This window comes from Diadema antillarum, unplaced genomic scaffold (assembly GCF_040938485.1).
Source record: "Diadema antillarum isolate AM-2024a unplaced genomic scaffold, OU_Dant_1.0 seq00000657_RagTag, whole genome shotgun sequence".
NCBI lineage: Eukaryota > Metazoa > Echinodermata > Echinoidea > Diadematoida > Diadematidae > Diadema > Diadema antillarum.
In genome coordinates, this window is record NW_027271569.1 from 264885 (window position 1) to 370270 (window position 105386).

A 105386-nucleotide genomic window follows, 5' to 3' on the forward strand; every position below is an offset into this window, starting at 1 on the left:
CACCAGTGCTTATGTATTAGTGGTGGTTACATTAAATGAGGAAATTTTGGATCGGATTTTATATTTATTACTTTACCATTGTTGTTGGTAGTTTGTTTTCTTTTTGTTTGTTTTTTCCACATAGAACAGAAGGCTTAGAATTACAACTGGCGTGGTAGAGTTGAAAAAAGAACGGCAACTTTTGACAAAAGTTCATCCTAAATAGTGTAACATGTCCACGCTGTACCATCTTTTTCTCTCTTTTTTTTTCTCGTAAAGATCACGGTCAGTTAATCCTACATGGGCGTTAGAAACGAGTGTTGCTAAAGACGTAATCATATTTGACAAAAACTGACAATGCCTAATCCCACATATTATGTCTGACTAAATGCATGCTATTATAAGGATGAAAATGGCAGCTTACCTCGGCTATTTGCTCCTCCAAATTCTGGTGGCTTTCTGCGCCACCTTCATCTTCTCCTTTTCAAAAGACAAAATGACATGAAAACAAAATTAAAAGGTATAGCTTAATTTGCATCATGATAACTAGCCACTCACGGCCTGCCCTCAAACAAAAGCCTAATTCTTTATCTTTTTTTTTTTCATATCATTCAACTGTCAAGAGTTGATTGACTTTGTCTTTGACTTTTTCTGGAGTATTCCTTGGTCATTTTTGGTCAAATATTCCTTGACCTGATATCTAGAAGTTGATGTGTTTTTTTATCATTATATCACTGGCGATTATGTTTTGAACAGCATGATTACTGGGAAGGTTATTCATCACTTACAAATTAGAACTAACATTTTTATAACGATGTCTGCTTGTCCAGACGATACTTACTGGTCGATGTCGGTGCTTATGTGCTTATATCACTTCTTTATCGATAGTATGATAACCAGAACATTCCATCCTCATCAAATACAACAGTGTCACCTAAAATGGCTCTTTAAATCTATTCACACATACATTCATACAAAAATTCTACAAGAACTCGTTTGGGGCAAGCTCGTGTTTATACTATGCACCATTTGGAATAACCTTGAAGAATAAGGCGCCCATATGATCTCTTCTTTGTCCTTTCGCACAATAGATGATGTCTGATTTGACTGATGGCATCTGATCAAACAAGGAAGAATATGACACCGACAACGCAAACACTTCAATCATTTACTATTAGACAGCTACGTATCGGAATGAAGTCCTTTCTTTGAATACTATATGGCGGGAGTGAAAAATTACTGAATTTATGTGTTTTTCTTCTTATTTTGCTCTTTTCTTTTCTGTCTCCTTTCTGCCCGAGGCTTTACCTTCCTGGGGGAGGTTCCCTGTCAATTCTTGTTGACTCGATGCCGCCATGTTGGAGAGTGGCCGTGTTGCCAATTTCACGTCATGCCTGCTATTGCTGCCTTCTGGTAGAGGACCGGCCTTATTGCACATCGGCGACAGCAGGGAGTCACATTCCGCATGTTGCAGAACGCATCAACTCATCAGTCACCTGCATGTGTTTGTGTGTGTGTGATGTGTGTGTGTGTGTGTGTGTGTGTGTGTGTGTATGTGTGTGTATGTGTGTAACACCGAAACGGAAAGCAGTGAAGTTTGATGAGAAATCTAGAAGAAAAAAATAAATATAAAATGCATGCATCATTAACTTTTGTCTGCTGTTATCCTGCACAGCAGAGAATTCGTAGCTTTGGTAGTTCGTCAATTGCTTTAACATAGTAGCTAGATTAAAAATCTGAGCAAACTTGAAAAAAAAATCAGAAGGCAGGATGAAATCGTCACGATCCAACCTCAGTCACAGCTCGGGATTTTTTTAAAGTCATTTCTCGGTTTTCAGGCGGTTGTTGTACACAAATATACGTCCATACTTTGCTTTCAACATAAAAAAAGGAAGCATAATTTCCCAACAAACAGAGGCTTGAAGTGTAGCAATGCTTCATAATGAATACCAACAAGAATTGTTAAGAGTGACAGTAATAACTCATTCCTTTCTTTCTGCCAATACACGTGTAAAGGATGATACATTTATTTATTTGATACACGTATAAAGGAGGAGACATATTCACTCATTTCATACCGAGAAACCGACGAGAGCAACAATATAATCTAATTCAAAGTTTTGCATGCAGACCCGATATCATATGAATTAACTATTAAGACAGAGACAGCGTAACCAACGATCAACGATCGTATTTAACAGTTTTGTAATGAAAATGCAATGTCAACTGGATGGATTATCATCGTCACGAAGAAAATGTCATGGCCTGCTCCGTTGTAGACGACCATGACGTGAATGCGACCCATGCGCGGCCAGCACCGACGTGCATTCCTCGTCATTTTCTAGTCATTTCCCCACAGACGGACAAACAGACAGACACAGACAGACGCACACACAAACACACACACTATATTCTCATTTCGGAGAGGGACGTACATAGATCGTTTTCTTTCCTGCCCCGATTCGAGCAGCTGCAAATGAGATCTTGTAGCTTTTCCTTCTTCTCCTCAGGAGGTTTCATTAAAATCGCCAAGCGTTATTAGACTGTTTGCACTAGCCATTTTTTCTTTCTCTTTGCGTGGGCATACATGCAGAGAAAGAAAGAAAAAAGCATCCTCCTTCAAAGCACGGCAGAATGGAAACAAATCAGAGCAATTTCCGTCGGGACATACAGGTCATCTATATCTATTGGCGTATCATCATTGACAGGTCATCTACATCTATTGGCGTTTATGAAATAGCCCGTAATCATAATTGACACAAAGTAGTAGAAATATGATTGACTACAGCGTGAGAAAGGAGGTATAAAGGGAGACAGAACATGGCAAAGGACAAACAAATTGATGCATTTGTATTCCCACCAGACGCGTTGCCTGAAATATTAGATGTTACTCATCCTATAACAAGTGTGTCTTCATAGCAACATAAAATATGTTGCTATGAAGACACAATTGTTATAAGGAGATTGTATAAATGAGTTATCAGGATATTAACATCTCCGATTATCAGATGGTTGACTGATATGACACCAAATGCCATTGCATGATATAAAAAGAAGTGAAAGATAACCTTAATCGGATGCTCTCAAGCCGAAGGCAAGGCAGGAAAAATGACACCACCACACACCTTTGCTTTCTCTCACTTGCTGACCCCAGGGAAGGCCCTCAACTTTCAGCTAAAATCCACTCCAGTCTGTATCCATACACTATTGAACTTGTCCTTATATTTCCTTGTGTGCGTCTATAATATCACAAGCTGGAAAGACCTCCAAGCAATCGTTAAGATGGCATTAGAACTCTTGCAAGCTCCTACTTTGGAGAGCTGCTCCTCATTAAATGGGAAGTTGTAATCGGCCGGTACGCAGTGCTAACTTCAAGAACTTGTCGTGCTCGACAAAAGTGCTCATCACGCGGCGAGTGGGTACGATTGCTTGCCGGGGATGTGGTCGTATGGAAAGCTCGGATGGTTCACTGGCGAAGCACGTCCAATTCAAGTCGATAGGGACTTCAACTTGTTTAGTCGGCAACAAAAGTGTATTGGCGTGGCGCCTTTTGTCCCAGTGAATCAATGATTATTATTGTCGCACGAACGATGTCCAATATCAGGACTGGTGCTCGCAGTTACCAACCTTGTCAAACTACCGGAGTGACAGATTTGAATGTGTGGATTCACAGCAAAAGGAGGCAACTTAATGCTTGGTTTGAATTTGCGCATCACTCTATCTAGCACATTCATTTTAAGTAATAAACACCCGACATTCAGTCAGCCGACAACCGTCCTCGTAGCAGGGTGCGGCAAAAGCAGTACTGGGCAAAAGACCTATTTTTCGTCAATAATGTCCAGAAATCTGGAGCTCATCATCCTCTCAAGGTGTGACCAAACAAATCCCTAATGCCTCATAGTGTCCTAGTAAACCATGCTTCCATTCAAACATTGCAAACATCTGTTTGACGCCTTCCGATAAGGCTACATGCGACCGTGACGAGACGATGTTGCCCTAGCTATACAACACACAATATCTAATAAACGAATATACAGCGTCAATGTAAACTACATGTGTATGGCATCCCTCTGTAAACTTATTGATGATATCAAGCACTGCTCAAAATGAATATTTGGGTGTGTAACAGCTCTGTTCTATCGAGCGTAACAAAGATAAGAGATCAAAGGGCAATATGCATTTATTAACAGAAAAGAATTCTAATTAAACGTGTCCTCTTAAGTCAAGTAAAATAGAATCGATTCCGACGCTAGTCACTTGTCAATCGGCCAACAATGCCAGACTACCCCTGACGAGTTATTTATAGAAAGTTTTAATCGTTTAAGTGGCAGATCGCTACATACCCGTGACTTCTATAACGCCCCAAATCCCTTCGCATCGACCCTCCCCATAGTAATAGAGGCTCACGTTTCAGAAACGTGCACTTGACTGAAAGTTTGACGAAAACGTTTTGCGTGTATACAGCAAACGGGTTAAATCGCAATTATTTGAAGCAGGCAGCAGTGTCCTCTTGCGTTGAGCGTGAGCTCCGTTTTAACTATTGAAATCAATATCAAACTCGATCCTCGCTGAAGTTGAATTCAGTATTGAAGTAAAGAGTAAATTTGTCCCATTAAGAGGTGTTTAGAGTATGCCTTGTCAAAGGACAACCATCATACACCTATACAGGAAGATTAATATTCGACAGTTATCTGTTTAGTGATGAACACTATTGTATTTTCAACAAAAAAGGAATTTGACTTTTGTAAACAAGCAAGCAAACAAATAAAAACAATACAGAAACGGAGAAATCGGGCTTTTGACCCCCTGGTAGAAATCTTCCATGGGCATGACCTTGCCAGGAAAGTAACGTGAAGAAAGTATTTCTTGTTCTTGAATGGCCATTATACTCCCGCAAATAAAGCAAATTTTCTGAAGATTTGTTTTTAAATGGAGAAGAAACTTGTTAGGGGCTATAACATCAGTAGTTGCATTGACCTCATTCATGTTTCTATTTTTGAGTGTGTGTTTTTTATTCCGTATGTGAAAAATTAATTGTTCTTTTGTATAGTTATAGATAAATTGTAATCGTAAGTCGTTCAGTTACAGTGTATATACTGTTCGCAATCACTGTCACTTCAAATCACAGGGGATTTCGGCAGTTAAAAGTTGCAGGTATGAGAGAGTTTTGCCTTTGAATATAAAAAGGAAATTACAGAAATAATTCTGTGTCATTTCCTGCATACCATGCCATTTTCATCGAAGTTGTAAGCAATGAGATATGAAAGCAAGTCAATACTTTTTCACCCTTATATTTGGATCTTACACTCATCGAATAAACATCACAGAGTGATTGTTGCTTGCATACCGTTTGTATCTGCGGCCTAATCTCCTTGTGCCGACAGACTGATAGATATTTGGTTTATATTCATTTAAGCTGGCATGTCCTTCATTTATAAATGCCTTGCTTATAATCTGAGATGTGAAATAGTGAATTCCAAACCAGCATAGACATATCAATCTTTCAATGTCGATCACATTTTATATGATTATTCAAATGCAAGATACATTCCCCACTACGATATCAAAAAAGTCACCGACATTGTACAAATATATTTGGTGACACACCAATGAACTGATTCATAGTAAAACTAAGTTATTAGTATCACTATGAAATTAAAGACCTGCAACTAATGAAAATAGGATGTGTGCGTGAATTATGGAAAGAGAGAAAGAGGGAACACAGATGAAGTCAAAGACTTTTCCTCGAAGATTTCTTTGAAACTATATCATGCTCAAGAGAACATTTTTCGGCATGTTGATCTTGTTAAAAGACCAAAGGGACTCTAAGAACAATCAATTCGACGTACCCTCCCCCCTTCCATCTTTCCTTACCCACCAACTCCTACACTAGTTTGGATATCAGGACTTTGAATCAAATATGGATTTATAGACGAAATAGAAATGTATATAAATCAACGCGTTACTAATAGCAAGGAACATCTCCATGGCAACCGACAAGCTTATGTTCAAGCTCATTTAACCTTCTTGGGACTGGCAAATGATGATACCATCGGTTTTCGTGTACGAAGCGGAAGATGACAGAAATAACGAAAGAAAAATGCGTATACACTTCTTATTTTACTTAAGGTGTTTTTGTAAATGCTGTAAAGTATGACACATTCGATGCCAAAGTTTGCAGAGCAAAAGCAAGTCATCATTATAGAAAGAGAGAGTGAAAGAGCAAAAAGAGAGGAAAGACGTAAGCCAGGCAGCAATGCAATGGACGGTGTACCCTCTACGCCTGATATTTTGTTCCACATATCAATTAAAAGCTACGTGCAGGGAGGCATATACCACGGAACATAGTAATTGCTCCAAGCCTTTTCTTACCAGATACCAGATGCCTGCGGTTTTGGAAAGAAGTGTCTCAGTTGAATTTTGTGGTTTGCTGCAATCTCCTAGATTTTCTCTGGCCGGCACACTTTTGACTTTTGAGCACACAATAGTAGTGCAAGTATATAGGGTAGAATAGAGTTGAGGAAGAGTAGAGCGGATCTAAAATTTGTATATCACACAAATTACGCGTGGTTTGAGAATGCTAAGCTTCATGGCGTCACTCGGTGGGAGCACTGGTCAATGCCTTCAAGATATTTGATCGCCCCGCCGAGGTAAACAAGCATGAATCTTAAATCAAATCCAGGATACATCGCTCTTGAATGCAGCCACAGCGTATCAATTAATCCAATTAATCCCCTCCACACACACACACACACACACACACACACGCACAAACATCAAAGAAATAACGGTTTTTGAAAACCAAGTGCAACAACGAGATATATTGAAAACCATTCATTCTTTTGTGTGGACACCAACTTCAAAAAAGATCTTCAAATGGTTTTGGTTTTTTTCCCCTTCATTAATTTTGAAGATGCGTTTTCTAATTGTTCGCGATTTTAGGGTTTAATTCAGGCTTCACACAAAGTTGAATTCATGATGTTAAATCATAAAGGAGATGAGTTTGACAAAATGTTGTTGTTGCCTTTAGAGTAGGAATACGGATAAAACTTGATTGTTGTGACTACAGTGTAAACTGTGTAACTTGTGATTGACGCCCTTCCCTATGTGTGCTATGGGGGAAGGGGTCTTTCAGAGAGCTGTGCTCTCGACATTTTCAATTATGGCGGTTCTTTTCATGTATGGACAGTGTTGTTTTTTTTTTCTCATGAAAAGCTCTTGTCACTTTTCGACTTTGATTTTTTCTTTTTTTCAACAATGACTGCTAATCATTTGTAAGTTTTGTGATTTTATGTGATTGTGAAACAATCAAACACATAATTTAGACAAAAAAACTTGAAGATGCGACAAATTGTCCAGCTCCATTTTTTTAAAAATCTCGATAATTTGCCCTGCACAATGTGTGTGAATTGCACTCCAAGAAACTTGTCCTCAGTGACAAGTTGTCATAGATGTGACAAGCTACTGAAATCCTCGCATCTGATTGGCTGAGAGCAAATTTGTTCATAGAAATGTGGCAGTTGTCACTGAGGACAAGTTTTATGAAAAGAGCCCCAGGTCCGCCCAAGTCACGCCCCGGCCGCGTGTTTTTTTTAGACGGCACAGATTGGGGAAACTAAAAATCTATCGGAGACCCTATTCCTAAACCTAACCCTAATCCTAATCCTAACCCTAACCATCAAACCCTAACCCTAACCCTAACCCTAACCCTAACCCTAACCCCAACCCCAACCCTAACCCTAACCCTAACCATAACCAAAAACCCTATCCCAACGTTTTTCCCATAGGTTTAACACGCGCCATGCCCCAATCTGTGCCGTCTTAAAAAAAAACGCGCCCCGGCCATTGTTTGGGCATGCGCAGTCAGGAGATGCAATTCATCAGCAGTTGAGTGTGTTTGTGTGAGTTGTGTGAACGGGGACAAATAGATTCGATTTTCTCATCGCGATGCGAAAAAAAAAAAGATATTTTTTTCCCTCTGTGTGAATATGCTCTTACTGTCCCCTTCTTCTTCCGTCTTCTTCCGTGTAGTACAGTCCACAAAATGTGTATCAGCGTACTAGTGTGTGGGCAGGTGTGGTGCAGGCATATACAGTGTCATTAAAATGTCTACAACGTCACTATGTGCAGCTAAAAACACCCCTGGTTGTTAACGCAGTTGTATGTCCTGCACCCTCTTTTTGAATAGATCTAGAGAGGTGCAGTCGACAGCATCCAGAGGAAGGCTGTTCCACAATCGGATGGCATCTGGGAAGAATGATGATTTGTAACATAACGTTCTTGTGTGAGGGACAACAAGTTTCAGGGTATGTCCACGATGCAAGTACGGAGATGGTGCAGGTACGGTATAAGTCTGTGGGAGGTCCACTAGGGAGTTCATGACCCTGTACATCATTACTGCCTTCAGCTGGGCTCTGCGTTCTTGAAGTGTTTGCCAATGCAGTTGGTGAATCATTGGCGTAACACTACTTGTCCATCGATAATCGCTAAGGACAAAACGTGCGAAACGTCGCTGGACTTTCTCTAATTTGGTGATGTTCTCCTGTGTAGAGGGGTCCCAGACAGTACAGTACAGTACAGGGATATTCTATCCCTTGACGTTGACTGCTATCAGCAGGGGTGAAGCGTAGGACTTCCATCTTGCCTTAAGCTTTGAGAGGATTCTGAATCATCAGTTTAAGCATCGATTGTCGTCTACGCCTTTATCCCATGCACTCAGGCTTAGTTGACGTTAAGAATGTCATTGTCAATACAAACTATTACCGATAGCCGTTTTTTCTTGATTTTTTTTTTCATGATTAACGAGGCAAAGCGCAAATCCAGTTTCGTTTCATTGGACTATTGAAAGCTCGCCCAACAACAACAACAACAACAACAACAACAACAACAACAACAACAAACAAGATCTTGAAAAAAAAGTATTGTGAAAAGTTTGGGCACAAGCAGTAAGAGTTCGGGATCATCGGACCGTGCCTCGATTCTGCTGTTCGATCCTACTGCCCACTTAGGGTTTGGTACGTAAGACGTCATTGTCAAGGCCAATTACCCTTGTTGTTGTGTTTAATCATGAGTAACAAGGCATTGCCAAATTCCACAGCTTATTTCATTGCAGTGTAGAAGGCTTGCCACTTGTTCCAAAAAAAAACAAAAAACAATCGAACAAGAACAAGAATATGAAATAACTTGTTGTGAAAAGTCACCGGGTGGAAATGTGGCATGACCTCTTACATTACAGTTGGTATAAGCATGCAGGTCTATTCGTGACACGACATACGATAAAAATACGCGTCTGTGTGCTAACTGTCAGTAGTCCCAAGGAAAGAGCAAAACGAAACCACAAAATAAAAAAAACAGAAGGAAACAAAACAAAGCAAAGCCAAACAAAGTAAAGCGAATAAAAAATATTAACTCTAATACATTTTTAGGAAATAGCCTTGTGGGATATCTGGAAAAGGCTATCTGAAATGTTCTAGAGGCATTTTTTCTAGTAAAATTTAGGAACCGGGCTCATAAACCTAATTTGAATAATTATGCTGAATTCGAAAATTCCGTTCCAACGCGAATTTCATTGACCTTGACCATCTTATTCGCATAAACAAAATGATTGCACACTCAGAGACACATTTTCTAGCAAATCTGAAATCAAGCTGATAAATCTATCCGGTCTTTATAAATGAAGCAGAACATTATACAGTTTGATAGATAGATAGATATATATTTTTGAGGTTTTCTACCGTTCGTATTTCTCATGTCAATAAAGAGCATCTGCACTCATGTTTGATTTTAAAGTTTTCTCCCCTGAAAATGCACATAGAACACAAGATGTTGTATTCTTTTTTTTTCCGATTCAGGATAAGAGACAAAAGTTACCCTTTTGAGTGAAAACATGATTATTCTAATACGTATTAAAATGATATGCAAGCTCTGTGATTAAAATGTGATATAGTTATTTTAGGCAATAGTGATTATGTGATTAAAACAAATTTGCTATAACTCTGAGGTGGGGGAAAACACCAAGAACAAAACAACATAATAGTACGGTCATCATGTGATCGGAAATACATCTTCCTTGTATATCATGTCCTCCACTTATTTTGCCATACCACTCTCATTAGATAACACACGGATGCACGCACTCACACACATTATTTTGCCAAGTGGTGGTAGGGTATGAGTGGGGTGGTACATAAGGAAGTCTTGCCATGTGATATACCGACTTTGGATTGTCTTATCTTGAATTGTTTACCACGGACCTTGTCCATTAGCAGTTAGAAGATGCCGTTAACATAGGGAGAGGGGAGTGCAATGATACTGCCTCAAATATTCTTTTTTTTCATTCAAATTATACTCAAATATGGACACATTTTTGATGTGCCAAATGCCTGATGTGCCAAATGCCATCCACATGCAAAATTCGGAAGAAGAAGTTATTGTCAATGAAGGCGTATAATCTAAAAGAACAGCGTATACTTTCTCGCACTCTCTCTATGTCTGTCTGTTACACGCACACATACACACATACACACACACACGCACAGACATACAGACAGACAGACAGAATTTTAACAAGGCAAGGAGAAACCGATAGAGAGCCGACGAAGTGAACTGAGCCTCAATACATGTAAACTCACGTCGAATTTCTCCATGTCATCCAGTGATCGTTTGCCGAGAAGGTCCGTTGGCGGCGAAACGGGTGGTCCTCCAGACCAGGAAAAGGCGAAAGAAGCTACCGACGAAATATTCCAATAGTTCAGTGATAGACTGTCCACAATCGGCTGAAACCTTAACAGGTTTTTTTTTAAAGATTTGTATATATGTATATCAGGCCACTTTTATCTGATGGTTTATTAAAAAAGATGGAGAACTTGAAGTATCACAGTATTTCATCCAGTTGATGACGAGTGTCCACCGTGGAGAATTGTCAAGTTTTCGGCACGAAAGTAGTAGATCGCAACCTCCTGCATCGGTCATTAATTCCTTTGAGAAAAAAAAAATGTTGTAAAGTTTGATCCTAGTTCGCAGCTATGTCAAACTTTCAAAAAGAAAAAAAACTTATCGTTCTCAGACAGAGTCCCTGATGTGTCCTGTAAGGTGGTGTGTAATGTGACTCTCGTTGGGTATAGCTGCCCACTCTTGACCGCTGGACAGGCGGCAGGAACTGATGACGAGTCAGCCGTTTCCTTGGGTAGCCACAACCAACACTGAGGCTTTAAAGCAACGCAACAGCCAGAAAGGCGAGGACCACGGAGTATTCAATTGATGGCCCGGATTTCGATCGGCGCGAAAGCACTTAACCATTCTCTGTTTACTTAATCCCAAAATGGGCAATACAATAGTCATGTTAAAGTGGACCGACCGCTTGACCAAACATTCTAGCAGTTAGTCGGTTGGAGCCAGTGGCGTCGAACGCAGACCCTCCTCCTCTTCCCTTTGGATGATTTGAATCCAGATGATGGGAGGACGGATGGAATGTAGCGGTCCAAGGGAGCGAGAACAAAACATCGACTCTAAGACAAAGCCTCTTCCTCCCTATAGCTGCATACGTTTTCTTCACTGTATTCACCGTTTCCGCTAATCGACTATCACCCTTCATTTTTGACGATATTCCTGCTTTCTAGGATAACTGAACCTAGCCGATAGAAATGGGGCCTTGTTCCCCCCCCCCCCCCAAATGATCACAAAATTCATGGTGTCGACGATAGGATCTTCAATCCTCCCGTTGATAAGAAAGGCGTAGCCCCGTACTTTGGTACGAGAGTAGGCAGGTGATGTCTGATTTCCAGAATCCTGTCCACTTTTGTTTCCAAACCCACTCTGTTTTGATTTGTTTGTACGCTAAACTTATAATATAGATAAGCTGTAGGTTAATGAATTCAATTTTGAAATGATTTAGAAAGACCTGAAATGAGTTAACCAGTTAACAACTTTGATGTCTATAGGCAGCAGACGCCTATGGATGGACTCTAAAAGGAGTTGTTGGATTACGAACTTTTGATATGACTAGATTGAACCCCTACACTTTTATGGAAATAAAGTGGCTTAACATTCTGATTGTGTCTTTACAAATAAATTTTCTCAGGCACAAGATCTTAAGACATCTATACACCCCTATGAACAAAAAAGCAAAAAAAAAATGAATATGAAATCATTTCCATGTGTCACTTGTGTGTTGTGACTATCTAGGTTGTCGTTATTTTTGTTGTTCTTATGTTTGTGGATTTTTTTTTTCTAAATAAGAACTGTGTTTTACAGCGCCGGTCATAATGGTTATAATGTATATATGAATGCAATGAATACTCGGGGGGCCAAGCCATTGCTCGAAGCACGACAACTCCTTTGCATAATCACCTGTGCTGATGTTCCAATCGCTTTAAATGGTCCCCAATCCCCATGCCGTCGATAAAAATGAGCTTAACTGCCGGATCGATATTCTTAAAAGAAACCCTTGATTGAACACTAAGAGTCCGCGCGGAATGATCATCATGAGTCTAACATTAGAACACAAGGCCCCTCTGAAGGGCAGGCGAACAGGAACAAAAAAAAACAAAAGAAAAAAGACGACACGGGGTGTAAATGCTGAGAGGTAGCTCGTCTAATGTAATAGCTGGGTCGATAAAAGTCCTCAGCCTGTTTTTCTTTTCTTTATCTCTCTCACATCTTCACTTTCTTTGTGCACTGTGCACTGTCAGTTTTCTGTCTTTCGAGCTCATAACGCCACCAAGGGTAATCATATATTAAAGTGAGACACTCTCTAACCACCTGGAATAATCTCATTAGGAATGTTCCTCATTAAAACGTTCTTTCTTCATATGAGTTTTTGCTCTTCTTAAATCAGTCTTTCGCGTGAATCGCTCGACGCACCGTAAGCTCTGAGATGTTTTGTTGAATACCATGTGGTGCAAAAAAGGGGGAAAATCCTTCGACTTTAGTGTAACATTGAACCATTGCCTCATAGCAGACTATCGTTGATACAACACTGTAAGGCTAGATCTATTCGAATTTCAATCACAACAAAGTGGCAAACGAATACAACACAGCAGATTGAATATCAGCGGGCGTGAAAGATGTTTAATGAGCAATATCACTCTATTTCCTTCTGAGAGTTTTAACTAATTCACAACTTTTCATATTATTCATTTCATTCATTTTATTTATTCCTAAATTGTCATTAAAAAAGAACAAAGCGATAATGATAACATTACATTTGGTAACAGTATACATCTATAAGAAAAAAATACAATGGAGAAAAAGATTTTTAAAAAATTGAAAAAAAGAAGGAAATTCTAAGAGAGAAGATGGAGGAGCCAGCAGAGGTCATTGGCCTTTCTACGGTTGGATTCCCACTCTAGATTTTATGTACATTATAAGATATGCTTCAACGAGGGAAAGATAGACAAATAAACAGGCAAACTATAAGTGAAAATTCTATTTAAAGAAATACACATTGCAGACATCATATGAACGTTTGATTGAATTTCTGCAAAGACTTCAATTACAATCATTCAACAAATTAATGGTACAAAATAAACTGAAGCACTCTCTCGTGCTCATCAAAAGGGGCCCCGCAGTCCCGATGATCAAGTTGGTTAAAAAGCGTGGATTAATTTCCATCCCATATATCACATGTCGACATCCGAACGATAATGTGAGTATTTGCTTTGTCCTACAAAATCTGGCTGATAATCACGATAATAGTGTACGTCAGATGAATCAATTCCTAGGGGAGAAAAGTAATGTTTTACAAATCATATTTCGCACGACAACTCCATTGCATAATCACGTGTTGATGTTCCAATCTCATTGTTCCCAATTCCTATGCACCCGATTAAAAAAAGAAATGAGCTGCATATTTTGGCTACAAAAATCATATTACGTAGATAATGCTATATAATCATGTCCTCATCCAACCATGATATAAATGGATTTGCACTTTGTGTATATATTTTGTGATCGACGCTGCTGATATGGTATCTTATTTCATGTATATGTATTCATGTTTCTTTGTTTTAAGCTGCTTTCGAAAACTTGTGAAAATAAGATTTAGGAATTGGACTGAAATGACATGAAATGGCCATGTATGTGTAAGACTTTATTACAGAGTGTCTGCATAAGACGATTCATCATCATCATCATCGTCATCATTATCGTCAACATCAATTACGCCACCATTAACATTCTTATGTTCTATCTACTGACGCCCCATTGTTTTATTCTTATTAATATGGTTGCATATAAGAATTAAATGTGGAGAGTCTGAATTACACGATTCATCATCGTAATAATCATCACTACACGTGTATCACTATCATCAGTGTTTCCATCTACACTGCTGTTGCAATATCCGATTCTTGTGAATGTGTTTGTGAAAGTGAATGTGAATGTGAATGAAAATGAATATCATTGTTAATTCAGAGTACTGAAAATCTATTTCATGATTATGATTTAAAACATGTGCCATTCAGCCTTTGGCTGCCAGGCAATATGATTTTGATAAAATCTGTTCAATCAATCAATCAATCAATCAATCGATCGATCAATCAATCAATCAATCAATCAATCAAAAAAGAAAATCAATCATCATCGTAATCTTCCAAACTTCCATCATCAGGATCTCCGCCCCCTACAGACTCTCCTATCGTTTATATTTGTTTTGCCCTCATTTATCCTTACAGTTCGCATTTCCCGTAATTTCTATTTTCGTCAACCTCCAATCTATTCTTATCTTAATTATCTCTTGTTTCCTGTTTTTATCTTCTTTTTCAAAGAAGGTATCGTGTGATTCAACTCCTTGACACTTCTTAGTCCTCTTTACTTCACATTTCTTCTTTTTCCTCATTTTATTTTTCCTTTCCTCTTTTATCCTTCACCTTGTTGTTCTTTTGTTTTCTCATTCACCAGCATCCCTTCTTTTTATTTTTCGGTTCTTTCACTTTTGTTGCTGTTACTTCTTGTTTCCAGAACGGTTTAGAGTTTCCTCATTGGTAGGTGATCTCTGAGTGTTTCAGAAGCCCTGGTTTCGTATCTCGATCTTTAGATACAGACTCTCCTGCACACGAGATGTACATGACCACACGTGCTGAACCATGACGTGGGCAAATACAATTGTTCCCTTTAGAGATCTTCACTGCTTCTTAATCCTTCGATCTTTTAATAGTTCGGGGGAACTCAGAAATCCCCTAATTACCCCACATTGTTCCAGAAGTCTTTGTTGTCAAATAATATGGTTAATGCGGCAGGGAACGAGAGGTTTTTGAACTTGACAATGCTCAAATGAAATCAATGTGTGAATCGGATTAACAGGTTTCTATAGCATACCTTAAGCATTGGCTGTTTGGCTATTTTGAGGATTGTTCCTGCAGAGACGTGTGAATTTGTGGAATTCGGTGGAAACGAGAGGCCCAGTTCATGAGATACATTGTAAAGGGAAATCAATGTGAGGGAATTCAGGCTTTCTTGGTTGCGGTTGCACGAAAAAAGAAACTTTGGGAAAAGCCTTGAACAAAAGAAAATAAAAGTTTCAAAAACTTCGACCACAAGATGCCCACCAAAGAAGATGAAGAAAAGAGATCGCTAATTTGAATCTGTGACGCGCTGGATACTCTCTCTAAAAAACCCCACATAAACTTGTAGAGACAAAAGAAGCAAACACACACACACACACACACACACACACACACAGACAACTGGGCAGAATGTCGTTGAGATGTGGCAGGAAGGTGAAGGATCTTCCGAAACTGATCGATATTATAAGTTGCTAAAAATAACCACAAAACATTCTGGCACCCTCGTACCCGACTACACGAGGACGTCGATCTACCTATATAGGCCTATTACGAGTGCAAACACGCACTCAAATGAAATACACATACATGGAGATCGACAGACGAGCACACAAGCACAGACAAAGTAGAAAGCAGATAGTGAAAACATATAGAAATAAGACTTCAAAAAAGTAAGGACAAATCACACAAGGATAGAAGTGGGGAAGACGTTGAGGAAAAGAAGAAATATTGAGCAAATAGTACTGACAATAGTGCTTTATTATATATTTCACCAGCGTCGTTGTCATATTCACCCAGAAGTTTCGTTTCTAACTGGCATAGTCGCGAACTTTCACACAAATTAACGTCGTTGCTACGCAAACGGGCAATCGATGAAGCTGACTTGATACGATTCAAAAGTGGGCATGGAGAAGAAATAGTACAAAATAGCTTCATAATTTTTTTTTCTCCAAAAGATAACTGCGTTACTGATTGTTCGCGGCAATTCGACATTTGAGTGATCAATATTGCAGCTCTTCAGGAAATTACAGTGTATTAAATGGGGCAAAATTTTACTTCGGTTATTTATGGTTGCAAACTAAAAGTTCGATCCTTTAGAAAGGCTAAATCGTCCGCAAACCAAGCGGACTTAATTTCCTGCGATCGATTTTCTTCCCTCTAGCTCATTACCGTGGAACTCTCACGATATATGATACGCTGATTGTCTCCTTTACAGCAACACTTCAAGCACACTGGTCTCACGTGGATCGCATTTACATGCAAAATAATTATGAATAATGACATGGTCGAGCAGAATGACTAATGGGGTGTTGCAAGAAAGTTGCAATCAATTGCAACTTGCAACTGATTGTCACTGGCCAATCAAAATCATTGTTGCATGCATGTCTTCTTCAAAGGGCAGACCCTGAGCCAATCAGAATGGTTGTTTCAAAATTTGCAATTATTTGCAATTGATTGCAACTTTCTTGCAACACCCCATAAGAATCGGGCAAACTGAGACTACACTTACACAATCGGGCAAAACATCTGAAGTAAGATTTTCAGACAACATACATGCATTTCATATTGTGTCAAAATTGACGACTGCATGTGGTATGTGGACAACTCAGCCCTGGCCGTGGATATTATATCCTCTTTGCATCACTTGATCCAGATGCATAAATGGTTACCTGGTAATGCTGAGAAAAGGGGAAAGGTCTGGGGCCCGTTGCATTAAAGGTATAATTATGGTAACTTTGCCATCCAATGGTAACTACCATGGTAACAATACTCAACAGCCAATCAAAATCAAGAATTCCATGGAAGTTACCACTGGATGGCGAAGTTACCATAATTGTAACTTTTATGCAACGGGCCTCTGGTTACCTTTCAGAGGAATGTTGCAAAAGAACATGTTCTCATCTTTATCATTTTTACAACCAGCTATTCATAATTACGTTACAGGCAATGGAAAGGTTCTTATATTAATCCATCGGATTACGCCATGCTTACCAGAGCTGTTGCTAGGTCGGGTAGACCTCCTGAACCTTTGTTAAGGACTAAAGGCAAACACGGGATTTTGAATTTATTAAGAAAACCGGTGTACATGGCCCTGTGCAATGAAACTCAAAGACAAGACGTTTTCAAGTCTTGCCGAAAAGTTTTCAGATATTCTGGACATTCCGGTGAAAAGCAGGCAAGCTAGCAAAAAAATAGATAAACAAATAGAAAATACATCACTATAGGCTCACTGGAACAATATAAGATGATGATGTAGAGTATTTATCTCTGTTCGCTGTCTTTAGTACGGTGTATGATGTAATTTTCCACAAGAATCTCGGAATGTATCAAGAAGGGACTGTACAGTAGTGGTTGAGGTGGGGATTCACGTTTTGAACATTCCTAAGTGAGATAATGAGAAACCTCTTATGAAATATGAAAGAGCATGTAATTTCAAGAAGGATTCAATGTTTATCTGATGAAAATTGGTTTTCAAATGGCTGAGATACCAAGAAAAAAAAATGATAATACTAAAAGGCGACAGGCCACGCCTTTTATTAGGATCTCTTTGTTTCACCTTGTTTTGGGATATCTCAGCCATTTCAAAACCAATTCTCATCAAACAAACTTTTGATACCCCTTAGAATTGTATGCTCTTTGACATCTCATAGAGTGGTTTCTGAATATCTCACAAAACGTTAAAAGCTAAATCCTCACCTCAACCAGAACTGTCACGCCCTAGTGCATGTCACTGCTCTTGAGTACCGCTCTTGAGTACCACTTACAGGCAACGTGAAATTCATCATACGTCTTACCCTGCGAAAACCAGGTTTATAATGATTCTAACACCAACACAGAATTGAAAAAGAGTAAGACCCTTGGTGGGGTGTTATCAACTGTGAAAAACACCAGAGGTGTCGATTTCTTTTTCCAATCCCAAATTGGTGGAAACACTTTAACACCGGTCAATTTTTATTCAAGCAGACAAGACAGAGGGGTAAAGTAACCTACACTTTGTTGTAGGAGCCTTTGTATTGAACGTGGTGTGAACTTGCTGCATCCAAGTGCGCATGCGTTAGGTAAATAACGAATGACACTAGCGGGCAGTCCGTTTCTCATGGCTTATGACTTTATACACAAAGAAGTTCCTTACGATTTTTATGTGTAAGACTACGAGCATAATTCTGTACAGTTAAAAAGAATTTAGAAATGCTATCAAGACAAAACCAAAGAGAGACTTCAGGTCGCTATTGTGGGTTTGGTCAATAAGATTACGTATTCGTGTCAATTAGAAGAAGTTATTGAGGATGAGGCAAAAATATTTACACATTCTTGGTGAGTATCGCAAAAAAACAAACAAAAAACAACAACAATAAACTATCATCTAGATTAAGACATGCTTGCGTACACATTTTTTCCAGATATGATTTATGATGTAATAAAACAATTTTTTTATGAATCTCGAATTTTTATGCAAGGCAGAGGTATGCGAGATTTCCAATTATTCATTGTCTTACCAAAATATTAAAAAGACCGAAATCTCCTATATTATACAGTAGGTATGCGACTTTAAACTCATTTGCATAATTCTAAACATATGCATGTCATCTTTCAACCTATATTTCAGAAAGTTAAGTGTTCACATTGTCAAAATAGTATTCATTGCAAACTAACGGTAAAATGGTCGTTTGCACAAATATAAAATATTTAAAAAAATCAGGCCAATGCATTTACCAGCTCGTCCATATCTTTTGCAGAATCATTAATACAAATTATTTTATAATTTCACAGTTTTCAGATACATTGTGCATGTTTTCTTTGATCTTGGAACAAGATAATATCGAGTCTGTCCTATTTAAATCAAGGTGGTTACTCCGGCTATTACCGTACATACGGACATGAACAGATTCTTTAGTTTAATCTATTATTCCTCTCTAATCGCTTTCAGACTCGTTCGCTCCTATTTTTCTATTCACTGTACCATATTGGTCTCTGCGGCAACTTCAAAGGTTCCAGTCTTCGCAATAGATCCTGTTGCGCCAGTATCATCATTAGTCCAGCCAGTGCATTCTGCATCGTACATGCTAATCAATTCGCATTTTGAGTCAGTTTTTTTCTTCTTTTTCAGTTTTGATGTGTTCTTCTGTTCATCCATCACATTTTACGACTTATCGATCGGACGAGTCACATTACTTATGTATGCGCCGAACAAGCTCGTGCATCGCTCTTGTCGTTTGTTTGAGTTTTCCTTTTGTCATGATTCGGATGTTGAAAAGTGTCACACCCACAAAAAAAGGGAAAACAGACGCCAAGCAGCTTGCCTCGGTGGAGTGAAAGTATTATCGTCAAAATGCTTATGGGATTAGGGCTAGCAGATCATTGGTGTGTGACGACAGAACATAGTAATCATGTTTTGTTCCCGCCTTTTTTTCTTCAAAACGCATGAAGAAGTTGATGCTGTCGGCATTAAACGGAAAAGCTTTGGCACATTATGTGACACGTGAGGGAAAGGATACATTAGTGGTACAAAAGTCTACTAATGTCTCCGATAAGCTTTCTGTAGCTTATTCAGTCTGAAAATTCGTGATGTTAGGTGTCCTGTTTGAAGTTAAAGTGTTACTACTGCCGACTGAATTTAAGGACCGCATTTAAGTTATCTCGACCTACATAATAATGATGGGTTTTTAAATTGATCGCTAACTTGCTTTTGCTACAAATAGAAACATGGAAACACTAACACAAACATTCATGTACATGATATATTTATATACATCCATACATGCATACATAATATTAGACAGAAAGATCCGTCTGTCCGGAGGACTCTTTTATATTTTGCCATTAACGCTGTCCTCCGTAGACAGACGGAAGGTTGCAGTACCCATTGCTGTGTGGATGTTCTTAACCACTGTCTCTATGGAAAATTGGGTGAGGTACCTCACCCTTCTCGATTGCGTCTAATTCACGACCCTAGGTCGGCAAATTTAAGCTTGTATGGTGAATTTATTTTTTTAAGAATACGTTACACTCACCAGATTCATGAATAATCCAACATTTTAGGAGAATTTTCAACGTAAAACACAGCCTGTCGCGTCGTCACATTCAAACTGCAGAAACATACACTATGAATCTATTAACCAATCACATGCGAGGTAGTTTCTACGTGTTTGTTTTACTAAAACACGTACCTCGCATGTGATTGGCTTAGCAATTGTTATAGATTCAAAATGGCGACTTACTGCTCGCGAACGGCGATGTTGCGATATCGATAAAATTTCTGCATTATAACTGAGGTTATGTGAGTATTTCGATTGCACAATGGAGAAATTTATCCTAAATATTGCTGCATAATGTGTCATGTCATGTCATACTTGTTTGAATGTAAAAAAGCTGTCTGAAATTTGGTTTATCGTAACGTTTGATCTGTGCGCGACTGCTCCACACAGGAGCCGCAATCATTGACTTCGGTCTGTATACGGAGGGGATCCGTGAAGCCAGACGCAGTCTCCGCGGAACATTCCCCGACGGACAGATACAGACCGATCTTTCGGTCAAACATAATATATACATGCAAACATCTTCTTTTTTTAGAATACTAAATATCAATACAGTGATATGACCACCTGTATGGCCACCACTAATGTCAAACTTTGAATATACATCTACGGCGTCTTTATGTTGTTTCCAATTTCAAGGGCGTGTTGCTCGCCATTTCTCTCATTGCTCGTTGGGTCTGTTAGTCACATCTAATTCTGTTATTACTACGCTGTCATCATAATTTGCATAACTGTGTTATACGTTTGCATTTCTGTGACTGGAAATGACTGTGTAAATAGGCCTATACATCTTACAGCCACTCATGCAAAAACATCGCGAAGGGGAGCTTATATTGATACATACATGCATAAAACTGCCGCGGCGGCGCGCCGGTGACCGTCTCCATCCAGTCCTCCGTGGGATATGCACTCTGCGATGAACCACAAAATGACTGACAATACGAATACTATGAATTCAATTCAGTTTACAATTCTAATTCCTTTTCGTATTGCTCAATGAAAAATACACGAAATGCATGAAATGTCGCAGATGCCGACTTAGAATGGTGACGCGCTGGCTAGGATCTAACAGAGCTCTGAACGCGACAAAAAATTTACTAAGGTGCTTTAAATCAGCGCTTCTTCATTTTTTTTTAAAAATAAACCAGAGGTCCTCTTTGGCCAGAGCAAAGTTGTTTGAGGCCCATTAATAAGTGTAGATCGAAAACATTTTTTTTAAAATCATTATTTCGGGAAGACGTGACGCTCCACCTGTGAAGGGTTTGCTGCCCACTGGTTGAGAAGCGCTGTCTTAAATGAAATCCATATACAGTAGTTTAGATCTTGTGATTATGTGCTATAAGTTCATAAGTAGACGTACTATACGTTGTCATCATGCTTCCATCATAAATATCATTGGGGATTATGTTGGCCTGATTGGCGGTACATAAGCAATGTATCACTAACGTTTACTCATTCGAAATTTGCATAATCCAGGGACTAGATTTAAACTATCTTTGTGAATTCCAGCCCCAGTAGTGTTTTAGTCAGCACTCCACGGTGTGATCTGTCGTAGACTTGGTAGTAAGAGGTTGTGATTCCTGATTCCTGATTATATCACTGCTTTACGTTGCTTTGGTATTTTGTGTGGCATGTTAAAGGACCCCGATGATACTCAGGAATTTGTTTCAACGTAAGCTGATTCTGTCTTTATAAAAAAAAAAAGAATAAATAAAATTGAATTTATTCCGTATTCTTGCAGTGGTAGCTTATAATGGCAGCGGATATCTCTATCGAAAGTAATACGTAATTATTTTTTTTTCTGTCTCCTCGCGGGTATGGCTATCTCGCCCCCATGGTTAGTCCCTCTGTCTAACAAGCCCATCATAATAATGAATCTACCCCTACAAGCAATGCTTCTATGTAGATTCCTCGTATTTCACATGTTTAATTGTCTTAAATGCTGTACTTGACAATTCATCCATGCTTTTGTATTGTTATGTCTTTGGTTTATATATTTGTTGAAATGTGGAATATGGAACAATAAAAAAAATGTTAACAGGATATCTTAAATACGACATGCATTTTCCTTGTTGGTTGACCTGCGAAGTGGTATGGTGACAGAAACCTAGTCTTCTTATCCCATGTCCAAAAGAAAAACAAAACCAACAAAGCTTTGTGTTGTATACCAGGTCATATTCCTATAGAGTGACTGAGTTGTGAAAAAAAGAAACCCACAATGGAATGACCTCTAAAGTGAACATTGTTACCCAACATTTCACCGAAATTCTAAAGCTTACAGGAGCCCCCAATGTGAAGTGTTATACCTCCAACATTGCAACAAAGTGACTACAGACAGATGGACAGACAGACAGACACACACACACATACATTTAAGCAAGCAAGAAATACAAATTATATTTCTGTAATGTTTAAGTGAAATACCTTGCAACAAGAAAGAAAAACAAAGATGCAAAGTGATAATAGAGCCTATAGACTTACCATGAACATCGACAGTTTTTTTTTTTACGGTTTTGTAATCTTGAAATCTCTTTTACCATCGGGTTAGTATTATGAACCAAGTTTCAAACGAAATAAAATCCAATTAAAAATAAAAAACAAAACAAAACAAAACAAAACTCAACGAAGGCTGGTCTATATATAAGGCATTATATTTTAAGGTGATAAGAATAGACAAATAAGTTTAAATCTCATCACATTTTCATCAAACTCACCCTTATAAAACCCGATGTCTATTAGTGTTTTCTCTCAGAAGGTAATTTGACTGTATGTTTTAGTTTGCTTCTTTTCATTTATTCTGTTTCTCAAGTCAAAATAAAGTGGAATTAGATTGTTGTGAAGACTTACACAAAACACAAGTAAATCATAAAGGAACAAAAGAAAAGTACAATCACATGAAAAACTATTGCACGATTATCATAAGATATTCATTGATTCAACAAGGAAGTATGGGACCGTCAGCATAAGCATGGTTTGACTGGGCTGACAGCCTCATTTGGAATTGAGCTCAGGTTTACCTCTAACAAAAGGTATATATACATATATTTTTTTTTTGCAATATTATTAGGCTTCTTAGTGGTAAAAAGATATAGGGTAGTGTTGTTCTACTAGAGTTTGAGTTTAGTCTGTTTCGACGCGGTCATTCTCTTCAGCCAAGTGCTGTCTGTCAGTGAATCCGAGAACCGATAGAGATAAAATAAGGCAAGAAAAAAAAAAACATTTTATACATTGAAGGCAAAACAAAAAGGAAAGCATAATCATACTAATGGTACAAATTATTGAAATACGATATATTAATTAGGAGGTATCAACCTGTGGTACGAAATGTATTTTCTTCAGTAGATTTTAGAAAATGCACAACTTTTTGTCAAATTGATAATGTGACCTGAAACTATTTGGTAAAACAGGAGGATTTATGATATATAGGCCTACATTTTTTTTTTGAAATAGAAAAGTTTGAAATTGGAGGAAACGTGAGCATGTCACCTCACATCTGGAAAATGTATTAAAAAAATGAGTGATTTTGGCCATAAATATTTGTAGCAAAATACACACTTGCCACTAACATGACTAATTGACACACATGCACACACACAAACCTATACATATGCACGCAACTTCAGATATACAAGAACACACAGAATTGAAAGTAGTTTTGATTATCATACGATACGTATTTTTTATAGTTTTATTTGCAACTATATCCCATGGCCTCGATAGATTTACATATTGTTCAAATTTCATGTTCGTGGCCATTTCACGAATCGTCCCGATATAGATTGTATTCAACACGGACAGGGGTAACAGCCAATCTGCTATGAGCATGTCGGTCGTTGATATGGCGACAGCCATGATTACATCATGAAACATTTACGGTCTCTGTATATGCAGCGGGGAAAAAGATGCACCACGATGCGCACAACAATGTACATTAAATGATTGCAAAAAAGGTCTATTATAATATCCACATCTACCTTCGATATGAAAAACATGCACCCGAGTTTTTGAGACCACAGCCGATCAGGTAGTCACCTAAACCGAGACACGCACAAACATGAACACAAACAAACACTACTATAGTATTACTGCTGCTATACTCCTACCGACCTGTACACTACAACAGCATGATAGACAATGCAATTCTAAATTTCTTCTTCCCCCTTATGTTTTTTTTTTAAGGCAAGCTATAAGAGTCTCAAGACTAACCCATGGCTTATGTCAGGTATGCTTATTAGCATGCAGGAGAGCAACGAATTGTCGCCAATGTAGTACTGTCCTCCAAGTCCAGCACACGGTCTTGAGCTCGAGTTTCCGCGGTCTGATGCCACTTGTTCTTTGGAATTCTCCTCTCTTCTCTTACATCTTCTCTATTTAGGGCTACGATAGCATTCGTTGAAAAGGAATCTCACATCATGTTCAATTTGGCTCTGATATAGGCCTACATGTATTAAAGGGGATGGCTAGTAACTGATCAGTGGGAATCTGTGGGAATGCTGAGGGATGATTGTTCCAATTCTTGTGGGATTCATTTAAGAGTACATTATATATCTCTTGTTGTGTGAAAATTATTTGCTTCAGAACGGTCTCACGTTCAAGTAATGTGAAGTTTAATGCCCTGTCACTGTACAGGCATGCTAACCTGGAAACATTAAACTGCACATAACTTGAATATGAGATCATTCTGGAGCAAATAATTTCCACACAACAATAGATACATAATGTACTATTAAATGAATCCCACAAGGATTGGAACAATCATCCCCCAGCATTCCCACTGATTCCCACTGATCAGTTACTAGCCATCCCCTTTAAGGTTGAGGATAATAAAACGTACAGAATGGTATACATGATAATCGAACTCAAACATAATTTGAGAGTAATGTTCAAGATTGTACACGTTTTAACCTAATTATGATACCAATATACCTTTTTCTAATACCCATTACAATAATTGGTTTTTCTATATCTTGGTACCATTACTGCCGCCTGACTGACATCCACCTGTCACTGCATTCGTCATAAATCCTGTTGATGCTCTGGGCGTGCTTCGATGCCGGAAAAAACAAGAAAGACAGTGTTCTCCAATAGACTATTTTCAGGGAAGACATACTGCTTTATATGTTTGTTTGTTCTGTTAAAATGTCCTCTCTGGATTATTTCAAGGACACGCCCATTAGCGACAGACGCGCATAGGTTTCTTGATTGATCTGGACACGCCTCTTATTGCAATCTCTCGGACATTTAAAGATATCGCCACACCCCCAAAAATGTCACTTGAATGGTCATGTAGAATTTCAATGCTCTAGCTGCTCGTCACAACCATAGAGCCAAACACAATTGCGTTAATAAGATGATGGAGCGTTCGAGGCAGTACCTGGTTGGGATGAATACAGGTTCCTGAATACTTCATAGCACTGATGTATTGTTCTGGTGGAGTGTATTAATATTTCATGAAACGCGCGCTCGGCAGCGTTAGAAAAAAAAAAGCTATTAAGGGGTTTCTGATCGATTACAGTAATGTACTTTAGGTAGCAATCATATCACTGTTTGTATTGACAAAATTAAGGGAAGACAATGTGTAATCATTTCACAATGTCTTCGTGTTACGTTGCTTATTTCTGGTGTGAATCGGAGTCACGTCTTGACTGAGAATTGGAGCAATCGATAAAAATGAAAAGAAATGGGTGTACATATATATATATATAGTAACTATAACTATACACACGTACATTCACACACACACACACACACACACACAGTATATATATATATATATATATATATATATATATATATGCATAATTACATTCCTTTTTTTAAATTTAGTTTTACCTGAATTACACAATTTCCTCGCCTTGCGTCACACTAGTTTTGATCCGTTTTCGTAAATGTCGTTATCTCTCGGGTCTCGAGATTGTATGTTTCCTGTTAAATTCATGCACGAACGCAAACAGACAGGCAGAGAGACAGACAGACAGACACACACACACACACAAACGCGCAAACACACATTCCCACTATATACTGTATTAATACTTTCAAAAGTCGACTCACTTCTTGATGCATTTTCATCATTATTGGTATATAAAGTAGTGCACGTACATGTTCAGAGTGATGTTGAGATGGTCATCGTGGTGTAAACTTGAACCCAACTTCACTGAACGGACATTGAATTTACATTAACCTTGACGGAATACATGATAAATAAAATTGATATTGAATGGATTTGTCTTTGAATAGTCGGTGGCGTGAGATGAGTTCTTAGTACTTTGGAAGCATCCCAACAATCTGAAGAAAATAATAGAAAAATTATCATAAAATATATGACACATAGATATTCTCTTTGTCAAAACTATGATAAGGGTGTCATTGAATTGACATATCACTTGCCACGAATTTTACTTTTCTTAAATTGTCATAAATTTATCTAAGCATTTTACACAAGTTTCCAGTTACTTTTTGTTTCGTTACTACGTATTTTTATCTATAAATCTATCAAAGTAATTATTTTACAACAATCTGTTTTTTTCTTTCACTGCATAGATATGTTTGAGGATTTTATTTTCAAACACTCCATTTTATATCTAAACATATTCTGATTTGGTCATTGTTATATCTAATTGCCTTTAAGATTTTTCTGTTATCGGTTGTTCTTTTTTCTCTCCCTCATTTTACTGTATGTGTTTCCACCCGCATGTCTGTATAATTCGTTTTGTACGTGTCCATAAATATTGTACTCATTGTATGTGGACCCCATGGAAGAATAGCGTTGCCATTTTGGCAACGCTGAATATGGGCAATCCACCCGTTTTTTATTTTTATACGGAAATAAATACCATACCATACCATACCATAAAGCAATACAAGTCAATATGTATTTGCATAACATAGTTCCTTTAAGGTGAATGAAATATTACGTGGTAATGTACGTTTGTCCGCCTTAGTATGAGTTACATTAGTGACCACGGAATAAGAAAAGTAGAAATGTTCGTGTTTTTTTTAAATCAAAATAAGAGTATAAACGAACGATTTCGTACACACATTTCCAAGCGTGACTATCGTTTGTTTCTTCCTATATATAGAAAAGAATTTTCCCCAGAAATATTCGATCATTTTCCAAAGCATTTCAGAGCATACATTTCAGTGGTCGTGTGTGTCTGAGTTAAATCCCATGAGAATATTCAGGGAAGTGAGACTCACCTCCCAGGAATATTTCACTACATTTTGTTTTATTTTGTTTCAGTTTTATCTTGAATTTTGTCAAGAATTCTAAATAAACATTATAATGACTCAAGTAGCATACTCAGAATAACTCCAAGGAAAAATACAACGAAAACACGGGGGTTTTAGGAAAAGTACAATCTAGTGATGTATTTCATGATACACAAGCGTATACAAGTCATTTTGTATGCTATTTACATTCGCAAAATGACGACATAATACAATGGATAGATTGGGTGAAGGAAGAAGACATAAAATAAACACTTTATCGGCTTCTTCCGAACTCAAACCTAGCGAACACCGGCTCAACAGTTTGCCGACTTCATCCAAATTTACCACAACTATTCACCGGAATAAAGTTAACAGGACATTCATGGAAGTAATTGCGCGTAACATCGACTTGCATTCACCCTGACATTGAGAAAATTAACAAAAACGCAAAACAAAAATCAGAGAATTCCGAGAGAACTTGAGTAACACACTCTAACACTTCTTGTACTATAAATCCTTCAGCTAATTTATGCCGTTGTCGTAGTTCTATCATGATAAACTGCGCAAAAAACATTTAATTTCCTCAAATATATTAATATCCATATTTAGTTCGTTCCTTTACCAGACGTGAAAGAGATAGAGCGAACTCCACTTTAAAAGGCTTTGAAGCTTTTGAAATATCTTTCACCTAACACAGAATTAACGGACACCATAAGCAGATGTGTCGGAAACCATTAAACTTCTAATTTTCTTTTTCGTCTGACGTTTCTGACATTATCATACGATCGATATCTAGTCTGTTGTTTAAATGCTTTGAATTCTTGAACTTCTTGAGTTATCATTACTATCAAACCATTACACACAAAAAAAGTGTATTTACTGGTGAAAGCTGTTATGGTTAAGGGACGTCAGAGAGAACGAATCGTTGCATTGCAGTGTGATTGTACAAATTACATGACATTACATGATATTAGGGTCTTACAGATAAATGGCTATCCCAAGTGCACCTTGTTTCTGTCCCCAATGCTCTATGAGAGTCAAGGCTGAGAAATACACCTTCCCTAGCCGGAATGACGCTTATAATGTCAACAGATTTTAAGAGAGGGAGAGAGAGAAAAACAACAACAACAACAACAACAACAACAAGAACGAGTTATTGTCGTCCTTACAAAGTAAATGTAGCCATTTCTGTAGGAAAGACTCTCCCTCTATGAAACACACTTTTTTTTTAACATGAAGAAATAAAACTGCTGATTGTAGAATTCACACTGCCTAAGATCTCCACAATCCGTGTCAATCGTATTCTGTAATGGAGTGGAACAGAACCGCCCATCGATTCACGATATACAAGGTATGGCATGATTCTCGTTCAATTCGTTATGTGATCTACAGAATCGTAGAGCTCACATGACATTGTTTAACGCAGAAAAATCGTGGTCGGCATGCATAATTGGAAAGAAAACTCAGTCTCTATACCTCCAGCTACAAATAGTGACGCGTGCGTGGACAGCAGCATAGATTACCACTTTTACAAGCACGCAATACAGCACCCAATAAAACAAAACGTTACCTAACATTACGGACCTCCTTCCATAGCCAGTCTTTACACAGTATCACGTGTACATACCAATAATATCTAAGTAGGTTGTCATTGCGTATAATTCTGATGGGGGAAAATCGCACGATTTCGACTTTCCCCTCTCAATTATTCATGATGCTTGTGATGTAGATACGTGACCATATTATAGAAATGTTCTTACACTCAATTTGTAGTCTTGAGGTTTTCATAGATCTTAACTTGAAATCAGGGCGATATCTTGAATACTCGTGCTTCGCTTCATTTATTGGAGTCGTGATTTCTTGATTCTACGCACGCACAACGAAAACACGGCGTAGTTTAAGTTGAGGTTTTGGTCATTTTATCTTGTTACATAAACTAGATTGTAAGGACCTAATGTTCAAAAGGTGTATAGAGCGTGTTATTCCGTTACACTGGCATACAATGTATCATCATAATTTTGGCTCTCTCTCTCTCCCTTCAATATCATCAAAGTGTGCAATGATTAGTAACGGATTGCATCTTATGTTCGGAATCATGAACTTTGTTGGAGCATTACAACATGGCGGAATTCTTGAAGTTTCAGACTTACAAACTGTTTTATTCTTATATTTTTCTTTTTATACTGATAAAATTCATCAAAAAAATGATAACAAGATAGCCTGTCTACGGTTTTCAAAATCAAATCAAGAAACGACAAAATGCAAATGGATATTCAGATATTGAACTCCCTACACGGTTTATACAATAGCACATGAGGTTTTTCATTTCGTGTTTTTTTTTTCATTTAATTTCATTCTCATTTACATTATTTATGTGAGCAATGAGCTAATCTTGTAAGCTGAAATGATCACGTAAAAGAAAACATTTCTTTCTTCTGGTATGTGTGTGTGTGTGTGTTTGTGTGTGTGTGTTTTCGCACAAGTTGTGGTTTGATTTCGAGTTGAATTGAAACTGATCGAGGAGTCATGAGGGCGCTGTTGCATGCACCCGCGCTCTATGCAGGCGTCACACTGTCCCGAAAGTAAGCTAAGATGGACAACACGATCAAGGAAATTATAAAAGGGAATGTCGGGTCATTCTTAAGGGCATCTTAAACCATCGTATTACCTCCGGTGGAGTTCCTCAGGCTCCTGCAACAACTTCATTCATGAGCGGCGGCAAAATCTTCATGTAACTATTCTGGTTCCTTCAGGTGACATTCGGGTAAACTTCTTGACCCATACATGAAGATTTACATCTTCGTGTGGCCTTAATGTGTGGTTCGGGTAAACCATCTCGTAACATTCTGTTGGCATCGTACTTACTTCGGTTCAACTTCGCGCGCAAATTGAAAATTCCATATTCGTATTGCCATCTTGTGTCAATTTCGGGACATTGTGACGCCACCCTATATAGGCATCTGCTATGATTTGATTGTTCGCATGAAACCGATTTGTATGCAGAAGACAAGGTATCAATCTCAGATCGTCTGTTGATGCAACCGTTGCTCCTGGGTAGTTCAACCTACTATATACCTATACGGTTCCTTCAAAGACAAAGTTTTCCTGCTAAAGATAGCTGCGGAAACTTGCATGTGATGACGTGCAACAGACAGTCGACAGACTGCTGTGTGAAGTGATCTAGGACTAAATCTTGATCTACTTAAGATCGATCATTACGATCGGTCAAGTCTAACATGCATGCACGCATCAAACTCACACTATGTACAGTGCATCGTTAACGACTATTAAACCTGTGCAGAGAGAGCGCACGCAGTGCACGCACACAATCTTCTTCGATTGGCAGCCAACATGGTTTACGTCGTCGGTCTTCGTAATAAAGATAACGGTCATCTTCAAGTTAGAGCCTGCTTCAAGTTACGCAACAGCGCCCTCTTAAATCCCAGGCTCACGTCTCTTTAAACCAGCTACAAGCGTTTGTGCTTACAACTTCACGCCTTGTTGTTTTTGAAAATCAAATGGTTTTGAATATTATGTGTCCTGCTGAGAGGGGAAATCATTATGAATTTTTGCATTACTCTTTACAGGCAGAAAGCTTTGTTGGTAAAACTTGTTGGAAATAGTTACATTTATACAACTGCAATTATCGTAAATAATAACAATAATAATAAGATACTCATAGTTACACCCTGATATTGCACTGATAGCCTTAATTCAGTTGCTTAAAATGAGCCACGCTTAAACTCACCAGTAATTTCGTTAGTAGACAAAAACATAACACAACAAAATTGCAAAAAGAACAAAGTGCAAAAAACAACAACAACAAGATACTTTAAAAAATCGAACATTTTCTACAGGTGCGTCGTTGCTAAAAGAAGGATTATAATCATAATAATTGACACAACTAGCAAAAACAACATTGTTTCAAGCTTTTAGTTTCTCGTTTTCGAGCTTTATCAGGCAAAAAGTCTTTACACCGAAAGCATCTTCGAAAATGAAAGAAATAATGCTTTGCCGACAAGCTCGCGGGTGTAATCCCTTTTAGAAAAAGCAACAGACATAAGACGAAATCATGTCCTGTCCTATATATTCTGTTTTGGAATGTACCGTACGCATTGCTCAACGTTAATGAGCGATTACATGCAGTTATGATCAGAACCGTCAAAATCGCTACATTTCAGAAACATCACTGACTTCATGTCATAAAATATCTGTACAAAAATATCTATTACAATGTACCTTCCTTCTACAAAGCTGCATTTTTATTCTATTTCTCAATAAACAAATATTATCGTAAAGATGACGTCTGGTATATATTGTTTTATTTAACAATTCAATTCAATTCAATTCAATTCAAGTCAATACTTTGCCAAGGTACACGTCATGCTAACAAACATTATGCATGTTTTGTGTTTGTGAAGTTTGCACTAGTCTATGAAAAATACAAGTTTCCAACAAACTGGCTCATTAATGGAATGTAGAAAACGACTTTTTTCTTTTTAAATTCATAATCACAATTCACGTACAAAATGACAATAAATCATCACTTCTCATTTACTATAAGTACGCTGTCGAGACTATTACCAGGCATAGGAATAGAGCATGAAATGTCAATTGCATTATAGACCAGGGCTATATTTTTCAGCGGTCATCAATCGTATCTCTCTATGCCATAATCAATCTATGATGATACGGATGAGAAAGTTTCATTTTGCAAAGTAGTTATTTTACAAACTGTTCATACGTAGTTTTGAGCAGGTTATGGTTGCATCTCACCAGATGGACTGTGATTTCAACCTTTAATCTTAAACCACACGCAATTTCTTCAGTTAACTGATATCACATAGATGGACTCCATATGTTTATCGTAAGGGGGAAAAAGAAGGCAATTCAAAATTAACGGGTAAACAACATCATACAGTGTTCAATTTTTCCAGGCAATAGCCCCAATAAAATCAAAGCATGTATAAAGTTATACGACGTCAGGCCCACTCTCACTGAATTAGGAAACATCAAATTGAGATGTTAAGATATTTTCATGGTAATTGTTTTTCTTTTATATGTCTATGAATAATATTCTTTCGACATTGATGTCACATGAGTAAAAACGTAACTGAATTAAAGAGAAAAAATAGAAAGCAACAACAAAAACTAACTTTCACAGTGTGACTTTCAACATAATTGATCCAGCAATCGTCACAATTTGTCCAAATCTGGTTAGTTGATAGGTTGAATACAATTTCGTCTTCTTTGATACGTTTTCATCTTGAAGAAGACTTCAGTAACAAACAAAAAAAGATTAGTGACGAAGAAAATAACTTTAGCATAGAAGCAAGACAGCACTACTCATTTAAACAAACGTTGTACACCATGTTCAACTTGACTATCATAAGTACCGAATAGTGGACGCTTACGTTTAACCTTTTCCGTACCATTGTGTCAAACCTAACGTGCACAAATAATATTTCACACACACACGTATATGGGCGGGGATTAATGTGTTTCGCAGAAGGTTAATAAGGTCACCGAAAAGGATGTTGGTTTGCGACTATAATGTTGTGTGCTAATAAGCAAAGGTGATAGTTTCATCGCCTCATGATTTTCCCAATAGTTTGCGCACAAACATTTCATAAATAACATAATATGAATCTTTAGATATCAATGAACAGTTTACTTCAGTCAATAATGTAGCAACCACACCCATTTCCCCCTTTAAATCTCGTCATTGCTAAGTAAATGTTATTGACACAGAGTACAAAAATTTGACGCAGGGGATTTTTCCTACCTGAAATAATTTCGAAAGGGGGAATTTAGTGAAGATTTGTGTGCAATATTACATGACCTCATCTTTATAAGTTGAATGTAATGCATGGTATAAGGTGAGTTTGTGTGCTGGTAATGGTACTGTTTCTTGACGACAAGTGACAATATGAATTCCATCACCTTGCATGGTATCTTTACGTTTGATGTGGTGAAACCCTAACCAGTCTATTTGTTAGATGTCAGTGTGGGGTTGTTTTTTGTTTTTGTTTTTCTTTTTCTTTTTAAGCCAAATTCTGAACATGGTGTGGAATCGTATTCTGTGGTTTGAAGTTCTTTAATCCAAAAGTTCGCTATAATCCAAATACGAAGCAAGATTCGTGGTTGTTTTTTTTAAACACACCATTCCCTATACGGTAAACATTCGTTAATCCGAAAATGGCGTATAAGGTTCCTCATTCCTCGGCCTCGTTTAGCCGAAAATGAAATAAGGTTCCTTATTCCTAAAGTTCATTTGGCCGAAATTGAAATAAATTCTGTTATTCCGAAGGTTCATCAATCAGCTGTTAATCCAAGAATGAAATAAGGTGTGTGAATCCGGAAATGATGAGAAGATGAGTACTAACGACCCTTAGGAACTGCAAACCCTATTACGATTTCGGAATAACGAACTTTCGGAATAACGAACCTTTTTCATTTTCGGATTCCTAATCTTTGGAATAACAAACTTCAATTCTACTCTGTAGGCCAGCTCAGCTTGGAATATCATTATGCGTTGTCGCATGTATAAATCTTAGCTTGCTTTTGTATGGCAGCAAAATTACAATCAGATTAATCTCGAGTTTGAAGAGAAGGATAAAAAAAAATCACAGTATAGCATTTTGTTAACTTATTATGAATTCTTTCATTTTCGGAGAATTGATTTTTTTTTTTGGTCCTATGTTTTTCAGAGAAATGATACCGGGGAAGGATTTTGTTTGTTTGTTTTTTAGGGGGTTTTGGGGGTTTGTTTACCTGGAACTTGCAGAGCAGCTTGGTATCTGAGATTAGACATAGATAATGCGATTCATGAGTTCTCTGCTATTAAATATATTAATGATTCTGCGCAACCCTTTTTACATTCTATTAATAATTCATCCTTGCTGAATTTTGTTATAGCGGTTTTTTTTTCTTTCAAGACACAATATTATACGCGTGGGGAAAAAAATGTTCAATTTTGGCATTGAAATCGGTTTGACATTTAGTTTGCACCAACAATCGTAACTCGCATGTACACGAAAATTGATAGCACCTTTTCCAAATAGAAAAGAATATCCAGCGATTTAGCAATGTTTAAGTCAGTATGGGCTACCTGACTTACGGTATATACAGAGAACTAAATTATGCTCTCAATGCCACTTCAAACAAACGAAGTGTGCGAGCCAGACAAAAAGTGACACGTCTTTTTTGAGACTATTACAAAGCAGTAGTGTTTCATATTTATGGGAAAGGTTATGCAGTAATTTTGTCTCAGACTTTTTTTGTCGATTTTCATAGAGTTGGACTTCAAAAAGTTTCCTTTTAGGCTTGAATATGACGTTAAGTCGTCGGAGTGGGAGTCCATTTAGTCGAAAGCCAGACTACTTCTCATCCAGAAGGGGCTCAAGTAAGATGAAGATCGAAAGGTGGAGTCCTGGCTCAAGTCCACAGATAATATTCACAGGTGGAGCCTCTTAATACGTGTTGCATCATTTTGTCATTTAAAAAAACATCAATCAATGAAATGTCATTGCATAGCAGTCGTCATGTCGAGCTCCCTTCGCTGTAGGAGCGGAGTCTTTTCAGCCGTGACAAACAAAGAATTGCTCATGCATCGTGAATATGATTTGTATAATATCACCGTGTATTCCCTGTGATTGCTTTGGCCTGAAAACTGCGACGTCGCGTTACCGAGGCAACCTCAGTTGTCAATAAACAGACGGTAACCCGCGTAATAACCCGGACGGCAATTAGACAGTCTACAGACGAACGACGGGCCCTGTGATGAATTTTCGTGAGTGAGAGCCATTGACAGCAGCAAATATCAAATCCATTAATCTCCCTGTCGTTCATGTATGACCTCGTGTCGATAGGCCTACTCGGTGATACACGTTGACGCGCGTGATGAATGGCAAATGTGATTCATTCAATAGTACGTTGTGCGCGTTTGACAGCGCGCCACCGACATCCATATTTTTCAGCAAACATCAATGTCGGCAGCCTGCGCTTTCTGACAGAGGGATCCCTTCTACTCATATCATCACACAAGAAGTCTTCATGCAAGCTGGTGATGTGACTCCTTACGTTTAGTCACTACGAATCAGGTCACAAATTTGTCGCACATCCACGAACACCGTGCAGCGATTGGCTACAAGTTACGTTCACGTGGTTTCTTCCTTGGATTTCGTCACGGCCATCTAGAGAATGGCATGGTAATAGCGTCTATACGATCGAGGGACACAAAGAGAACGAGATTGTGCTGCCTTCGCATCTTCTTGCGAATGTCGTTATTCTCGTTTTCAACAATGTCACGGTTCGAAAGAAGAATGACGCGTGTATAAAAATAGCTTATATTTACAATACATGGTTCGCTGCCTACCCGACGGCCGCTGCTATGTTCCCTCCATCCCCGAAACCACGTGATCCAAGACAAATTTGGTGAACTGGATGTAAATGGCTTCGATCTTTTCGTTGTACCTGTCTTCTAGAGCTTCTTTAACGGATGCCAGGAAGGGCTTCTCGAATTTCTGTATGAAAGCAATGCGAAAGAAAAAATAACAACATACAGATTAAGTACAATGCGAAGAGAAAAGAAAATGTGTAGGAGATAGATTTCGCATCCATTCATTGATTCATTTATTTCAATCATCATCCTAAAAAGAAAACAAAAAGGAAGATACATTGACATAAATATAGTTAAGTTGTAGATATTGATTGTTTTTCCCCAACACCAGCAATAATGAAATTACGTGGCTAAGACATGAAAGAAAACATGAATCATTGCATTCCAGACGATTTCCATTACTACTTCACAGCATGTAGTACATAAATCGACAGCTCCATGTATAGATTTTTGGAATTTATTGTGGTCCTTGAGCAGAGAAACAATACTTTGAAAAATCTTAAACAAATTACACTAAACAGTGTTGATGACATAGGAGCCTCACATATTTCAGAAATGAAGCAGTGTAATTCCATTAAAATACCACTTGCTTCACAAGTTCATCTGTGTAGAATGTATGCATGCCATCTTCTTTTGTTCTGCTTCCTTGAGACCCAACTCATGCATTTTTAAGTTGAGGCTGCATGTCATCATCCTTGTTCATTGCAATATGTTGTAAATTTTGAAAACATTCTTATTCCTCAACCCGATCACTATAAATTCTGAAACCCTGTAGGCCCCACTCGGTATAAGTAATCAATAGTTGTTCAACTGTAAAAGTCTGAAAATCATCCGAAGGTCTCCTTTAATCGAAAGTTTCAATTTGAAAGTATCGGGAATGGAAACGAACGTACGTACTGTACACTTATGTTTCAGTGAAGAGAGATATACCGTGTAGCTCACACTTAGGGATGATTACCCGTAGCAGCTATGTCACTTAACTCTGTCATTGTCAAAAACAATTTTTTTTTCTGCATATCCTAAAGAGATGTCGATGATATCTAAAAGTGTTGGTCCTCTACGGGTTAATTCGCGTTGTACAGGTTGCACACAGATATTAAAAGGACTATGTAATGAAAAAAAGGAGACTTGTGTGGATTTATGATATCCTCATTATCACTTATGTGGCGAAGAATATAAATTCAATCCACATATCTTGAAATATTCTTTTTTCTACTATTTTTCTTTAGACTACTTGGATACACCAAGAAAAAGCCTTCCAAACCAAGATTCTACTCGTAACCACTATTTTGTCAATCACTGAAAAAGTACTAGAATGATTAACAAAGACATTAAACCTTCCCCAAGACCTAGAATAACTTACATGTTTCCCTGCAATGTCTTTTGTCAGTCATTTTATTATGAAAACATGATGCAAGTTATTCTTGTTCGCATTTACACCGCATATGTCATTTTTTATAGAGGAAAACATCAAATGACAGCATCTTTTGTCTGGTGTGTTTCTGGCGCCAACCGAAGGGTAACTGTCCATGCTCTGCTCCGGGGAGGAGAACCGAAAGAAAAAAGCCCTTTTTACACTTGTGTTTCTTAACCCCGGACTTTCTCTGACCCATGACTATCGTTAGTCCCGTACCAATTTTTTAAGCTTTTTACACTCGCCAATTAGTCCCGTACTATCTCTTGTCCGGGGCTAAGGAGAAAACTGACCTTTTTACACTCGTATTTCTTAGCCCCGGACTTTCCAAACCACATGAATATTCATGATTACGCTGTGTACTGTACACGTACACGCACTCACCGGCAGCACTTGATTACCTCGTTTCTGATTGGTCAATGGGGGTCGGACTTCGTCTCCGTCGCTTAGCCCAGGATTATTTTTTCGTTCTGTTTACACTCACTTGCTTGGCACCGCAATTGCGGTGCTAACCCTGCTATTTTGCAGGGCCAGATAGTACCGGACTATCGGTGGGGCTAGCCCACTTTGGCAAAAACGAGTGTAAACAGAAAGTGGGCTAAGGATAGTCCCGTACCAACGGTGGGGCTAAGGCCCCCCTTAGCCCCACCGTTGGTACGGGACTAAGCAAAAATTTACAAGTGTAAAAAGCCCTGTAGATGCCTGGTGGCGCTTTCTTCGGGTCTCCGGGAAACGTATAATCGATTCAGACAGAAGCCAGATGTTTAATTTCCTCCCTACCACCGCTCGCCGAATGTGTATTTGATTCGAACGATCGAATCCAATACGCAGCGCGGTCATATAACAAAGTTTTATATCGATGGCATTTCATAAAACCGCGCGAGATTGAGGTTGCGTTGTTGCTAAGGGAACGTAAAAACTCTATGGTCTTCCGATTTAAACCGATGTAGACTCTGGAGCTACATTTGCTGGAGTGTTGGACGTATCAAGTGGGACTAGTGATGCGTAGGCTAAAAATGCACGTTTCCTTATCATTACTTCTCACCTCATTTTTGTTGTGTTTCTTTGTCTTCCGATGCCTGTAACGAATCATACCTTTCTCGATATCATCATGATGAATTTCGGGGCATATAATACTGAATCAGCCATGAAAATCAATAGATCAATATAATGCCATAATCATGTTCTCTTCAACAGTGCGGAAACACATTTTATGCGACTTGTAATGATTTGGTCAAACAACAGAAACGAACCTGAGATGATTTCGATGTCAATGCATTTCCATTTGCCGATGGACAAGGCATAGGCGATTAACTCCCCCACATCAATCATCCCCACTCCCATGGCTGGATAGAATATAGACTGTTCTCATTAACAAAGAAACCCATTTTAAATTGTCAATTGACCTCGATTTCCACTTCAAGGATTAATCGATGAGTCCTGTGTAATCAAATCGCGAATTAGTTTCACCAAGCGATGCAGGTAAAAAAAAAGAAGGAAAATAGGGGAAAGAAGGAGGATAGACAAGGTAAATACTTATTTGGAACTCGATGCCACGCTCGTTTTACTATACTCTCACCAGGTACCAGCAAATTATACTGTCAAGTGGGATTTCGGAGGAATATGTTTTGGCAGATTTACGTACGACCCTGGTGCCCAAAAGCGGCATGTACGTTATTTTTCTTAATGCATTCTTCTCGACCTCTTTTACACTATACACCTGCTGGAATTTTGGCGGCCGACAATAGATATAAATCTCTATGCATATTGATCGACAATGAACAAACATGACTTTAAGAAACACTGAAAAACTAAACTTTACACAACATTCTGTTCATTCAAGTACAAATATAGGTTTTCCCGGTCAATTTCATACTTTTGTCATTCAAGTTCCTATTCCGAGCATTCGATTTCACGCATTCCACGCTCGCAGCGCTGAATCAGCAATCAAATTCAAAATCCGGTCATTCGAATTCACTATCCGAGCATTCAAATTCACTGTCGGAGCATTCAAATTCACTATCGGAACATTCAAATTCACTATCGGAGCATTCAAATTCACTATCGGAGCATTCAAATTTAAGAGAGGAGCACGCATTTCATCAATGAGCATTCAAATTCATGTCAAGCTGGCGACGGAATCTCGTCGGTCATTCAAATTCGTGAATAGGCAACCATGTTCCAAATAACTGCATTCAATTTAAAAGAAGTCCTGAATTTACTTAGTTTGGGGCCGTGTATGCACGTGTTTCTCATTTGGCTTTGAATATATTGGGATTTATGATGATTATTTATTTTGCAGTAGAGGTCCACCTGTTCATTGACAATTTTTAACTCGCGCTCAGCAAAAAGGAATATACAGGCACATGTCCCTCGGATTGGACATAAAATGGAGGTTCCATATGTGAGAGAGTCACAACGCATGCACGTAAAAGATCCCACTTCATTGTTATTCACCGCAGAGAGCAGAACATCCAACTGGACCCCTGGAAGACCAGCTATTGCAGCTGAATATGGGTTATCCAGCCATCTTTTTTGATGGAAAATGAAACAAACAAACAAACATTAGGCACTGTATAGACCTACAGACGAGCATGATACGGAGGGTTGGTTGACACTTTCGAAGAAAAAAAAAAACAATTTCGACTATAATTATTGACACTGATACATGAACATTTTATACGTCTTGTTTGTTGTGTATTGCTGTCTTATTAATTCACTTTTGCGGGATTATATGAGATCATTGTGTGTCAGTTTGTCTTTGATGAATTGTCATTATGGGATTGGTGTTGGGACGTTGACAGCATGCAGTATCATCAAGAAATATGATTGAATTGCCGTTGTGTTGTTTGGATGCACTACTAATTGGACATCACAATTTGAAATTTATTGAGATAAAAAAACACAGAGTACATGAACAGAGAACAATGTAGAACCCGTAAACAATCATAATTACACTATATGCAAGCCTTCATTGGTTGTGTTGGCCCTTTTTCCTTTCTTAAAAGTCTACTCCATTTTCCTCGTTAAATTGATTGCACGAAGTAGGAACTTGATCGCCTAAAAATGAATTTGAACGCTCCAAACAAGCTCATTGGGACTAGCACGTGACAATCGCATGAATTTGAATGCCCGAGTAGGAAAGTCGGTGCTCGCATTTTGAAATTGAATGCCCAATCGTGAATTTGATTTCACGAAAACGAAACAGAACGCCCATAAATGAAATTGATCGCTCGGATTCTGAATTTGAATGCCCGAATATTTTCGCGTGCGTGCGCTGCGTGAATTTGAATGCACATTAATGAATTTGAGTGACAAAAGTATGAAATTGACCGGGAAAACCTATAGTATTAGAAAAAAAAGTGAACATGATTTCACGTTTGTTGTGGCTGCTATGTATAGGCCTATACGCAACACAGCAAGAAATTGATGCTCTGCCAGTTATCTCCAAATTTTCACAAAATTGACAAAATTAAAGAAGGCGGGCTTGAGGAGATGAAACATGAGTCGCTCGAATTACACAACTTAGTTTAACGTTGACAAATCGATGTGAAAAATCGGTTTTAATTGATTGCAACTGTAAAACACGCCGCCCTGCCGCATTGTATTACATGATTACGAATCTATGATAACGATCCCACACCTGCTGTGTGAGCTGATGCATGACTGGTTAGCGCGTTGCTTTTACAAAGATGGCCATTTGATTTTGACTGTACACCCAGTCAGGTTAATGCAAAGATATTTTTCTCCTCCTCCTCATAAGCTCTTTGGGTGAATGTGAGCGTTTTGGTCGTAGTGATTCGAGGGGGTCGGGATGGGATGTGTTGGTGAGAATGACTTAAAAAACACACAATCAACTCTTTTTTTTCCCCTTTTTTTTTGGTTGGGGGGGGGGGTTGGAATGGGTCGGGAGATAGGGTCTAAAGGCAAATGATGAGCTATGTAATATTATCAAGTGTGCACTATACTCGACTGTTGGCTTCTAAATGGCATTGCCTACAACTATCATTGCCTCCTATTATCAAGAAGAATCTCAAAAAGTGAAGGTATGGGTAAGTGGGTAAAAATTTGCATATTTTCCTTTTCTTTTCAACATTTTTAATGGATGAAAAATAAGATATTTTTGAAGTCGGCAAAAAAATAAAAGACCGACCAAAAAGCTGGTAAAACTGCCGAATATTGAAGGGATCCAAATAGGATCCTGAAAATCACTCGTAACGTAATGACACGTACCGTTGAAACAGACATTCTCCCATCAGTAATTTAAGGAAAATCAAGGGTAGAATCTTGAATTGCTGCATCCGCTTCATCCATCTGTCACCCCGGGCACTTGATATTTTAGTGATCATGACATGACGAACCAATGACTAATGGAACACGAGGCGAGGTCGTTTGAGAATGAGAACTGTGAGCTAGGTGAGGTATAGACACGATGCTTCGCTATGACCATGGGACAACGATTGCAATTCATTCGGAATTTCGAGTCAACCATGACAGGATTCAATTTCATCACGACCAGTATGGCATTCTATTTATTATGCTTTTATGTCTATTACAGTTGACCTCAGTGTCGTGCTCACCTTGACTTTACATGAATTAATGAATATATGAATGAATTAATAAAATGGACCAAGAGCAGAAAGAGGTCGAGGAGGGTCATGCAGTCAGTCCGCAGTGGTAGAACCCGCGAGGTACATTTCAGAAACTCGTCCGTTACGTCATTAGATTTAAAGAGGAAGTCCTCCCCCAAAATAAAAAGCTCTTAACGAAAGAGAGATAAAAAAATACCTCCACAACGTTCCGAAAAATGACAAAAAAAAAATCGGGAAAGAAATAAGGAAGCTATGACATTTAGAAATGTCATACTTGATGACGTCATGCCCTCACAATTTTTCATGTATGTTATATATAAAATTCAGTGTTTTTTTTAATTGTTAGCTAATAGGGGTAAAAGCACATTCCCATACCATGATAAATTAAAGTTAACATTTTCTCCTTTTTTATATTCTGAGTGGTTTTCAAAGCAAGTTTTTTTTTGTCATTTCTTTACATGAAATGAATAAGAAATTGTGAGTGCATGTCAACTTGCTGATTAGAATATTCATAACGACTGGTAAAGGAAGTGTTTTCCGTAAAATTTTGCCATTTAAAGATGTAATCGAACTTCCTTAACTCTTATCCGATTTTGATCATTTTTGTACTGTTCTGCACGGGATATTTTTTTCTTTTTCTTTTAAAAAATGGATGGAATTTTGAAGTGGATTTCTTCTTTAAGGAGATTCTGCGAGATTTCACGAGAGATATGCAAAGGGTCAACACAACCAGCTGATGTGTTGTGCATGTTCTAAAGTCATCCGTCGACGACAGGCAAAGTGGTTGAGGAAATGCATCTCCCGTCTTCGTCTTTATTTGTGGCCTCATGTTTCACTGATTAGTCATAATCAAAAAATCTGGTAGTGTAATCTCGTGATCTCATGGATTACGTCAAATTCTGACCTAAAAACAGCAACAACAACAACAGTATCTTCGTAGCGTTTTCATATAGCCCATATAAACGTTATGAGCAAAGACTACAGCATAATGTGTACAGTTAAAATAATACTAATGATAATATGATAGTAGAATGATAAATAGTAGAACAATAATAGAAGACGTGATAATGATAATAATGATGATTTGATTTGATTTGATTTGATTTGATTTATTTATTCTCTATATGCCATTTTTTCAAATACATCAACTTTCTGCTATTTCATTAACAAAGTACAAAATACCGGTAGTATACTTTCAACAATTTTCATCATTTTCATCAATTATACAATACATCTGTAGTATAATTACATGAGTAACATGTTAATAATTTGCATACAGAACGATTGCCAATAAAAAGCGCAACGCTTGACTGTTTGGCAACCGATAACAAATAACATTACAATGAAGAAAAACAAAAGGGTCTAACATGATGCTCGTGGAATAAGGGTTAGAGAGAGAGACAGAGAGAGAGATGATAATGATACTACTACTACTACTACTACTACTACTACTGCTACTACTACTACTACTAATAATAATAATGATAATGATAATAATAACATCTATAATAATATCCAAGGTAGCCACATTTCAGCGTTGACACTGTTCTACCAAGATAGCCCTGCCATTATTATTACCTTAGCGTTGCCAGGTACCCACTTATACACCTAGGACAAGGAGGAAGAGTAAAAACAGCTTTTCGAATGACGCAAGCATCGGACTGGACTCGAACTTGGATTGTCAGAATGAAAGTCAGAAAGTCTTATCCACTATGCCATGAAAAGTACCTCATATTAATTCGACGAATTGGGAAATAGGTTATGTGAAAAGCTCATCGATTGAATACTTAGACCTATCAATGCGTTTTGCATTCACCAAATGGTCTAACATGTACCATCTTAGTATTGATAGTTCATTGTCTAAAGCTATACAGTCATAATGGAAATAACGAAAACAATAAAAGAAATTATTACTCTTTTTGTTATTCAAAGTTCAATGTTTCTGGATATTTCTACCGCAAACTCATAATAATCGTAAAAAAAAATATTGAAGATGATAAGCTAAACACTATAAATGCCAACATATGAGCCTCTAACATATCTGAATCTTAATTTATCTCTAGTTATTTACGTGGACGAGCTGTAGGTTTCCGGATGATTGCATGTTTTGTTGAGGACTTATTTGTACTAATGCATCGAAAAGCATGAAATCTTTTAGATGAAAAGAATGATGCTCGAAAGGAAAATGGTTTCCTTTGACCATGGCAATACCTGTAGAGTGGAATAGTGGGTTGATGTAATTTCTCACTTTTTGATTTAATAAAGTTAAAAGGGAAATTCACGTAGAATGAACGTAAAATTACATGTATAATTCATGGATTTATGCCCTTACTGGGGAAGAGACCAAAATAAGCCCCCCCCCCCCCAAAAAAAAAAAAAAAAAAATCCCCAAACTGTCCGATGTTTTTTACTATACAAAGAAGACAGTCATATTTGGATGAATTTTCATTATTCATGAAGACATTTGTTGTAAATATACCGTTGAACGCTGACAATAGGCATGGTATAGGGAAATATCGGCGTTTTTGCCTCGACTTCGTATTAATAGTTTGGGGCAGATGCAAAAGCTATACCGCACGCCAGCAGCCCACAGGATAGTACAGCGACGTTCCCAGCAGCTCTACACTCAAAAGGCGGAAACAATTCCCAAGGCTGACGGCAACAGACCGTTGCGTCCGCAAACCAGCTCTCATCTAACTGGCTCACTGATAAAGAAAAAAAAAAAATCTTTTATAAATGGTGTTTGGTAGGTTGCCCAGGGCAACCATCGCCTATTAAGGAATTACCTAACTCGATGTCAGTTATTTTGCTTCGATGTGGGATCTACTCGTCATTCACTCTGTCTTCCAGCCCTGATTCGATAATCCGCAGTGGCATCAATACGAATATAGCTTCCAGATATGAAGTTTTTCAAAAAACAGCAGATTTAGATGTTGCTGGAGCACGAGTGCTTGCCGGGGGGTCGGGTAGAGGATATGAAATAATTGTCGAGTGAATGCGGAATAAGAACAATTGTGGGCGTCATTTCCGGCCAGTTGATTTTTTTCCCCTTTAAATTTCATATTGCCATAACAAGCAGGAGAGGTGTTAAAGTGAAAAATTAAAGGACAGACCGGTGTGTATATGTCTGTTTGCTTGTTTTATTTCAGCACATATTAAAAAACATTAACACAATAATTATATGATACAAACTTGATACTGTATATAAACATACTCATGAACGGTCTGAACTTACGACTCATATTTTCAGTGGACGAATTTTGAGATACTTTTACAGACATTATCTGACGGAGAAAAAGTATAGCCCTATAGAAGAAAATGCAGGAGATCGTTATCAAAGAAACCTTAACTTTAATACAAATTAAATTTACTTCTGCACTTGTGTGTGTTTGAATGTAAAGTTGGGTGGTAGACTTGTTTTGCAGACTAATGGTAGTAGGATTTAAAACAACAGAATCTGTGTTTATTTTTTCATTTTTTGATAGGAAGAAAGATCAAATAGATTTAGCATAAAGAATTTTCAAATCAATTAACAAATTGGCGGACATGTTCTGAACTTTTCAAATCAAAGATTGGGATTTTGATTATAAATACAGAACCAATGCAAAAAAAAAAAAACAATTTATGAAATAATCTATCAGCCATAATTATACCAGACTCTGAAATCGTAATAAAAGGCAAAGAAAAACAATCTCTTTAAGAAATTAAACCACTAAAAGAAGCAAGTGGTAAAGTGATATATAGAATATCACAATATCATGATTCAATGTGCCGACATCGTTTTTGCCATTCCTCTCAAATGGGGTGATTGATGTTGATTTGTTCACGGAGAAAGCAATAAAGACGTATGAAATTAATTAGAGGAAAGAGAGAAGCAAGAGAGAAATTAGTGTCATCATCTTTTTCATCATCTGTCCATCATAACGCAAGCACAGGGCAAACTAATAACCGCATTTCGTCCAGCGAAACAAGCGCATGACACAGCTTCGTGCACCTGCCATCTATATACTTGCGAGGGGAAATAAAAAAGAATATCGCCGCATCCGTTCAGGAACGTTGCCAGGGGCAACCGTCGGAGCAACGACTTCCTCCCGCGAAATCCTCAGGATGAGACTCGACAACATCAACAAGATCGATAAAGACTGTAAATGCTTTGCCCAATAACCCGTCAGCGGTCGGTGTTCATAATCATGATTGTATTATGCAAGATAAGTGTGTCAAATTTAGTCACAATAATTTGCTTTTCAGTCAGATCATGCTGCTGCTGCTGATGTTTTGATGAAAAACAACGCTGTGATGATAACCATAAAAATGATGATGTCAATAATGATATTAATCATAAGTAATTATTATCAAATACGGTAAAACGACGGCATTATTGAGGACTTTTTTTTTCGAGACATCTTTTGACATCGTTGTATGATGTGATATAGTGTGATGCAGTAACGAAGACTACATCCTTGAGCCACAGGCAGGCACGAGTTTCACAGATCATTAGCAGATGTAAAATATCACTCTGATTGGCAGTCACTATCAAATCAATGCGTGAATGCAGATATTCTTTACCATGCGGTTTAGTACATTATTTTGTTAAAGATTTAATTACCTGGTATTTATTTTCTTTTTAGGGGTAATATACCTCGAGAGAGGGATATCTTATTTTTTCATTTGTTCCATTTTCCATCCGAGAAGATCGCGGGATAGCCCACGTTCATCCAGCTACACTAGTTGGTCTTCCATGGGGTCCAACTGGATATAAGGCGGGGCCATTTCATCGGGTTATTAACCTTGCTCTTTGAATGGATGAAGCGGGATCTTTATTTTCGTGCATGAGTTGTGACTCTCTCACACACGGGATATCCATTCTACGTCCTTTCCGTGTGACAGAGTGCTTTGCCTCTTGTTAAAGAGAGAGAGAGTCGGTATGATTACACACAACATTAAGACTCGGGAATCGAACCTGGTCGTATGGACTGGGAGGCAGACCGAATGAGCTTATCATACAGTAAAAATAACCATTACCGAGGTTTTGTTTGTTTGGTTTTCATCCGTGGATATGACAGATCCATAGTTACCACATGCAGAGCAACAATTATAAGCAGAAATGTGCTCCTGTTATCAACATTTGGTAAGTTTAACAGCAGAAATGTGCAGTTGATTGCACGTTTGTTTACTATAATAGTAAACCACTATAAGGTATGACCGATGTAAAATTTACAGTCATCAGATTTTGCAAGTTTTCCCAGAAACACAACTTTGCCGAACAGGCAAAGTAAATTCGAACAACAACAAACAAAAAATATCACAGTGACGCACGTACTGTCCTTGCATTGTTACATTTTTTTATAATTGTTTTGTTCTTGCGACGTTGAGCTTTTAGGCTGCTATCTCCCTCTAAACCTTGAGGGTACAGTACATGAGGAGAGCTAGCTGCTGAAACTGTTTAAAGATACATGCGAAAAGTCATTAGCGGAGCGAAGTTTTTCCACGGTCTTTTATTTCTTGGCAAACAAAATGCTCGCGGTATACTTAATGCCATAATGCAAGTCTGCCATTGTAATGGATGGGATATTTACATGTCGAAACGTCCGGTGTTGGGTTTATGTTTGTGCAATCTTTCGTTGACTCATTCAATTTTGTATCATGGTCTTACTAATGAGTATAAAAAGCTTCACGTAACAAAAAAAAATCACTACATTAAATTACATACACAGAATTTTATTCCCACATAGCATTTTGAAGTGATAATCTTGGGTAGATGTTAACATTTACACCTTATATTTTTAGCCACTGTAGAACGGAAATGTGAGACTAAATACGATAGCGTGGGAAAGTTCGAATTAGCCGGAAACTTTATCTACAAGAAAGAAACCCTACAAAAATAGAAACTTATCAAACCTTATACGAAAAATAGACATTGATTAAAAGTCTTCCTGCGATGTTTCGTCGGAGTGATAAATTGGGTAGATGTTAACATTGACACCGTATATTTTTAGCAACTGTAGAACGGAAATGCGAGACTAAATACGATAGCATGGGAAAATTCGAATCAGCCGGAAACTTTATTTTTATGAAAGAAACCCTACAAAAATAGAAACTGATCTAACCTTATACGAAAAATCGACATTAGTTACGTTCAGACGACAAGCCTTTAACCTCGAGGTTAAGCTCGTAGTTAGGGACCGTGTAGACGCACTCGTAGTTAGCTAACATCGAGGTTAGCTCAATGTTAAGAGCCACGAGATATCTCAGGGTTAGTGCTCTAACCACGAGCCGCGGGGATCCCCACTCGTAGTTAAGCACCGTGTGGACACAAAAATCAACGAACTCAAAGGGGCAGGAGTTTAACCTCGAGGTTAAGCTTCGTCGTGTGGACGCACGTCGAAGTTAGGGGGCAAGCGCTTAACCTCGAGGTTAGGGCTTGTCGTCTGAACGTAACTATTGATTAAAAGTCTTCCTGCGGTGTTTCGTCGGACTGCCCGAAAGGAGAAAGTTGTAACTATTGGTATGGTAGGAGTATTATGGTAATTGAGAATTTCTGATAACGCATAAAAGGACAAACAACAACAAACAGACCAGGAAGGTCTGTCCCCTATAGCGGGTAGTGTATAGTTACTTGTCATTTCCTGAATGTTTATGGATATTAATGATAATAATATTAATGATAATAATAATGATAATAATAATAATGATAATAATAAAGTACATTTATAATGCGCCTTATCTACATCATTACTGATACTTTCGGCGCATGAGAACCTGTAAAATTCAACACATGCTGTGTACACATAAACACCTAATATAGTACAACCCTTCAAATCCAGTCCATAGGCCTATCCAATATTACTTATTAAGAATTAACCAAAATATTCAATTCAATTCAATTTCAATTCAATTCAATTCATTTATTTTCATACTTCTCATTTATGAACATTACAACAGAAACCAGACAAGTTCTTTTACCTTGTGAACAATGTGCAGAAAACAAACAATATACATGGTGATAACACAGTAATTACATGTAATGATAACTGGTCAAAATCGAAATCGAAATGGGGTTGATCAAAGAGAAGTATGACGGGACCTACATGAAAGCTAGCTTGTTTGGCTGTAAGCCCCGAGTAATCAGTGTTTGTGAAAAAGAAACGGAGAACGGATAGAAGATAAGACCAGAATGATGATGTAAGGTTGCCAAATTTTATGTAATAAAAAAGAAGAAGAAGAAGAAGAAAAACAAACAAACTATACATTAATATGAACTTACTGTGACCGAGCCATCATTATTATACAGCCTACTTTGGTATATATACTATGAACTATTGTTGCATTAAAACTTTCACCAGGATATGATCAGTAAGACACAAAAAGTAACATGTACAACTATTAAGCCATTTGGTGCCTGCCGTCAAGCTCTGCATAGAAGGTTAGAGAGGGGTAGAGGGAAAGAGGAAGAGAGGGAAACGAAGTAGAATGTGGAATTGCTAATGATGAATTCAGAGAGCCCGATGGCAAGATCCTAAATGGAATCTGCAACGTGTTGACAAAATGTTTGATTGGACAATAACATACCACAGTATTACATAAGACATTACGACTGTTCAGTGTCTGCAAAATATGCACTCAATAAAAACTCTTTTAATTTACGTTTAAAGGAATATAAGGACGAGCAGCTTGTTATTTCGGGGGAGAGGTCATTCCAGTATCTAGGGCCCGTATACATTATCGTTTTTTTTTAGCGAAAATTGTTCGAGTACGTGGAAGGTGAAATGCGTCACTTTGGCGGGTAGGATAATTATGAATCAAATAGTTTTTTCTGAACATGCTAGTAAAAACACCCGGTAACTCGTTGGCAGAAAATTTGTACATAAATATGCCGACGTTGTAACTGAACAGATCTGATCAATGTAAAAGAATTTGAAACAAAAAGCTAGCTAAGGCAATATCACACATACTTGTATTAATGAAATAGGTTTCCTGAGACGCTAGCTGAATCTCGGAGTATATGTATCATATGCAACATACACTATTTTATATTTTGCAGAAAACAAAGCAATATACCATTTCATAAACAATCACCATTTTGCACACCATATAACAAAAAATTAAAAAGGTTTCAATGCAACATTGTTTTATTAGCATTAATGCGAGTAAGATTTCTCATTCTCGGGGGCATTTCTACTGGATAAGATGCCAACGATGTTTGAGAGTTTAGTCATAAGATTCATACCTCAGTCAGAAAAAGGGGAAAGGAAAACAGAGTCCCCAAACCCGTCTCCGTGCGGCACTTGGTGAGGATGAAATTGTCCTTGAACAAAATGATGACCCTGTTACTTTCTTGAAAAAGGGAAAAAAATGTAGAAAACGTCCTTCCGGAAATGTGTCAAATCAGCTTCATGGAGAAAGTTGGGTAGTGACGATCGCTATACAGTGATAACATTTGCATCCCTTTCTTGCATCCCTTTCCAAGAATTGAAATCACTGACCATGAGAATATTCTCCATATATTTCATATTTTGTTATTCTCTATATATTCCAAGTCTAGTTGCTCCTGACTCAAGCGACACAGTGATACTTGAAGAGAGGGTTGCTTCGATGAGGCAGCAGCTATTTCGGCATCAGAGGGTGAAACTTTGGGCTTCTTGATTATTATTATTATTATTATTATTATTATTATTATTATTATTATAATACATATAGATATATATATGTCCCTGTCTTTTTATACAATTACAAAATTATGCTATACGTATTCATATATATAATCATATTTATATTTAAATGATGCTCTAAATTGTGTTGTGATTCTGATTAAGCCACAACTGACTATGTACAAAAGTTAAAAAAACAAAGTCCCTATATAGGTTTAACTCTATGAAGAAAAAAAATTATGGAATATTATGCAGATGAGAGATATACTTATTCTGTATCAGGTATTCTCAACAAGTTCGGTTTAAAGTGGCAGTCACTCCAATATTTGTTTGTGTAAATGTTTACGAGAGAAATGTTAAGAAAAACAAAGAGATTATGGTTGAATATTTTGAGTTTGTATTATGTTGACATGGGGATAATAAAATAGTCCATGGAGGGCTAAAAAGTTGGGAAAAAGATTTATATTTATGTACACACACACACACACACACACACACATATATATATATATATATATATATATATATATATATATATATATGTGTGTGTGTGTGTGTGTGTGTGTGTGTATGTGTGTGTGTGTGTGTGTGTGTGTGTGTGCATATAGAGATACACTTGTATATATTATACATTACATATTATGATAATGCAAATAACTATGAACAAAAAATATAATGGATAATTGAAGTTTAGGCAATTTTAGACGTATACGGTGCACACGTCCATTAGACTAACACCCTTGAAAGTGATGGTGTATGAACCAGGCGCAAAAGAATCATTCAAATCCTTAAAAAACAAACAACAAATAAAACAGAACAAAAACAAAAACCTGCCCGAACGCCAGAGATATAGATGGCATCGTGTTAATGTGTATTTCGTTCTCCCCATTAAATGCACGACACAGCTGCGCGGCAGAGGCAATTTCCGACTCTTCATCGTGTTTTCAAGGACGTCGTCATGGAAACGGGATGAATCAAGAGTTGACAACAACAACAACAACAATAGCAGCACCAGCGACAACAGCGTGCTCACGCGAGATGGATGAATATCATGGAATTCTCAACTACTGAGTGTTTGCCTGTCCGGGGGGCTGAACGTGGAGCACGGCGTGAAATCACGGCGTTCAAGGCACTGACTACGAAGGTCAAATCTGACATCAGAGCTGCTTCATCGTGCGACGGTGAATGTGCCGTGCTATTGGCCCTTCATGATAATTACGCGGGAAGAAGGAACACGTGCCTGTACGCCCTTCTTGGGAGAGAATATTTCATAATACGCGGTGTAGTTATATTGGACGAGTTGAGAAGTAAACCCCATCAGTGTGTGGAAACCTAGCGGAAGTTTGTCTCTTCATTCATGAATGTCGGTCAACCCCATTCTTATTTCATTTTTGCACACGGAGAGGAACAAAAGGAGGGACAAAGACGAAAAATTAATAACTGCATCGTTCATTTTGTCATATGCTTGTGCACCTGCTTACTAATTCGAAAAAATCTTGTTTCGCGAATTCATATGATACCTTAAAATAACCCTTTTTAAAATTGACATCCGACTTTGATAATTTTGTATATTATGTATTGTGATATATATATATATATATATATATATATATATATATATATATATATATATATATATATATATTGATTCACAGACAACGTGGCAACGTTGTTCAAAGGAAATATTACGAAGTTTGATTGACGCAATCTTGAAGTTATATAACGTCTTCTTTACAATTACAGAGCAATCAAAATAGCAACGTTGACAAGCTACTGATATAGTTCCAAGAGAAGTTTTCAAAAATAAGACCAATATAGTGCGTGCTTTTTGTTTTTCTTTGTGAGGTAATTCAAATAAATGATAACGGGAAAAATGTTCGTAATATTGTTTTCCTCTGCGCCTGACCCCGAATTAGATATCATAATTTTTTTCCCAACGCAGCTTCAAATAAATACAGATCTTCCATATAAATCTGTAAATCATTGCGGTAATCATTCGAATTCAATACTTTATTTTGTCATTTAGTCGTATTTCTATAAATTCCCACAATTTGATATCTTCAGCCGTTACCCATTATTGCGTTATAGTTCTTACAGATGAGTACTAGGTAATTTATTTTATTCCACGGCGTTAAAAAGAACTATCAAAGGTCTCGGGGAAGCTGACTATGTACAATGTATCCTTCAGATATATAGTGTAGATAAAAGAAACCGTGCAGTGAAAATGGATGTTGACTGGTATAATACCTTGATCATCAATTTTGTGGCCAGTAGAATATATGAACATATGCCATATGTAGATAACTTGGATACACCCCATCAAAAAATCTAGAGCCAATATTCTACCAGTGCCATCATTTTTCAATCATTGCTATGTATAAGGTATGCTATCATGATTTTAAAAAAGACAGCGGAATGAATCTTCGCCTGTATAATCATAGACCGAACATAACTTGCATGTTTCTCCACTCTGTCTTCTGTTAATCATGATTAGTAACGTGGAAACATGAAAGTTATGTTCAGTCTGGGGAACGGTTGAACATCCCAATATCTTTTGTTAATCATATTAGTTCTCTGGCAATGATTGAGAGATGACGTCACTGGCAGAATCTTGGTTTGGAAGGATTTTTTTTGTGGGCGTGTCAAAGTAGTCTAACGAAAAATAGCAGGCAAATCATTATGAAATATAGTATGATACATAGGCCTACTTAGATATTCATTTGACCACTTCAGTGATGTTGAGGGTACTATGAATCAACACATATCAGCATCATATATTTGTATTATACAGTTCCTTTAAGCTTATGTGAGCGTTGAAGCCCCAAGACACGATCTATTTGTGTGTTGTTGTTGTTGTTTTTGCATTTTCATTGACAGACATAAATTATAGCAAACTCAGTCAAATGTTAGTAGTATTGGAAATCAACATCAACTCAGGAATAACTTTTTTTTTTTATCATATTAACAAAATTCAAAAGAGAAATATCAATCAAGTCTTTCTCCCACCCACAATGACAAAGAGAATCCGATATGGCATATAATTTAATTCACTCAACCACTGCCACTTACCGAGCCACGTTGAATTTCGATAGCCGTATTTGTATCTTACATGTATGTATTGTGCGTGCATCTATATGTCCATTTACCTATTAATTCATCTCTCCCCCTTTCTGAGAAATTTCAGAGAACCGTTTCTGGGAAAAGGGTCCCAAAAAAACTGCGCGCAATTCATCAACCAGCTCTTCTCATTACAGACACCGAATAGCATTGCCAATTAAGGGGGAAGAGTGGATTGTTCTTTGATCTTAGTTAATGTCATTCTCCCCCATGAAGGCCTTGGTAGCTTTGCCAACTCCCTCTTTTTGGTGATGTGATATCACAGTGATTATGTAAAGGATCGGAGGTCAGTGGTGTATATGTTACACAGGGCAATATCTTAGTCATTGGTCATCGTTGGTTTATATACGATTTATTTTTAAGTATCACTCATTCGTTTCCTTTTTGGAAGGGGTGTTTGTCAATTATCATTTATTATGGTTTTATTGTTAATTATTCAATATCATGCACGTACTGTCTTCGTACATGTCTTGATTGGCAAGAGTAATGGTCAACGCATGGTTTGGGTGTGCGCGTGTATGTGTGTGTGTGTGTGTGTGTGTGTGTGTGTGTGTGTGTGTGTGTGTGTGTGCGTGTGTGTGCGTGTGTGTGTGTGTGTGTGTGTGTGTGCGTGTGTGTGTGTGTGTGTGTGTGTGTGTGTGTGTGTGCTTGTCTTGCTAAGTAAATCCGCATTCATTCATATAACATGTCTTTCTGCAGGCTACTGTATTATAAACATCAATTCAGTGGTGAGACACTAAAATTTGTACTTGTCGCTTGCATGAATTGGCGCGAGCTGTTGGTAGTACCGCTGCTTAGTATTAAGCAGTCTGACATGTTTGACGGGTTTTAAAAGCAGACTAGCTCCTTCTTTTTCTCGCGATCTCTGAATAATACAGATCAAAACCTGTGATATTGCTTACGGAGAGAGAGAAAAAAAAAAATGCAAACTCGATGCTCAACTTTAAAGAACAGCAACAAAGAAAGAGTTCAAACACAAAACCCTTTACCATTATATTACATCGGATACTCCCGACGTCAATTAAATTGGTCCTTTCTTTATTGTTGCCGGTGACAGAGAACTTCTTAAAGTGACTTCAAGTCATCATCACAATATTATTGCTTGCAAACAATCGCAAAGTGATAGCGGATATTTTCATGTAATGCTTTCAATTTCTGAAGGATTACGTATGATGACACTTAATGGCATGAGGGTAATGATCGTTGTTAAGAATCTTCGTCAATTCGAAAATGAATTGAGATTCGCTATTCTGAAGGTTCATAATTGTGAAACACACAAATTATCTATACCTGGATGTTCGTTTATCCGAAAATGAAAAAGGATTCGTTATTCCACAGTTTCGTTAATCCGAAAATGAAAAAAAAAGAAGGCTCGTTAATGCGAAATGAATCGAAGATGCGTACTAACGAACCTTCGGAATAACGAATCTTCCGAATAACGAACCTTTGGAATAACGAATCTTCGGAATAACGAATAGTAACCAAAATGGGAATGCCTATTGAGGGTTTGTCTTTTACTTCTTTTCTCTCTTTTTTTTTGGGGGGGGGATGGAGGGGAATATGATTATATTTTTCAGTCTTTTAAAGCTCAAAAGTTCTTCTTTTGTTTTGTTGCCATGTTAATGCTTCGTTGTGACCATGAATCCAAAGTGTATGACGGCGGAGAACGTATTCATAATTCAGTTCAGCCGTTATAATACTTTGACAAAGAATAGAGGGTTATCACACTTTTTAAAGCTTCGTCTAATAGAGCAATACACGTTGAGCGACGTCACCGGAAAATCATCAGTGGGCTCACGGAGTGATTATTACAAACCGTTAACAGCCCCGAGATCGTAATCTGGTGATAAAATGCTATCTCTTTCTCATAAATGTCCGAGTGCTATAACACATTTATGGCTCTTATTCACTAATGCATCGATCAGCAGCAGCTATGATGAATCGGGTGACAAGGGTGATGGCAAAACCTATCGCTAACACGAACAAGATACTTTGTCACTGCAGCTAGTCTTGTACGAGACCATCGGAGTATTTATTCTATGGCACGTCGATTGTTTAAGTTACTCAAAATGACTACCACGCCCACTTGGGAGGGAAAACACGTTCTTCCTTGGGATTCCCTCAATCAAAGTAACAAAATTTATTATAATTTGCTTTCTTGATGGGATTGTACGTCTGTTACATAACTATTACAAAATATTTGAATTGCTTTTCCATTTTCCCCCAGGTATTGAAAATGACGATGATGCTACTTGTACGCAGAAGTGACTGTTCAAGATTTCGTGTCCACTCGAGTTAACGTCCGCAATTCAAGCTTCCATGATGCTAACCTGCTTAAAGGTTGTTCCATCAAGAGCGAGGTTTCATTTCTTTTTTTAATCAAAGCATAGGGCATTCGATCGTCAGTATTGAACACAAGGTACTTCCATTGCTCCTTTATATATCGTCGCTTTCATTACAAAGAGCTAATGACATCTGCCTGGAAAACGGTGCATCAGCGAAGTGTTGAAGTCAACGACCTTTCAAAGGATTGAATTCGATCTTGAAGCAGCGTCATCTCCCGACATCATCCAATATGCCACTACTTTTTGAGAGGAAAGAATTTTCGACAGTAGTATGATCCATCAGCCGCCCGAGGTCAGTTGATGACGATTTCCTCTTTTATGTGAACTTTCTGAACTGTTTTTGATTTGATGAAGACATTTTTCTCCATTCTCTTTCTTTTTGTTTAATTTTTTTTTTTTTTTTTTTGGGGGGGGGGGGGGGGGGGGGGGGGGAAGCCGGCAGCGCAAGTTCCGAAGCAACTTTATTTGAAGACAGTCTGCTAAAATTTAATGTGTTTGTCCGGATTGCGACGCAGGCGGCAGGCTCACAATGATTATTTAACATTTTGTACATCTTCGCTCCACATGAGTCGAAACATTTAAATCGATTAGCACGACAGGATCGGACTATAGAAACTGATCTCTTATCCAGAAATGAACCTTTTGTTGTTGTTGTTGTTGGGTTTTTTGTTGTTGTTGTTGTTTTTTATTTCTGGATGTTATTGATAGGAAGAAAAACATTTCCTTTTTCATAAGTCGCATAGCATGATTGGAAATCACAGAAACAAACATTCTTGACAACAGTCAATGACAGAAGGAACAAAAGACGTCTGATTTTTTTTTTTACTGTACAATACAACGTGCGTTAACATCGACACAATTTACAAAATCCTATAGAACAAAAAGCGAGGGAAGATAAAAAAATAGTCTTTAACGCATAACAATATGGTATCCATGTTCAAACAAGGAATGAATTTGCGTAGGCTACCAGGTAACCAGAATGGTCTGTCAAATCGGGGTAGAATCCATTCATTTGTTTTGTATTGCACGCTTAAACAAACTGTTTCTGTTAATCTTGCCAAAATACCAGGCCTATCACTGTCAGGTGGATGTGCTGGCGAGCAGCATTTACTATAGGATAACATGAATAATCATTGCACCGCAGATACTTATCTCAGTGAATTTAAAAGCCATCACGCCTATTGGTACAAATCACCTTTTTCCTGCTCATGCGCATGGAAGTGGAACTACAAACTGGTCTTAAATGTGTGAGAGAGTCACAACCCACTCACATAAAAGATCCCGCTTCATTCTTTCATCGCAAATGCAGGGCGCATAGCCCGGTGAAGTAGTCCGCCTCAAAACTGGACCCCATGGAAGACCAGCTAGTGCAGCTGAACATGGGCTATACGCGAGCCATCTTGTCAGATGAAAAATGACAACAAGCATACAAACACATAAGGGGGAAACCAGGTAATCATAATACCAAACAATCTCTAAACGTGCGGATGGCATTCTCTTCATTACGGTCTTCCTCGGTTGAAAGGGTCAAACGAAAAAGTCAGCTGACTTAACACGCTACGTCATGTATGGTGTCATGAATGCAACGATAGATATTAGTCATCTAAAAATGGCAAAACATACTTAGATAATATTGTCCATTTACACACCTGATACTAAAGCCGCGGTACTGTTTTTTTTTTTTTTTTTTTGCTTTTAGAAGTACGAAACTGTCATCACTGTCATGACATAACGTACTAAGTAAATCCTATACAGACAGCCCTATATTGACTGATGTATTAAAATCAGCTCCGATGGTCATAGTGATGTGAATGACATTCCGCTCTCTAACATTTGTTCGGGATCGACATGCTTTAATTCAGGCTTCCACCGCATCGCCGTCGATGGAGCACGCACATTTATTTTAATGCATTCGCTCGAAGATGGAGTGTCCTTACACAGCAAGTGAGAAACATCACAATACAATGTACTTCTTATGAGTTCCTCACTCTCCTGATTTATTCATCAGATCAGAGGTACATTGCGCTGAATATCATCATCGTCCTTCCCCTTTCTCAACTAGTAAAAAAAAAGAAATATGCAAATTGGCAGACTGACAGACAAGTAGTCAAACACACACGCACACACAAACGCATAGACGCAAGCATGCACGGAAAATGTAAGCAACGCCGCGGTGTTGGTAGATGAATGCCTTCCTCGCTAGCGGCCTCTTTCTAGTGATTGAGAAGCCTATCTGAAACAGGTGTCCCTACTGGTTTATGCGCGAATGTTAGATGAAAAGTGAAATTTTACTTTCTCATCAAAACGTCACGTTTATCGCGAAGGAAAGATTTGCACCGTATTTGCAATGAAACGGTTTTTTATATAAACACAAAACATTTTACCACCAGGGAAAGTAGCTCGTTGTTGAGGAGAACAGAAAGAAAAAACTAATAATTTCATCTTACCATCATTGTGTCAGCTTCTATCATGGAATGCTTCTTCCCTGTCTTCTTCAGCAGCGATATCGCCGAGTCGACATCATTCAGCTTCTCGATCACCTCGTCGAAGACATTCAGAACCATGACGGCCTGGTTCTCGAAGGCCATGTCGTTTCGCAGCTGCTGTTCCGTCTTACCCTTGAAGGACGGGAAGAGGTCCTGTATGCTCGGGTCTTCCTTGTACAGTCTAACCAGAAATAATGATGAAAACAAATGAAAGTAAAGTTAAATAGATAGAAAATAGTCATTATGATATCACTCATTGATAAATCCTTTTTAGTGATTGGTCTATAAAGCGTCGTGTGACCAAACAATAAGGTGATATATTGCTGTGATGTTAATGATGACAATGTTGAAAATAACCACGATATAACAACGAAATGATTGACGAGGGAAAAAAAGGTCCCATACCATGACCTCATTCGTGATATAGTGCACTATAGCATGCCATCGATCGATTTTCTTTTTTAACAGATGGCATGTTTACATTTCTATCGGTATCCGCTTATGTTTATAGTCACATGTGAAATCCTGGGTCCTTCTGTAACAAAAACATCATTACTTTCGTCGGGGATGCTCCCCTCAAAAAGTAGGTTCCTTCCATGTTATCAGTATATTTTTCTCATACATTTACGTGTTTGCGTGGATACATAATCATGTGTACATTTGTGTGTGTCTGTGTGTTAAATAATCTAGCACACATGTATGTAGAATTCTTATATCACTTTCCCGTTGTGTGCCTCTGCCATATTGATAATGATGAATTTTTGTACTCGGTGTAGCTCGACATTCTTGATTGTTACCCGTGGCAAGTCGCCCTTGGTGAGCCCCCAACGGTCGGTGTCGCACCATGCTTGATTCCTCTCATTACCAGATGAACATGCATGATGCCTTCTGCATATTGCAGCTTCTTCGCGCTTAGTATGATGAATAGGATGATACGATCAAGAGGCTTTGAGGAATAGAATTCCCTTATGAATATGCACTTCGTATACAAAATTGTAATGAATTACATGTATATGGATCACTTTCTTACAGCGCAGAATATATGCGCCGTCGAAACTGTATAGTGCTTGTAAAGACGGCGCGCCGCGGCGTTGGGATAATAAGCTATGCATTTTTGCGGTAAAGTAGACCTCCGGATGATTTCCAAACTTTTACATATGAATAACTATAAATTAGTTATACTGGATGCAGAGTTTCAGAATCTATAGCGATTGGGATGAGCAATAACAATGTTGCAAAATTTATAACAAATCACAATGAACAAGGATGATGACATGGCAGCCTCACTATAAGAATGCACGAGTCGGATCATAATCATACCTCAGTCAGCGCACTGGTCTTAATGTCACAGCAGTCAAGTTTAAATATGCTATCAAGATTTCTTATTCCTAATTTCCGTATGGGGTCCATGACAGAAAGAAGTTTATGATTACCATAACCTGAATCTGCATGACGTGTAGTTACTATGGAATCAGTCAAGGACCGATCGGTAGTGACTCTGGTTGTTACCGCGGCAACTGCAATTATTGCAACTTAACACCACTGGCAAAGCTGTCTGGGCAATAGACCAGACCACTGATCTCAGCGCGGATGATGGTTAATTGTCTATGCCTTTCACGATTATGCCTAGGGATCTTTGGTATTGTCTACTGTGATCTCTACTTCATTGCTATTGTGGATTTTCTTCTCCCCCCACCCCCCCCCCCCCTCCTTTCTCTCTCTTTCTCTCTTTGGCCAACATGTCCTGTCGATCTCGGGTAGATCTGACGATCACGTCGGTTTTGACGTCATACATGAGACTGCCTGCCTCGCTCGCACGTTCTTGGATACATAAATGCAAGTACAATAAGTCATCCAAGGTAAATTTCTTCATTCTAAAGGACTTAATGAAAAGAAAGACATAGACAGAGACTGAGCCATGTGCAGAGGAAAAAAACTAAATCCTCCTTCGCAAACGTCCCTGAACAATCATGCTTTGTTTCATCTGGTTTTTTTTTTTTAATCGCGTCATCAAAGTTATAAATGTCATGACAGCGTGTAGTGGGGAGTTGCATGATTGTGTGGGGAATTATTTTTGTCCGCTCGACTGTCACACAAGGCTTTGCTGTGCTCTACTGCACTGAAGATCGTAAGCTCGTACTTCTTTCATTGTATAATACACGCTGAACGTTTCTCCTTTTTTTAGACACCCATGCGCATGCGTTTCTTGAGCACCGTGACATTTTCGTTATCCGCTGCAGCCTAGTGGTTGTGTCGCGGTCTAGCAAGATGGAAGCAATGGGTTCAAGTCTTACTGGAAAGACATTTTCAACCTGCGATATCAACAGACGGCAACATGATATCAATATTCTCTCTTTCTCACAAAAAGTATATGAGAAAGAAAGACGAAACAAGAAGCAGAAACCCGTGTGTATTTTGAATTCGTATGTTATCATATTACCTTCATGTTTTTCCTCGTTTTTTGTGCATTTGAGATGATGACTTACCGTCGATAAATTTTGATTAATGAGCAAGTCATCAAATTAAGGTAGCTTGTACCAAAAAAAAAAAAAAAATAGACTGATAAAGTAATCTCTTCAAGATCCCCATCTATATAGGCTGACTCACAATCATCTGGTGGAAGATTCTCTCTCTCCCCCCTTTTTTTTAATCTAATGCAGCAATTAGTCGAGCGTTTCATTTCATACTGAATTGCCAGCAGGCATTATTGAAAACATACACACGCGCGTACACACACACACACACACGCACACACACACACACACTCACATTAATATCCCCGCTGTCTGCTTTTTGACTTCTCCACAGTTGAATACTAGGAGGACTAATCTACTTTGACAAAATCTGCTCGTTACTCTTGGTGCGGGGGGAAATACATCTAAATAGCTGCCCTACCATCCATCAACCTTTTGCCCGACATGTCTTGGCTAAATATTGCTACGTACGTTGATTGCATCCATTAGCGAATCTCCACGATTGTCTCGGTCTATTACGTTAAAGCCTGCACGCGTTTTTTTTTTTCCTCTATGCAATCTTAAAGGCATCGGCCATCTTGCGTAAACCAAACTAAAATAATGATGATTAATCAAAAATTCTATCAAGGGAGAGATGGCGGTGTTTTCCCTTTGAAAGCCTGCACCAATTTTTATGTCAATCCCGCTTTGAATGGGGGCAGTGAAGTAAAGGAGAGTATTTGTTTAAGTCTTATATAGTTACAGATTGTAAGGATTCTGCTCTTTCCTTCATTCAGGATTGCGATGTCATGTTATGGACAATAATGCATGCTGCCTCGGGTTTCTGTTCAAGTCTCATAGAATCAATCACATCTGCATGCTATTGACTTTGAATGCAAATACAAGTAGGTTGCCGCCGACGTAAGTGACGGAATTAACGAGCCGTCATCACCTGTGCTACACCGCGTGAATCTCTCGTTTGATAACAGAATCCGCGACTCCAATGTTTGCGACTGAGATAATTTTTTTTTCACCGAATGGATAAGAAGAAAAATGACTTTAAGAAAGGTCTGAGTACAGAAAAAAAAATAGACCCAACGCGTGACAACTCTTGGCAAACTTGGTAAACACAACGCTCGCCCCTGAACGACAACTCTATTATAAATGATTACAGCAACGGGAATTTAAACAAAGCAATGTTTTCCTCTCGGTTGTTTAACGCGCGATGTCTTCGTTGAGTGCATTAGTGTAGGCAGGAAGCCCGGGCAAATAAAATCAGAACGGGTCAGGACAAAATTGGTGTGCACACAAATCTCACCAAACGCATTAGCAAAAGAAAAAAAATAACTGGCGAGAGAGAAAAACAAAACAAAAAACAATGATAATGAATTCATCGCATAAGAATCTAAAGCTGTTTGAGTGAAAGATACATGTCTTGTGTTTTGACTCGTGAAATTAAACCAAACCAAACTTGCCGATTACGCATGTCTTTCCAAACAGAGATACGTCAATGGCAAATAGAAAAAAAAAGAAGAGAAGAAAAACACACAAACTGGCAATATTTTCATGCCAGCCACCAAAATCTTTCACAAATCAACTTTTATGATTGTTAAAAACAACATCTTGCCCGCCGGGTTCCCGTTTATTTTTCCTCTACAAAGGAAACAAATTAATCTCGTGAGGAACGGAAGACTCTGCGGTTATAATGTCAAGCCCTAAGGTAGTAACCGTTATTAATATATCGCTTCTCCTGGCTCCTCGCTGTTTAATGCATTTTCTCAGAAAAACCACTATATTTCTATATGGTTTGCTGCCGAGTATTTTCATCAGAATTTGAATATTCTGTGATGGCGTTTCATACAAAAAATTCTTTCATTGTTCATTTCAACTGTTTGTTTCAGTTGCAAAATTTCATGAAACCTCTGTCTTGCCAATTTTATTTGATGATTCTTAAACTGGCAACCGAAATAATAGATTAGAGATCTTTTTTGTTCTTCTTATCCTTCTTGGGGATATTTCTTTCTTTCTATCCTTTTGCACAATAAATGCATTAAACAGTGTCATCTAATTTCTCAGATTTAAAGGTATTGTTTACCATTAATTGGGAGTAGTGATTTAAAGAATATTCGAATTATCACATTTGATGCATATGTGTAAGTCAGTTGTATCACAAAACATCCTACCATATGAAAATTTTTCAATAAAGCCTAAATTACAAGGAGATATCACTATTTTCTCAATAAACCATAACTGTTTATGGTTTATTCTAGAAACAATTCTATTACAACTACTGTTCACATTTGTATATTTAACAAAAGTAACATTTATTTTACTGATTCAAACTTTAACATTGGTTGCTTCTATCCCAAATTCACATTTTTTCACTTTTTCTTTTCACGATCAAGTTACTCAAATCAATTCATTTATTTTCATTCTTTCTTTTCCAAGAGAACATAACACAGAATAAACGAGGAGTTATATCATAAGCATACATTCGACTGTGCGAAGGAATGATAGTTAACAAATAAAGATATACATGTATAGCGACAAATTAAAAAGTTACGTTTAGAGAAAAAAATAATTGAGAGGTCCACTAAAAAGCGTGCTTGTATATTGTGAACCATTCAAATGATTCTTATAATTACAATTCAAATGCTCAGCTCAAAAATAATCTAAGACAGGACCGAACTCATTTATTTGCATTCCTTGGTAACTTTACCAAGCAATATTTACCTCTGGGAGATTTGATTTGATTTGATTTCTTAATTTTTCAAAAAGGAAACATGACGTTTCAAAAAACTTCCTGAAATAATTACACATCGGAGTGAAATATATCCACCAATCATATAGTATGTAGAAATTGTAGTAATACACGAACAAGTGGAAAATCATTAAACATGCAATCACAAATGTAATGACAAAGTGGTGGAAAAGAAATGACGCGTGTTACGTCATATGTTGCCACCAGCTTTTGGTAATTTCTTATTCAGTTTTTTTTTCTTATATTGATTTATGATGTTGGCATGTTCAAAACAAAAATGCCACAACATGTACTCATTTGCACACTATGGCGTGAATATCCTATTATCCGGATCAAATTTACGAAATTCCGAGAAAAAGAAATCCTCTTGGCTCTTGCGTCGGTGTAACTATATGACACGTGATGGGATTGGAGAAATTTGTCTGCATGGCGATGTACTTTTGCAGCCGGCAAAGTGAATCGTTCGGAAGCCAAAGCGGCGGTATAATGGTGATCCACCGCGGTACATGGACCAACTCAATCACTTTTCGAGTGCTTGGGAGTGTAGTTTCCTGCCTTTCAAGATGTCCAATCCTTTTTTAGGTACTCTCATATCCCTCTCAATTCTTTTTCCCCTTCGTCCATTTCCCGTCCTTCTTCTGCTACCATTACTTTTTTTTTCTTCTACCTCTGCTTTCCTTCTCGGGTATCTAAACTCCTTATCTATCCATCTCGGTTGCCATGGTTACGTTCTAGCATGGTTCCTTGAGTAGTCCTTTTCTTGGCCATGCTTTTAGCCTTGTTTGATGGATGTTACACCAAACATTGTCAAGCTAATGGGTATAAGTTTGTTCAAACGTCTTAATGGGAATACACAAGGACATCACTTTACAAAAGTATATGATCTCATCTTCACGTAACGAATTTAATTTCCTCTCGATTTTTTAGAATGGGGGGGGGGGACTGCATACACTTAGTACTATTGTAAAGTTATATACACATAGTATGATGTCTTTCATTGATTATTTAAATATGATCTCACAGTTGTATGATATAACAGAGTATGTGTTACCTCGTGTATGAACGTATACACATACACAAACATACAATGATGTAATCATACATGTATGTACAATCATATACATCATATGCATTCTCTCCATGTGCATTCGTATTTCTTATGTTAGTCAGTATGTGAACGTATTCGGGAGATGTATAGATTATGTGTGCGTGTTTTTGAGGTGGTCAAAGTTGATCCAAAAGTCCAAAAATCCATAACATAATTTGTCGCTATCTATATATAAAATACCAAGTGTCATCCGAGTACTCGCATGCCCGCAGCGTGGGCGAAAAGCGATCATTAAATTCAATAATAGATAGACCACCCCAACACAGTACTGGTTGACGCCGTCGATACTCAGCGAGGCGAGGTAAAAGAGCATTCTGCCCGTGCGCTGATCATGAACTGAGCCTACAATCCTGCAAACAATCCCCAGTTTCCGTTTTTCCCATTTTTTATCAACATGGTTATATAGAGGCAATAAACAAGACTGCAATTTGGACTGCAAAGCAATAACACTGACGTGTCAGGCTATTTTCTTACAAGGACAATGCTATGAACTCTACAATGTTGGTGGCGCTGCTTTCACTCTCAACTCCTTTTCTCAACTTAGCCTCCTCCTTGCCCTACCCCTTTACTATTACACATTCCCGCTTTTGTGTGTGTGTGTGTGTGTGTGTGTGTGTGTGTGTGTGTGTGTGTGTGTGTGTGTGTGTGTGTGTGTGTGTGTGTGTGTGTGTAACTATTAACGAGTTCTCTTTAATATCGTTGGTGCAAGCATTAATGATTGTATAGTGTAGAAAACGGTAACATATCATAGAAGAAGGTTTTTTCACACATCTTCATCATCTGCATTCATTCATTCATTTTCTATTATACTCTGTTACAAAAGTGTATTATTGATTATACCATCGTTACTATACTCTGATATTGATAGTACTATCATCCTGAAAAAGACTGAAACACCTCCCAATGCATTTTCCAAGCTGTTGACTTTCTCCCTGAATCAGCGAAAACAAGCATGATACAAACATGCAAACGACTACTGAAGAGACATCTTCCTTTCTATATATAGAACCAAGGAGCTGCAGCTCGAAAGGAAATAATTTACAATATGAAAAGAAATTCAGAGCCATTTCTGAGATGAAAGTGCCTTGAGGTTACGTGTGATCAGCGTTCCAAGAAAACGTATTTGATCTTTTTTTTTTTTTTGCCATTCCATCTTCTACTTGGGACTGAAGAGCAAAAAATGAAGTAGACCAAATTTGTAAACTATACTGAACGATCTCACTAATGGTACGGCTGGCCATTTCGTTCCCATCCTTGCTATATAAAAAAAATAGTCCCCTTTGCCTCAAACCTACAAAGATCAATATGTCACGGTCTGTTATCAGCATTCGTCAAGCATAAGATCATGATATTCTCCCATCCAAACGTGCACGGAGATACAGTATTTGGAGGAGGACTTGGCTTTATGCGCTCAAACACTCGATGCCATGGCAACGTGGGAAACTAAATATTGAATATATCAACATGATTGAAACGCTTGGGTTGCCTACGTGGTGTTTTATTGAGCAGCAATTCTGTGTACTTTTTTTTTTGTTCTCACATCGTCTGATTATAGCCGTCCGTTTTGTAATGTTGAATCCGCATGACCCTTCATCCAGATTATATAGCTTTACATGGTTGTCAAAATCACAAGATATCTCCTAGGCTGCAACTATCGCCCATTGCAATGAACCTTGCATTTGGTCAGTAATAAGTTGACATTGCTCGGGACAAAGTAGTGTATTTACCTCATTGATCACTGTTGATCAGCACAGAAATAGATGAAAACTACCATTGCGAAACAACAACGTTAACAACGAAAACGTTGTACTTGCTATACATCGGGCACACTCTACATAAAGTAAAGATTACATAGGAAAGAGAGCGAATGCAATCACCTGATTTGAATAGGACTACAATGGGAAACGACAAGACATGGAGGGAAATGGAAAAATAAAACGAGCGGTTATAAGCACGCGTCTGACGCAAGCTAAGGGCATAAGACGATATGACTGTAGTACATGACATGACGCGTTGCCCAGAGTCGGGCACGTCTATCATGGGGGGACAGACATTGGAAGGGCGAATTGTGAAGAGCCGTGCTAATCAACACAAGTGCCTGCTTCTGGCAATGAATAATGGCAAATTCCTCCTTTTTTCCCCCTCCCGTCGATTTACAGTTACCCTTTCCAACTGTGCACATTTTTTTTTTTTTTAAGGGGGAAGGGGAATTAAGAGCATGTTCGATTGCCCAGCAATTACATGCACAAAAGTGGGTTTTTTAACCAACGCTGTTCGGCGATGTTTTTTTTTTATTGTTTGTTTGTTTGTGTGTGTGTGTGTGTGTGTGTGTGTGTGTGTGTGTGTGTGTGTGTGTGTGTGTAAACTGAACCACATACAAGCTGCCTCCTACTTGCTTCATACGTTTGGACCGGTTGATTTGATGGTTTCTTATGATAAAACTTTTCAGAAGCATGAGGTTGTTACAACAGATCCCACAACTAAAAATTGTTTTGATACGAAGTGGCGTGCAAAAACAACTGCCTGTAATTCTATTGCTGCAATAGATGTGCATGGACCCCCAAACAACTATGGGAACAAGAGCTATATAGGTGTACTTTTCTTAATCCCCTCTGTGTTCTGGCAGGCGATGAGAGGAAAATACGTATCTTTTGGTCATTAGAGCTATTACCATCCCCTCTCCCTCCCCCTCCCATTTTTCGTCTGGAAAAGTATGAGCAAGTCACGTGACACGTGAGTAAAAAAAAAAAATGAAAACAAAACAAAAACACAAAAGGTCGCATGTTTGACCCAGAATGAATACTCTACAGCGCTACACAGAGATATGAACATTAATCAATTTGGTTGATTTCAGATGTTCCAAATATCATGCTAATTTTATTGTGTGTAAGTTATTTGTAAATCATGTGTAAGTTTTATTTACTGGACGTCCCAGTCAAGCTTTTCATAGCCTATGGCAATCCACAGAAAATGTATATGGCATATTCCATGTACAAACTATGGGCATGTTATTTGTGTATGATGTATGTATATGTATTTTGTGAATAAATCAAATCGAATCAAATCAAATCAAATCAATCATTATCCGACGAGGAAGAGGGGATCCAGTTAGTCTACATCTTATGTAGATTACTGCTGCGTATATTGTGCTCATCGTCACATACGCAAGGAATCTCTACCTTTGACAGGGAATGAGGTATGTTTGTCTTTCACACTTTGACAATGCAATATATTGGACCACCATCATAACAATTAATTTCATGAAATACATATGAAATATGTATATATATATATATATATATATATATATATATACATATGAAATATATATATATATACATATATATATATATATATATACATATATATATATATATATATTCAGATATATTATATCTTATATGATACGTTTAAAAATTCCTTTGTGTGTTAATGATATCAACATTAGGACTGATAGTAACCCTAAGAAGTCTTCACATGACATATCACGGCAATTGCTTTGCAGTCGTTATTTCTCATATTATTTCAATAATCATAACGTGTTCCAACTTTCTACATTGCAAACCTGACAGATTTGAAAACACAGACATGAAAGCACTTGATGTACACACATCACGTCAGAGAATTTTGATATATTTTGTGAATTCCGTACTACGTAGCCTTGCATCATATCTTTGTTCATGATTAAATTTTTCTTCCTATAGCTAGTCTACATAAGATGTACATTACTGCTGCATAGTTTTCTCATAGGGGATAATGCCTGATATGTGCCTGGTACCCTTGTATCATTGTATGTAAATGATATTATTAATGTGTGATTTAAGTTGAAATTGATTCCTTTTGCTGATGATACCAGTGTGTTTATGTCTTTTAAAGATACTACTAATATGCAATATAAATTTGTTTTAGAGTTTGATAAATTGGTAGATTGGTTTTCTATCAATAAATTGGTTTTGAATTATAAAAAGACAAATTTCATGGTTTTTACAAATCGACATGTGAATACAGATAATACTGAAATTAAAGTTGGAAGTTATAATATTACAAGGGTTTCTTCCGTAAAGTTTTTAGGAATCATTATTGACGACAATATCTTGGACTGTTCACATTGGTGTTATTTGCAATAAGATTGCAAAGTGTTTGGGTGTCTTGAATAGGATGAAAAAGTTTCGACAAGAAATTCTATTAATTGTATATAATTCTTTAATTTTACCACATTTAAATTATTGTTTACCTGCTTCGGGAAATTCATGTGAGAAAAATATGAACAGGCTTTTTAAACTCAAAAAAATAAAAGGGCTGTCAGAATTATTTGTCATTCACCTTATCGTGCACATACAAAACCTTTGTTTTTAAAGTTGAAGTGTCTTAATATTTATGATATATATAAATTTCAAGTTGTAATTTTGATGTATTCTTGCCAAAATAATTTATTACCAAAGTCTCTTCTGGAGTGTTTTAAACTGAATAAAAGTGTTCACAGTTATAATACAAGAAATGTAAATAATTTTCATTTGCCACAAATTAGAACATCTGTGTATAAGAGATCTGTATTTTTCTCAGGACCGCGTATTTGGAATCATTTGTCAGAAATTATTCAAAAGAGTCAAGGTTTAAATTGTTTAAAAAGGAGATATAAACAATATTAATTTTGTTGAATAATGTGTAATAATTTTCATAGGAAATTATATCATTTATGTAATGGGAATGTTGTTTCTGAGTATGATCAGGTATTCTGTACATTGTAATTCCATACAGGTGTAGTGTTATGTGATTACTGCGTGTGAGTGTGTGAGTGTATGTGTGTGTGTGTGTGTGTGTGTGTGTGTGTGTTCTGTTTAGTGTATAATTGTTATGATTATCTCAGGGTCTCAGCTTTTATAAGGCCTCGGCCTTTTTGCTGATTCGTTACACTTGCATAATTTCTCCTTTTTTGTACAAGTGTCATGATCTTTGTATTGTCTTATTTTGTGATGTATCTTTGTATGTTTTATGCCAAGTGTTGAATAAAAGAACTTGAACTTGATCTTGAACTTGTATAGTCCAAATGAGATACAAGGATCCGAAACGCAGCTAAACGTACGTACTACATCCATACACACAAACAAGAACACACAAATTTGCCAAGACTTCGAGTTGTAGCTGTGGCTTAATGGCAACAAAATATTCAGAACACGCACTATTTTGATTAATTCCACCGGACGAAAATCTAATTTGATGAAGTAATCCTGTCTGATAAAATAGATAAAAATTTAAATTGTTTTTCTTTCTATCCTTTTTTCTTTGGTTTATAAAAGCTTAAGTTAGCATTTTTTTCCCTCGAAAATTTTCAGATTACTCAATTCGCAGATAACTCTCCGGCGCAGCGACGTTAATGTTGGTAGGATTACCAAGGGTTTGGCAATATGCAGGGAGCCGTCAACCTGGTATAGAATAGATGCTGTTCATCTATAATGTAATTACTTGCCGGGGTACCCGGGGAAAACCATCCTTTCTAATACGTCACCCATATCATAATGTGGAACGTTGCATAAGTCGCGCGCATAGTATATAGCTTTTACAGATCATGTAGTCGGAGCTTACGTGTAAGCAGGCCGAGGTTTGGGGAGCCGAGGTGGCCAGCAGCTGTGAGAGGTAAAACAAGACGAGGAAGAGGGGGACCATCCTGATGTTGATCGAGGGATCCGGGGGTTGTGGAAAATTCGGAGGAGAGACTACGAGACAGAATGAGAAAAGACGGAAACCAAATCGAGTTGTTCGAGCGCTTGAAGGGGAAAATAAAGATGGGGACATGATAAGATTTCTTGCTGAGAGAACAGGATGAGGAAGAGGAGGAGGAGGAGGAGGTATTAGTGCGTGTTGGCTGGGGATGGGGTGGATGATAGAGTGGGTCCCTGAATTAGAAATAGATAGAGCGCATCAGTGCAGAGACGAGAGGGTTCATCCTTTACCTATCATCGGAATGAGGCTCGCCAAGGGCTGTGACGATCAAATCTGTCCCCACTCTTCAACGTCGTGTAGATGATGGTATTATAATTAATGATGGTGACTACAATGACGACGACGATGAGGATGATGATGATGATGGCAAGAATTAGAAGCCACTTTGTAGACGAGGAAGAGGAGAGGAGAAGAGGAGGAACATGCACTGGACTCCGGGATGGATGGATGGAAGGAACGCTTGATGGAGATTAGGGACTTTTGGCCGGAGGTCATGGAGGAGGCAGCAGCTTGTCAATCAAGTGGGCTGGATGATGGGAAAGGAGGAAAATAAGCGCTCCTCCGCTGTAGTATCTGTTACATAAAAGTGATGATGGTGGTGTTGATGATAACGACGATGATGATGATGGTGATGATGACGACGATAATAATGGTGACGGTGATGATGATGACGATGATGATGGTGATGATGATGACAATGATAATAATGGTGAGGGTGATGATGACGATGATGATGACGATGATGATGGTGATGTTGATGACGGTGATGATGATGACGATGATGATGTTGATGATGATGATGGTGACTGATAATTGTATACACAAACATACACATACACAGACAAACACATTCGCCATCGCACGCACATTCGCTCACACACACATTCATTATGCGCATGCGCACACCTGTCGTCTGCACTCATATCTTGTTTACCACCGGCACATCGGTGATGTGTATGGGGAATTTGTCTTCAAATGATATAGGCCATACAGAATGCCGTCGGCGAATTGTACTCTATCTCCGACACCTCCATCATGAAACGCGGCTTGTCAGCTTGACCTCCTTTTACGGAAACTAAATAATGCACAAAATTTCACTCCCTTGGGAAAGACGCCGCTAGGATGGCAAACGGGGATGGAATTCTGTTGTAATTTCCCCAGTACCCCAAGTTTCTTTTTTTTTCTGTCTCTCTTTTTTTTTTTTTTTTTGGAATGCGGTTGGACAGCATGTTGAGAAATAAATGCAAAAAGGACACAGCGACACACACGCACGAGTTCACGCCGCTCTCTCCAAAAGACGAATATATTTTGCGTGTTTACATATAGGAATCGCAAAGACCGGAACAACAGAATGCATTGTTGAAAAGTATGAAAAATAAGTCTAGTGAAAACGATCTTATCCAATATTACCGAAAACGAGAGTGCTTGTTATTTTCGGGTGTTACTTGTATTTCCATGTCCGTTTTGTATAGTCTTCCTTTATATCATTTTCAAACGTTTGATTAGATTAAGTCTAATTTCAGCATTCAAGTGTAAACTAATCTCACTTAATGTTAGCTTTAGAAAAAAAAAAAAGTCTGCTATGCAAGGTGAAAGATATGGAGTTTGCCTTGGTTGTTGCAAGAAGAAAAAACAGGCTTCAACCTATGTTTTGTTCCAAATGTATTTCAATAAATTTGAGTTGTTTTGCAATTTTAACCATGGTATAAGGACCTTGCCCATGCTTCATTTGAACATACATTTGTAATGACATGCTTTTTAGTAAGGACTCACGTAACTTCCCCAAATTTATCCAAATGTTATTATCTTTGGAGCTTAAATTTCATGAGTTCAGCTTAACTTTCCTTTCTTTGTTTATCATTTGCAAATTTAAAAACAAGTAAAATCAGCTGGAAAGTCTTTTTGCTTTATACCTCATATAAATACATTGACTCAACTTTAATCCTTTCTTTGCCAGCGACTTTGGACAGTGTGTATAGCACTATGGGGTTTTGTGCCAATAACTGGTACCCAAAGCATGCAAAGGCTTAACCATTCGACAAAGGATGATTATGAACGCTTGTGTAACGGAAAATTGTGACAAACATTATAGTAGTCATTTCTTGATTGGTCGTGTTTTCAAGGAAGACTGATAAAATCGTCCTGGCGAGGATCTTACCGTACGATTTCTCCCTCGGGGCCAATTAGACATCCATCATTATAATATGCGTGGTGCTCTTCATCATAATCAATTATGGTAGCTGCTAAAGCTCCTCATAGCATGCTCAACATGGCCGTGTATTCTTCTCGAAAACAGACATCCTGACGACTGCACATGTACTTAAAATTCAGAAATGGACCGCCCCCGTTCATTATATTGAAGGGAGCAAGGCGATGTCACGGCCAAATCCGATGATATACCGGAATCGGACAAAAGCTTCGTCAAACAGTGCGCTTCGGCTTCAAGAAGAGGAAAAATACAGGAAAGACGAAAGATAATACTCCCGTGGCCTCTCGAGCTGTCACGTGATATTTGACCCTGCATCTAACAAAAAACAAAAAACAAAACAAAACACGGGATGAGCTGTTATGGAGGAATACCACCAAGGGGCATTCTGTGAATTCAGCGAAGGCTCTTATTACATATTGTCTTCTAGCTGTCGTAATTTACCCCTTTCAACTAAACGAGGCGCCTTAGCTTACGCTAGGCTATTATTCTGACGCCGACGTTGTTTTTCTGGAACTCACGGTCCCATAAGGAATCTAAACATCGAAAAATACGGCACTTGTTAAACGCATATGGCATTAATTGAGTTTTGACGGAAGAAGATTTTCTCTTCTTGCAACTTCACGAATCATTCAAACATTTTTGTGCTCTGTAATGTATAGGAATTCGTTATTTATGTGACTGACACAGAGAAGGATTAACATAATTTTAGTGTAGGTGTGAATGTAGATTGGTTAGATACTTCGGAGGCTCGATTTTGTGTGAACCAAGCTGGTATTCTTTAATGCAAGCTAATGTCTAAGAAACACAAAGTGTAATAAAACATAAGCATCTCTGTTGGCAGATGCAACAGAAACTTTTTACTTACAAAAAAAAAAAGATTGAATGCAAAATTTCCTCCTTTCCTCACACAGCATATTACTTGTGAGTTTTACAAGACACGAGGTATAATGTTTGTCTGAATGCTGTTAACGCACCTGTCACAATCTACTTATAGTTAACGTCGCCAAAAATCATATAAAACAAACGGCTATACCAAGGCAAGAGAACAAAATCTTTGCTCTCTAATGCTCCTTGAAACTTGGGTCTTCATCTCCGTTTTACTCCTTTTCTTTTCTTTTCATTATAGAATATCGATAATATTATTTTGTTCTCACAAAATATGTAACATGAGATAATCACACATTGTATAATTACGCAATGATGAGACGTTCTTAGATGGAAGTATCTTGTGAGATGCATCAAGACTGTTCTCCGTTTTACTTTAAGACCATAATGAAGAAACATTTGCTGCTGAGATACAACCATGCGTGATTGATTTGAATATCCAGACCTGGTTATGCGTTCTCATCTTTTCTTCTGAATTGTTTCAAGTCACAATTCCCAGCACTGTGCAGTAATTTGCACAAACAGCACAAACATATTGACAAACGTAGGCAGTTTCCTTTTGTAACATGATTACTAGGACATTATTTTCTGTATCCTTCGCACTCTTGGATAGGTATTTTTGGGCTGCTATCGCTTCAAGTAATGGCATAGTGTCGCCTTATAATACATCTATCGCAATTGCGTTTACTTTATCAAATAGGGTTTTTAATCAAATAATATACCGATGTACACTGCATATAATTTGATTGTTGGTCATCTGGTTATTTTGTCATGTATTATACAGTGTCATAATCATTATTGTAAACGTCTATTTTAAAGTAAATTCAGAAGAGTATCAGCAAACAAATGACAAACAATAAACAAATATAAAGCTTCTACACACACACACACACACACACACACACACACACACACACACACACACAAACGTGTAAAGAGTACCCTCCCCCTCCCTTTAATGTTAAGGGGGACGTCTATTGAGACGGACACGATTTGCTCCGTGTTCTCTGTCACCCGAATTTCTGCCATTAAATGGGAGATATCTAATAGCAACCCTATGATAATGCAATTAGCACCGAAAATGGATAAGCCAAGGACGGGGAAAGAGACAAGATCATTGCAATTTGGAGAGGAAAGAGGAAATTGATATGGTGGGAGAATCGAGTGTCTATCTTCTGGCCGGCATCCCTCATTACTTCGAAGAGCGCCATTCTATTACCTTCTTATACATTTCCAGCGTCTCACGTTCTGACGGTGCGGCCCGCCATTTCATTTGAAAAGGTCACTGGGGGAACACTCTTCTATTGGAATGTTTGTAGACAAACAGACACAGTCATACCATAGTGACACAGGGTGACGATGTCTATTCAATGGATAGTGCACTAATGTGTAAGCCTTACGAGGTATTGATAGCCTATTTATTGTAATGTATATATACACATATACATGTACATGTACATACACATAATTATAATAATATGTACGTTTATGAAGAGTTCCTTTCCTAAACATGCTGAATTCATTTTTTTTTCATCAAATTGGACATTTTGATTGCATGTAGTGTAATAATGTAGGCCTAAATGTATTCATCTTTATTAGTCTCATACTATAAACTCTCCAAATTATCAAAATTCTTGTAAGAAAACGGATAATCATGCAGGCAATCAAAAAGAATGAGTTTAGTTCCAAGAGATGCTAAATCTATTTCACTTTCACTCCAAATGGTGCTAAATCCAGTAGAATCCAATCGGGAGCCCGTGTACATGCTGGACTGCAGTTTAACCCCATAGAAGGCTAGGCTGGATAGCTTTCCTATTGTAGCTGTGCAGCTTTCCAGATGATCCACATACTATACTTGATTATTGGCTGCGCAATGTCTCAATTCAATGCATTTTATTCTTTAGAGAGATAGAAGAAACCGGATGAGAATGTGTAGAAATAACAAGTCATCTCAGACACAGAAAAATACACAAAGTCACAGAAACTATATTAGTCACTAAAACAGTATTCAAGTGATGTACATCACCTTCACTAAAATTATTCATCCAAAAGGTGCGAACTCCACAAAATCCAAAATAATTTCAATTCTTAACAATTAGTGTAGACACATCATATTTTTCAAAGTCATATTTTCTTTAACGTATTATGAGGTGTTACCATGGGACATGAAATCATTTTTCTTTCAAAACATTTAGAAGCATGTGAAATAAAAAAATCCATTTTTTTCATCCCTACCACTAAAATTGGATTTAACATCTTTTGGAAAGGAACACTTGATAAGAAACAACATGGAATATGCGAGAACATGGAATAATCATGAAACATTACCATCATAAAATGGTAGTGTCACTTTGTCTATAAGAGTCGACGTGCCTTGAAATTATGTGTCTATATCTCATGTTCTATAAGTAGGCTGTGCAAATCTCTACAAATGCCTTTACATTGTCATGCTACACATAATAATCCCGCTTCAATGTACTGGAAGTCTTCTTTTTCTAGGCTTCCCGTGTTTGCAGGACTCTCGACCCAATAAAAGAAACGCCAAAATGATTCAGAAGGATAGTACTAACGAGTACGGCAAATAGTCTTAAATAGGGCGAAAAAAGTGGAAGCCAGTGGTGTATCTAGGGAAGACGGCGCCCGGGGCAAGCGCGAAAATTGCGCCCCTAATTTCTGAAAAAGTGTTCAACCCCAACCCCATCCCGGTAGGGACTTTAAAAAAAAAAAGTCTACATGATATGCCTTTTCAAAGACTTGAAAGGGGTCTTTTGAGGGTGATTTAAATGTAATAAATTTAGATAAATTTTGGCGAGCGAGCGCAGCGAGCGAGCCGAAAATTTTTGTATATTTCCGCGTCATCATCACGTTTTGTTCTGATCTTTTTTGTGTGTGATAAATTTTGGCGAGCGAGCCGAAAATTTTTGTATTTAAGCTTACAAAACATGGAATTCTTGTCATTTTTTGCTTATTAAATCTTACAATTCTAATCAAGAAAATTAATGGTGACGGCCTTATAGATAACGATTTATACTAACAAACTGAGGACTTGAAAAAATACTCCAAATTAGTACGCACGAGTAAGCCGAAATTTTTATATTTCCGCGCCATCATCACGTTTTGTTCTTATCTCTTTTTTTTTGGAGAAATTTTAGCGAGCGAGCGAAGCGAGCGAGCCGAAAATTTCTGTATTTCAGCTTACAAAACATGGAATTCTTGTCATTTTTTGCTTATTAAATTTTACAATTCTAATCAAGATATGGTGACGGCCTTATAGATAATGATTTATACCAACAAACTGAGGACTTGAAAAAATACTCCCAATTAGTACGCACGAGTGAGCCGAAATTTGTATATTTCCGCGCCATCATCACGTTTTGCTCTTATCTCTTCTTTTTTTTTTGATAATTTTAGCGAGCGAGCGCAGCGAGCGAGCCGAAAATTTCTGTAGTTCAGCTTACAAAACATGGAATTGTTGTCATTTTTTGCTTATTAAATTTTACAATTCTCATAAAGATATAGTGACGGCCTTATAGATGAGGATGATTTAAATGTAATAAATTTAGATAGATTTTGGCGAGCGAGCGCAGCGAGCGAGCCGAACATTTTTGTATATTTCCGCATCATCAACACGTTTTGTTCTTATCATTTTTTTTGTGATAAATTTTGGCGAGCGAGCCGAAAATTTTTGTATTTCAGCTTACAAAACATGGAATTCTTGTCATTTTTTGCTTATTAAATCTTACAATTCTAATTAAGAAAAGTAATGGTGACGGCCTTATAGATAACGATCTATACCAACAAACTGAGGACTTGAAAAAAAAAATACTCTAAATTAGTACGCGCGAGTGAGCCGAAATTTATATATTTCCGCGTCATCATTATACGTTTTGTTCTTATCTTGTTTGATTTGGTTTTTTGCGCCCCCCCCCCCCCGTATGTTCGACACCTTTGGCGCCCTCGTTTGATCCAATGGGCGATCGCTTCAGAACGAAAGAAATGAAATTGCAGCCGCTGCTCCGTGTAACATTTTGCCTTCTAACGATGGCATGTGTGAACACAATATACATTGTCATTTTGTCCGCGTCATCATCACGTTTTGTTCTTATCTTCTTTTTTCTCTATATATGAATTTTGGCGAGCGAGCGCAACGAGCGAGCCGAAATTTCAGCTTACAAAACATGGAATTCCCGTGTGAACACAATAAACATTGTCATTTTTTGTTTTCATCTTGTTTGATTTGGTTTTCTCCCCCCCCCCCCACCCCCATTCTCCCTCCTTCCCGGTCCGGGCGAGTTTTTTTCTTCTTCTTCTTCTTCTTCTTCCTCTTCGTCTTCTTCTTCTTCTTCTTCTTCTTTTCCCTTCTTTTTTTCTTTTTCGTCTTCGTTTTTTTTCTTTTTCGTCTTCGTTTTTTTTCTTTTTTTCTTTTTTTTTTCGTTTTCGGCGCCCCCAAAGAGTGGCGCCCGGGGCACGTGCCCCCCTTGCCCCCCCCCCTAGATACGCCACTGGTGGAAGCCCCTCCCACACACACACACAAATTTATACAAATACAGGAGCAAAAAATGTATATGATAAAAAGAAAAAAAGAAACTATCCGATACTCTAAGTAATTTAGGACGTGAACACGATGTTTACATCGAGATACTTGACTCAATTTCTATAAGTTCATTTCTTTGTCGAGGACACAAAAAGACCGGCGAGTATAAAAGTGGGATCGTCTCTGATGGACTATTTGGAGAGTAACAGTTGTAAGCTTGTTTACAACTCCGAGCGTTTATTAGTCACGACGTGTTGGGACTGAACGTCTCACTTCATTGAATAGATATCAAAGGATTTATAAGCAAAGAGACGATGAATTACCTATAAGACGGTTCAAACGTTTAAGATACATCCTTCTCCCCTACTCCCGAAAGACCATCTTGGTTCAATATCAAACAGACAAAACTAACGTGCATAAAACGTATGATTTATGCATTGTAATAACTGTGCAGTAGCGTAATATAGTCGCAGTAATAGTAATATATATGATACTAATAACAATGATGATTATAACCATATAATGATTATGGTCTTACAATTATATAGGGTATCATAATAAATAAGCGTTAACAGTGCTGCCCAATAAGGCCCTGGTGTTACTATAAACGCAGCATTGCCAGGTACATCATTTTACACACCTAGATCAGGCGGGACAACAGGTTTACTTGTGCGAAACATCTTGTCAAGGACAAACACACCTACAAGAATTCGAACCCAAGACTTTCTGTGTATTATACAAATCCGAAGTCTCGTCCACTCTATCACAGTGCTCCGACTTGTATAAAAAATCCAAGCCACTTTATCGGAAAAGATCAACCTGTTTCAAAAACCAAACCGGCGAAGGACAAAATCATTGCAAAGATACAAAATCTATGTGTCCCCCCCCAAAAAAAAAAAAAAAGAATTATTCAATGACTTCTGCTCCCTAAAGTGATATGTCTATGTAGTGAGCATAATGAGTTTGCGGTGATACAACACAGAACACAAAAACCTTCACTCGTCTTATGGTGACATGGCAGCATAATTATGTGTACACAAAATCGTAGTAATTTTATTGAACTACATCTCTCAGGATGATTACCGCACATCCGGAGAACTGCATTACCTTCTACACGTCTAATTGATCAGGCAACGTCTTCGCATTGATGATATATACAAGTAATAAAAATCGATTTTGACATAGAGAGATCTGGGAAATATTGATTCCTGGCAGGAAGAGAGAGAGAGAGAGAGAGAGAGAGAGAGAAACTGAGGAAAACAGATGTGAAATCATGAAAGTCATTCGCTACTAATTCGCTACTACCCTATAATCAGACTAAACTCTCTCTCTCTCTTTCTCTGTGCCTTTTGAAAGGATTTTCAGTTGTTCGATTTCAAGGACGGACAACTAGCTCTTACCAGCGATATCTAATCCATCCTCTCTTTGCCTGATATACTCAGTACTTGAACTATAGCATTACATCATGTTTTTGCTACAGAGATGTTCATAATTCATCGTGTAAATTAGTGCATCACGTCCGTGTATAGTTTTGCGACGCATTGTCATGGCGGAAATAGTGGAGGTCACGTGGTAAATACGCGGCGCCACGATTGCATTCCCCCAAACAGCTGCTATAGAAGAATGAGTAAGCATGGCACGTTCAATGATAATATTCTCGTCTTCATTCTCCACCTTCATTTGCATGCACGTGCATTCGCCTGCGGCTCACTCACTTTTTTTTTTCCCAAGACAAATGCAAAAGAAGTATCATTTCCTAATAATGTCTTCAAAGGTCTTGCATTGTGTTAATGCATGTACTTAAATAGCCAATGAGGTACTCCAAAATGCCCATCGGAGCTGTAGCTGCATGATTGTGTAAAGCAATCTATTCTATAGACACTTCAGAGGTTCCCTGATATCCAGTTCTGGTTCTGTGTCCGTGAATGTATGTCTCCACCACACAAATTCAGAACATTTTTAGTTTGGATTTGCTTTTTTTTTTTTGAGAATCTAATTTTTCTTTTTCTGCACGAGCAGAAGCTCCGCCTCTTATAACAAAATATTGCCTTCCGATCAACAATCAACAGAAATGTCAGTTGAAATGAGCAAGCAATATACAGTTTGGCATGCATGTTGCCACAAGCAAAGTGCACCATGCAGCTCACAAGGCAGGTTTCACAATTTCATATACATCCACACAGTTTTTGTTGTACTCTCAGCCCTGAAATATTTTCTACAAAGCAATGACCACATTAAAGGAAAGGTTCTGAGGTGATTTTCTACGAGACCTATTTTGCTATTATGCGTTTATGAATCCGTCAAGGCATAAGGAGAATAACATTAGGCATTGGGATGCTGCTTTAACTTGATTTTTACACTGTTGACAACATCAGGAAAGGTAAGAGAGTAGTGATGTTAAGCAATCTTATAGGGGTGAAGCTTTGTGGGTGTAATAAAAAAAATGAGTAAAAATCTGCGATGTATATTGTTATTAAAAACACTCTATAAAAATTTGTGATTTGTAGACCTATTCACATCAGAAGAAGCCAACATGTAATGGATGCCGGGGTACTTTTAAACTGCAATTACAAATTAATCCCACTCAACGGTAGAACGCAAACAAAGTTACGTGACTTTCCCGCATTACATGTGCATTCGTAATCAACTCCGTAATAATTTTGCTTTGATTAATTCACGAAAAACATACCAGAAACAGAGTTGTTCCCATGTTCCGCGTAATAATTCTATGAAGGAAAAATCGATGCTGCATTGTTACGGGAGAATAGACTGATTGCAAAGTACAATTATAAACTACCTATATACTGGATGTTTTCGTGGTCTAACTTTTTTTTTTTGATACGGCTGTTAATTTAAAATTGTGGATAAGTCCATAAAAAATAAAAATAAAATGTTGCAATAAAAAACAAGAAAAAATGACGGTGACCCTTCTAACAGAACTGGGGCAGTGTTGTAATAGCTGTCTTTGCGCAATTTTTGCCTTTGGAATCTCTGTTACTTAATTTTCTATTTATGCTTTTTATACTCTGCGTAATTTGCCTGGGAGATGCACAGAGACTTGCAGGAGGGGATAAAGATTTCCTGAACTATTAACCATGGCTAACAAATTTCCAATAGTCTTTCTAGTAATTGTCAGTAGATTAATAACTTAATCTCGGCTTAACGATAATTGAATTCTGGCTATCCAACAGCGACGTGACCTCTACTCATCCATGAACTCGAGAAAAGACTTAGTTGCTTATTTTGTTTACAAGCGTATATAAGCGGGACTTACCACTCTGTATAAAGTAAAATTAGGGGGAAATCCCGTTACTGAATGACATGTGTTAGCTCGACACACATGCACATACGCACACACACACACACACAGACACACACAAACACACACACGCACGCACACACACACACACACACAAACACACACACACACACACACACACACACTATCTCTCTCTTCCTCTCTCTTTCCCATATAAGGAATGGCCTTAAAAGGATCAATTATCATTCTCCATCTCAGATATCTCATACTGAAGTTTTATGAGTCATTTTTATGTATGTATTTCTTTTGAGTTAATTAATTATCCATATGAATATTTTTTTATTTGGTCGTATCTATTAATTCTCTCGGGACCCCATGGGATGGAAAACAAGCAGTAGCCTTGTTGATATTACAGCTGAATGGGCAATCCCTCCGTATTCATGTATATTTTGTTCTCTTTTTGTGTACTGTCTCTGTATCCACTATGATATATTTTTTTTGTATTACTCTACTTTTTAATGCTTGAACAAGGAAACAGATAAACAAATACACAAAACTACATATATTTATATATATATATATATACATATATATATATATATATATATATATATATATATATATATATATATATATATATATATATATATTACTTCTTGCCTTGGCGAAGGTAACAAAATACACCAGAAAATGTTGAGGTATAGGGTCGAACATCAGGTGTTATGACCAAACCGAATAGTTTCATTGCTTTACAACCATAAACAAAGTTTGAATGCTCAAATCTACACCACATGTTACCAGGCACTGCCAATTTTACACATTAAAGGCCCATTTAAGTTTAATGGGCTCGGGCGAAAAACTTTCCGCTCCATGATAACAGTAAGCGGACGGCGACGTAATTTATGCACTAACTACATTACTATAGAAGTATATGAACAGAGTCTGTCGAAACAGACTGTCCTCTAATACCACATAACTATACCACAGACATGACAAGATAAACAATCAATTAACGATAGAGAGAAGACACAATTCATTGACCTATCCGCATAGTACAGTGCCTTTCTGTCTCATCTATATCGTACAGAAGTCTCAATCATCTCCTCCTTAGACTTTAACATAAAAAGGCCCCACCCCCCCCAAAAAAAAAAACAACAACAACAAAGAAGAGAGAAAGAGAGAGAGAGGGAGAGAGATACTGTAGATAGAGAGAGGGAGAGAGGGAGAGCAGGCCGTAAATCTCTATCGAAATCTATTACCGCGCAATATCCGTCGAAATGAATTCGTTATTGGACAATTTGTTCCGCCCAGAAATATGCATAGGTTGGAATTTATTACTCTCGAAACGGAACCCGATCGAACCTCGTATGGAGGGGTATGCATGGCGAGCTAAGCTGAGCGAGACGCTGCTATAATGCCTCAGAACAGAAAGATCATAGACACTAAGGGCCATCATTATTTTGTCAAAGCCCTTTCACTTTCAAGAAACAAAAACAACGTAAAAAACAAACAAAACTTGCATGGGGATCTAGAAAGGACATTGACTCGTCTGAATAGCGTCTAACAGTTGTAACGTGTATACTTTTATGCGTTCAGGCGTTATGCTTTCTATACGCTACATTTACCCGACAAAGCAGACCGTGTCATTTGCTTATATAAAGACGCCACTGAAACATCAGGGGGTTCCAGGATTGAACGGGAACACGAGAATATTCGTGGGAAACGGAAAAGTCTGTCAAGTTTTCCATGTTCTCTTTTACACCATTTTGTCATTTAAAAAAAAATCATATTATAGTATGGTATATATATTGAATGTCATATCGGTTCATATGAAATTGAATTGAATTTGGTTTGGAATTGAATTGAATTACACAGACTCTCATAATGCAGCTCACTTTTTATTCGTGACAAGGTGCGGTAAAATATTGAGCGTTTGTTCGCTACAGGGGCGGATCCAGGGAGGACCGCAACCGGCGCACGCCCCCCCCCCCTTTATTTTTTGTTGAAACAAAAGAAATAAAAAGAAAAAATGGGGGAGGGGTGCGTGCGCCCCCCTTTAATTTTGTAAACGCGCCCCCTCTTTACGAAATTCCTGGATCCGCCCCTGCACTATTCTATAACCAAAGCCTTGTGGGTTCCACAAGTTTGAATTGTGTCCAATTACTCACACTAACTATAGTCATGCTTAGAAGAAAAAAAAATCTGAAAAAGAGTTATTGTCTTATCATTGGATAACAACAGAAAGTCCTATGATACTCGGGCGAGAAGCGCAAATATGCCGTGTTTTCATCATTACTATTATAATTATCGTTAACATATAACAATCATGGTTGTAATTATCACTTTACTCATCATTATCATCACTAATGGCTGCCATCTTATAATCATCATTTTCGTAACGATTCTGGTTCAAACGTTTCTCTTCGTTCTGACCTGAATCCTCTGAAAAGGACACCTCAAGGAAACATCTTCGAGACACTAGAGAAATTTGCTTACAATAGCTGCCATGCCAAGGCATTTGACCGCTTTTGTAAGTGCATCATCGTGGATGATTATGTTAGGATTAAATCGTATCTGTAAAATGAGCATTTATTGCCTGCGCAGTGGTGGTGATGTGGAGAGAATTGTAGAAAACGTGGAATGAAAACTTGCTCTTCCATGAACAAAATCGATATGATAGCAAAATGTGTTACATCCATAAATCGTAGGCACGCATATTGGTCTTGGAAGTAAAAGGTCACGGTGGGTGAAATGCTTTAGCTTTTTTGTGAAAAATGTGAAAAATTGGTAATTGGAGCGTAAGTCATATCTATTTCACTCATACACATGTTATTTTGGCTATTTGCGGACCCACTTGTGACTTTGGGAATCGTTACGCTTGTATTAGACACACAGACAGACAGACTAACAGACAGACAGACAGACACACAGACACACACACACACACACACACACACACACAACACACACACACTGAAAGCACACTTATTTATGTGTGAGTGTGCCTATCTGTGAAAGCATGTTAGGACTTGCATAAGACATAATGGCATTCCAGAAAATGCTGAATCTGAATCCTGCCCTGTGCTATATCAGCATCTTTTATGAGCGAGATGGCTTACTCGCACAGGTCCTCCTGAACCACAAATGAACATGGCAAGCTGACAGTGCTTCGGGGAGCTACGTGTGCCAGGGATTTTCAGATAGAGCACCGCGAACACTGAAGAGGCTTGCTCAGGGTAACTAAGACCATAATCTATCATATCAAGCCATACCATCTATACTCTTGGTGGATACCGCAGTAGGACAAAATGTGTCATCAAGCGAAAACTCGGTCGCGACATGATAAGAGACAACCGCCTGAATCAGTGACGCGAGCGGTATATGTTAGCGCGAAAAGAGTGGTCTCACCAGCCATAGCCTTTTTTTTTCTGAGTTTGGCCCACACAGCCCCAAAAGGTGAAGAGATCACGTGAAACTGACGTCACAAGGAGACGTGATCGAGCCCATTGTGACATCTCATGTCGCTGAGCTGACACTTTCCTCCGCAACTTCCAGAATGAGCAATGATCAATTTTGAACAAGAAGTATTGAGAAGTATTAACGAAACGACGAATGTGATGAAGAAAATAATCAGAAAAAAAAGAGAGCGAAAGCCATGAAAGCAAAGAAAACAATGAAGAAAACAAAAATAAGAATGACAAGAGAAAACGGGCAAAGAATGCGAGAAAAAGGAGATGATGCCGGAAATCAATGAATGAAAATAAAAACAAGAAGAGAAGAAGAAAATGAAAATGTTATAGGAAGCAGTAACCCTTAATTCTATGAAACATTCAGCTTCCATTTCAGGAAAGAGCAATATCGCAATAGAGACATGTATAGCACAATTTGAAGTGTGTTGAATGATATCCGAAGAAAGTGTTGGGTAAGTGTTTACAAGTATATACGGTCTAGAGGAACACATTGCTTAAGTATTCATATCGGTCGTGTGTGTGATGTCGGTCTTCACGTAACTACCAACAATTTATCTTTTTTCTATTAAAATTCCCTTACCAGTATTAACTCCTTTTTACGGTCTTGTTAGACTGTGAAAGAAGATAATAGTGTGTTGGAACTCATATTCTGAATATGATTACGAAGGATTTTTTTTTCTTTTTCTTTTTGTCAGGAGAAGAGAAGACGTGCAAGCTTAGATCAATATCACCCATCCACTGCGGCTTTTTCAAAGATGCCCACAAGAATTGAGGAGAATTAAAGCTTACTATGATGGATGGGGGATCTTTGGCACATGGTGGGCTGAATTTCCCCGAAACAGTCTGAAGCTACATTTGTTAGAACTGTAAAATGATAACGCAATGCATTTTTCGCAATGTTATTTTGTCGGTTTGATCACTCTGTTCTCTTCTATGCAGGCGTATACAGTTATCACTCAATGGTTACTTTCTGTTCTGTGTCTATATAATTAGATTGCGCAATTTATGCCGCAATGCGCCTTGAGCACCCATTAAAGTTTTTTCTTTTTAACATGTTACTCACTTTATAATCACTATTTACTAGAATTTCAGTGTCTGGTCAACATTTTTCTTGGAAAGTTTTAGATCATAATTCCAGTGATGTGTACTGCGTTGATTCTTTGCTATAATCGAAATTCCTGTAGCTTTTAGAGCTTCCTTTAGACTTCCTTTTACGTGCTGGCACTGTTTCAGCTCATCTTTTCGGGACACAGAATGCTGCATGACGTTTAAGACATTTTTATGCCGTTCAGTCTTTCGACCTCCCGGCAATTGAAAAATAAGTACCATAATCAGCCAGATATTACTGCACATTTAGCATCCCACCAGTAAGCTTGCATGGACCTGAACATCATGAGGATATCACTTAGCTATCAAAAGTATATGTGTGCATTTGTGTGTGCGTCAGAGAGGGAGAAAGAGAAATATAACATATTATATAGGGCCTATATATAACGTATATATATATATACATATTATATTCAAATATACATATGTATACATATATATATATATATATATACCATTTTTTATATGATAAAGATAGAGAGAGAGAGAGAAAGGAGGGAGGGTGAGAGGGAGTGGGAGAAATTACAAAACCAGGTACATTAAAACTAGAAGGAAAGGGCAAATTCAAATGAAAGAGAGAGAGAGGGGGGGGGGAGAAGAAGTGTGGAATATATAAGTATAGTCTGGTAGAAAATATATAGGCATACAGACAACAGTGGGCGAGGAGCAAGGCTTGGCATCAAACCACTCCTCTGTGGCGGCATCTTGGGACGCCATGATGGAGAAAGACGCGGTGGAAAACGAAATCGACGTTTAAATGGCCATCGGCAACATTGGCTCCCCGAGATCGACCGTATATCCCACACGAGGGCTATCCCATCCCGTTTGATGCTTTGCGGGTAAAAACGAAAAATGCCCAAATCATGCCTGACAGTGGTTTAGTGCCTGTACGGGCTCCCATGTGAGATAAGCTGCGGCTTGTGGCACTCAGAGAGAAATTGGAACCACGCGAATAATGTCTTGAGCGTGATAACAGCAGAAGCTAGATACCGCTACAATATTTTGGAAATGTCATCTGAGGGGGAGGGAAAGGGAGCTATTTTCAGGTTGTGAACAGTGTTGAACAAAATCTTAAACAATATTTCGTAAGCTTTGCAAAGTTCGTGATCTATATAGAGTGTACTGTATTATGGTGATCTGGAAAGTAAGCTGCTTTGTCTAACTAAAGCAATACATAGAAAGAGTTTTGGTGTGTGTGTGTGTGTGTGTGTGTGTGCGTGTGTGGTGTGTGTGTGTGTGTGTGTATGTGTTTGTGTTTGTGTGCGTGCGCTAATATAAACCTTTATATGCCGAATGCAATAAAATGCACACTGGCATTTCTAGATTATCAAACAAGCAGGTAATTACAATGTACATTAGCGACGACGATCATTATCCACCCATGCACGCTGACTACTTGACATCAAGAAAATGTCAGCTGTTCGAATCTGCGGTGGAACGTCTAGGAAAGACAAAAATAACAGTAAGAAAAAAAACATAAGGGAGGAGAAAAAAACAACAAAGATCAGACAAACACAGATATCATTCACCAGTGGTCTCACAAGGGCGGCCAATCTCCAGAGTCCGATTACAGCGAGTTCACTGCTCTCGCTACGAGTGTATTATATTCCGGGACATGATGACGCACTATAGCGGGGCGTTTCGTTGCAAATGCCAGTCGGTAGCATATCGCTGATTAAGGATTTCGAAACACTTTGGCATTCATCACTGCGGGTATATGGCACCGTCTTCCCGAGGGTACGCGATTATTATTCAACCTCCTTGAAAGGCTACGTTTGCCCTGCTCTGGTGCTCACAGAAAAAGAAGAAAAAGAAGAAGAAGACGAAGAAGAAGAAGGAGGAAGAGGAGGAGGAGGAGAGGGAGAAGGGGAAGAAGAAGATGATGATGATGAAGAAGAAGAAGGAGGAGGAAGAGGAGGTGGAAGAAGAGGACGAGAAGAAGGAGAAGGATAAGAAAAGGGGAAAACCCAGAAACAACAATCGATTAACCAAACTCCTGAGGGGGTCCTACATCTTCATCTCGTGTAGTATTGATGTGTCATTTATTTATTCATAATTACAGATTGTTGTCTTGATGGTGAAGCCAGTTTCCAATGAGATGGAAATAGATTATCTCTCCCCCTCATCCCTCATCTTTCTTTCTTTGGAGGCAGGTCCAGGTAGGAACGGACAGCTATGGGACATTGACGTTATGATAAAACTGCGATATCTACGTTAGATGTTGAAACACCATCTGCTTTGCAGCTTACGCAGGCAAATTAAATCCTCTTTTTATCATTACAGATTCTTGCTACTAATTCCTACATAGGAATTTAATTTCGTTTGAACAGACCACCATCTTAATAGTTTAACTGGAGTAAAACGACATTATTATTATTATTATTATTATTATTATTATTATTATTATTATTATTATTATGTTATTGTTATCTGCATTTCCCGGTACATCTCTCCAAGTGTTTTATGGCTACTATGCGGACAAATTATGTTTAATCCTCTGAATGGGGAGTCAAAACAAAGAATATATTTCTGAAATCAGAGGGTTTAGATGATGCTTGTGGAGATTGATAATGCTTTCCTTCTCAGTGTGGGGAAAAGTTGAGTCTTATGTCGTTTGTCATTTTCCTTTTAAAGGTTCACTCATAGGAATGTTATCCGTAGACATCAATGTGGATTGAGAGAATTCAAAACAGAGAGCTTCGTCAATGAAATATGATCATCTCCTTTATACAAATATGATTATTTTTTTTACAGCTTTGATGATTACACTTATCACCCCCTCTCTCTTAAAACTCTTGAATTAATTGCCTAATGTTTCTCAAACTTTCACGGATGTGTCTTTACTCGCCTGTTAGTTTTGTCTACTTTCACTGTACCCTCATGTTTAGTGACACTTCCCTCTAGGCTTCGCTGTAAAATGTGTGTGTGTGTGTGTGTGTGTGTGTGTGTGTGTGTGCGTGCGTGCGTGCGTGTGTGTGTTTATTTGTTTGTGTGTACATGAATGAATTTGTGTGTATGGGAGTGCACATGTATGTTTCTGCATAATCGTTCCACATGATATAGGCCTACACAAGGTTTATTTCCGTCACTATGCTATCCACATGAAACTATTGGGAAGAAAATGTGTGTTAAAAGCAGCGCACTCAAACGTGGGATATAGAGTGTGATATATAAGGCATGTACCTTTACCTGGCACGGTCAGTGTGGTCAGTTAGGCGGCAAATGCAAAGAGAGTGGGGGGGTCAATGTGGTCAGTTAGGCGGCAGATGCAAAGACAGATGGGGAAAGGGAAAAGTTGATGGGTGACCAGCATTCTTGGTGACGCATTGCGTTGGTTGATATCATCATCCTTGTGCCAAGAGAATCGAGAAATTAATATCTTATACTCAACTTTACATCTGCATTCAAAGTTTGCATATTGGTGGACATGATTATGTCTATCTTTACCCTATGATAACGGGCATTGACGGGTGAGAGAGAGAGAGAGAGAGCACAATTTAACTGATTAGGGCCTAAGCCACGAAGACGAATTCAAAACACACAACAATATAAATAATCTCAATTGCAATCAGAGAGGGGATGTATCTCTCACATGGTAGGGTAAATGACTTACTCGTATATACCATGATATGCATGGGGGGCAATAGAATACGCAGGTCCGCCTCGCTATATAATTAAAAGAGCAACGTCAGCGACTATAGTTTGATGTCAGACAGACAGACAGACAGACAGACACACACACAGACACATACAAAAGGCGAAGAACCTGACATCTCCTTGATAAGTCTGTACGAAGGTAAAATACGCAATTATGCTTACGCACGGCATTGTGAGAATTCTCGGAAAAATGACAGCGAGCGAACACAAAACCAAGATTTTTTTTTTTCATTCCAAGGTACTATGATTGCATTCGAGCAATTTGCCAGAAAATTTTCACTAACTTGCATCAGCTTACTTTGCGAATCGCTATCGCAACTCGAGTAAATATGACTTGCGTCGCAGACACGAGGACGGTCAGAGGATGACTAGTACAGAGGGCGTTAATTGACATCCGTGATCCAGCATCTTTTCTATTCTTTGAGAGGTTTCCTCAAATTATTTCCTTCTTTCTGTATAGAATTTGCTGTTCTTTAAATATAATGTTTTAAAGGTGATACACATGTTTTATTCATTCATATTTATTTTTTTTTGAGGGGGGATATGTCCATTGCTCTATAGCATTTCTTAGCAACCAAGTCTAACACATCGTAACTGGGGACGTGGGGGCAGGGGCTGCAGCCCCCTTTCCCCTCTCTCCTCCCTCCCCCACGTTTTTTGCTCGTAAAAAAATCACAAAAAATCACAATATTCGTAAATTTCAATTTTCAAAGCTTCTGTCATTATATTCTTCTAGTAGCCCTACCATTAACCTTGACCCCCCGTTTCGCAGCCCCCCCCCCCAAAAAAAAAAGAGAAAAACACAATCAAAACAAACAAACACACACACACACACACACACACACTAAAAGGTTCCGCAGTCCCTGCTGGAACCTGACATAAACGAACATTATTTTGTTTGCATCTGCAGGTATATAGAAGCAAACTTGTGTTTATGTGCATTCGCTCCCGAAATTATTCATAATGCACTATTCTTGGAAATCAAATCTTAGAATACGTCATGGCTGATGTACGACCATCATTACGCTTGCCCTGTGCCTGGTAGCATCAAACATGAATATAATTTTGTGCATGTCTTCCCCAAACTTAATTATAATACCGTGACTGCGTTTGTGAAACATTGCTCCGTATCTTATGAGCATGTTACAATGTCATTTTCATAACATGAAAACATGTAATGAAACGACATTTGCTTCAACCGGGAGCAGCATGATCATACGTCTGCATCAGCTATGAAGTAATGTACATCGTGTGTGTGTGTGTGTGTGTGTGTGTGTGTGTGCGTTTGTGTGTCTTATTCTGATTTGTCTACGCCTGTGAATTTGTATGGCAGAAATGTCTTTGCATAAATGGAATACAATCATCATCTCATAATTGTCTCGGGAAAGACATCTGTGAGGCACGCACCAAGAGAAATAAATTGAACCCATGATGCAAATAAATCAGCATAGGACGGTAGTCATAGCGATGAGGAAATACCGAAATAAATTCGCTGGCGATTAGGCTGCACCACCGCAAGGCGCATCACGGAACAACGAGCGGAGCGAGGGAGAGAACAGGACGTAAGAAATCGACACCCACCTTCCGGTCTGAACCACCAGAGCACGTCCGATGGCTGCTCAATTACTGCCGATTTAGCATGCCACAGTGGAAGCGACGAGAACCTTTCGTGGGTGATGATATTTGAAGATGAGTGTTTTTTACGTATATCTTATTAGGTTTGTGGAATCATCCCGCCTCTCATAGTTGGGTCATTAGGATAGTAGAACCTGGGTTAATACGAGCAGATTTAATGATCAAGTCAACGCCTATGGCCCTAATAAGTGGTGTGTAAGCTGTTTTTGTCATTTCCAATAATTTTCACCGTAGTTACGTCAGTAGACGGTCGTTTATTTAAGATTAACACATATCAACTCTATTTTTAAACAACTACAGCGTTTAGTTCTGGGAAATTGCATACGTCGTGTTTTTTAGATTTTATTGGTTTTGACACAGCAAAAATCAAATAAGGATATTATCTAGTCATGTTTGAATAGGAGGGCCTAACGTTTGTCTATTCATAATTTTGGAAGTCATCATCAGTATGTGGAGACGTTCTTGATTCCTTTACCACATGAAGGGTGGTGTTTTGAAGCCGTAGAGTGAGCCACGGCAGGTTCTGGATTATCTGGCAAAATGATGACTGATAATATTTGAGTGAGAAAAAGAAGAAGAAGATAGAGAAAGAAGAGAAGGAGAATGCAAAAAAACAACAACAAACCGATCCTTTCTGGTGATAAATGTGTTCTTAGTGGGGTCTGAACGCATCATTATCATTATTATCTGAGCCATGGAAGACCCGACATTATGCTGCAAATACTGACTATATAGATATTTGAATGATAGAAAAGAGGAGAAGCAAGAGAGAGGAGAGTATGTATGTATATATATATATATATATATATATATATATCTATATCTATATATATATATATATATATATATATATATGTGTGTGTGTGTGTGTATAATATATATAATATATATATATATATATATATATATGCGTGTATATGTGTGTGTGTGTGTGTGTGTGTGTGTGTGTGTGTGTGTGTGTGTGTGTGTGTGTGTGTGTGTGTGTGGAGAGAGAGAGAGAGAGATTGCAAGAAAACGGTCCTGTCTGGTTAAAAGTGTCCTCAACGGCCTCAACGCATCATTATCATTATTGTCTCCTCTCCGCCTCTTGTCACTGTCTCTTCAATTTCGCTAATTGCGTTTGGCTGTTTAGCGAAAAGGCACGCGCGTTGCCATGGCGACCATTGTATGTCAACATAATTATATCCCTCATGACTATAGCATATATTCCTATCACTTCTTTTTCATTTCCTCTCCAGCCACAGTCAATAAACAGACTAACACTGTGCCATATACACATGTTACCATGATTGCACAGCATGAAGCGCACCGAGCTCTGAAAATTAATTGTATTGTCCCGCTTTCATCTGCCCCTGCACCTCATTTGGGGAATCTAAAAGGCAGACATACTACCCTGTCGATTAGAATCCCTGTAGCAGGATAGATAACGAAATATCTCAATTCAACGGGACAGATCCTATAACAGACTTGTATCAGGAATTACTGTGCCCGTTATGAGTATGCGTATTAGCGTTGGAGGGTTGCAAACAAACTTAAAGGGATGGTACAGTATTGGTGGAGATGAGAATTGGGCTTTTAACTTTTTGTAAAATAACAAGAAATCACTTACGATATGGTACCAGGCATACCATTTTGAGAGGAATTCAAAGTTTATTTGATGAAAATCGGGTTTGAAATGACTGAAACACCCAAAAACAAAGTAAAACAAAGTGATCGTAATAAAATATGGGTCCCACACTTTATTAGAATTGCTCTTTTTGGATATCTCGGCCATTTCAAAACCAATTTTCAATAAACAAACGTTGAATTCCTCATATAATTACCTGCTCTTTCATATCTTATAAGATGTTTCCCATTATCTCACCCCAAAATGTTAGAAACCTGAAATTAGGTTTCAACCAAAACTATTACGATCCCTTTAATGCGTTGCCCATACGGAGAATGTTGTTTTTGGATACCTACAGTGAAATCAAAACACGACTGCAGAGGAAATGTTCGTTTTTAACGGATCATATAAAGTGTAATGAGAGTTTTGTCCTTTGGCAAACTGTAGAATGGTGGAATCTTAAAGTATGGCTCTGATATCTTGTAAACCTTCAGTTTGAGTGGCGACTTAATCATTTTGTTACACGAAACTACATAAACAGAAAATTTCAAGTGCTCAGCTTGAAAAAAAAAAAAGATGGGGCTTAATGTCTTAATCAAATACGTATCATCAGCATAACCCTTTGCCTCCAAGATGGAGTAATCGCCGGTTCGGTAAGCAAAAGGTTAACTCCAATAACTTTCTCCGCAACATGTTTTGGTTACTAACTATCAAATTCTCCCTCTATGGGAGATGAAACAGAAAACTCAACAAACTCAACGTATCTCCGAAATTATCCCCAAATCCTGTTGATGCGACGTTGATTCTGACTCTGAATACTCTCTAAAATGACCTCGATAAGCAGAGGGGGAAAATGAGAATTATCATATTCAAGCACATTCTTTGACAAGGTCAGAAGTAAATTACTTTCAAGCACTTTTGCGCTTTTTTATTGCTGTATGAACGAAAGGGGCATTTGTGTAGGCCCCCAAAAAAAAGACATTGAATAATCAACTTTTGCTGGTGTTGTAATCATGAATCTCTCATCCTTAAAAAAAGAAAAAGATTAAGCAAATCTATTTAATCAAGACTTAATCAAATTTCACTAAACCGCACACACGCTTTAGTATCTATCTACAGTTCTGAATGCCACATGCAAACAAATATAGAAACAAAATCGGTTCTTTGTCGTGTTTGTTCTGCCAAGAATCCTCTCTGCAACTCATAGTGTAACCGAAAGCATAAATCGAGGGACTTAGGGTCGGTAAATTGTATTCTACACTTACAGGAGGAGAAAACACGTACACGTATACTTAACAAAATGGACATGATACAAGAATCCTAACTTATTAAAATCGATCCAAGAGAGGAACAAAACTTATCTTTAGATTTATAAACGCAATCAGATTGATATGGGGGGGGGGGGGGGGGGATGATGACAGCAATACATGAGATTATGTAAGTGAATTAGGAATGATTTACCCAACCAACGTAACAAAAGACATCTCGGAATGAATAAATCAAACCACAATGATGCATATATCGCTGTTATGTTCCAACGAGTATATGCACACTAGTTCCGTCTCTGTCTTGCCAACCCAGACCAATATTAAATGCGTATCCAAACTTAATGATGTTAGCATTGAACAGTTTTCTTCGATTGATATATCTGTTTTATCATATCTCACAAGGCACGATGGGAAACAGCGTAGATACTGAGAACAAAACAGGAAGGAGAGATAAACATAGATTGAATAAGCCTATATAATATGATATACATACATGTAAAATGATGTCATAGACGTGATATAATATATGATACAAGCATGTGTATACATGCATATACGTATCAATTACTTAATTCTTCATCAAGGAGTATGTTAATGGGTCAATATTTTGACAATAACGCTCTATCATATTTCATAGTTGTTGATGTCTGACGGGAAAATCAGATCAGGACATGTTAGAGAAGAGATCATAGTCAAGATACTTTCCTATAAAGTGGCCTACATTTCTACATAATAATCTCACAAGATGTGTACACAGATATGTAAAGATGAATGAACAATTATGGTGTGCATACAGTATATTACATAACTATAGAAGCAGCTGGCACTACAAAGATTCAAGGTTTTTTCTTTCCTTTTTTCCTCCCGCATTCCCAAGAACGTTCGTATGATCGTTGGTATATACCACTCACTTGCACTGACGTATGAGTATGAGTATGAGTATGAGTATGAGTACATACTTAGATGAAACCTTACGAGGCGTGATAGTCATGTTGACGTTCTCTCGCAAAAGATATACTATTATCATTCTGCAAGTTGTTCTCAGTCTCGTTCACCATAAATCAAACTAAACAAAGCGGCGTTCCATAAAGGGTGTCATAATTATCATGCGGAAGATCCTCCCATACCACGTCCCTCCTCTTTCCCAGAAAGAAAATAATGCGCCGTCAAGCTAACTGCTCTTCCAGATGAATCATTAGAGTCTCGAGCCTCGAAACCTATTTCTTTTCCAGTTATTACGCTATTATGACTTTATGCTTATTTTTGTCTTTCTTTTGTCGATAATCTTTAATTATGTGCGTGGAAGCACGGCTTCGCTTTTCGTTATTTTTCAGCGGCTTATTAGATCGAATTTCGTGAAAATTAATCATCTTCGCATCACCTTTAAGGAGGAAGAGAGAGAGAGAGAGAGAGAGAAAGAGAGAAAGAAAGAAGGGAGGGAGAGAGAGGGAGAGAAGTAGAGAGAGATAGAGACTCGAGGAGAACAGAGGGGACGCGTGGTCGTAAACACGCGCCGTCGCCGATGTGTGCACTGCACTCGGTGTAAGATCACACCCCGACACGTTCTCTTCAAATCGATATGCTCGGAAACGTGAGCGTGAAGATGAATGCCTCTGGGGAATGAAGATGCACATGTAGGGCATTTTGCATCACATCAGCAGCTTCTCCGCGTGTGTCAGGCCGTCGCCGGGTTTACTTTTTCACCCTACGCTCTCCTCGCGGCAAGTCTTACAATACCGGCCACGGTCTTCATAGTGGCCCCAACTGCGCACAGCTGAATGCAACAGAAGCTCCTCTTAACCATTCGGCGACTTGATTTATTACGATATACTGCCTATCGATGCAACTCACCTGGTAAATCGATGGTCTCAATTAATCGTAATCACTCGAACTTTTGACCTGAAAAATGATGATCTTGAATGTTAAAGCGACCACTGGAAACCGTGAGCAGTCAGACATAATAAACAGGATTCCAAGAGTCTTTATTGATTCCCATCGTTTAGACACGGTCGTGCTCCCCCCGTGGAGCCAAAATGGCACCTTCGGACGAACTTTTACGAAAAGTAGGGCGGATAGTAAAGGAGGGCATCTACCTCTCACAAGGTGGACGTGACCATGATTTTTTTTTCCTGGTGAGATGTGATAAAAATATACACAACGAAACAAAACCCCAAACATACGTCACAGAATGCTCCCTTTATAAAGTTAGGATGAAAGAACCTCTGGTAGTAGAAATTCTATATTGTTTTTTTTTTCTTTTTTCCAGACAGGCCGAAAGAGTATTATGTGGATACCATGACATAATAATCTTTTTTTCCCCCTAAACTGTTTAGCCATGACTTATTTTATTGTCTCAATGTCGACATATCACAACTCATAATCTTCAGCCATAATCTCGGTTTTCTTAACATTTCTCTCGTTATCGTTCAAACAAATGTTGAAGTGACTGCCACTTTGAATTAAGCTTGTTAAGAGTACCCGACACAGAACAAATGTATTTCTCATCTGCATAATATTCAACGACTTTTTTCTTCATAAACTCAACCCTAGGAATTTTGTTCTCTGCCTTTTGTACAAACAATTGCTGCTTAATAAAAAAAAAATCAGAACACAGTTTAAAGCATTTAAAGCGACGTAATTATCTGGTTGTTGCTATGAACAATAATAATATCAGTTGTGAAAATTTATTCAGAATGAGGGATATGAGAAGATATACAGTATAAACTGTGTATATATGTACACACACACACACACACAAATATATAATATATACAGAGAGAGAGAGAGAGAGAGAGAGAGAGAGAGAGAGTTGAATAAGACACAGAAGCTTATTCCACAGACAGGGACAAAGACAAAAAGTCGACGAGAATCCTTTGACAATATAAACCTCGGTAGATGGCAAGATGTAGTTCACGTTGATCGCAAGTCTGTAATTTATTAGCCGACACATTGAGTGGCATTAATAATTCACATGCCCAGGTGTTTTGTGATTTGCCAAGTGAGAGCCGCCGTTACTTTTAGCAATTAGTTCTCTGGACCAGGTGTGGACGAAGTTACCAGAAATAACCTTCGGGGTCGATTGGGTGCCAATAAGAGGTAATCCTTTAAAGTATATAGGCAGCCAAGGAATTGCTGCATGCATACTCGTTCAATTTCAGAGAAGCATCGTAATGGTATAGCGACGATACTTGAGCATGGCATTGGAGAATGACGCTAATCGCTTTCCAGCTAGATCGTGCTGCACTTTTTGAACAATATATCTTACTCGTCCCCCTCCCTCTTTCTCTTTCTATCTTATACATATATGTATAAATAAATAAATAAATAAATATATATATATATATATATATATATATATATATATATATATATATATATATATATGTATGTGTGTGTGTGTGTGTGTGTGTTTTTGTGTGTATGTAAGCCACACATAGATATTCCCTTGCTATCTTTACATGCCGTCGTGAGGAAAGAGTTATAGATTCTCGTATATGATATCTAACGTGTTTTCATCAAACATTCTCAACATTGTGACTATATAACTTTGCGTTGTGTTGAGCGCGAATTCTGCTTCATACAAAAAGAAAGGAACACGACAGAGAAACACGATATCGACCAAAGTCAACAATGAAAATGTTGATTCTTTTTAAACAATGCTGATTCCGTGATATTATATACATATATATATATATATATATATATATATATATATATAGGGCTTTCAGTAGCTCAGTCGGTAGAGCACCGGTCTAGTAATCCGGAGGTCTCGGGTTCGAATCCCGATGAAAACCCATTTTCTTTGCTCAAAGTTTTCGCTATTTATTATTACAATTGTTTCTGGTCAGTTTCTCCTTCCTTGTTTCAAAATATATTACAAAAAGCTGCATCGCTTCGGTGATCCCTCACATTATTCCAAAGTTGATTTACATCATTTGGGTTTATGTCAGGTTAATGTGTGTGTGTGTGGCGCACATACACACACTATAGCTTCTGACCACACGAGCAAAGAGAGTTAAGGGTTTGGGACGAACACAGATCTAGGACTTTCAATAGCTTAGTCGGTAGAGCACCGGTCTAGTAATCCGGAGGTCTCGGGTTCGAATCCCGATGAAAACCCATTTTCTTTGCTCAAAGTTTTCGCTATATATATATATATATATATATATACATATATATATATATATATATATATATATATATATATATATATATAATATGAAGAGCTCATTTGCAAAAGGGGTTGGATCGATTTTTGATGACAATTTAGTTATTACCATTACTGCACAGAATTCCAGTTGAGTTAGCTACAGTGAAAATTTCAACTGCATACAACCATTTGAATAGAAATTATTGCAAAAGTACATTTAGATTTTCCATACACTTGTGTACAAATTCTCACAAATAAACCTATTTTTCTCTAAAGTACTAAAAGTGGATCTAACCCCTTTTGCAAATAAACTCTTCATATATACATATATATATATATATATATATACACACATATATATATAATATATATATATATATATATATATATATATATATCATTACCATATATTCTTTGTTTGAGGTAGCAAATCTACCTTCACCTAAACGTTACTAATTTCAAGTCTAACCTCCAAATCGTCCCGTTTTTCGTGCGAGAAAAACTAGCTTGGCTATATAGTTTGTTGTTGTATCCATCACAAATCGATAATACAGATTACACGGAGAGGCAACCAAAAAAATAAATAAAAAAAAAAGAAAATTGAACCGTTGTGCAATGCAGATACAATTTTGCCATTCAGAAATTGGGTGAAAGAGCAATATTGATATGTTATCTTGTCGTGGAGCTTGTGGGGTTTGTTTTTGTTTCTATTTTGTATTTTGGGTTGTATTGTTTAGATGAAGACAGAGGAAAGAAATCAAGCGCGCAAGTCACTTCATTCGATATCATTCGCTCGGGTCCTTGCTGAGTCATAATCAACAGAAGGTGACATCGACTCTTTCGTGTATATTCATCCCCCTCCATTTTATTTATTCATTTACTTAATTTTCTTTTTTGGGGTGGGGGGGGGGGTGGGGATAGAGGTTATCTTTCGCTTTTATTGCTTATATTCCGCCAGTTTATTAACTAAACACGTGAGTAACTGTAACTGTTCATATATTGTAACAGACGCAAACAGAAGGAAACTGACCAGAAATGAATATCATTTATTAGTGGAAAAATGAGCAAAGAAAATGGGATTCTATCGGGCTTATGTTCATAATTATATTGTGTTAGTTTTCACTCGGGACAAGCTTTAAACTGAATGACTTGTCTGGGATAAATAAGTCACTTTTGAAAGCTGTTCCTTGTATTTCCGCAGACTGTTGTATATAGATTACCCATGGTGCTATGTGAATTGAAATAGAAGCGACTCTAATAATATAGCGTTTCAATTCTGAATCTTTAAGACGGAGCACATCGTGCCTGCTCATACAAGTATGACGGGAACTTCAATGCAAATACTAAAAAAAAAACCGCATCGACGCATCGATATGTCCATATTATTCTAGTATACGAAGCGAGCATCGCAAATTCTGACCTCATGCCCCCTCTGTTTGTTTACCGTTCGGGACAACGGAAATATATCGTAGAATATGCCTGCTCAGTTCTTAGGGAGGGGAGAAGACGAGGAATCCGTCGTCGGTGTTGACATGTTCGTTGGACAGCGTCCGACGGCGAAGCAGCGCGTCCCATGCGAGACTCACAGCTTCAAATCAATAATGTCTACATTTCTACTGACTGCATGCTTGATTGTTTATGTCTGACCAATTGTCCTATGACCTACACTGGAGATAACCACTGGGGTCAAGCTATCTTCCACGCCACACCAGTCTGCGGTCGCAAGATTGAAAATGATAATTATAATGATGATTATAATCGACCGCACATTAATAACAAGCGGTGTGTGACGTTGTGGGCGCGCGCATCCACCTTGCGAGGGTTCATTATGACGGCTATACTATCGAGTTACTGAAGATCGTGTCGTCGAGCGTTGTATGATTCCACCGATAGTCACGTTTTGTTGTTACCATGGCATTACCGACACTGTATATCATTGAGTTACCCACCCGCCAACGGTATGGCAACGCCGCATGTGTACAGTAAAATCTTGATTGCATATAGGCTACTTAGTATTAGACGCAAGCATATAAAAGTATCATTATTAACAGTTATGGATGAGAATATTATTTGGAGTATGATTTACAATCGCCATGTAATGTGTTGACTCCTCATTATCAGTATGGATTCTTTCTCTATAATCTACTTCGTATACACCCAGTTACATCCATTGTTTACATTGCGGATTGGCCAAAGATGGCTGACATGGGAAAATACGAGTTGTAAAAACAACTTACCTCATTTAAATTTCATATGGAGCTAGATTACTAATAGTTACCTGTTTTTAATGAAATCGCGTCTTCATTATCTTTACCAAATAAGATATCAATAGCTGCGATTTGTTTGTTGTTAGCATAATGGTACAACGGTGCCTGTGTTTGATGTTTAAGTGGCCCATTGCAGGTGAACGTAAGTTGTTCCATAACCATTCAAAATTCAGCCATTGAATTACAAGGGAACTTCACATATTATATGCAGTGAAATACAAGTCTGGATGACCAGAAGATCTCTCTAAAAAAAAGCGAGTGAAAATTTTCACTCTAAAAAGAGTGAATACAAAAAATAGTGAATTTCGAGTGAAATTGGAGTGAATTTTGAGTGAAAATGCTCATTTTTACTCATTTTGGAGTGACGTCAGGGATCACTCGAAGATTTTTCAAAATGAGTGAAAATGAGCATTTTCACTCAAAATTCACTCCAATTTCACTCGAAATTCACTCTTTTTTGTATTCACTCTTTTTAGAGTGAAAATTTTCACTCGATCTTTTTTAGAGAGATACTCGGGCAAGTTGAACTAAGGAACCCATCTTATTTACAAAGCGAGATAGAAAAAGAGAAACAGAGGGGGAGGGGTGGGGTACTGTCGATGAGAAGGCAAGACTGCCCTGTCGTTTAATGAGTAAAATGATGCAAACCAACGACTAGTAGCCATGGCCCCAACCATAATGATAATATGTCATGATGATGATGATGACGATAATGATAATAATAAGAAACATTTCACACAGGCGTTTCTAAGCGCATTGATACAGATCAGGACATGTTTAGCTGAAATACAGAATATAACTATAAATATACGAACTTTGTGATATTGATACAGGAAAAAAAATATTATGTACTCCATACCTTATAAATTGTACGATACTGCTGTATCGCGCTTGGGGAAAAATGGAAATGAAAATTGTCCTCAAGGGCCTTCATACGGATTTTGTTTTTGTTTTTTCTATTAAGAAATATATCAGTTTAAGAAAAATTTCAGTATGGAATAGTTTTTCGAGATCGAGGGAGTATTTCGTATGTTGCTTTAAAATCATACGCCCTTTACTGCATGGGGATGATGTTTCGATAAGATCATAATTGCATACATACTGAACGCACACACACACACACACACACACACTTGTTGTTCTGCATAAACTCAAACATACGCAGCCCCACAAAGTGTGTGTCATTTATATATAATGATATATCACAAATCGCACTTATACGGTTATGTTATACGTAATAGATTATTGGAATACAGAAATGGGTTTTCTTGGACGTGGAGACTATGATTATCGTTGATCATGATGAAACCTCAAAGAAATATGAGTTACCAGCCTTGTCGTATATCAATCAGACTTCAACATCTAGAGTAGATGACATATTTACCTTAGGAGCGTATTCATCCCTACTCCCTCCATGTCCCTCTGGACTGCTTTCCAAGATTTCTCCAGGCTAAACTTCTGTCGCGCCGTGAGAGGCAGGCGAGGATCCGTCGGCGGTGGGGCGCACGGCTCGGGCAGCTTCCCGTTAGAGTACCCACCTCGTTTCACGTCTGCCGTAGACGAAGAACAACCCATGATACGCCGCAATCGCGATTCTACACTTGGTATTTCATGGCAGAACTGACGGCATGATTTTTATTCCCAGAGCAATAACGGCGATAAGTTTTAGAATGCACACCTTATCGCGAATACCAGAAAATTAACCCGACAGAATGTTTTTCTCTCTGTTATGATGAAGTATCGAAACGCCAAATCCAGGTATATATTCCGATAGCCAACGGGTCCATAAAGCAAAAACAAAGTCAAAAGATATATCACGCAGGACGGTCTACATAGCAAGGAGAGAACTAATCAGATATTTAGATTCCCTGCTTTCGACTACTCAAGTACTAGCATTTGACGATGGCAGCGTTAATGATACGAAACGCCCAAACTATCACGTTGTTGCAATGTTTTTAAGATTCACACGTATTCCGCACGAGTGAAGCGATGAAGCGGATCTCCGAAACGAGCGAGTTACAACCTTGTTTTGGTGAGCAGGTCCGCTATCCACTGAGCGCTCGCCCCGCTGTAGTTTGCAAATCGGACCCACACGGTAAATTGCGTGGGTGCATTTTGATGTAAGATGATGCTCGTCAATATTCGCTTCTCACTCACTGCATGCATTCGAGCACTCCGTTCCAAGGCGAGTGTTGCATGCGATGCGCATACATGCCATGTCTGAGTGTCACAGTGGTGTGTGTGTGTGTGCGTGTGTGTGTGTGTGTGTGTGTGTGTGTGTGTGTGTGTGTGTGTGTGTGTGTGTGTGTGTGTGTGTGTGTGTGTGTGTGTGTGTGTGTGTGCGTGTGTGCGTATACGTGCGTACTCACAGCGTTTTCATATTTGCTCACATCACACTGTGCCATCCAACACTTCATCGATTTATTTCGTTTGCTCTGCAAACGTTTCTTACCTTTTTTCCTCACCTCTTGTGAGAGTTTCACACTCACATCATGGCACGACAATTCTCTATTTTCATGGACCCTCTCTGTTATCAGAAACACCTGGTCTAATTATGCAAAGAAACGCACATAGAATTTGGTGCGCTAATGTTCCCTTACTTCTTCATTTAGTGAGCCAGAAAAAAAAAACAACAACCACACAAACAGATCAGATTGTTAATTTTACTGTAATTGTGAGCCCAGAAACGATTTCAACCTTGAAAAACAGTAATAATATACATTATCTTCATGCTTTATTATATTATGCGAAATGTTTCAAACTTATTCTGCTGTAATCATTTTTTTTTTTCTTAACTAACGGAATTTACTACACATACGTCTGAAAAGTGAAGCCCCACATTGACATAAAATTATCTTCAAAAAAGTTGGGTTATTGTGCGTAGTTCTACTGGACACCTTTTATCATCTGGCATCACGGCGAATTGGTAATTGTATCCAGCATCACCTCGCATTTATAACGTTCAGTAGAAACACGTTAAATGTAACTTGTAAATGTGAATGGTTCACAAAGAAGTACAGAAAATGCAGTCGTGTCAAGAGTGTGGTTTTTTTTACAGCATATAAACATCAATCGTAACGGGAAGCATAAAGTGAGACTAGTTGATGTCATTGCCTCGAAAATCTCCTTTTTTTAAAAAATGTAATCATGTATTAATATTACAAAACGATTTTTGTGTCAATCATAATAATCTGTAACTTTAGGAACCTAGATGTCATGACAACATTGTATGATTCAGTGAGTGGGATATATAGGAGGAATCAGTCAATATCCGATGGCGTGAGTTTGTCATTGATAATTCAAATCTCTATTCATCATTATCATTCGAATAACGTCTTGCGACACTGCAATTGTACAATGGTATACAGTATCTCTGACAGTTCTCTTCGCTTTGGAAATGAAAGAGCTAGCTGCCAGGTTCTATATGACGTGCCACATTACTTAATTTACCAAATTCTCGTTAAAATTTGACATTTATACAAATAAGAACATTTTCAAGGATTTCTTTAATCTCGCAGTGTTTGTATCCGGTTGATATTTTGAATTGTGGCGGATTTTTTTTCTTTTAATTGCAGTTTTATTGCTGACATCGCAATATTGACTTAGATATGAATCATAAGTACTTAGATTTATTTTTAGAAATGCTCAAAAACTTTCACAAAGAGGTGAAAATTGACTCATAAAAGGAGTTCACGTAGAAGTGTATTAAAATGAACTGTTAATAATCTTTATGATAAAATAGAGATTTGAATTTGATCCTATTCTGTCAGGTTCTATATTGTAGGTATGTGCAAGAATGTATGTGTGCGTGTGTGAGTGTGTGTGTGTGTGTGTGTGTGTGTGTGCGTGTGCATGTGTATTTACCTGTACCAGCGCATAATTTCATTTCACAAACGGCAGATCATGCATTACCTGTAAAATACTAATTATATTTATTATCAATCGTGTTAATCGTGATGTTGACTATTCAATTTAATCAACATGTCGGTTCAGATGTCTTGTTAATTTATTTTTTTTTTTTTTGCTTGTTAGTTTGTTTTTGTTGCTAATATTTGATTTGACAAGATAAGAGCGGTGCAACATGCACGATGTAAACGGCCGGGAGTAGATCAGATAATTCTGTACGTGATGACAACTCGCAAAAAAAAAAGAAGATAGAGATATTATCAAAATAGGGAAAAACGAAGAAGGAAATGAGACAGAGACAGACAAATAAATAATCACCGGATTGATCACGCCACCCCCCCCCCTACTCCTTCTACAAAGTATATTTGACGTGACGAGCTTATAGATCTGATGGGCTCGTTTATGAATAGAATTTATGCGAAAATCTTATGATTATAGTCTTGATCTGCGTGGGTGCAATTTGAAGCTCTCATAAAATTAAACAAGATGCAGATCATTGTGCATTACAATCATTATGGCATTATGAGTTTTTGATAGGTATCGAACTACGCATTAAACATAAGAAAAAAAAAGAGAAGAATGGGGGAGGGGTATAATACATCGTGCATGACTTAAAAAAAGGATAAAATAATCATAGCAGGAATACTTCTTCGTCAATCCCACGGTGATAACAGTTTTTCAGTCCGATGTTCCACTGTTTCTCTGTCGATCTATAGTCAAAGTGCACTAATTAGTGTCCTGATATCACAATCATGCAGTGTTGAGGAATATCTCAGACACTATGAGCTGTATACGTAAGAAGAAATTGCCAAACATTATAATACTTTAAACTTAACTAAATATTGTCATTCCATATCTTATGCTTGTATAAACATGTAA

The 105386-nt window shown here is 38.0% G+C and overlaps 1 protein-coding gene across 1 annotated transcript; it reads right to left on the minus strand.

The window, feature by feature from the left end:
* Positions 1-35898: 35898 nt before the first annotated feature.
* On the minus strand, positions 35899-102587 carry LOC139736592 (globin-like). The gene is made up of 3 exons (XM_071647338.1): positions 101986-102587; positions 58473-58692; positions 35899-36033 (listed from the first exon to the last, which is right to left on the minus strand). Exons 1-3 carry the CDS (start codon positions 102174-102176, stop codon positions 35899-35901), a joined length of 546 nt encoding a protein of 181 aa, XP_071503439.1. The 5' UTR covers positions 102177-102587.
* Positions 102588-105386: the final 2799 nt, after the last annotated feature.

Excerpts from the sequence above, each read along its gene's own strand:
- LOC139736592 (XM_071647338.1), bottom strand. The coding sequence starts at position 102,176 with ATGGGTTGTTCTTCGTCTACGGCAGACGTGAAACGAGGTGGGTACTCT. Across the intron at positions 58,693-101,985 it reads GGGATGAATACGCTCCTAAG|ACTGTACAAGGAAGACCCGA; the intron begins GTAAATATGTCA and ends ATTTCTGGTTAG. Across the intron at positions 36,034-58,472 it reads TAGAAGCTGACACAATGATG|AAATTCGAGAAGCCCTTCCT; the intron begins GTAAGATGAAAT and ends GCTTTCATACAG.